Genomic DNA, 112,138 nt, shown 5'->3' on the forward strand with positions numbered 1-112,138 from the left:
TCTAAATAAATGGTAAATGTAACTAATTAAATTGATTAAAAATCACAATTTTCATAAATTTTCATCACACTTTAAATGTTCCCTACTATATTCTAAATTAATTTTTAATATTAAAAAAAAAATTAATCACATAAGCTTCACCGGTTTTTAACAAATCTAATAGGTCCAAGAAAATATTATTATGCACATATTTTACATATTATTTGATATTTACAATATTTAATATTAATTTTAATCTAAACTATTTTTATAAAAGTATTCTAATTATTTATCTAAAAGTCTAAAATAATTCTATATCACTATTTGATATTATTTTATATATTAGGAAAGGGTTGGAAAGAGATTTTTGTAATTAATACAATTTATATTAGTTAGCTAGTTAATTTTCATTTTAAAGTTGATAAATGAAATGAAGACAATTGTTTTTTTACACACCAAATACATTTTAGAGCACAGGTATTTGTAAGGGGTGTGTGGGGCAAGGAGGTGGGGGAAAAGTTCCTTTATTTATCACTCACTTCCCCTAGAGCTAATATAAAAAAAGAGTTTTTTCTTAAATTAGGTAAAAATCACAAAAAAATAGAATAAAATTGTTGAATTATGCAGTGAATTTGACAAGTGTGACAAAGATTGCAAGGAATTATCCAAATGTTTCAAATGGACAGGGTAACCTTGACCTAACTTCCCTTCCCCCTTCCATAAAATATTTAAAAATCAGGGAAAAATTGCGGGGGGGAGGTGACATTGGGCAGTTTGTTGAACCAGTTCCCAAAGTTTTATAATACCGTTTTTTTATTCATTTGTAAAGATTTATCACAAAAAAAAACTTATTACATGATATTGTTTTAAAAGTATAATGGTTGGGAGGTGGTTATCATGGTCACTGTCATTATATGGAATATTGCCGATTTGTAGACAATGCGGCCCATTTGTTTGTAGTCTGAGCCTGCCAAAATTCTTTATTTCATCCATATTTCAACCATTTATTCTAGTTCTTATATTCAACCCAATAATTTTTTTTGTGTGGAAAAGAAATATAAATCTTTATATTGTAGTGTTAGATATGAACAAAACGCAATATCTAAATAAGCTCAATTAAAATTATGAATTTACATTTCACAGGCTTTAAAATCAAAAAGATCAAATGTACTTTCCTAATGACAAAATCTGAATTCGTATGTGCTTATAGTTTTTCTAAAATTTTCTGATGAAATGAGTTTTTAAACTTTGGCAAAAGTACAACCACCAAAGACATGCCCTCCAGTTTGAATATCAAGGATTTAGTCATGTCAATAATTTTGTTCTATATATAGCACACAAAAGACATTTTTACAATAGATGCATTTTGGTTGGTTGTACTTCTGCTGGCTTCTTATGTACAAAGCAGGTTTCCAAATTAAAAAAATTTTAGTTCAGCACTATCAGAAAAAATGAACTCCCTAATCATAAACATTTTTTAATAATATTGGGATAAACATTTTTTAAATAAAATGTGTCATATCTGACATTATTTCACAACCTCGATATTGAACTATTGACTAGCAAAGAATTATTCAAGCTAAAATTTTGTTCCTAGAATAAAAAGTTTTGAGATTATAAGCAGGGCTCAGCTGCCACCAACATCCAACATTCTATTGCTACCATGAACTGTAATAAGGACCACTATGTTTAACTAATTGTAGCAATGCCCCAAGAGGCTCCTAGAAGCACCTAAGGGAAGGTTGGCAAAATAATTGACCCTCCACTTTCATTTAAAAAAAAAATTAATTCATGTTTTTTGCTAAGGGAGTATTTATTACAATTAATTTTTCCTGGGAGGATGAAGTACCTACAAAAAGCTTCACCGTAAACAAAATCCTTTAGTAAGATTCTACGCTACAGGGCATACTGAAAATTTTATATCAAAAATTTATCCATTTTGGACGAATAATTTGACAATATTTTTTTGTGAAAGTGAAGGATTAAAAAATGATAAAAGTGGGGAATGAAAGATTGATATAAAAAGTTTTGATTGGTGGTAGCTGTTGGGCCTTGGAAAAAGATATTTTTTCTTAAATCATTAGCAGAAGGAACCACTATATGTAGTTGACTATTTTATACACATCATTTTATATATAATCATATGTATAACATTATTTACATATAAAAAAGATATGTCTAATGTTGGCAATTTATTCTCTATTGATGTTGTTTGGATTATATGAAAAAAAATATTTCCAAATAAAGATGATTGTATAAATTCATTTTTTGGACTATCATATTCTTGTTATAATCTAGATATATCATTCTTGAAATTCTTAGAACTGATTAGAATTCAGAACTGAAGAGAAAACTTGACAATTTTCTGCCAATTTTCATTTCCTCCAACAAATATCATATCAAAACATCTTACAAACAAGGATAGATACTTTGAATAGAAAAAATGAACAACAAAAATACCAACTAAAAAAAAATTTTCATTATTTCTTTTACCAGCTATCACCAGCCAAATCTAGCCCACATATACAAAGCTAATGAGAATTAATGTAGGTACAGTTGTGCACCTAACCAATCACATATTTTATTCATTGTCCCATCTGCAGACAATTGTTTATAATACCATACTCAAAATATAGATTATATACCGAATGAATGTGATTACAAAACCCTGGTTCCTTTCCTTATTCCAAGCTCATATCAGATCTTCATATTCAATTATAGGATTCAAGAGAAAGGGAGGATTCCAAGAATAGTGTTCTTGATTATTTTCCTGTTCAGTTCTAAGAATTACAATAATGTTTATAGTTCATAGGAAATAATCACCTTCTACAATATTTTATCTCCAAATGATAATGACTAATTAACTAAATAAGTGTGTATTAAAATATTTAGGTTTAACAAAACTATGGTAATGATATTTAGATGAGTATATGATAAACATATCAATTATGTTTCATAAATAATTCCCTTCAAGTTAAGAACCTATGAGTATGATGCATGTACCTACAACATCAAATAATTTTTTCCGTTTTAGTAAAAAAATCTGTATTAGATCAATAATGGTCTGGAGTGAATAGATTATTAACATTTTAAAAAATAAAAAAAAAATAAATAAAATTTTAAAAACAGGTTTTAAAAAAATGTAATCTGTTTTTAATTACATCAATATTTTATGTTTTAATTAACTATATTGACAAAATTTTAACTAATCTAAGGTATTAATAAAAGTTTTAAAATTATATCACTAAATAACAATATTTAATTAAATAAGCACTATGTAACATTTTTCTCTTTTAACAAATTCTCAAGCAAATATTTGGGATTCAAGTTAGCGTACGACTGACTGCGTTGTTTTAAAAACTTTGTTTTGAAAGGAGTTGAGTACTCGTTGTCGCTGTTTCCTTGTGGGTCTTCAATATCATGCGAGGGTATGGGCAAGAAAATATCAATTGAATTGGGGAATTTAAGATCTCGTAAACGGGCCCTGTATGAAGGGAATGTTCTGAAACGACTGTAGGATTTTTTGGCACTGCATGCATTATCAATTTCATCATTTATATCGTCATTTATCATTTTTGTGCTATTTAATTTTGGATCTTTTCTCATTACATCCTGTGAAAGTATGAGGTCATTGTTTTGTTTTTATTGAATTGCAATAGGAAGATTTTTTGAGTACTTTGCTTTTCCTACCAATAAAGAATTTTTCCAAATCATTCCAAACAAACCCATGAAAGGTAATAAAATATTGCTGGCTAACGGTTTACCTTACCTATTTTCGATTCTAATGAAAAAGAATATAAAAAAATAAACAGAAGAAAATAAAACAATGTCTTCATTCCTGATTAAAAGGTATTCCACCCACATCTTCTCCACAATATTCAGATGTATGGCTGTTCAAATCTTCTGAAGAATGACCATGTCCATTTTGGTAAATATGTTCAGCTGTATTGAGAACATTTTGTTTATTTGGTACCTCTGTTGGATGGCTATTTAGTACACTTGCAACATCTAAATCCTGTCTTTTTTGTACTTTGGGAATAGTGCCATTATGTACACTGGGAACCTCTGTTGCATTACTATTTTGTAAATATGGTACATCTGTGGCATGGCCATTTTCTACATTTGTTGTCTCCAATGGGTGGCCATTTTGAACAAATTTTACATCTGTGTGGTAATCATTTTGTACACTAGAGACTTCTGCTGAATTGCCATTTTGCAAATTGGAAATATCTGTCATTTGGATATTTTGTACATCTTTTGGATTTGAAAGGACAAAGTTATCTCCTTCGGTGTTCTGGTCATCATTTTTTGTCTCTGCATGGTCATCTTTTAATGCTGTTTCTGTTTCCTTGTTATGTAAAATTGTCATTTCATTCTGTGATAGCTCATTTGTTGTTAAACCTAATTTTATAAATTGTTTAGATTTTGTTTTGTTTAGGGAAGCTTATGTATATTTAATCTGTACAGGTCTGCATCTTATGAATATGATATTTTCTTTTCATGATTATAGATTAATGTATATACTTTTCTTTCTTAAATTCTGGGTGTAGAGAGATAAAGCTACTACAACCCCCCACCCCCTTCTTACCCATTCTTTAGTTACTGCACAAAACAATTTTTAGACAAGTGGTGTACCACAAAATATCCAAATTTTCAGCAATTTTAAATGGAATTAATTTGCTGAATAACAGCCCCTGAACCTTGCAAATTTTTGAGAGTTACATAAACAGACTTTAAATGTTCTTTACAAATTGAATTCTTTTGAAAACAAAATAAAATTATTGAATTTCTCAAATTGGGGCCCTTTGTTTAAATTTTAATTTAACCAGTTAATAGTAATTGTCTTTTCAAAAATAATATGTTCCGACTTCTTTCAGGTTCGTTCAGGAAACTTCTCTTGATTTATTAGAGATTATTATTTTTTGTTAAAGTAAAATCATAAATATTATTTAGTATTTTTTGTACATTAGTAACCTTGAGTTTTGTTGATTAATTATAGGAAATTGTTTTGGCATGTGATTTGCCCAACCACAAGTGAAAGTAATCAGGAAAACAGATAAATATAATATAAAACAATCTAAAAATATAAAAAGAATTTCTAAGATTTCCAGCACTGAACATAACACATTTAACCCTTAACGGTCGGAGGGGGGGGGGGGGCCTTGAACGCCCCCCCATCCGGTTTTTTCTATCTCATTTTCTGTGTGTGAAAGATAAAGAGCCCAAACTGCTTGACTTTTTAAGTATGGGTATGACACATAACTGAGAGTTGGAATTTTTTGAATATCTCCATCCTGGCGGGCACAGGATGTCAGCAAACCTGGCAGGGTCATCCAGGTAAAGAGCAAAACTATTTTTTTGACTAAAACAAAGCATTTTATCATACCAAAATACTAAAAAATCCTCTAGTAGTACATCCTTATATAAAATACAGGTGTTCAAGTCACTTTCAGGTTCCAGGTATGATCCTGCAGGTCCTGATCCTCCAGGTCTCCAGAAATCTTTAAAAGGCTCCTGTGGCCGTAATTTTTGATTTAGAGACTTCAAATTTTAAACTTAAGCTTTTCTTACATGTCTACATAACGTATTAAAATTTCATGAATGATCCGCCGCCGTTTTCCCGCCGACCGCCGACTGCGGCGGCTGGCAGCTGCCAAGTAGAGCTGCGGCCGCTGAAACTTATATTTGATATTTATAATGTAAAATTAACATAAAAATAAACATTTTCTGGAAAAAAATTTTCTTCTAGCTTCAAAATTAGGAAAGTTACAGCCGTTTGAAATTTTTAAGTAAAAAAAGACCTAAAAACAAAGGTTATTAAATAAAAGGGTGAAGGAAGCGAAAATTGACTTAGACCTATAAAAGGTCGGAAATTCATTATCAAACCATGGACTTGCACAAAAAAATTTAGCCCTCTAGCTCTAATAGGAACTGAGATAATTAGGGGGGGGGCGTTGAACGCCCCCCCCCCCCCCGACTGATTAAGGTGCGGCAAGGGGCCCGACTGTAAGGGGTTAAGTTTAGTATTTAATGCTTTCCCTTAAAATACCTAGCAACCACAAAACCCACTTCCCCTTTTATTGGTAATATAAGGTAGTTTTTCTCTTTATTTCTTTCCAATGCTAGGGTCCCTAACACTGCAGGGCCTGTTAACCTAACCTATCCTAACATAATCTAGGGTAAAACAATGACCCAAAAACTACCCCCTAGCTCTTATTTTCAATATATATAAAAGAAAGGGGGGATGTGTGTTATGGAAGATAAGTCATATGGTACAAGTCTTTATGAGCCAATGGTATTTTTCTATTCAAAGTATGCTTTAATTTTTCATAGTTATTAATTCTTTATTACATTTTTCTCTGACTCCAGAAAACAATCAAATACAGAAATGGAAATGTTAACAAGGACAATTAGGATAAATTAGAGCAGAGCCAACAATATATGGGAAATAATTAGGTTAACAAGGACAATTAAGTCTAATGGGGGCAGAGCCAAAGATGAACTAAAAAAGATGATTAAAAAAAATATGTCATTAGTCTTAAAGAAAAGGAGAAAGTGCAAAAATTTAGAGGTATTTTGAAAAGCTAGTTCCTCATACACAAGGGATAATTTTGTTAATCAGCATTAGGGATTTACATAACATTTTTCGTCCATTGTCTTATCCCTTAAGATCCCTGTTAAAAATAGAACAATACACAGCAATTTCTGATTTACAAAGCAATGAAGTCCATACATTCCAATAAACAACTAGTAACACAGGGATTGGACAACAGAAAATAAATTTATCATACTCCCAACTTTCTAAACAATTAGTACATTTTAAACTTTGTGTACTTTGTATTTACTGTTTTTCATATAAAGTTATTGGCATTATTAGTTTTGACATTAAGGTATAAAATAAAAGTGGCCATGACTCACATATTATCAACGATTAAACATCCTATTTTGAAATGAAATAAACTATGTTGACTAAAAGGCATATAAAATAATTGCTGTTTTATCTTATTATGACTAAATAAATGAAATTTGAATAGTAGATTTATCTGTCATTGTCGTATCCTTGTGCATTCCTGGTAAACAACAAACACTCATATAAATGCAATTGTAAAACCATACACTTAAAAACACAAGTATATAATTTTTCATTAAACAAGGACGATTACGGCTAATAGAAGCGAAACTGCTTTAAAATAAGCTAAATACAAGGAATAACATTAAAACATAGAGTAAAATCATGACATAATTGAAATCACCAAAGTTATTACTTCAACGAATTATAGAATGCAAACATAATTTACAATTTCAAATGAAGCTAGTAAAAGTGGCTGACTCAGATTATGACGTCAAAAAAAAATTAACCAATGAGAGGCCAGTATACATTGTAATTGTCCAATGGTAAAATTAATAGTGGCCTCTCATTGGCCTCTTTTTTGACGTTATAATCTGAGTCAGCCACTTTTACTAGCTTCTTTCAAATGCCCCCTCCTTGATATAAGCTCGTTTACATTTGCAAAATTTATTTCTTTTCTGTGAAGCTTTACATGGGTCATGGGAAGGTCCTATGGGGTGAACTAGTTAGTCTTGCTTATTTCTATCCTCTAAAATGTAAACTATAGTTTCTTCAGAAGTAATATCCCTACCCATTCTAATATACACTTATAAATGGTGTTTTTGACTTCTGCTAATACATCATATATTTTTGTTTAATTTTCATAATGGCAAAAATACATAATAGTAAAACTAGGGAATTTAATGATGTAAGAAAATCTATTGACAAACATTTGTCTGTGACATTTATTAATATCTGGTTCTGGATATTTGCTAATTTGATCTACATGTGTGGGAGTGAATGGACACACTTATAAATATTGTATTAGTATGCACTTACAGTATTATAATTAATTTTCAATTATGCATTCAATTATATACTCCAGCGTTTTCTGTGGCGCTGTAGGTTCATAAAAAAATAGCTATGGATCTTAAGGGATAAGAAAATGAAAAATCTACATTTCCAACGAAGACAAACAATATTACCCCTGTTGTAGATTAATAGTAATGGTAGAAGAGTTTATTCAATGCAACTTTAAATCAATCAAGATTTCAATAAAGTACCCAAAGTTTTTTAAGCCAACGATTGAGAAAGTATATTCTTTTTAAAACCGAGAGAACCAGTGTAATTCACAGTCCAATGGCCCATCCTTCCCTCAATCAATTATATTAGTATTAACGTTTTGATTAATTAATTAATAATGGTATTACTACGATATAAAATATTAAAAATAGTATAGATAGATCTTGTTATAAACGTTGTATACAATATAATTCATAAAAAAAAACAGATCCAATAGATTTATTTATTCTCTCTATATTTAGTATTTTAATGTAGTAGGCGATTTGCTCTAATAAAAGCTTGTTAATAAAAAGTCAGTCTTAAACACTTTATATAATACAATTGGATGTCAACACAATGTCTCCAAGATCAACAAGGTAAAGGTGGGGTAATGTTTCCTACAGGTTTTGTGACTTTGGTTTTGAAGGTGTAATCATGAATTAGCCAAGAAACTTTTGTTTACCTTGTAAATTAATTTCATCTCATTCCACTTTAAGCAGGGAAGGAGGGGCCATTGAACTCTCAATTTTTATAGTACCCAATGTTTTATAAAAACGTTCTCCCATTATTCGTTGGCTTAAAGACTTTGGGTACTTTTTAAAATCATGATTGGTTTGTACAACTTTCAATGTTAAAAATTTTTCCATTAATAGTTTTTGTCTTGAATTAGATATAACAATAAATTTAGGGTATTTGTAGAAAGATTGTTGGTTGAAATGTTTGGACACTGCTAGTTTAACCAACCCAAGTTCCAAGTCATTGAATGAGAGAAAGAATTTATAAAACTTTTGATATCAATATAGGAAAACAGTAAAAGTGTCTGACTATGACGTCAGAGAAAATTAGCAACTATCCAATGAGAGGTCGCTATATATTTTACCATTGTGAATACTGGCTTCTCATTGGTTATTGTTAATTTTTTCTGACGTCATAGTCAGACACTTTTACTGTGGCCTCAATATAATTTATCAGTCCAATGTCCCCTCCCTCTCTGCAAGATTAGCTGGCAGAAAGTTGGGCAACCAGATTATATTAGTTTCTACTTAAGTTTTGGCATGGAAGGAGTGGACATTGGACTGTAAATTATACTGGTACCCAAAGTTTTAAAAACACTTTTTCTCTCTCATTCAGAGGCTTAAAAATGTTGGGTACTATTATTAAATCTTAAATAGTAGTAGCCATGCAGCAGTGTCCAAACTTTCCGAAAATAATTTAATCTACAGAAATGATAATTTTGTTTATCATCATTTAATTTTGAAATGAAGATTTTATTCGTTTATATTGCCTAATTTAAAGAGATCACTAAAAAGTGTACCAATCTTACATTTTTAGTTGAGAAGCTACACTATAATTCCAAATTTCCGTTTGTCAGCTATTTATGTATTTAGTCATCTTTATGTCTTTTTAATCAAAAGGGGGACTTTCTTTAATTGTAGATCTAACACTTATCCTTCATACCGTTTCTGAGATATTATATAGTATACACACATCATACTTCGTTAAATTAATAGGAATTTTGTGGATTATCTTTTCCTTGTTTTTGCAATTAAGACTCCTATCTTATTTCAAGGTACAATTTGTTCAAATAAAAAATAATGCCTCTGGAAAATAACACACGCACGCACACACACACACTCACACACACATAGCCTACAATGCTGAGATTTTAACCATGGATACAGGGACAGATATATGTAGTAAAAAAGTACTAGTTTAATTCTATTTTAGTTACTTGCGACTACGCCCCTAGCAGGATCTAAGAGCACCAGAGGTAATTGGGGAGGTGGGTGAGTCGAACTGAAATAAGAAAGGCAAAAAAATATTTTCCCGGTGCGATTACTTATAGAATGGCGTATCTAACCACTGACAACCCCAAACTGTCCCAGTTTTGAGCAAGACGATTCCTGTGACGTCACATAAAAAGGAAAGAGGGGAAGAAAATCTCTTCCCTTTTCTCCCATCTCTTTTGAAGAGATTTTCTTCCCCCCTTATCTTTTTCTTTCCCGAAACGTATATGACGTAACTGGAATCGTCTTCCTCAAAACTGGGACAGTTTGGGGTTTGTCTAACCTCTGTCAAAATAGTTATACGCCTTTCCTGGACCTAAAAGAAGCGTCACTGTGAAGGAAAACCTTATTGGTCCAGTAGTTAGCAAGATCTTAAGCTACAGACAGACAGACACATATACATATATAATGTTATTTCATATGTAAGACATTGGCTCCATTCCCCCATCCCTTGATCCCTGAATACAATACCATCAGTTTGGATGTTGTATTGGAAAGTTTTGATTTAGATGAGTCAACTTTACAAAGCTAGGTTTGGTTTCAATATTAGAGTAAAACACTAGAGGGAGAAAGGGTTAAACAACTGTATCTCTCCATTGCAACCATCTTGTGCAACCTTTCTATTGGGTCATTGAAAATCAACCAATGGTGTCGCTTATATTAACACAGTCAAGAAGCAGAAAATTATTTAGAAGCAGACGAAAGAGGTCTTTGAAAATTGACGGGAGGTAGTTGTCTGTATTATACATTTATACTATAGATCTGTTGTTTCAATACCAGGGATGGAGGGGAGGGGACATTGGACTGTAAATTAAAACGGTCCCCAAATTTATCTTATTCGTTAGCTTAAAAATTTTGGCACTTTTATCAAATCTTAATTGATTGATATAAACTTTCATGTCCAAAATGTTTTACCATTAAATCTAATTTACAAAAAGCGTAAGTTTGTTTAGCATAATATGGGGTGTACTATCAATTCCATTGTCTTATCCCTTAGGATCCCTGGTTTCAATACCAAGGATAGGTATACAGATGATGTTTTTTTTTACAATTTCACAAAACAAAATAAGTTCATTTTTACACAAATCTTTTTTTTGTATTTAGACATTCAGAGCCTAAAATTGAAAAATTATTACATATTGTGAAAAAATATGTAGCAGAAAAGCTTCAAGTCTTAAATCTAAATTTGCTCTCTTATGTCAGGAATCTAAAGGGATAATGCAATAGACGATTAATTGATACAAATCCCCAATAATGATAATCAAAATTAATCTTCTGTAGATTAAAATTATAGCTTGAAAAAATTTTACACTACCAGCTTGGAACAAACCAATTAAAATTCAATAAAAGAACCAAATGTGTTTGAGCCAATGAAATAGATAACATCGTTATAAATCTTTTGGCACCTGAGGAATTAAAGCTTAATGTATCTTTCCTTCCAGCTACATTAAACTAGTATAATACATACTTGATATATAGATATAAAAAATAAGGTATGTAGTTCTAAACCTTATTTTGTATTTGTTGATATAAATATCTATAAATAGGTATCTAGATCTGGAACAATAGATAATTCTATTTACCTCATATATATACACGATTCCATTTACAAATTTAGTTCACTTTAAATTCAATATTTATATTCTATATTTATCAGGGTGGGAGAAACCATTGGACGCTAAAATGCAATAGTGTCCAAAGTTTTATACACAAGTTCTCTCGTTCGTTGCCTTAAAAACTTTGGGTAATTATATCAAATCACGAATTATTGGTTAAAACAAGCATTGTCTATACTTTTCACCAATTAAGCTACAGACACAATGCTTATGAAGGTGTTTTGACTTTTGTGTCGGAACCTAAATTGGGACATAGTGCATTTCATTACCCTAGGTAAGGTAACTTCATTTCACTTTTCAATAAAATCTAAAATGCAGCCGTTTTAAAAAAAAATTAAATTTGAAAATTTCAAGTTTAATTTTCATCTCCTAGGAGTTACCGCATAATCATGACAAGAAAAGCAAATATTATTTATTTAAAATTTTTAACAAGTTTGCTTTCATAAAGTTCTTCATAAAACCACACCTGAAGGGAGTTAATTAATGGCCATTTTTATCAGTTGCTTTGCTAAGGTCACAAAAATTCAGTCTTAAATAAATCATATATATAGAGGTTTTATGAAAGACTTCATAAAAGCAAACTTGTTCAGAATTTTAAATAAAAAATCTTTGCTTTTCTTGTCATGATTCTGCGGTATCTCCTAGCGGATGAAAATTGAACTAAAATTTTTCAAATCTAATTTTCTCAAAAACGGCTGCATTTTAGATTTTATTGAAAAGTGAAATGAAGTTACCTAACCTAGGGTAATGTAATGCACTATGTCCTAATTTAGGTTCTGAGACAAAAGTCAAAGCACCTTCGAACGCACTGTGACAGAAGAGGTTGAATTATTTCATGTTTGGGCATGTAAATTATAGATAATAAATCATCCATTACTTATTCCTTAAGAACCCTGTTATTTATTGTGGGATACTGTGATATGTCAATGACAAAAATAAAATGGGAATTGAAGAATTAATATAAATCATATACATCGTAACACCACTTAAAAGGATGACAACATCCACAAAGTGAACTCCATAAATAAGAGAGAAAAAAGAATATTGATAAATCGACTTATTAGCGTTTCTAGACTTGTTCATAGATTTCATACGCCTATAATATAACGCCTAATTGTCCTGAGAATCAATATTTCTAATAAAAAGAAAAAAAATATGTTAACATGTTAAAAATAGACATAAAATCGTTTTGCAAAAAAATTATATAAGTGCTGCACTTTCTTAATTGTACCTAAAATTTAAAGGAATCATTATACAAAGTTTTAAGTTGATTGGACAATTATAACATTAACAATCACAGCTATTAAGTACGAACACAAAGACGTGCTGATCCATTTTGTAGAAAAGCTTTGCTTTTCAAAAACCATCAACTACAAAATGATGCCAAAAATTGCTTAGTTTGCCAAGCCAAGCTCAATCTTTTTTGTAATTGAACCCATATAGATATTTTTTGCAATTCGCAATTTTTTTTGCCAAAATGAAGAGAAAATTAAAAAGATATAATTCCTCAAAAGAAAAATTCTTAAATGATTATCCTGAATATAATATAATTGGTCCGTCGGTCTATCAGCCATGCTAAAAAAGACAAACACATATTTTGTAAGTTAGGGTTACTTTCTGTGTATTTAATCTATGACACTGAACATTTGTTCTTATTTTGCTGACTTTTTCCGTTTGTCAATAATTGTTTTGTGCTTCGCTACTTATGGATGTTGTCATCCTTCATATGAAATACATATTCCTTTCTGTAAAAAAAAATTTACATTGCATCTTTCTGTATTAAATTGGGTAATCATATTTGCAATTGAAAAAGCAAGAACTTCATGTGGTTGTTTTGGGATAATTCAACTTTAGAAAAAATAATGAAGCTGTTTTAGACTACGCTTGAGATTTGGAGGTGCTCCGTCAAAAACCTCTATCTGGCAGATACCTGCCCCGTCTGCGGACAGCGCCGCCGTGACAGATACTCTGCCAGAAAGGTCAGTTTTTATATTGCCTATAGAAATGACGTCATACCATTGGTCAATTAAAATGTATACCATTGGTAATTTAGTTTGTGTATTGGCATATCATTGGTCATTTGTATTGCAGGGCGAAGTTTCTTTATGGCACTCTATAAAGCTTCAAAATAATCCTTTTATGAAACTAACACGATGTGTAGCATAACACTGAACCAATATGGTTCTCAATACATTGAAGTTCCAAGAAGGGTTTATTACTAAATTGGTAGAAGGTACCTTCAATACCTCCTATGTGATACCAATCCTAGAAAAAATACACCAAAAAGTTGTTTTTTTTAACTAAAAGTGTCATCCTTTTCTAAAATTAATCTAAACAATTCCTTTAATATTTTGAGAATGCAGTGCAGCAGCAGAATCTCCTTTAATTTCATCCACAACTTTGACAGTAAACTCCTCTTTAGTATCCTCTTCATGTGTGTCCTGTGTATCATCAGCGTAATCGTCATTGGTAGAATCATTAGGATCAAATATGACAGATTGTATTATTGTGTCTGTGTTGTCCTGCAGGGAAGATCTCAGCGATTCGTGCTCCTATAATTAGGCAGAAACATAACAACAACGAAATTAATTCGGGAAAAAAATCACGAAACCTATACGTTATTTTCAGCTGTTGTTAGGGGCAACATATAGTGGAATTGACGACCTTTTTATTTGCCACCCAAATATTATTTTAGATTTATTTTGCTTGTTGGCTTAACATTAAGTTTGACTATAGAGTAGCTGCATTTCTAAGAAAGAAAAATAATTTTTATCTCATCGTATTATAGACAGGTTTCCACGGATAGTAAAACAAAAAAATATTGTAATAATTACAGTTTTGTTTTGTACGATACAGTACATGCGTTTTAGTATGGCTAAACTTGGATTCTTATCCAGCGAATTTTGATCGGTTTCGAAGCCATATCGTGAAAATTTTCTTGATTAATGATTATGCTGATATATTCAGGTAGAAAGGGGACATTGGACTGTAAATTACACTGGTACCCAAAGTTTCTCTCTTATTATTTGTTATTTTTTTCATCATTGGGGATTTACATTAATGTATCGTCAATTGTCCATTATCCCGTAAGATCAATATGAAATACCATAACTATAAAGCAGTTTCGCTTTTCTAAAGGGAAATGTTAATATATAATTCGTGGGGAAAGAAGGGTTGTAAATCAATTAAATCGGCATTTTTTTCAATGTGTAAATTGTACCTGCAAATTTTGTAAGTGGACATAATCATCATTTTCGTCTATATTCATGTTCAGCTTAGATGAAGTCTCCTAATATTTATTAGAAATGGTTATAGAGATTATTTATAAGTACTTCTTCAAAAGCTTTTTGACTTTCTTGAAATTATCACTGGGATATTTTAATCCTCCTAAATGTAAATTTTATCCTTATGAAAAAAAAATACACTTTAGCAATAGAAATACATTGCTGAGATAGTTTAAATAATTAGAAGATATTATGACAAGCTAAAAAACCGACGGACAAAGTAAACTTTATACTGAATACTCATTTGGTACAAGGAATATTCATTTAAAAATCAGCTGTCGCTCTTAAATAGCAGACATTTCGATACTAGAGAAATCTTGCAACTAATATTCTTTAAAAAACCTTCATATTGGATATTGTAATAATTGATTTACCTCTAATTCTTCTAAGTCTTTATCAATGCTCCACGGAGAATTACAGATGGAGCCAATCAGCGCAGGCAGCGGTTCTGACATCACTTGCCGTCTGGATATATAGATAGTTGAGATAGAATGAATAAAAAAAGATTATTTCTAAAACATCATGTTTCATGCATTATAACAATCATTAGTTACAATTATCTTTTTAATTCTAAAAATAACAATAGTATTTACAGATTTTTCCATAAAATTTAGAGGATTTTAAAAAATTTAAATAACAAATAATTTTAAACAAACTGTCTTGAAACGGCAGTATCAGGTGGCATTAGCAGCCAAATTAGATAGGTAGATGTAGATAGATAGATAGGTTTCATTCTTATCTATAAATTAGCAATCTATCTATGTATCTTACTTTCTCTATCTGTAAGTGGATAAATTTAATAACTGTCAAATATGTCAAAAATTTTGAAACAGATGTACGCCGGGTTTTAGAGGCATAGTATATATAGTAATGTCACAGTAAGTTATAATAATCTAAATACCAATCAAATACATAACTATTGGCATCAAAGTACTTTTTTTTCAATAAATGCCAATGTGTCCTATGGAAAAAGTAGCTGTTTGAAATTGGCATTTTTTATGAAATATTTTGATTTAATAAATCTTGTAAAATAATTTTTTTAAATGATCTATTTGATTTTTGTGTGCTTGGTATTTTTTCACTACTTCCAATTAAATAACCTTCTAACCAAAATTAAATTAAAACTTTCTTAGATATTTCTTATTAATTTTTATCTGGCACCGTCTTGGCAGATTTTGACATTTTACATATAGCCTTACATTAGTAAATCAAATCTTAGATCTTGTACAACCTTTTATTTAAATCATTCAAAATTGTATATTTTCAGTCTTAAAATTCAACAACTCATCTATCTATCTATCTTGGTATTACACTAGACTCTTTCAAGGGTGTCCAAAATTAATTCAACTTGATTAAAAATTATTTTTAACCCCAGTTTCAAATTAACATGTTGGAGGGTATTTAATCCCCTAAATTTATTTTGTTTTGCGAAGAGACGGGAGGGGGGGGGGGCGGTGGTAAGGACCAACCAGACCCCTTTAAAATTGTTTAGGGTAAATTTGTTATAGGGGAAGAGAGGGGGAATAATTTTCAATATAATTTACATTATGTTTGTTTACATTTTACTTTAAATTCATAACATAGAAAATGAGAATATGTCAATGTTGAACTATTACATGCAAATCTTTTCAATAAGATGGTCTGTCTGACTGTCCATTTTTAATCAATTGATTCCTCCACTAAAACAGTTTGGTACATAAAATATTTATACTTTTTAAAAGAATAATTATTGGTTTTGTCTATGCTGTGAAAGTACAGACATGAATGTCCTTGTTATGTTGTGTTGATTGACATGTTTTTAACCATTTATGTCAATAAAATAACAAAAAGTAAATATTTTTTTATATTATATACTATGTAAGCAAAGCACGCAAGGTGTGTTCTAATGAAAATTGAGAGCTAAGGTTCCCTTACTCTGTTGTCATAATAGAGAATATATTTATGGCTATTATATGTCAGCCTTAGTCATTTTTTTATACCATATTTTGGATATAAATAAGATCGAACCAAGACATTTGTAGACATACAAAAAATCAGTACTATATTACCAATGAAGATTTTTTACTATAATAAAAGTAATAGGATGTCTTTCTGTCTTTCATCTGTAGCAAAGGATCTCACTAAACTTTGAACCAATGACTCTCCTTTATTGTAAAGCTTTTTAAAGGTCTCAACTAAACTTAAGTGTTCCAAGAGACATGTATGGACTTATACTGAGAGAAAATTCGTTTGGCCAATTTTCAATTCTATTTTGGATTCTGTTACAGGTATACTACAAAATTAAATATTGAGTAGCTTTGCTCTTAAAACAATTATAGGATAGTCTGGTAAATAAACATTGAATAACAAACACAATACTCCAGTTGATTGCAGGAAAACATTAAAAAGGCAGGGATTGAACAATGAAAGATAATATATTCTTCCAGGGAGGGAGGGGACTTGGGTCTGAGTATAACACTAGTCCCCAGAGTATTATAATAAAGTTTCTTATTCGTTAGCAAACGTTTCAACCAATTATTATAATTTACATAAAGTTTAAATTTGTGTATCATTATTGGAGATATATATCAATTTATCGGCCATTGTCTTATCCCTTTAGATCCCTGACAATATCCCCACAAAATAACCCGCTTTTAAATTAAATCATTTTTTTTTTAAAAGTTTGGAACCAAGAATATTTATAAACTTTCTCTGGACCTATAGGTTCACTGTTAAGGAGAACCCTATCAGTTCAGCAGGGAGATCCTTAGCTAAACACAGGCACACTCAGATTTCCTGTTACTTTTATATTTGGATATACCTTGCATAAATTCCATGACCGATATTATGTTGTCCATGACCGGGATGGGATTCCAGCTGGGTGGGACACGTCAAACCATGTCTAAAATTTAACATTTCATTAACTTAAATTGTCTTAAAAATCAGCCAGTGACGTCATAAAAATGAGGGAGAAGTGGGAAAAAACCTCTAAAAAAGAAATGGATAATCCCTACCTAATTTTTATGAAGTCAAATGGCTAATTTTTGAGAAACTTTGAAAAGTTACAACATTTCATAATCTAACAACTATTTTATTGGAGAAGCTACTCTGTAATTGTTTGCCTGTCTGTTCTTATGGTTGTCGGTAATGTTATAGAATTTCAGATAATTCACTTTCTCTCCAGAGATCTAGAGGGATAGTATAATGGCCGATAAATTGATGTTCATTCCCAATGATGATACATAAATTAACCCCTTCTGTGGATTATGATTAATGGTTGAAACGTTTAGACACTCAAATTATTGAACCAAACAATCAAAATTTAATAGAAGTGTCAAAGTTGTTAGGCCAACGAATAAGAAACGGTATTAGAAAACTTTGGGGAATAGTGTATAAATAAACAGCCCAATATCCTCTTCCTCTTTGCTTTTCATCACTCGTACATCATATCACTTCCCAACAAAATCTCCCTTCCGTTTTTTTCTTCCTCAAAAGAGATTGCTTGGTCCTTTAGACACTGCATAATTCATATGTTGTTTATGGACAATTAGAGGCACTTTGACATTAGGGAAGCATTTGACGACGTTACACAAAAGACTTAAGTTTTCATTTTTTTCGTTTTTAAAGTTGCGTACATATTATATAAAAGTACTTTTTAAAATTCCTACAAAACATATCAAATGATTCTATTGAAAATTATGACTTTTTTGGTAATTTCTTTTTTTAGAATACGGATTAATTTAGGAAACTGAAATATATTTCTGACAAAGAGCAGATAGTTTATTTTTTAGGCATAGATTGAAAAATTGGTCTCCCCACCGCGCTAAAATACCAACATCAATTGACTGAAGGACGGACCGACAAAGTAAATTATAGAGTAGCCTCGCTACTTAGAACATACCTGCGACAAATATATTCATGACCCGGACACGTTGCCATACTCCCGGGACAAATTGTCCCCTGACACAGGTTCACATGACCGGGACACTCCAACAACGAAAACCGGTTTTGGCTGGAAGAATTTTCCGCGTGGGCGGGACGGCGGAGAGGCGTGGAGGAGGCGGAACACGCCCCGCGCATGTTGGGTTCTGACCGCTGAAAGTTGGGGAGGTGAGAGGGAGAGTTTTGGCGGGTTGAGTTTGCGTGCAGCGGAGAACATGTCTAAACAAAAATTATATCCTCATATAAAAGTAACAGGATGTCTTTATGTCTGTGTTAATTTTTTCTAACTATTATAGGAATGGGTACATGACCCTCCAAAGAGAAATATCCATTGGAAAAAATAGCCCCGCCCCAAACATTTTTTTTACTATTTCTTTTTAAAACTAAAATAAAAACCCACACTTTCCCCAAGTGCACCTAGAGGCCTTTAGGGGCATAGTCGCAAGTCCTAAAGTAGTAAAGTTTTTGGTTGGTCTGTTAAGACCTCGATAATCACTGGTCCTATTTCACAAAGGAGTATAACTGAATTGTATTTAGGACTTACGTTCAATTGAAAAATTTAATGAATTATTAAAATTGCAGATTTGTTACTTTTACTCATATAAAAGTGTTTTAATTTAATAGAACAATTCTTTTTACCTGACTACTTTGAAAATCTGGAGTCAGAGGTCTTCCTTTCTTCATGTAACTAAAATATATGAATCTCGTTAACCGATATGATTCTCCTTTACAATGTAACTTTTCATAGGTCCTGGGAAGGTTTATTATTAAAAAAATTACCCCCCCCCCAAAAAAAAAAAAACGTTAATTTAATTTCCGGTAAGGAGTCGAACCCCCCACCCCCCTCCCCTCAAATAAACCTAGAATCCTCTGTATGTGCGTAGCCGGTAATATGTATATATATACAAAGATAATTAGATAGATTCATAAAAGATTAAATTTATAGTTTAACCATTTATATGATTTATCATAAAAGGAATTAATTGAATAGATTTTATTCAAATTTTGAAGTCTTCAATTTTATATTTTAATACCAATTAAATTCAATGAAAAGTAAAAATACAAATATATAGGGTGAAAATTTTATAAAATATTAAAGTTGTAATCATATACATATGTAACTGTATTGCTAATCTTTATTAGATTTTAAATTTTTTAGTAGCGAAGCTTCTTACTTATTTATATTGTCCGGCTGTCCCTCCCTCTACAAGTCCGTAACTCTCAGAGAGAAATGTGATATTTTTGGCTTCTATATACGATAGATAGCTGATCTTTTGTGAAGATTTCTAAGAGCATCCAATATACTTATAGGTTTTGTGATATTCCATCATTCTTATTATATCTATATATATATATATTAACCTACATATATTATTATATTGTCCCTCTCTCTCTCTTTTACCATTGAACATTTACATTACAGTTCACGTTGACCGTTTGTCAATAAATGATTTTAGTTTTGTTATGATATTACCTGTCTTCGACCCTGCCAGGTATGCAGGGCGACATGGAGCCCTTCAAGCATTGATCTCCAGCTGCGGCTGCTTTACCACCATCAGCTGTCACTACAGCTGTCTCATAGCAGTCATGCACCACATAGTCAGCTGCGTGACAACAGCTAGAACAGCGGGGGAAGCCGAGGGAATGACTTTTTCCACTACAAGCGCTGGGAGAGAGGGGAGTGGAGCGCGGGGGTGAAGCTGGGGCCTTGACTACGATAGAGGTGGGAGGTAGAGTCGCGGGGGAGGAGGGGAGGGAGGAAACCGGTTTCGTAGCGGATGGCGGTGAGGGAAGGGTGGAGGAGTGGTCAAATCCGCCATTTTGAGCTGAATGCTCTTTCCCATCCAGTCGATTCTGAAAATAGAATGTTAATAAAATCTGAAACGTCTGTTCTTGCATATAATGTCAAAATGCCTTAAACAATCTAAAGAAATTTATCTTAAAATATATAATAACGCCTCCTAATAGCTAAAGACAATGGCACTTCATAATGTACTTAATCTATAGTTGAAGTTTAGTTCTAATAAGATAATTATTGCATTATCAATCTAACTACAAATTTCAAATACATATCCTTGTATATATAACAGGATGTCTATCTGTCTGTCTGTATGGGTGATTTGATTGTACTGAAGGATCATTGTGCACTAAGACTAGAAGAACAAGTTTAACTCTTATAGGATGATTATTTCATTATCTATCTATCTATCTGTATACCTAACTAACTATCTCTATCTTAATGACACTCTAATACTGCATATTATAATGAACTTGTAGACTAAGTTTAATTCTAATGGGATAATTATATCACTATCTATCTATCTGTATATCTATCTATCTATGTCTGAATGACACTCTAATACTACATATCATATAATAATGAAGTTTAATTCTAATTGGATAATTATTTCATTATCTATCTAACTATCTGTATATCTATCTTTATCTGAATGACAATCAGGACAACATAGTATAATGAACTTGTAGACTAAGTTTAATTCTAATTGGATGATTATTTCATTATCTATCTAACTATCTGTTTATCTATCTATCTTTATCTGTATGACACCCAAGACAACACAGTATAATGAATTAGTAGACCAAGTTTAATTCTAATTGGATAATTATTTCATTATCTATCTAACTATCTGTATATCTATCTATCTTTATCTTTATGACACTCTAGACTACATAGTATAATGAATTAGTAGACCAAGTTTATTTATAATGGGATAATTATTCCATTATCTATCTATCTATCTGTATACCTAACTATCTATATCTGAATGACACTCTAATACTGCATATTATAATGAACTTGTAGACTAAGTTTAATTCTAATGGGATAATTATATCACTATCTATCTATCTGTATATCTATCTATCTATGTCTGAATGACACTCTAATACTACATATCATATAATAATGAAGTTTAATTCTAATTGGATAATTATTTCATTATCTATCTATCTATCTGTATATCTATCTGTATCTGAATGACACTCTAGACTACATAGTAAAATGAATTAGTAGACCAAGTTTAATTCTAATGGTATAATTATTTCATTATCTATCTATCTATCTGTATATCTATCTGTATCTGTATGACACTCAAGACTACATATTATAATGAATTAGCAGACCAAGTTTTATTCTAATTGGATAATTATTTCATTATCTATCTAACTATCTGTATATCTATCTATCTATATCTGAATGACACTCTAAACTACATAGTATAATGAATTAGCAGGCCAAGTTTAATTCTAATTGGATAATTATTTCATTATCTATCTATCTATCTGTATACCTTACTATCTCTATCTGAATGACACTCTAATACTGCATATTATAATGAACTTGTAGACTAAGTTTAATTCCAATGGGATAATTATTTAATTTGTAGCTATCTGTATATCTTTCTATCTCTATCTGAATGACACGTAATACTACATAGTATAATGAATTAGAAGACCAAGTTTAATTCTAATGGGATAATTATATCACTATCTATCTATCTGAATATATATCTATCTCTATCTGAATGACACTCTCGACTAAATAGTATAATTAGGAGACCAAGTTTAATTCTAATGAGATGAATGGCCTTGATTTCAGTCAAATGAACTATTACAGTGTGTACCAAGTAGCAAGACAATTTAGAGGGCGCCTAAATAATTTGAGAGGGGACAATGGTCATTTCTTTCGTTAGATTAAACTTGTTAATTTGGGGGAAACATAGTTAGGTCAATGGATAAAAAATTTATGTTCAAAACAAATTATTAGGATATTTTCTTGTCTAGGTAACCATTGAACTTACAATTAAGAATCTACTATACATTATGCATTACTCATTATATAGGGGGGGGGGGGGGGTTAATGCAACTATCTCGTAATTAATGTATAAATGGCACTTAGAATTCGAATTTCGATCTGAAATTTTGCATGAGTAATCCTTGGTAGGTCTCTTTTCCCTAAATCGAACAAAAAGTTGAAAAAGTAACGGCTAACGGCTCGGCCGTTTAGCCGTTTTTTGGCTATTTTTAGGGCAAATCTGTCATAAATGACGTAGGAATTAACTTCTTGAAACATATTTTTGCTTTAAATCATGTGAAATGATACAAAAAAAAAACATTTTTAGATTTCTAGTACCAGCAACTACCGGCTAGAACCGGTTAAAACCTTTTGGAGCAGTAAAGAATATTATGCTAAACGGCTGAGCCGCCAGCCGTTAGCCGTTACTTTTCAAACTTTTTGTTCGATTTAGGGAAAATAGACCTACCAAGGATTACTCATGCAAAACCCCCTCCCCCCATCTTTTATATTAACCCTGTAAATGATAAAACATATATATCTCATATACATTTATTAAATTACTGCAGTATAATGTCAAGAAATAATTTAAACTTACTAGTTAGTAATTTGGATACATAGATAGGTAGATCTATAGTTTATAGTTAGAAATATTAAACTAAGCTAAATATTATGAATAATTTCTGAATCTAAATCTATATAAATAAACTCTTACATAAAATATACAGGATCTGAGTCTAACTGTGTGTACTGAAGTATCTTGCTAATCACTAAACCGATATGGTTCTCCTTCTTTTTTGTGTTTGCATATTAAAATCTCGCTAACCAAATAACCGATTAAGTTCTCTATATTAGGGAAGCTTAACATTGGTCTCAGGAATTTTTTCCTATACTTTTTTAATATAAGTCTTGAGCAGTTTCTTAGGCCCCTTTCTCCCTGTTTGAATACAGAAACCTTAGATGCTCGGCACGCAACGCTAGTAAGCAGCTTATAGTACCTCAAAAAAGACAAATGACAAATGATACAAAATATAAATATTAAATCTTATTAAATCTTTAGATTTAAGGTCCTATATTTAAGATAATAACTAAAAGAATATAATGCAAACTTACTAAAACCTGTAACATTTCTTTTATTTCTAGATCAAACTTTTATATGAAAGGACTGATAAAAGAAACAGCTTATGCAGTGCAGTGATAAAGTAACTGTAAAACCAATGCTTAAATTTCTACCTGGTTTTTAGTCTTGCACATGATATGCTCCGGTAGCTTGGTACACAATAGTTCTCCACATTTCTAGATAGATAGATAAATAGCTAGATAGTTAGAGATATATAGATATTTAGATAGTCTTGCACATGATATGCTCGGGTAGCTTGGTACACAATAGTTATCCACACTTCTAGATAGTTAGATAAATAGTCCTGCAAATGATATGCTCCGGTAGCTTGGTACACAATAGTTCTCCACATGTCTAGATAGTTAAATAGTTAGATAGATAGTCATTCACTTGATATGCTCAGGTAGCTTGGTACACAATAGTTCTCCACATTTCTAGATAGTTAGATAGATAGTCATGCACTTGATATGCTCGGGTAGCTTGGTACACAATAGTTCTTCACACTTCTAGATAGTTAGATAGATAGTCATTCACTTGATATGCTCAGGTAGCTTGGTACACAATAGTTCTTCACATTTCTAGATAGTTAGATAGATAGTCATGCACTTGATATGCTCCGGTAGCTTGGTAAACAATAGTTCTTCACATTTCTAGATAGTTAGATAAATGGATAGATAAAGATAGATAGATGGATAGAAAATTAGATACATATTTAGGTTTTGCCTATATGCTTGGTATCTAGATAGATAGACAGATATATAGAAAAAAAACCATAGCAGGATTTAAGCCTTTCGCTTTGGTATGGTATGAAAAAAAAGGTTTTATTATGCTTAAATGTAAGATTATATTAATAAACATTTATTTTTCTGATTTATAATAATAGATTATCCCAGCTTTATAAACCGCAATCAGTTTAACTAGAAAAGTCACGAAATAAGGAATGGAAAGACTATTAACTATACCAAAAATGTTAAATAATTAGAGAATTTATACATTATAAATATGGTTTTCCTGAAGTAGGTTTGTTATTATCACCCCCCGGCCCCCCCCCCCCCTTCCCCTAGAACGAAAGAATGAAATATCCACATCATTTGGATAACATTATCCGTGTACATTTTATTAAATACTTGCTTACAAAGATATTGAGATAGGCAAATGGAAGATAAATTTATTTGTTGCGTTTAGTGTATTGCATACTATTGGAAAGTGAGGGAACAAAATTGACAAATATTTTATCACATTATAATTGGAAAATATATTTATCTTATAGAAGCAATGCAAGTGAAAGGTTGGGGGAAAAGCCAATTGATCATCCATTTACCTATCCCTGTATCCTGAATGGTACTATACCTGGAACACAAATTTAATTCCACTCTGAATTTCAAGTCTCAACTTTGTGGACGAGATTAGCAGCAGTGCTGGGTGAAATAGGAATTCTAAATAGATAGATAGTTAGATATTAGAAAAATAAATGGTTTATTAAATGGATAGTTAGATGGATAGATATATTTGTGGGCGAGATTAGCAGCAGTGCAGGGTGGAACAGGAATGATAAATAGATACATATGTAGATAGTTAAATAGATAGATAGAAAGATAGATAGATAGATAGATAGATAGATAGATAGATAGATAGATAGATAGATAGATAGATAGATAGATAGATAGATAGATAGATAGATAGATAGATAGATAGATAGCAAGATAGATAGATAGATAGATAGATAGATAGATAGATAGATAGATAGATAGATAGATAGATAGATAGATAGATAGATAGATAGATAGATAGATAGATAGATAGATAGATAGATAGATAGATAGATAGATAGATAGATAGATAGATAGATAGATAGATAGATAGATAGATAGATAGATAGATAGATAGATAGATAGATAGATAGATAGATAGATAGATAGATAGATAGAAAGATAGATTGATGGATGGAGTGTCGTGTGGAACAGGAATTCTAAATAGATAGATAGTTAGATACATGGATACTTTGTGGAGAGGATATTTAGCAGATTAGGGTGAATTGGGAATTCTAGATATTCATAGATAGATAAAAAGATAGATAACCTTTGGTTATTTTAAACTTTTTTTTTAAATAAACATATTCAATTTATTTATAAATTTTGAGTGGGATGGGATAATAGATGGTTACTCCTCCTAATGGAAAGGGAAAATACCAAAATTTTAGTTTTAAATGTTTACAACATGCATGAAATTGCACAATATTGATTTTAACCTGAATTTTATATTTAAAAAACAAGAGACAAATTTTCAATCATATATAAAGTTTGTTTGAAAAATATCTTTTATCAACCAAGAATTCCAATATATTTTAGAGGAAGTAAAAAAAAAATTCCTAAAGCTATCCAATACTTTAATTATATACAAAATAGCCTAAAACCATCAAGAGAGCTATGTCAAGCTTCTATATAATGGAGAATTTAAATGTAGTTGGCGAGATCTTAACCAACACACAAAAACCTTAATACTTTAAAAATAGGATTAATCAAAATTTGGAAGGGTGAAGGGATGAAAACCCCCAATATATTCAATAAACAAAATGTATAAAAATTTTTGAATATAAATCCAAAATTCTAGTAGCATTGCAATTTTCATTGCAATATTTCAAAACAAATTGCTTTTCATGTAAATTATTGTTTTTCATTACGGAAAATGTTTGATTTGTTACGATTTTAGCAAATCATATTTTTTCAGACAAATAGGTAAAATTAATTTTCAGGTAGTTATCAAAAAAAAAATTGAAAAAAATTGAAAAAAAGATTTCTAAGAGGATACCGCCTGATTCTTTTGTCATTCATTTGACATAGTAGCAGTATCAACTATCACAGTACAAAGCAGTTTATATTTGTTTTCTTTAGTTTGAAAATCCAATGCAAAAACTTTTGGGAAATCAATTTTTATTAAGAGTAGAAATGGCAAATACTGAGAATAAAATATGGATTAAAGGGGGCCCAACATACATTTTGAACTTTATATAATACGGAAATATAAACATAACATTAGAAGGGGAGTGTATTTTTCACCTCCCCGCAGGTGAAGGGTTAAGACTAATACATTAAGCAATATGTACATAACTTAATTGGAATCCCTCATCCCGCATATGCAGGGTTAAGACTCTTGCATTAAGCTCTATGCATAACACCTTAGAAGGAGTAAAGGGGCGGGAATGCTTTCTGCCCCCCTCCCCTCTTCCCACCCCCCTCACAAATAGAGTAAAACACATGCATTAGGCAATATGCATAAAACATTTTTCTGCATTTTAAATACAAATACATACAAACAACCATTTCCGAAAAGAACCTTTATTATGCAAGTGAAACACCATAATCAATAATCATATGTTTATGACCACTGAACATATGCTACTTTTAAAACTTTTTTGGGAATCATTTATGTAACTCTACTTCTCCTTCTTTACTTGATTTCAGAGGCTCAGTGTAGATATCTCGGGAGGAAGGATTCATTGGGATATTTATTATATATTCCCCAAAGTTTTATATGAATGTTTTCTTATTCGTTGGCATAACAACTTTGTGGACTTTTATTTAATTTTGAGTAGTTAGTTTATAAAGTTAATGTCTAAACGTTTCAACCACTAATTGTAATCTACTAAAGGGATAACTTGGTGTATCAACATTGTGTATATACATGAATTTATCGGCCATTGTCTTATCCCTTTAGATCCCTGTAAGAGCTTCCTGAAAGCTTTAAAATAATCTTAAGAAGGGGGGTTAAATATTGTTATCCCACTGCCACTTTAAGTGACTCTACCGCATTTCCTTTAGGAAAGGATACATTAACAAGAATGTATATGTACATATACAATATACATAAACAAAATACAGAAAAAGAGACTGTTATTACCAGATCTTAATTGAAGTGCCCAATTGATTTATTTATATTTAAGTAAGAAAAAGCCTAAAACTATCTTCAAACCTTATGGATCCTCCAAAAAATGAAGAACTTAAATACTTCAGTGTTTATTGAGATCTTAACCTACAAACAAACAAGCAAAACCTTACTGCTTTATATTATAGGATATGTATTATACTTTTCCTTCTGCGCTTTTAAGGACATATTTTTTTCTTGTGTAATATGTACCATTTGTTTTTCATAATACTTTTCCTTGCATACATGTAAATAGCCGAAAAAATGTATAGTTGCTTACAGAATAACAACTACTTAGGCAGAAAAAGTCAGGCTTTCTACCAAACTATTAGTTTTCTCCATGTTATGTCTATTTATAATCATTATTTGAAAAGCGTTATATTGTAGAAATGCCATTTTGAATAATGTGTAGATATTATTAATATATTGATGGGTTTAAATTTCGGCCTAAAACCGCGTCATAGCTTAATATGTTAAAAATGGTTTATAATGCTGCCATGTCAGGTCCACGATACTTTTATGAATGATGCTAATAGTATCATTTGAAAAGAAAAGTTATTTACAGTTTGGCTCCAAAACTGATTAATATCTGCTAGATTAGAACCAGTTCTCAGCCATATTGTAAAATCTTGTATAGCATCGTATTACCTAAAATTTTCCACTACTATCAAAATAAAAGTGATGAAATGAAAACCATTTTTATCTTATAATTTTTAATTTTATTATCGGCAGAAAGCTGTCTATAAAACGATAAATAACTATATACATTATCTTGGCCATTTGCTTGGTTTGTGACGCAAGTCTTTATATATTCTAAAATAAACTAGATATAAACTAAAATATACAATATAAAAAGTTTCCCTTGCAGTTTAAAATTTCAAAATAATATGCCCCTTTTTTTTAACACTAAAATTTTTTTAGGGGAATATGATTATTCTCTAGGGGTAATTTATCTTAGGGGTTTGAGGGAACGATATCCTCCCTAACATAATTAAACTATTTACCTAGACCTTTAATTTGTTTATATGTTCCAAGATGGTTTTATGGTATTTCACTTTTTAATTAAATAGAATTAGAACGATTTGAGCGGAATAGAGAGCCCCTAGACGCTATGGGCGCAGCTGTTAGTACATTACACAGTGGAGGGGGATGTCAGGATCTATTTTTCATGGATATTGTTAAGATAGAAGCCAAAAAAATATTCTTTTATCATTAAGGGAGGGGGGGGGGGAGATGTTATGCTTATATTTGATAGAAGGTGGGAGAGGGGGGGGGGGCACAATCAAACCTTGTAGAAATTATTAAAATATATGCCTATACACGCATATTGCCTTGAATAATCTTCAATATATATCTTCAACCATAGAGGGGGACAATTTTTCTGTTTCTACAGGGTCATATCTTATAAGCTAACCCAAAGGTTTGGGTTTTAGGAGTCATTAAAAGTTTAACAATTTAAGAAATTTCTTTGATATATTCAGGGAAATGCTAATGGACGATAAATAGATGTAACCACTCAATTATGACAACCTATGTACATAAGTATTAATGGCTAAAAAGATTGGACAATTTTTATTTGAATCAGTCTATCAATAACCAAAGAAATCCATTAATTTTAAAGGACAAAAAAATCTTACTACTTTATATAATAGGATACAAAGAAATCTTTTTAAAGCTCTATTTTCTAAATACTTGTCTCTATTCCTTATTTCAAAATTTGCATTATAAGCTGAGTAAAGTTTGCTACTTTCAAGCTATATAAACAATACAGTATGGATATAAAAAAAAACATATGCAAAAATTTAACAAAGATTCATGTAATTCTATGTCTATTACGATTGTTTTTAGGTTTTGGTTTCTCAAATAAAAAAGGGTGTTTCTCTCAAAGTGCCTAGACGAGCAAAGAAACTTTTATTTGAAATAAATTTTAAATAAGAAGGGGGTATTTTTGTTTAATTATTACTTTAGGTTAGGTTATTCTGTGTACTGTGTAGCCCCACAGGGTTGAGAGAGCGAGGGTTTAGGTCCCGAAGGGTGGTTAGAGTGGAGGTGGTTAGCAGCAATTTACGAGATTATAGCGGAATTATACATACAGACAGACAGACATTATGTTACTCTTTTATTAGAATAAAGGATGTATAACTTTATCTTTCGTTAATGTTGCCAAACTTTTTTTGGTTCTTACTGTATTTTGTAAGTATGTAATATTTTTAGTTTTATTTTATTTCAAGTTCCAGGAAAATGAGCTGAGCATGCAAATACTATCTGATGAGCAAATATTAATAAGAGAGAGGGCATTGGTGGTTATATTGATCTACAACCCTTTCTTTCTTCCAGAGGCTACCAATGACAAAATTTAAAAGAAAGAACAGTCTAACATCCATAGTAAAACCTGCAATTATGGTAATGAAAATCTTTTGAATTTTAAATGCTTTGTTAAAGTCTAACTGACAAAAAATAATTTAAATAATTCAGGGATAAGAAAATGAACGATATTTTTGTACACGTCTAATAAGACAAAAAATTACCTCTCTAAAGACTTAAAATATAGGTAAAAACTTAATAAATATTTGAGGACAGTTCTCAAAGTTTTTGAGCAAACAAATAAAAGAATGTAATTATGCAACTTTAAGGTTAAATATAATTGACATTCCATTGTCCCCTCTTCCTTGATCTATACTCGAGTTATACTTTAAACCACTTTCTCCATATCGTTTCATAGAGACTAGAAGGGCAGCCAACAATTCTACTTTGGAATACAATTATCTTGTTAAATTATAGACATAAGAAAAAGAATAATTATATTCCAGGTTTTTGTTTGGCTTCACAATAAGAAATATTGTACTAGTATTCTAAATTTACAGTAGAATCAGGGAGGGATGGGATATTAGACTGTAAATTGTTTCTGTGTACAAAGTTTTAAAAATTAACTGAAAATTTTGGGTAATTTTATAAATTCTTGTTGTTTATCACTGTTATAATTCCAACTTTTCAATAAATAATTTCAATCTACAGAATGGGTAATTTTGTTTATCATCATTAATGGCGTACTTCAGCTAATTAATCGCCCATTTTATCAATTAAGTTCCCTTAAGACACTTAATCTCAGTTCAAATTACCTTTATTAAAGTTTCTAGCTTACAGCCTAGACTTTAAAGGATTAATAATAAGGAGGTTGGGTATTATGTTCTCAGTGACAAAATAAAGGATTTTACCATATTCTTGTTGTATAATCATTATACAACAAATTATTCCTACTCCGCATGAAACAATTTTCTTAAGATTTAAACTAGAAATTAAAATCGCTAGTTTTTAGTGTCTAAAAAAAACATCTAACGCTTAAACAAAATTGTGTATCGCTACGATTTGAATCTGACATTGCAGCAGTAGGAACTGTAAAACCACGGAAATGCACTGATTTAACAATATATTTTTATGCTAAAATACCAGGGATATAGGGATGAAACAATGGATCCAATATTAAATATTTTTTGTGCTATAAGAGTTTGATTACTTGTTTATAGAGTTTGCGATTGTTTGGAGGATTTAATATTGTATTTAAAAACTAGCGACTGTGGCCCTACCATCTGGTGCCAATGAATTAGAAGGAGTAAAGAGAAGCCTCACAAAAGACATAAATCTAAAAAAATAGCCTAAAACACACTAGAACCTTTGTAAAGCTTCCCAAAAAGGAGAACTCAATTGGTTCAACTGTTATCGAAATCTTAAGCTACAGACAAAAAAATCATTACAAGTTTATATAATAGTATATAAAAAAATATTCATTAAAAATTGCTCTTTAGTAATACTAAAATGTTTAGGATTTTTTTGAATTTAGCCTTAAAGATCAAGACCTACAAAATTTAATAAATTTCCAATTGTCCATTCCCTATATCCCTGTGGAATACGCAGTAGCAAAAATTGCCCTGACCTTGACAGGGACAAGTCAACTTTTTAAAATTGAGTTATAGTATTTAAGTAAACATTAATTAATTGAATTAGTTTCAGTTATGATTGTACTTTTGATATTAGAACTTGCGTAATGAACACAATATTTTAAGAAAAACAAAATAATCATTATTGGAGCAAAATGTATGACTTCCGTCACTATTATGTTATATCCTTACTAATTATTGAATTCTTTATAATAAAAGGATCTCCTTACCACTGAACCGATATGGTTCTCCTTTACAGTACAGCTTGTTAAAGGTAGTCCCCGGAAGGTTAATGATCTTTTTTTTTACTTTTTCTTTAAAAAACCAGAAATTTAAAGGGAAGAGACAACTTCACCTTCAATCCACCTCTCCTCATTTCAAGTGAATCTAGAGGCCTCTAGGGGCGTAGCCGCTAGTATATATTTATTACTTCAATAAGATATTACAAGTTGATTTATTTATGACAAAATATGTCCTTATTCCATTGTAAGTTGGTTGTGAGTGATTATCAATTTTTTTTGCAGTAATGGTCGAAAACAATAAAGATTATGAACAGTGAAAAAACGGTCTTATTTTGTTTTTGTTATATTTTCTATGAGCCATATACTATAAAAAAACGTAGCCTAGGAGTCAGGGTTTTCCTTAGCCTTGCAGTAATATTTACGACTTAGGAAACCTTAACTTCTTAGCTATACCAATTTAACAGGATTTGGCCTTATGACGAAATATAGGTATAGACAAAAAAAAACAACCCTAATACTTAAAATCTGCTGACAAAATTAATTGTTTTAGGTATTATTTTTGTTAATAACTCAATACAAATGTGTTGCTATTATTCTATGATATTGCCTAGAAAAAAAATATTAAATTGTCTATCTATATTTATTAACTCAATCAATAATGCGTTGCTATTTTTCCATAATATTGCCAAGAAAAATGCACTAAAAATATTTTCACAAAATATAGGTATTCAAAAATCAACAACATATCCGAGGGAAAAACTAGAACGATTATGTCTAAAAAGTAGCGAACCGTTAAAATGAACATAAATAAATCACAATCTTTCTTTGCAGGGAGGGGGGGAGACATTGAGATGTTTATTACCATAGTGACAAAAGTTTTGAAATAACATTTTCTTATTCGTTGGCTTAACAACTCTGGAGCTATTATTAAATTTGAAAGTTGGTTCATTAAGTTGAGTGTTTTAAACGCTTCAACCACTAATTGTAATCTATAGATGGGGTAATTTTGTGGATAATCATTTGGGATGTTCATCAATTTACCGGCCATTTGTCTTCCTTTTAGATCCCTGCTATCTATGAGTCAAAGTAGGAACAATATCATATTTCTAAATATTATCATAAGGGAAAAAATTTCCTTATCCCGGATCTCTGACATTACTCCGATTTTTGTGAATCAAAACGCATAAAAGAAATTGTGTACCTTTTACCTTAGAACTATACTTTTTTTTTTTAAAGTTGGTAAACTTTATCTTTTTCGTAGTACATTTTAACAATGGATGTAGAATATACATGGATATCATGACAGGGGGAAAATTTTCGTCAACTAACATGCCCAATGGAACTCGTTTATTGGTCAGGCCATTCATCAAGTAAGAGGGGAGGGGATGAGGTAAAGGGAAGGGATGGAGTAATCGTTATTTCAGTCCGCTACAAGAATCACTTTATTAGAGTACATGATAATCTGGTGTAAGATCCACGTAATAATAAATCCATTATTATAACTTATCTCTTTGTTAGAATTTTTATGTCTTTTCAGTAGATATAACAAGGATGACAACTACAAGAAAGCGAAGCTTATCAAATCAAACGTAACAGGATGTCTGTGTACCAAAGGATCTCACTAACTGCTGTACCGATATGGTTTTCTTTAACAGTGAAGCGTTTAAGGGAAGATTTAAAAATACTCTGAAAAATTAAATTTGAAAATTGGTGGGGGGGGGGGTGGGAAGCCGGTCTCCATCCACCACCTCAAGTTCCCAACCTCAAGTGCCTATTAAAGTAAAAATATGTGAAAATTTACCTGAATAAACAATGAAATCACAGATAATGATTCCTATTGGCGGCAAGATCCAACCATGTAGACCAATCACAAGCATTGTTGGTATATACATTCTAAATAAAGATTTCTTATTGGTTGATATATTATGGGTCAATCTGTATCGTCTAATCACAAGCATTGTTTGTATATACATTCTAAATACAAGTTTCTTATTGGTTGATATTTAATTGTTTCATCTAAAAATTTTGATACAAGGTTTTAATCGGTTAATATTGAATTGGCCACTTTAAATCTTCTTTTAGACGCTAATAGTATAAGGGTAAAACTTTATGAATCGTCCATTCGATAACCCAATTTTTTATTTCAGATTTAAAAAGAAATATTGAGGGTAGGGATTTTTTATGGTGGGGGGGGGGCCAACCATCTCCCCCCCTCGCTATTTTTTATTTTTGTTTTAAAAAATAAAATAAAATTTTAGCGGGGGATATTTTTAGAAGGTGCATGGTAACCTCACCCAAAATAAACCTTCCAAGAACCTATAGGAAGCTACCCTGTGAAGGAGAACCATATCGGTTCAGCGAAATCCTTCGGTACAGATAAACATCCTGTTACTTTATTTTAAGGACAAATATTGAATACTTACAGAATATGTGACACTGTGACAGAAAAATTTGCCAGCGCTGATTTCTCCAATGCCTGAATAAGACAATCATTAATCATAATGACAGACGGACGGACGGACAGTTTAGATTTTGTATTTATCTATCTATCTTTCTAACTATCTATTAGTTTATCTACAAATTCTGGCCTTATGCAATATAAATGAGAATCATAATGCGGATTTTTTTTATCTATCTTTCTATCTATGTCTAGTATGTTTATTTCATGTATATCATTATTCGTTGAAGGACAAATGTAAGTAGCGCAGTAACAGCATAACATTCTTTGTCAGTAGCGCAGTAACAACATAACATTTTTTGTCAGTAGCGCAGTAACAACATCACATTCTTTGTCAGTAGCGCAGTAACAACATAACATTCTGTCAGTAGCGCAGTAACAACATAACATTCTTTGTCAGTAGCGCAGTAACAACATAACATGCTTTGTCAGAATCGCAGTAACAACATAACATTCTTTGTCAGTAGCGCAGTAACAACATAACACTCTTTGTCAGTAGCGCAGTAACAACATAACACTCTTTGTCAGTAGCACAGCAACAACTAATTTAATAGGAATATCTAAAAGTAATCGTTAAATATTAAAAAATAAAAATTATATTTTCTCATCAATTCATATGCAGAATCATAAAACTGTAGATAATATGAAGGTAAATTGATATAGATCCCCACCAACGATAATAAATATAATTACCATTTCAGTAGATTAAATGAAAAGTTTAAATTCTACACTAGTTTTGAACCAACCAATCAACTTCAATAAAAAAGGCCGAATATTATGTGTTTAAAAAAAAACTTTGGATAAATTGAAAACTACAGACAACAGTCTCCTGACTTCATGTAAGACTCACAGATAACAAGAATTTTTTCAAATATTAAGCACTATCCGACAGTGATTGCACACCGTATCTGTCTGGAAAAATGGTTCAATGTTGAAAGTTTAGCTAAAATTTGTTTGAATTAGTTTGTCCTGGTTTCTTCAAATTGAAAAACTTATCGCCTCACACACATATACATTTATTGCTTTTAAGTACAAAGTCAAGAAAATAGGCAATAGAAGTAAAAAGTCTAGATGTTCGATCCATTTATTAGACCAATAGAAACACTCTGTAGGAACAATCCGACAACATTTTAGTATAAAAGTTTTTAAAATTGGATTATAGGCCCTACTTGACTATTAATGGTAATAAATCTATAATTTTGGTAGAATGTGTAATGAGAAAACATTACACATTAGAACCATAGGTATTATAATTAAAAGTCCTGCAATCAAAGGTTTGGTTGTTATAGAGGTAATGAACACTGAACAGAATGTTAAAAATAGAATCATGTTTCAAGCAAAAGAGAGGTATTTCAAACGAGATAAGCATCAAAGGATTATCTACATAAACATTTGATTATGATATCATTACAGTTTAAGAAATTCTTTGTATTATCCAATTAATCATTCAAAGTACCATAACTATTTAAATGATTCTTTTAATGCTAAAAGAAAGATCTAAGTGTCCTTCCCCTAGTGACGTACTGATCTGGATTTTAAAGTATCTTTAATTTTAAAAATATTTTGCATTTCACCCCATATTATCCCTGTTTTACTGAGGGAGTAAGAAGACATTGAACTGTAAAGTACACTGGCACCCAAAGTTTTACAAGTTGTTATTGTTGTTGTTGTAGCCATGATTCTCTGAAGTTAGGACTCAGACGCACACGGAGACTGGAAGTGAGAATCCTTTGGCCAATCTTAGATTGGTAAGATTCGTGCACAGCTGATTGTATTCTATGTTACATTACAAGCTGGCCCGCATTTCTCGTGGAAGCTACTCAATTATTACATCACCCTGGCCTAGAGTTTTGGCAGGTGTTCCATATTAAGCCACCCTAATTAATGGCACTCTCATACGAGGAGCATGGATGAGGGAAAGCATGGTTAGAGCTGCTTGATTTGTAGAATCCTAACTTCCTACAAATCTCCCCCCTTACAACCCTAGGGCATCTTAGGGGAGGTTGCGTGATCATAATCTGACAAAATGCGACAGCATTTGTCAACCAAGTGCAAAGTCTATGTGGGGACATGAACTCGGTTTCTCCCAACCACAGCGTAGTGCGCTAACCACTACACTACGGGACACTACAAGTTTCTTACTTACTGGCTTAAACTAAAAGAAAATTTACTGAATTTTGTTAATCATCATTGTGAACAAATATCACTTTATCGTTCATTGCCTTATCCCTTAAGATTCCTGGTTTTACTTAATATTCTGTGTTAGTACTCTCTCTCTCTTTTGACTTAAAAGTCTTTTTAATTAGCGAGGTTAGCTAGGTAGTCATTTTGTCATTAGAAACTTTCCATCCTCTTGTATATATATCCAGGAATCAGATATTAAATGTAAAATCAATCCATTTAGGTCAAGATAGTACTCCAAAAGCTCTTGGTGTTTTTTTTCCTTAATTTGTTGTATATTTAAGTCCTAACTGAGTATATCCTACGAGTTATTATACCTTACTTTATTTTAATTTGTATAAGATTAAATTTATAATGTAAACCCTAAATTTTTAGTAGATACCACCATTACATAGGGTATTATATGTGCTATCTCCAAAGCTAGGGGTTTCCTGGAATCACCTAATAATATTTTTAATCAAAGAGATAACCTAGGGTGTAACCTGTAACTTATCCTTTTTTCTGAATATTCATTCATCTTTATATCTATTATAGGTCCACTAATCTATCTATCTATATTTTTATCAATCCATCTCTATCTATTTATCAATCTGTGTATCCCTCTCTATAAATGAGTTATAACTATTCATTTATCTATCTAATATTAACATTATTTATTTGTCATCAACTTATCCATCTATCTGTACTAATTAGCAATTAATTCAGTGAACTATTTATTAGCTACCAATCTACCTATTTAAGTATTACCTTATAATTAAGAGTTGTAACCGTATTCAGAGAATGAACTTGCGCCTGTTTCTGAAAAAAATCATCATTTAGGTAAGAGCCTTGTCGGGTTTAGAACCTTCCCCTAATTTTGTTTTCAAATTTTAAAAAAAGGGGGGGAAGGGGGTAGTTATCCTTTGTTTATTTATAACTTAAGGTTAGGTTAGGTTATATTGGGTACTGAGTTAGGGCCCCCCGCAGGTTTTAAAATAATCTACCCTCCTCTATATTTTTAACTTATTTATTTCAATATAAAGGGGGGGATCAGTGCTTTGTAGGCAACTTTGAGGGAAAACGCCACTGCACATTTCTGATTATTATATGATTAATTTTGAACCTTTAACGTCTCGATATTTCATCAGTAATGACCACTTTTATCTAATATTTCTCATAGTATATTCAACTGCCTGGTAATTTTATATTTAAGTAATCATGTGACTTTTATGATCATAAAAAAAAAATATTTTTTCTTAAATAAAATATACCCTTTGCTTTTTATATATTTGAATAACGTTTTTGCCTTCTTTATGTTGATATATATACCTTAGGGTGTGCGTTAACTCCTGCAAAAGTATCACTTTGTCAAATCTTCAAATCCCCATATCATAACAACACCAAAAACGGAACAAGGAAACAAAATGAAGGGTTAGAGACCCCTGTAGGGGCTAAAAATAGAAGAAAAGCTACTCTGTTCAATCTATCACTTTATTTCTTAAAACATCTCATATTTTAGAAACTTTTATTTAGTTGCAAATATATACAACATACGAAAACAACAATTTACGGGAATGAATGCACACTATCTAATGCTCAATATGAAATTCAGTAGAGCTGAAATGATAAATATATAATATTCGATGGAGTAAAAAAGGAGGGTTAAGGGAGTAATCCCCTTTCTTTTTCTAGATAAAACAAGAACTTTAAGAAATATTCGTCAATAATTTTTTTCTTAAAAATTATGCGGATTTAAAAAATTAAACAAGGATGACAAATCTAAAAGGTTCGCTTGAAATAAATTAAATGATCCCCCCTCCCCATCTTCCTTAATTTAAAAAAAATAACTGCACCCCCTGGCAACCAAGCTTTAGACACCCAACCAAAAGTCAGGTATGTGCCCATGGAAGATATCAAAACAGCAGGGACACATATTTTAGAAGTTTTAATAAATTATGTTTGTCAGTCTCAAGTCAGTTGATTAAGATCTCGATAATGACTGCTTAGGCCTGTGACAATTAGAACATTCTCAGTCAGGTTTAATGTTATTTACTCGTTTCTTAACTATAATTTTTATTTTCAGATTGAATGTACCATACTGTGAATATCTTTTTACCGGTACTTTTTCTTTCTATGAAGATTTATGTGTATAAATTGTTTCCTTAATATAGAAGAAAACAAGGAGTTATTTGTCCATTAAAAGAAGAGCCCTTAAAAAATATGTGTTAAATGAGCTTTTCATAAATAAATTGAAAATAAGAGGAGAGGAAATATTTTTTACTTTACCAAACCAATAAGGGGTGGGTTCCTAACCCCAAAGGGCTTACAAAAATAAGGACTGAGGTTTTATGCTCATTAGATCTTTTCATGAAAATACACTTTTTCGAATTTTAGTCTTCTGCTAACCTAAAAAGTTACTTTAGGAGCCTAGAAATACATGTACAAAATTTCAGCTCTCTATCTCTACTGGCGACCTAGCGCCAGGCATGTAAAATTTCAACAGATAACGGTAGCACGGCGGTTTTAACAATATCTCAGCAATTTGCAGGTTTTAAGCTCTTCTGCATATTTCAATTTAAACACATAAGGACAAAGGTATATTATCCCAAAAATCTTTTGTCAAAGTCTACTCTACACCTAGCGCCAGTCAGTTTTCTAAAATCATGCATTTTATACCTGTGAAAATAGAAATCGCCAGCGCTAGGTGTAGAGTAGACTCTGACAAAAGATTTTTGGGATATTATATCTTTGGGCTTATATGTTTAAATTGAAATATGCAGAACACCTAAATTCATCTTCCAAGCCATTCTCTAAGCATTTTAATTTTTTTTATGAAATAACGGGATTTCAAAACTGCCCTTTGAAAAGGCCTAAAAAATATCTTTTTTTGTCACTTTTTTCACTGCTTATAGTTACAACTTATTAAGATATTATGCTCAGTTAAAAAAAATTGGCGCCTCCAGCATCAAAACCGGCAAAAACTGGCAGTTAAACTTCTGTGCCCCTACTTGCCCCCCTCTTCGGCCAACAGTAGTTATCTCAAGAAGTAAAAGAGATATTAACACACAGAAAGAAAACTTTTTAAATAAAACTGAACTAAGTAACCATTACAGATTTCATTTTGGGACTTTCCTTCTAGGGGCTTGTGGAGCAAAAGACCCCCCAAAACACCAGAAATATGAGTTCTGAGCTTATTTTTAAAGATATCAACCTGTTTTTTTTAAACTTTGTTAACATGATGGAACTCAGTAACATTTACAGATTTCAATTTGGGACTTTACTTCTAGGGGCTTGTTTGGCAAAAGACCCCCAAAAACTAAAAATATTAGTTCTGGACTTATTTTTAAAGATATCAACCTAATTTTTTTTTTAGAAAACTTTTTTCACATAACCAAACTCAGCAACCTATACAGATTTCATTTTGGGACTTTCCTTCCAGGTGCTAGTGGAGCAAAAGACCCCCCAAAACACAAAAAATATAAGTTCTGAGCTTATTTTTAAAGATATCAACCTGATTTTTTTATAGAAAACTTTTAAAAAAAACTGAACTCAGTAATGTTTACAGATTTCATTTTGGGACTTTACTTTGATGGGCTTGTGGAGCAAAAGACCCCCCAAAAACAAAAAATATGAGTTCTGAGCTGATATTTAAAGATATCAACATTATTTTTTTAAAGAAAACTTTTTTAACATAACTAAACTCAGTAAAGTTTACAGATTTCATTTTATGACTTTCCTTCTAGAGGCTTGTTGGGCAAAAGACCCCCAAAACTAGAAATATGAGTTCTGAGCTTATTTTTAAAGATATCAACCTGATTTTTTTGTTGAAAACTTTGTTAACATAACCAACCTCAGTAACATTTACAGATTTCATTTTGGGACTTTCCTTCTAGGGGCTAGTGGGACAAAAGACCCCCAAAACAATAAAATTATGAGTTCTGAGTTTATTTTTAGAGATATTGAGCTGATTTTTTAATAAAAACTTTTTGAACATAACTGAACTCAGTAACCATTACAGATTTAATTTTGGGACTCTCCTTCTAGGGGCTTGTGGAGCAAAAGACCCCCCCCCCCTCCAAACACTTTTATTCCTTCTAGGGGCAGGTGGGACAAAAGACCCCCAAAACAATAAAAATATGAGTTTTGAGCTTATTTTTAGAGATATTGAGCTGATTTTTTATGAAAACTTTTTGAAAATAACTGTACTAAGTACCCATTACATATTTAATTTTAGGACTTTCCATCTAGGGGCTTGTGGAGCAAAAGATCCTCCAAAACACTAAAATATGGGGGGGGGTCTTTTGCTCCACAACAATCTGTAAACATTACTGTGTTTGGTTATATTAAAAAAGTTTTCTTTAAAAAAATCAGGTTGATATTTTTAAATATAAGCTCAGAACTCATATTTTTTGTGTCTGGGGGGGTCTTTTGCTCCACAAGCCCCTCAAAGAAAAGTCCAAATGAAATGTGTAATGGTTACTTAGTTCAGTTTTATTTTAAAAAGTTTTTTTTTTTAAAAATCAGGTTGATATCTTTAAAAAAAGCTCAGAACTCATATTTTTTGTGTTTTCGGGGGTCTTTAGCTCAACTAGCCCCTAGAAGGAAAGTCCAAAAATGAAATCTGTAAGGTTACTGAGTTCGGTTATGTGAAAAAAGTTTTCTCAAAAAAATTAGGTTGGTATTTTTAAAAATAAGTCCAGAACTCATATTTTTAGTTTTTGGGGGTCTTTTGCCCAACTAGCCCCTAGAAGAAAAATCCTAAAACGAAATCAATAAACATTACTGAGTTTGGTTATGTTAAAAAAGTTTTCTTTAAAAAATAATGTTGATATCTTTAAATATCAGCTCAGAACTCATATTTTTTGTATTTTTGGGGGTCTTTTGCTCCACAAGCCCATCAAAGTAAAGTCCAAAAATGAAATGTGTAAACATTACTGAGTTCAGTTTTATTTAAAAAGTTTTCTATAAAAAAATCAGGTTGATATCTTTAGAAATAAGCTCAGAACTCATATTTTTTGTGTTTTGGGGGGTCTTTTGCTCCACTAGCACCTGGAAGGAAAGTCCCAAAATGAAATCTGTATAGGTTGCTGAGTTTGGTTATGTGAAAAAAGTTTTCTCAAAAAAAAATTAGGTTGGTATCTTTAAAAATAAGTCCAGAACTAATATTTTTAGTTTTTGGGGGTCTTTTGCCAAACAAGCCCCTAGAAGGAAAGTCCCAAAATGAAATCTGTAAATGTTACTGATTTCCATTATGTTAACAAAGTTTTAAAAAAATAAGGTTGATATCTTTAAAAATAAGCTCAGAACTCATATTTTTAGTGTTTTGGGGGGTCTTTTGCTCCACAAGCCCCTAGAAGGAAAGTCCCAAAATGAAATCTGTAATGATTACTTAGTTCAGTTTTATTTAAAAAGTTTTCTTTCTGTGTGATATCTCTTTTACTTCTTGAGATAACTACTGTTGGCCGAAGAGGGGGGCAAGTAGGGGCACAGAAGTTTAACTGCCAGTTTTTGCCGGTTTTGATGCTGGAGGCGCCAATTTTTTAACTGAGCATAATATCTTAATAAGTTGTAACTATAAGCAGTGAAAAAAGTGACAAAAAAAGATATTTTTTAGGCCTTTTTAAAGGGCAGTTTTGAAATCCCGTTATTTCATAAAAAAAATAAAATGCTTAGAGAATGGCTTGGAAGATGAATTTAGGTGTTCTGCATATTTCAATTTAAACATATAAGCCCAAAGATATAATATCCCAAATATCTTTTGTCAGAGTCTACTCTACACCTAGCGCTGGCGATTTCTATTTTCACAGGTATAAAATGCATGATTTTAGAAAACTGACTGGCGCTAGGTGTAGAGTAGACTTTGACAAAAGATTTTTGGGATAATATACCTTTGTCCTTATGTGTTTAAATTGAAATATGCAGAAGAGCTTAAAACCTGCACATTGCTGAGATATTGTTAAAACCGCCGTGCTACCGTTATCTGTTGAAATTTTACATGCCTGGCGCTAGGTCGCCAGTAGAGATAGAGAGCTGAAATTTTGTACATGTATTTCTAGGCTCCTAAAGAAAATTTTTAGGTTAGCAGAAGAATTAAATTCGAAAAAGTGTATTTTCATGAAAAGATCTAATGCTCATGAGAAACGTTGAGGGAAATAAGAAGAAAAAGTTTTAAAATATAGGACATTACATACAAACAGACAGACATCATGTTTATAAAGAAGCCTCAATTCTACAAATAAAAGTGAACCTTAAAACTTCTAAATTCTATTTATAAACATCAAATATTCGTATTTATAATGTTAACAAAGCTACTCAATAATTTGAAATATTTATCTGTTTGTCTGTGTAAAACATTTTAGCAGAAACGTAAACAGATAAACAGCTGAATTTTTTGTGAAAATTCCCAAAACCAAAGAGCATCATCTATAATACAAAGTAGAACGATGTCTGTCTGTCTGTTGTCTGTCTGTCTGTTTGTTTGTAGCGAAGGATCTCGCTAACCGCTGAACCGATCGGGTTCTCCTTTACAGGGTAGCTTCTCATAAGTCCCGGGAAGGTTTATAACTATTTTCTCGCGGGGTGGGACACCCCCAATCCCCCCCCCCAAAAAAAAAAAAAAAATTCCCCCCCCCCAAATTTTTTTTTTCTTTTTAAAACTAAAATTAAAATAGTGGGGTCGACTTCCCCCCCCCAAAGAATTTTTTTTAAATACGAAAAATTGGTTTGATCAAACCTCTTGGGGCAAAGCCCCTAAAGGCTAGGGGCGAACCCGCTAGTTTTTTTATAATTTAGTTGGTCCGTTGTTAAGTTTTCAAATGTTTATAGATAGGAATGGCAGTTTCGCCGCCGTTTCTTTAAAGTTCCAATTTGGTCTAAATTAACCTACTACTAAAACAAAATCCCAGTTTTATTTAGGATTAAGTTCTATTGTGTTGGTTAAAATAAAGGGCATTTTAGCCTTCCTAATTAAATATGTAAAAAAAAGGTTCTTTTGCGACTATTACTAAAACCTGCAATTTACTTCAATTAAAAACAATTTCTCTATGGCTTTTAATTGATAATATCACAATACACTTACAGCTGTGACCAACCATGAAGATGTACTGTGATAAAAGTAAGATTACTGGATCCTAGAAATCTGTTTCATGTGCACATTTCAAAGGCATTTCTGATTATTTTGTAAGTGTTTCTTCTTCACAGTTAAAATATGACTAAAGTTGTAAAGTACAACTTGAGAATTTAAATGCACTTGCTTAAAATAAACGTCATATTAAGTGGTTCTTTATATTGACAATTTATATAATTAATGTTTAACTTAGTACTTAAAACTTAAAAGCAAAAGTAATTAAAGGTATTTCTTTTTTAAAGCGTCAAGTCGATGGCCTAAATAGCCAAAAATAAAAAAAAGTCATATTACAACTAGTAGATATGCTAGGCATGATTTCTCTTTTTACTGTATAGTTCTTATATTCAGCTTTCAGGAACGTTCCAGCTTTTTATTCTAAAAGGGGCAAAATCTAGTGCATTTCTAACAAAAAATTAGGAGGGTAGACTGAGGTTTCACAGATTAAGTTGGGTCAACATCCCCCACCCTTGGACGTCTACGTCAGCTTTGACCACTTTTATTACATGGACGCTGGTCGACAATTCTATGCCATGAAGTTTTAAAATTTCTATTTTAATGAAATTTGCTGATCTGTCTGTAATGCATGCAAATAGATGGAAAAAGGTTGTGCCTTCACTATCGCATCATATAATATCATTATAGTGATTTATATTTGCATCAAAAAAAATACAATAGGTAAGAAACCGGATTGGATGTTACAGGATCAGATTAAAGGAAGTTTTTTTCCCAGTATGGCTTCGAAACCGATTAATATCCGGTGGATTAGAACCGGCTATCATCCTTACTAAAATATTATGTATAACATCTTATTACAGGCAATTTTTCACGGACATTAAAATAAAGATTATAACATTAATATCAGTTTTGTTATCCTAGGCCTTCTGCCTCTCTGGCCTAACAAAACTGGTTTTAATCTAAACAGTTTTTCATTTTAATATCAACAGAAAGCTGTCTATAATACGAAGTGATGCGAAAAATAACTATTCTGTTGTAATAATATGCGGTTATAATAATTTGATAATGTGATATATGATTGCAGAAATGATTTAACACCAGAAAATAGACCCCAATCATTTCAGAAGCAAAAACTTAATTCAATTCATTTTAAGGAAATTGGTTTTGGGTTGCGAATAATCTCTACAAGCAATCTTTGTTTGTTGGTTGATTTTATGCTAGGCGATAACAAACTAAAAGTGCAGGCGAGTATCTTTGAGGGTAGGTATTAGTTTTAAAACGTTCTATGTCAAAACATTTTAAATTTGTAAAAAATAGTATAAATCTTTGATAATTTTTAACGTTGCAGTTTTTGCAATTCCTTATTACAAATCAATTAGTCTATTTTTGCTAAAAAAGCTTTCTAATTTAAAAAAATGTAATTTTCTCTCATTGTTTAAAAACTTTAAATTTGTGGTAGATCTTTATAAAAAAAATACTTTATAGACAAAGACATGCCTTTGGCCAAGCAGCATTATTATTTATTTTTAGCTTATTTAGTTTTTTCGGGGTCACCATTCTGTCAATTCATGGATCTTAACTAAAATGTTTTGAAACTGCCAGTTTATTCCAACCAATCAAGATTTCAAAGACTTACCTAAACCTTTGAATCCATCCGATTAGAGAATGTGTTTAAGAAACTTATAGTCCAGCGTCACCTCCCTCCCTGTGACGATTAAAACAAGAATAAATGACGTAACCTTAAATGTAGCGCAGCTTAGCTACTATATATTTAAAACTCACCTTCTTCAGGTAAAGAATTACTATGATGAAAGCAAGAACAAATGACGTACAGACCTTAGATGTAGCGCAGCTTAGCTACTACATACTAACTCACCTTTCTCAGGTAAACAATTGCTATGATGAAAGCAAGAATGATGACAACAAGAGCGAATGAGACCACAGTTAACAGAGCAATGAAGAAACCTGCGAAATAAAATATTTTAAAACTCGTTGAATTAGCTTCTTTTTTGACCTAACTTTGGCGTTATATGCATTATTTAAAAGTATAAATATAATATACAATACACATATATAATTTATGAGCCAAGCTCCTCTATTTATTTTGTCTGTACGTCCGTATGTAAGTCTAAAATGGGATTTTCTCGGCTGATGGACTAGTGTTTTTTTTTTACAGAGACTCCATTCTAAAAAGCATATAAAATCAAAATTACTTGGTCTATCGGTCATGAGGCTCTTTGAAGTGCCTTAAAAAAATGACGCCATTCAATACAAATGACCAATGATAGGTCGATATACAATCTAAATAACCAATGGCAGACCAGTATACATTTTAATTGACCAACGGTAGGCCAGTATGACGTCATTTTTTATAGGCACTATAAAAAGCTTCATCGGTCATACAACAAAAGACAATTGTTTAACAATATGTAATGGTTTCGTGATAAATTTCACTTTTCCGTTGGTGCATTTTTTGCCTTTATGAATGTTGTCATCCTTGTTACATATTATGTGGTATTCTATGGCAACCCTGACCTGGGTTCGGAGAAGGGCCGAGGGCCCTCCCCCGAGTACCGGGGAAGGGGTCAGCCTGACCCCTCCCTATGCTTTAAAATTAATGATAGATTTTGACAGCCTTATTATGGTTAAGCTGTATTGTTTGGTTCCCCCACCCTTTCCAGGGATGGGGGATCATTATTGCCCAATCTGATTATTGTATATGTATTATATATTGATTTTGCTTTAGGATTATTTATTCCAATCTGTGTATTTATTATTTGTTGTATATAACTTTAGTAAACCTTAGACCCTGAATAAAGTAACATCTGAATAGACTCTGTTTATTATTTAGTGATTGCTAGAGAAGCGCAGCTTCTCTATAATATAGGTGTCCACGTCTGTTCGCACTGCCGTAATCATTTGAACTTGGGTGTCTGCCATTTAACCGAGGCGGATACCACAAATTGGTGACAGCTGTGTGAGATTACGGCAAACCACAAGTGTAGAGCAGACGCGCAGCTGAGGCTAAGGTACTCCCAGCAGTGAAACTGGCAAAACTGACACAAGCAACCTGAATTACCCACCCTGGATAGCAAGGTCTAATTCTGTATCCGGCAGTTGTGGAAGCGTAACCTAGCGAAAGACCATGGAGAGTGGCGGAACCAGAGCTCCGGAGAGCAGCGTAATCGGACAAGAGACTGCGGAGAGCGGCGAAACTTGACGGAGGACCGCGAAGAGCGATGAAATCTAACGGAGGATTGGGCGCTCAAAGGCTGAAACAGGCCTGCGGACGGGCTGAAACAGGCCAAATAATTGCAAACGGCTGAAAACAGGCCACCATTTACTGCAAAAGATAGCAGGATCCGAACCCACGGCGCTGCAGGACGGGACATTCCCTGCCGCCACCACCCGGATTCGGACCCACGGCGCTGCAGGACGGGACATTCCCTGCCGCCGACTGGCTGAAACAAGCAAAATAGGTGCGAGCTGTGAGCGAAAATACGAGTGTAGTGTACCAAGCAGAAGAAAACTACGTTAACTCCAAGTATCCTGAGAGGCTACAGCGCAGCCACCCATTGAGAAAGACAGATATTATACCAGATTTCCAAGTATCCTGAGAGGCTACAGCGCAGCCATCCATTGAGAAAAACAGATATTATATCAGATTTTATGGATTACCACCCTGGTGTGAAAGCTAAACAATAGATTTATGGGCAGGGCTTGGTAAATAATTGTTGTGTATTGTGATAAAGCCAAAAATAGAACCTAGATGTAAGATAACAATGCATTGGTAAACAATCTGACCCCCAAACCTGCAGCACGACAAATACACCCCCTTATCCCAACGGAAGGGGAGGGGCCCACCATAAATTGAAGCAAATACAATTGAGGTGACATAAGAATAAGCCAAGGATTAAGGGAGAAGCCCAATTACCTCACCACCCAGTCACCTCAAACCTGCGGCACCCCCCTCCCCATCTGGGGAAGGGCGGCTTTACCCCGTCCCCTCACGCGCTCCCCCTTCTCCCCACACTCGGATAAGTCCGTATACCGTGCGGAGACAGCGACCGGGAGAACGGAGCGCATTTCACAGGTTGCACAGCGGAGCTCGGGATGCAACGAAAATTCGACGGACAAAGGAGATAAAGCGGACCAATGAGAGAGCAGATTGAGGGATAGATGCGCGTTTTACCTGTGTGCGCACTCTGACGGCGCGTAGGCGCGTTGCAAGAAAAGGGGATTTCACGCACACACACACACACAGGAGAGGAGCTACTCTATAGCATACAACAGAGATATTTTTAGAAAAAAACTTGCAAGCTCCTCCCTCCCTATCTACAGTGTGATAAGGAAAACCAAATCAGTTCCTGACAGCAGTTCAGACCCTCAACAACTCTCTACACCTACCAGCCTACCCTAAAGCTTAGAAGCTAGTGAAAAGTACCCTAGTGTACACCTATTTTAGATCTTTGTAGTTCCAACTACCAACCAAGTGATAAACGGTAGTGGCTGCTAGGATAGTAACCATAAGTGTAAGCTGCCTATAGTATTGACTTAGACTTAGTGTCCCGTCGCTGAACCTTTGACCCGATGGAGCAGCAACAAGCGCAAGGAGGCGACCAGCTCCAAGGATGGCTCCAGGACGATCCCCAGCCGGCTCCAGCCGAGTACCGCAAGCTGATGTTGAGTAACCTGCCGGAGTACCGAGGACCGCCCAAGCAGTCCTGGAACTCCCACATCCGGAGGCTGGAAATGTCATGGGCGGCTTACCGCGTACCCCCCCATGACACACTGAACCGCCGCAACGACCTTTTACTATCCCTGGCGGGGCAAGCAGCGGAGATGGCCTCCCACCTGTTTGGGAGAAGCAGGCCAAGCCTTGACCTACGAACAAGTCAAGGCCGAGTGTGAAATGTTATTTCGTCCAGCCTATGAGTCCCAGACCCTGAAGCAAGCCTTCAGGGACTACAGGCAACACTCGACGGAGCCCATCCAAGCCTACATATCCACCAAGTGCGCGCTGTACAGGGAGGCCTACAGCCACGAAGACCTGGAATTGCTCATCAATGAGCTTAACCGCGGCATCTGCAACGCCAATGCGAAACGCGAGATGATGGGACATGAGATCGCCTCGGTACCTGAGTACACGAGGCGAGCCATGTTCACCGTGACCATGATCACCAAGCAGCTGAAGTAAGGTGTGTGCCTAGTGGACGCCACCGACGGGCTCACGGGTCTCCACCAGATGGGGAAGGTTGCACCAGACGACGCCTCCAAGATTCCAGGCCGCTGCTACCGCTGCCATGGGAAGGGCCACCGAGTCAGAGACTGTCCTACGCCTATGGAGGTCAGCCTAGAAGAGCGACGCACCCAGCCCCGCTGTGACCGTTCTGCCAGATGTGAACGTTGCCATTACTCAGGCCATATGGCAGCCGAGTGCAAGGCTGACTGGGACCAGGTAGCCGGCAGGAGACATGTAGCCGGCAAGGGCGCTCACTCAGGGAAGCCCAGCCAGGTAGCCAACATGGAAGGGAGCGCGCCCCCAGCAACACTCCAGCAAGCAGCCGCCCCCAGCGCTGTGGGCCACTCAGAAGGAATGCCGCAGTTTGGGACTATCCAAGCCAGGATCAACGTGCTGGGAGGAGCGGCTGAACCCAACCAGGTTGGCCTGGGCTTCAGCCTCAACCACATGGGACCGGAGTTCGTGCAGCCAACCAACATTGCGGAGCCAGAAGTCATGCGGCCTCTGCCATTCAGCCTCAACAGGATGGTGCCTGCCAGACCGAGTCCCTGAAGGAGAAGGTAACCCCTGTCACCCCCAGCAAGAGCGGAGGGGCGCTACCCAGCGCCACCGGGACGGTGTACGGGGAGGCCCTGGCGGCCGCCGAGCGGGAGAGGCGAGAGGCGCTAGCCAGCGCGTCTGAGTCGATGTATGGGGCGCCATCCGGCGTCGCCACCTGGGAAGGATGAGAGGTGCGGTCCCGCACCCCCAAGCTGATGTCTAGGGCGGCAACCGCCGCCGCCACCTGTGAAGACTGGGGGGTGCTATCCAGCGCCCCCACACTGGTGCCTGGGGCGACAACCGTCGCCGCCACCGAGAGACCTGGACCCTCCAGCCTTGCCTGTGCCTCCCGCACCAGAGGCTGGGGAGATTGAGATTTGGGGTTATCAGGACTTGCCTGTGCCACATGCACCTGAGTTCCTAGGGCAGGGGAGGGATGTAATACAGGGCGAGCCTGTGCCACACGCACTACAGCCCCATGCCACTGGGCATGCCATGGACGAGGGAAGGGCCACCTTGAGGCTAGGGGAGCCGACGCCCAGACAGGCGCCAGTCGCCTGTCAGTCCGTCATTGGGGAGGGTATCGGGACGCCCCGGGCGTCTAAAGATAACACTCAATGGAAATTTATATCTAGCCAGGAGCAGTCCAGCAGTATCCAGCCCCAGGAAGCAGTTGTGGCCAGAGCCGAGAATCCCCAGATGCGCGCACGAGGATGGTGGCTGTCTGGCAGATTCTCCCATTGGTGGATGGTTCTGTGGGGCCTATTGCTAGCAGCTGTGTGGCCTACAACTAGTTATGTCTTAGTAGGGTGGGACTGTGCCAACCCCACCCATGTCACCGCCTTCAACAAAGAGCAGATGTGTAGCAAGGAGCCGCTACACCAGGAGGTGCCTCTGGGCCATGAGGTACATATCCTGCAGCAAGTTAAGATCCGGGAGACCATGGGATATAGCTGTCAACTCACAGTGTCCCAGTGGACATTTAGGTGTGGAGTCTGGGGCCACCTGAAGGTGACCTCGGTCCCCACCCTCATGCGGCCAACCAAGATTGACCCAGAGACGTGCCGGGACCTGGCCCGGAGCCGAGTCTACACCCTGCCAGGCAAGACCAAGCCATTGACGTTCCAGCTGAACCACCCCCTGTTCTTTACCCTCGACATGATAGGCGCACTGGTCAACAGCCCCAAGGGGGTGGGTTGTGAAGGGGAGGACGTCCATTTTGAAGGCCAGCTGTACCGAAATGAGTTAGTGCTCCAGGAGCGACGGCTGCTGGTCAAGGAGGAGACCTACGTAGTTGAGAACGGACGGGTGGAGTCCCAGTCCGACCACCTGACCCTAGCGTGTCCCCAGTCCGAGCTGTCCTGTGTCACTGGAGAGGCCACGCACGTGTGGGACCACCTGGGGAGAGATTGCCCCTTGAGGCTGATCCGCAGACTCCAGCCCAGCCTGGTGATGGATGCGTTCCTGGTTGACCATCAGGCACAATTCTTTATCAACATGACTACCCCCACCTCGATAGTGAACTGCGACTTTGAGGCCCATGCCACCAACCACCCAGCATTGTTTGTGGCAGCCGACCCGGCCGCGGCAGCGTTGCCCAGAGTATCGGCCAGGGACGTGGATGTCCCCCTCCAGGCTCAGATACACGCGGGTTACATTGGATTTAGCCTGGAAACTCGAATGCGAAGCGCAGCAGAAGAAGAAGTAGCGGCCAATTGCTGGAAGCTTTAGCAGCTAGACCCGGCCCATCCGGTGCGTGTCCAGGGGAGCACGTTCTCTATTTTGAGGGGAGATGTATTGCTCCAGCTTACCTGCCAACGTAATAAGTACGTGGTAAGGGAGAGCAATGAATGTTGGGACAAGGTGCCGGTGGAGCCCACAGGATTTGTAGATGCCGTGACAAAGGTGCATAGCGGTCACGCCACCAAGATTCCCTGCTCCTCCACCTACCCCCTAACTGTACACGCCGAGGAAGGGTGGATAGAGCTAACTCCCGCACCTAAGAAGAGGCCGCCCCCGCTGGATACACCCAAGCAACTGCTGACCGAGCCCTTGGATGACTTTAGCTCGGGAGGATTGTATTCCCAGGCCGAGCTGAATGACTGGCAGCAGCTACTAGCGTTCCCGGCGTATAAGGCTGCCATGCTGACCGGCCTGTCGTATGGCTCATGCGTCCAGCAAGGCAGCTGTTCAGCCACCGGAGACCATGGGATCGTGTCCTACAATATTGACCGACTGGCGGAGGAAGGGGAGGAAACCCTGGATGTCTGGGCTGGATTCAGACAGGCTATTCACGAGTGGGGAGATGGCGCAGCCATACTGTGTCTGTTGCTGTTGATTCTAAAGCTGCTGGGAGACTTAACCATCATCTCCCTGGCAGCTGCACAAGGAGGTGTACGGGCCGCCCTGAACGCGATGTCACAAGTATTTCTGTATCACCCAACCTTGTATCGTAAGGCCTTGGCCAGGGCCAGGATCACCCATGCCAAGTCCCGGGACTTTTCAATGGACTGGGATGCCATTCCTATTGGTCGGGAAGCAGCCGAGGAAATGGTGTCCATGAAATCAGCCGATAGTGGAAATGACCGCCCAGGCAAGCCTGGGCCGCACTCTGGAAAGCCCCGCGGCCCCTCGGGAGGCCAGGCTGTCGCCCAGACAGTCAACCTGGTAGCCAGTGCTCCAGCCGCTGCCAACGCCAACCAGAATGCCCCGTTGCTGACCGGTCCAGCAGCGGCTGCGCCCCATGCCAACCTGACACCCGCTGGTGCCGAGCTACGTGCCCAACAAAAGCCAGCCTCTACCTTCTACCCCACGTTGGGGGCCCATCAGCTCTGAAAATCACCACTAGGATTCCATTGAATCGTTACCTCTTGTAAATAATAGTCCCATAATGAGCGGGCCGAAGGCCTCAACCACTGTCGGAAGTCTGGTAGGGAAACCCCCTCCCAGCCTTCCGAGGGGAGAGTTGTGGTATTCGGCAACCTTAAGCCATGTTCTATGGCAACCCTGACCTGGGTTCGGAGAAGGGCCAAGGGCCCTCCCCCGAGTACCGGGGAAGGGGTCAGCCTGACCCCTCCCTATGCTTTAAAATTAATGATAGATTTTGACAGAATAAAGTAACATCTGAATAGACTCTGTTTATTATTTAGTGATTGCTAGAGAAGCCCAGCTTCTCTATAATATAGGTGTCCACGTCTGTTCGCACTGCCGTAATCATTTGAACTTGGGTGTCTGCCATTTAACCGAGGCGGATACCACAATTACATGTTGCTACAAAAAAAGATACTTTTGTTGATAATTTTGTTTTATTATTAAGCAATATTGTATATCAGGTATTGAGTAACATAAATCATTATAGTATCAGTTATATCTGTATAAGTAACATTTTCCCTCACTGACTGACTGATCTACTTTCTTTCTTTCTTATTCAGATTTAATGTAGGATACATTTAATATAATATATGTATATAAATTTTAATTTTAGTTATAAAAAGAAAAATTTTTTTTAATGGGGGGTCATTTTACAAGGGTGATTTCTTTTGATAGGGTAGTGGTAACCTCCACTAAAATAGCTATAAACCTTCCCAGAATCTATGAGAAACTTCAAAAAAATATAACAATAATTTTAATTAAAAATATTCTTATTTTAACAATGTATAATTTGTATTTTTTGTGTATGTATCATATTTTATTTTACATAATATTGGTTTTTATAAAGTAATTTTAGTAAATATATAGTAACAGTTTATTTCTAACTATCGGTTACGCCCCTAGAGGCCTCTAGGGGGCACTTGAGTTGAGGCAGAGGAGGGGGGGGGGGTAAGAAGTAAAACCTTCCCTGGACCTATGAAAAGCTACATAGTAAAGGAAAACTATATCGGTTTTGCGGTCAGAGAGACCCTTTGGTACAAACACACAAACGTCCTGTTACTTTTATATAAGGATATAGAGTAGAGTTAAGTTTGTTTGTCTGTCTGTTCTTATATTTGCTTGTCCTTAAAGATCTCGCTAACCGTTTAGGCACCTAGGCTCTGTGGGGATAGTGCTTTAACATGAGACTGATCTAAATCAACCCTAAAAAATGCAGCCTTGAAATCATATTTCCCCAAACAGTCACGAACTTACAGTTGGACTGATAAACGGACAGACAGTCAGACAAAGTAGATAATATAATAATATTTTAAATTTATTCAAATTATGAATTATACTCTTTTATTTAAATACAATTATCATAAAAGCATCCATATTTTTTTTATAGGTTTTTTTATTATTTACAAAAGTGGAAAATAAAGAACAACTAGAATGTTTTTCTTTACCCAGGGAAGGGAGGAGATATGGACACCAATTATACAGGTACCCAAAGTTTAATTACCATGTTATCCTATTCGTTGATTTAAAAACTTTAGATTCTTTAATTTAATTTTCATTAAATTGTTCTAATTTGGTATTGTCAAAACTTTTCAACCTATAATTTTAATCTAAATATCGAGAAATTGTGTCTATCATCATTGGGGATATATGTAAATTTATGTTTCGTTGTCGTATCCCTTAAGATCCCTGAGTATTTTTAAGTAACCATGTCCTTAACCCTGTGTGTATGTATTAATTGATTCTTTTTCCAAAGGAATAAATGAACAAAGAACTGATAGAAAAGAATAGATAATGCAAAAGCTATCAAGTATCAGTAATAAAAAGTGGAGATAATTGATAAAAATATAATAAATACATATTATATCATGGCTTCGAAACCTTTTAATATCCGCTGGATTAGAACCGGTTTTCAGACATACTGAAAGATCGTGTATAGCATCGTATTACAAACAATTTTCTACGAATATTAAAATAAAAATTGTAAAATTAAAACCAGTTTTGTTAAACCCGAGTAGCCGAAGGCCTTGACTGACAAAACTGGTATGAATTTTATAATTTTTATTTTAATATTCGTAGAAAATTGTTTGTAATACGATGCTATACACGATCTTTCAGTATGTCTGAAAACCGGTTCTAATCCAGCGGATATTAAAAGGTTTCGAAGCCATGATATAATATGTATTTATTATATTTTTATCAATTATCTCCACTTTTTATTACTTTTGAAAGTTTTTTGTTAAATTTGTCATTAGATCTCACAAGGACTCTGGTAGGAAATAGACAACTTATTCATACGTACTGTACTAAATCAATCATTACTTGGACTAATTTAACCAAATTAGGTTTTTTTTAGGTTTTTGATATTTCATACAACCCCCTTAAGTTATTCATTACAGTAAACTACAATTTTAAAATTTATTTACTGTGTAAATATGCATAAATATGACGTTTTTACTGACAATTATGTTGATTTTTACTCAAAGCATATATCTTGTAGACAATAAAATGATTATAACTTTCGTTCTATTTAAGATAAATTTATGAAATAAAAAGTACATTCAATTTTATTAAGCTGAAAAGTCACTTATTGATATTAAGAAATAATAAACCCCTTTGAGTGGGGGAGGGGGGGGGGCGTTGAGTATCGAAATAAGAAACTAATGTAAATTTCTTTTCTACGGTCGGTTTTAATGATTCATATAGCAGCCAAACTGTTTTAGGCAATACCCATTTGTCTGTCTGTCCCTCTGTCTGTCTGTCCTTTTGTCTGTCTGTCCCACCACTTGTCTGTCTATCTGTCTAACTGCCTCTCTTTTGGATTTCAATGAATCATCTAGCATAGCCTAATTGTAATTTGTTAATGCCTCAAAGACTCTCTGTTACTATTTACCTGTCCCTCTGTCTGTCTGTCTGTCCCTCTGTCTGTCTGATCATTCACAGGTTCTCTATTGGATTTTATCTAATTAATTGTCTATTTTAGTAAAATTTTGATAATTCTTCTTGCCCGTCTGTCTGTCTATCTACTGAGTTTCTACCCTTGGTCTAACAGACTTATTCACTTAATTTATAAAAAATTAGATTTAACTAATAATATGGTGGTATCTTGTACCAAGAGATACACAAATAACCTTGTGTTGAAAAAAAACAAATAAAAAATGATTCAATTTCTTCTATGAAAAAAAGTGTAATACATGTTACTTTATTCTCTTTGTACATCAAAAATATGTTTCAAATTTATAATATCAGGTTATATTCCATTAATTTATTAACAACTAAATTTTTTGACACCCCACTTATGACTTTTAACAGCCCCCTTTAACTAAAATCAAGGGTGATTTTATTAAGATTTTACCAAACCTACTTTACATAAGAAATTTATTACATTTTAAAATTTTTTTTTATAAAAAGAGGATTGGGATATATCTTCCTCCCAACATTAACTTTAAAAACTATTGTAAAATATATTAAAAGTTATAAACATATATCTATCAAGATCATTAAAGGAATTAACTCAAGTTTGAGGGGGGGGGGGGCTTAATGCAACCATCTCGTAATCAATGCACAAATTGCAATTCGAATTTTGTTACAAAACTTGGCATGAGTAATCCTTGGTACATCTATTTTCCCAAAATGGAACAAAAAGTTGCAAAAGTGACGGCTAACAGCTGGCGGCTCAGTCATTTAGCCGTTTTTGGGCTATATTCAGGGCGAAACTATCATTAATTGCATAGGAATCAACTTTTTGAAACATATTTTTGCTTTAAATATCCATTTTTAAAATTTCTTGTACCAGCTGCTAGAACTGGCTGAAACTGGCTGGGAGCAGCTAAGAGTATGAAGAGTATATAGGGCTTGTGACATGTCTAGGGGTAGGTTTTTATTGTTACTGAGCTCAAAAATACTACTATAAATAGTGGGGGTCCATCCATTTGGCAGCTGGGGCTGTTACACAGACTGTTAAAAACCTACCTAGAGATACGTCACAAGCCCTATCTACTCATTCTACTCTTGGCCGCTCCCAGCTGTGCTGCGGCCATTAGCAAGCTGCCAAATGAATTTTTTTGTGGTATTTTAAAAGTTAATAAAATAAAATTAATGGTCTTCTTATCAATAAAGAGGGGGTTTGGTGCTGGAGGGTGGGCACAATTGATATATATTGAGCTAAAATTTTTAAACTACCTGGTCCAGTAGTTACTGCATCTAAAAGAAAAACAAAATTAAAATTTTTTTTTAAGTTAGGTAAGAAAAACTGCAAAAATGGAATTTGAATTTGCAGATTTCTTGCTACACCTTCATATGTTATTATTGAGACTGCTCCATTTTTTGGTAAATTCAGGTTTATATTGACATACTAGAATTGAAATTTTGTAAAAATCTTTAAAATTGAGATCACACAAAAGAACTAAAAAAACATTCTTTTTGCAGATTTCAAAACTTTGAAGTGCTCGTGAGGTCACAATTATTGCATCACAGAAAAAAATATTTAGCATGGGTCATTTTTTTGGTTAAATCAACCACATTTTTACTGGGGGCAAAAATTTTTTCATGGTGGGATGATTTAATCTACAATATATACTTTTGGCTGTTGACAGCTGTTCTCAGCCATTTTTGGCAGCGAAATCTAGAAATTAAAAAAGTGTTTTTTGTAATATGTCCTTGTCCATGACATAAAGTTATAATGTTAATTAAGAAAAGTTTAATTCAATGGAAATATTCAATTTTTTATATCCTTATAAGCCATTACCCAGCTGCCACTATTTTTGGTAGTATTTTTCAGCTCAACACCCCTTAAAACCTATCCCTAATGGATGATTCCTACGTAATTATTGCTGGATTTGCCCTGAAAATAGCCCAAAACTGGCTAAACAGCTGAGCAAACAGCCCTTAGCCATTACTTTTCCAAATTTTTGTTCCATTTTGGGAAAAAAGATCTACCAAGGATTACTCATGCCAAGTTTTGTAATGAAATTCGAATTTTTGGTGCCATTTGTGCATTGATTACATGATGGTTGCCTTAACCCCCCCCCCCCCCTTAAGCTTAACTTTTTGTTAAATTTTGAAAAACAGACCTACTAAGGATTACACATGCCAATTTTCATAACAAAATTTGGATTAATTGATTATGGGATGGTTGCATTAACTCCCCCCCCCCCCTACATATGTATGAGAGTTTCCTCATGTCTCAATTTACTAATTAAAAGTTGTACAGTACAGTTGTACAGAATATTGCAAGATTTTTTTAGTAAAGTCTGGTAATTAATTTACCTAAAAATAGATAGCATAGAATTATCTGAATCAGTGACTTGCTTAAATATACCCTCCTTAAACACCCCCAACCCCACTTTATTTTAAGGGGTGTAAATTTATTTCCTTTATACCCCCTTGGAATTTATAGAGGGGTGTATCTGAGGGTGTAGGCTCTTCTCAAGAGGGTGGACATGGGTGGACACCTAGGGAGGTGTATCCATCCCCCCTAATTTTACAAGGGTGGTGTAAACAACCCCTATACCAACCTTTTGCACGCCTTTGATCTTAACTATACTTTTAAAGTACATAAAGTTGTAAATTCAGTAACTATTCTACAAAAATTATCTTCCTAAATTGATGTATGATTTTCAGGGTAATCTCCGGTGGACTAAACATTAAAATTTTATGGAAAAAAAGATATCTTTGGAACATGCATGTCTTGAAATTATCCCCCCCGTTGTACCCAATACGCATTATTAATTCTAAGTGCGTCAATTTTGCGTTTAAAGATACCCTTAGTTTAAGCATTAATTTCTCCAAAAAATGATGAAAAAAGATAAATTTTTTTTTGATAAAATGATAAAAGTATATGTAAAATGAAATAACCAGCAAAAAAAATAAAATTACGTTAAATAGAACGAAAATTAGAGCGTTTTGTATGCCTTATAAAATGCGTATTTCTCATGAAAATTGTAACGATTTAGTGTGTTGAGTAAAATATTTACAAACTTCCCGCTTTTATAAGTAGCTAGAGCCTTTGTGATCTCAATCCGATTGCAAAATAATAAGGGACTTTTTGTTTAAAACAAGTGGTTCTTATCAATATTTCTATCATACATTTATCATTTAATAATTTTGATTTATTTAATATTAAAAATTTCTCCAAAAATTTATTTCAATTAGTAATGGTATAACTTCGTATTTATTTAATATTTGATGTGTTCAATCGAATTTTAATGAATATCATTTCGTGTAAAGGCAAAATTGATGTAGATTATTTGTAGATATTATGACAGGAGAAAAATTTCCTTCAATTTAGCTTGCTATTTCCCCGTCTTTTATCGGTCATGCTGTTGATCCAGTAGGAGGGGAGGGGATGGGGGGAATCGTTATTATATCCAGCTACAGTTTTCTCTTTATATAAGTAATAAGAAATACCTTACAGGCAAAGAAATCCTATCCAGTTACTCTATAGAACATCTAGAAACTATTTTTAATTGATTTCAGAAAAAAAAAATATAAATATGTATGTCAAATTCACAAGATAGGGACACACACACTCAAATTATTGTGTTGTGGGTTCACGGGGTCATACACACTATTAAAAAGAATTTTAAAAATTGATTTTGAATTTTTCGGGAAGGAAAAAAATCAAAAAGAAAAAAAATACCTTTGTGTATTTGAATCCAAAATTGCTTAGTCAAAACCTAAGCAGCTTTATTCATAATAACGGAGATTCAATATTCCGATGAGCTTACAGTATATAACTTACTTCATCCATCGGTCTGTACTTGTAATTATTTATTTCGCTTTATTTTAGTTTGATGACTATTTTCTATGATTTTGCTGACAAACCCCAAACTGTCCCAGTTTGAGCAAGACGATTCCAGTTACGTCATATACGTTTCGGGAAAGAAAAAGGGAAGGGGGGAAGAAAATCTCTATAAAAGAGATGGGAGAAAAGGGAAGATATATTTTTCCCCCCTGCCCTTTTTATAATACGTCACAGGAATCGTCTTGCTCAAAACTGGACAGTTTGGGGTTTGTCATTTTGCTGGTTTGTAGACATTTTTGAACTAAATTTTTAAATCAAATTATCCGTTGGTTTGCCTGTCTGTTATTTAATACAGAATCAAAACAAAGAAGATAGATCAAAAGATTCAATGAGATTTTTTTGAAAAAAAACAAAAGTGCAAAGTTATTACCTAAGCTAAAAGAATTTAGAATCAGATAAAATTATAAATTTACTTCCTAATAATAGCTTCTTTGCTTAATTATCTCGATAAAAGTTTTTAAAAACGAAGCTTTCTCTATTTAAGGTCGGTCCGTACGTACGTGACGGATTGTTCTTATTATTTATTAGAATTATCTTTAAAAATTCAAACTATGCACTATGATTAAGTACAATTTAGAAAGCGTAGCAACTCTTTAATCATTACAAGAAAGTTCGTACGTGCATTTAAAACATGCTGATATTTAACTTTTGACAACATTTTTATATGATACAATTCTATTGATTTGATTTTTGGAATAATGATTCCTAGGAGATTATGGTACAATATTGAAACAACATTAAAGTAAAGTCCTAAAAATGTAAGTATGCCCTTGAACAGTAATCGGTAATTAACCAATTTTGCAATATATTTATATACGATTTCATTAAGACTTATAAGTTAATATTCTGCCTATTCTGTTCATTTGTGCTACGTTATTATTTTGAGTTTCGCTTTTATGGATGTTGTCATCCTTGTTTAAGTCTTGTTTACACGTTACGGGGGGGAGGGGGGGAGGAGTCGACACCAACCAAGCAATAATCAATTTCTTTGGAGGGGGGGGGGGTGCTCTTATTTAGGGGCAATTTCTTAAGAAAAAACATATTGGTAAAGCGTTTAGCAAGATAATTTGGTACAGACAGACAGATAATCATCCTGCTACTTTTATTTAAGGATTGAGATGAGGATTGCCCATTGTTTCATGATTAATGGAAAATTGTAGGATTGGGGTATGAGTCATCATTTGAAACGTAGTATTAGAATGGGATTTGGTATAAACACTTGTTTTAATACTCACGCTTCGTTTTTTATTAAATGAATAAGTTGGGGTACAATGTTTGGCACTTTCGATATAAGTAAATGATAATAAAAAACCCATAGAATGCGATAATAACTTCAGAAAAATCGAAGAAAATAGTTTTCATACTTAATTAACGTTTTTAAGTTTTTCTTCAAAAAGTTTAGATAAGATGCCTTTAAAAGTCGTCTATGATTTTGTCAGGGATAAAAATGTAACTTTAAAATAAGAATTACAACATATTTTTTCAATTAGTACAACGTAAAATTTTGAACATTTTATTGATCAGTATATTTTTTAAAATGTGAAGTAGAAACCTGAATATTTTATCATGAAAATTGTGTTATGATTTGATTGTCTGCTAGATTACAAGAAAAAAGATACTGACAGTACTTGTTGGTTCTTTTAATAAAATTAGGTAGATTACTTTCAGAACCCCTCTTTTTGCAACGTTATTTCAATAGAACAGAGCCGTAGTCTTAGTGTTCTCAATATCTAGACAGCCAACCATTGTTTTAGAATTGTTCAATTTTTTTAACTTCTGATAAAAACAGAATTAATGGTATTTTTGTAAATATTATACCTCCAAGAAATGGCTATACTTCCCAATCATATGTTGTGTGATATTTAAGAGGAATTATTTTGATATAATGTCATTAAAATATTCGTTGAAAAAAGTGCTATTCTAGCTTATACTTCACATTTTAATGTGTATGATAATTCAAATAAAAGATAATGAAGATTTATATTATATTTAATTCTTAAAATTATAAAGAAAAACCTGGAAACAGTAAATAACTGACTTTATTTTATTGACGTAGGGAAAATTTTGTCAAATATTTGAATAAAAAAACAATATTAAACAAAATAAATTATTTTTGATATAGTCACAAAAAGGCTTAATGAGTTTAGGAAATATTTCATTCACTAATCATGTCATTTAAACTCTATTTCACAGAATACAGTGTAAAAAGATGTTCTCGTTTTAATTTTAAGTAATTTCAAATGCATTTTAATACCTTTTAATGATTTATTTTTTGAAACATCTTTTTATAAAATGTTATTGATTTTTGAAGTTATATGTTAGAATGTTTTTAAATTTTGTTAACATTTTGTTTTAAATGTAGAAAATTGGTAATTCTAAACATTCAAAAAATGATTTTATTAAATTTTCATCACTTAAATTGCATGTTTGATGAAATTTTCAACTGATAATTCAAGAAAAATCGTTTAAGTTTTATTATATTTTACTTTGAATTGTTAAAAAAATATATTATTGTCAAAAAAGGAGAAGTTATGTTTTCCTCAAAAAAAGACCTAAAACATGAAAATTAACACGTGTAATGAGAATTTTTTTCTTTCAGGTTTAATTTTAAGTAATTATTGATATTTTTTGTAAAAAGGATTTTATATAAAAAGTTTTAAAACTCGAGTTATGTAGTGGTTCTAAAAAAGGTTGCGAATTTATGCAATTTTCTTGCAAAAAAAATTTTCTAGGATTTTAAAAATAGCAAAGGGTGTTATTAGACGTACTTACAGATACAATTGCTAAGTCATTTTGGCCAAACACTAAAATAAAGTTTTGACATCTGAGGGTCCAACCGTGTACTGCTTATTTAAGCAGACTATTTGAATTATGAATGTATCAGTCTAACATCAACTTTGAACAATGAAACTGTTGAACCTTTTTGCCTGTATTGTCATCCTAGGTAATAATAAAGCTATATAACCAGAGTTTTAATAAGCAACTGTAAAAAAAACTAAGAAGGGTTCAAATCCTTTACAATCAGTATACATAACTTTCTTAAACATATTATTTATTGATTTATCTATTTTTATTTATTTAAAATTTTTGATCTCCTTGGCTGATGGGTGTAATAGACGGAAATGCAAAGACCAAGAAGGTTATAAGTAAGTAATCACATTTTTATTTCTGATGTTTTTATTTTAGAGATTAAGTAGAAACAAGCCCATTTAATTTTAACAATCAAAATAGGCTCTAAAGTACTCCTTTTTTTTATTGTTGGGCTAGATTTGCCTTTTGCCACCACCTTATGAAATACATGCCTAAAAATCATTTTATTATATAATGGTAAATGAACTATTATATTATAACAACTGAACTAAATTTGATGTATTTTTGAAAAGTGCTTTGTATTACAATGTATCTAAATATTTATGTCTGTCTAAAAAAAATACTATAATGAAAGCACCTTATAATATGTTTAGGATTTTTTATAGTTAGCTTATTGGCTATTATATTGTTTTACTTCTGAATGTCTGTCTTACACTCTAATAAGGCTCACAACCCGATACTATTACTATGTTACACTTAATTGATTATCCAAATAAGACAAAAATGTATTTCAAATATTGTTAAATTGTTAGGATATAAAGTTGCACATAAAGAAAACGTAGATATTGATATCTTAAAATTGCATACGCCACTTACCTTATTTTAGTTTTTTTCAGTATTGCACACACATTTTTATTTTCTTTAAATTTATTTTAATGAATAGATTTTAATACCTTGCTCATTTCAGTATATGTGTAAGAAATGGTGATGTCAGTTGCAATAAAGCACACTTGAAAGTTAGACATGGTTGGAAACCGAAAAACAGGATGTGCAAAGAACAAAAAAGAAAAGATTGTGAAAAAACCAAATGTCATTAATTTTGGATTCTGTCTACCAGCAACAAGCTTTTCATTTTTTATCATTACTTTTATCTTTATCATTAGGATTAACTAAAATAAATTTTTCAAAATTATTATTTAGTTTTTCTCATGATCAGCAACATTGTTAAAATACTATATTTCTATCATAATTTTGTTTAAATCAGGAAATAAGAGTAATAATTTCCCATCACAGCATATTCAGAAGGATGTCTTACTTATTCTCTCTACCACAAACCCTTTCGAAAACTTTTAAGTATCATCTAGAAAGTACCAAATCCTTGATAGCCCAATCCAAGAACAAATTACCAATTAACACGTGATAATTTTTAATTTTGTAATCTTTTTGAAAATTAAATGATAAATATGTATTTGGTTTGATACAAAACAGCTTTACTAATATACATTAGATAGTATAGATATAAGTATAGAATAGACTATATATAGTATAAATATACAAAAAAAATATACTTATGAATAATGCATAAAATGTATAAGGGCAAAAAAAAGATTTTTGAGCATTAATGGTTATAAATTATGTTTTTTTTGTATTCTAATGGTTAATATCATATAGAAATATAGTAATATTTTCCTATATATCTATCTATCTATCTATATATCTATCTATGGTTACCTCTTGGAAGATTAGGTATACACAACACGACAGCCTGATCATCACATACATCTCAAATTTCATATCAAATGATTGAAGTGATAAACAATGATTCTTCTCCTTAAATTCAAATTTTGAGAAAGTCTAACAACACGTCGTCTAAGATATTATAGGAGTTCGAAGCCGATTAACATACGGTGGAATATAATTGGTTCTAAGCCATACTGAAAAATTATGTATAGCAACTTATCATATCCAATTATTTAAATATATAAAAATGGGCCAAAAAATTGGTTTTAATCTTGTTATTGTACATTTTTATATCCGCGGAAAGCTGTTTATAATACGATGCGATAAATAACTAATCTTCTATTACCCCCCCCCCCCCCTCCATGTTAAATAATCAATCATTTTTATGCTGTTATCATATCAACATGAAATTATAATCATAATGTAATTAATTAGTGTAATATTAACCCGATGCTCGTTATAGTGCCTATGGAAAAGGGGATAAATTTAAATACTGTTGGCCAATGTATACCGAATGACGTCATTTTAAAATTGTCTATTATTCTAACATGATATTATTCAGGATACATTGGCCAAAAGTTTCTAAATTTATCCCCTTTTTTAGGCACTATAAAGAGCTTATATCAACCCAATGCAGGCATTATAAAAATAACACTTTGTCAATAGAATGTCAGCTGTCACCTCTTTTATTGTTGAAAAAAACATTTGAATATCTTGTCAACACAAAGCTTTTATGCTCTTTACAGGGTTATGCAAATTTTTAAATCTGAAAATACTAAAAGAGCACTTTACTAAATGCATATTATACAGGGATCTTAAGGGATAAGACAATTGGTAATAGAAAGATGTACATCCGAATGATGAGAAGAAAATCAGCTCTACATTAGATTAAAATTATTGGTTGAAGAGTGTCGACACTGATAGTTTTTACAACCCAATCAATATGTAAGAAAAGTCCCCCAATGTTTTTAAGGCAACGATTGATAGAACATGTTTCCAAAACTTTGAGTACCAATTTACCTCTTTTCCTGATACTAAATCTCTTATATTGCTTATATTATTTATTCAGCACTGTATCAATCTATTCTTGAATAGATTAAAATACAAAACAAATAGGTGAAGCTACTCCCTCATAATATAAATATATACCTTTACGTGATCTAAAGGAAGCTTCACTGTAACAGATAACCTAATTTGTAAAGTGTTATTTGATTTTTCGATACAAACAAAAACACATAAAGACCCTTTATAGTGGTTTTGCCGCTATCTTCCAGGAACTATGCATTTCAGGGCATCTTTTTTTAAATAGCCTAATAGCATCTAAAAACTTTTCTGCAGAGAAAAATATCGGTTAGGAAGTTTCAAAGATATGTTCGTCGTATTGTCTGTTTGTCCAATCGAATTAAGATTTGAAATTACTTGAATTTGAAAACATATCCAATTAAATGACCAAAAAGTTTGTTGCAATTTGTTCTCTATCTTTCTATCAAATTATCTATCTATGACAGAAATGATAATTTCTATGAATGCATTTTCCTGATTATAATAAAAGATTTTTAGCTAGATGTAGATTATGTAAAAACAAGGAGGAAATAATATGCAAAAGCTGCAAAAAATTGTTTAAAATTAAATTATAACTATTGATCCTTGAGAACACAGTAATAGTGTCAGACTGATTATGACGTAACAAAAAAAATTAGCCAATGAGAGGCCGTTATTGACCAATGGTAAAATTTATAGTGGCCTCTCATTGGCTAATTTTTTTTGTTACGTCATAATCAGTCAGACACTATTACTGTGTTCGATCCTTGATAACAATATATCCTATAACTTATCTATAAAGTTGTGATATTTTTTTATCTAAGCTTAAGATTTAATAAATACCAATTGAGTTCTCTATTTTAGGTGAGCTCGACATAGGTCACTATATGGTTTTAGGCTATTGTATATGAAAATTTACTTGTAAGATATATCCAGGGGGGGGGGGGGTAAAGAGATGTTTACACCACACTCCAAAAGAAAAGTTGGGGTTCCTCAGTTATCCCATCTCAAAACTTTGAAACCCCTAATTTTACCCCTCCCCCAAAAATATAAAGCTTGGACGTCCTCAATTTGTAGAGTAGATTTGCTACTAAAAATCTTTGTATGCACTTCCCATATTCTTTTGTAGTGTGAATCTAGAAAGAATACTTGTCAGAATAAAAAAAATATTTTAGCTGGATGCATTATTCATACACAAGGGTGAGCACACGAATTTAGCAAGAGTGGGGAAGGGCAACATTGTACTAAACATTAAACATCCTCATAAAGAGAGTGATTATTCCTGTTAAAAGATTTTTTGTCATATTATACTTACTCCAATCTTTATGTTTTATTGTTTATTTTATCCAATTGAAATTGATAGGACAATTATAACATGCCATTGCCCAAATCAACGATAGGAGTTATCTGTTACGGATTGACGGGCTAAATCCAATTATAGAAAAGCTTTGCTTCTAGGTTTTAATTGATACTGTTTGTACTTTACTTTCTATCAGTTTTTGTGATTGTTTTATATCATTCATAAATCATTTGCTTCAGACGTCCTTATCCATCTGTAATCAGGGATAAGGGAGGCAGAAGATTAGTTTTTAGTCTCTAAGAACGTTCTATTATATAACGTTGAAGAACAATCATGTTATAATTAGCCAACATTTTGTATATTTATCCTATACTATTTTTATAGTTTTAGGCTATTGCTGAGAATTAAATAATCCCCCCAACATCGTTTTGGCTTTTGCCAATGAAATTTTGAGTACTTAGAGGATGCACTATCTTTACATTAAAGACACAAAAACTAGAATGGTTTAGTTTAGCGTGTCTTGTTAATAAGGAAAAAATTGTCACCCATAAGAAATTAATTTTGTCATCGGGCCACCATATAGGAAGGGAATGAACAAACCTTATAAAGATGATATAATATGTTTATAAACATTTTTATTTAAAAGTTTTAATTCAATCTATGGGTCTGTCACCTCTTTACTTTGTAAAGAGGAATTTTTATGCTTCCCTTGTCCCTGAGAATCTTAGCCATAAATCTTTCATGTGTAAGAAGTAAAAAGAAACAAATATTTATTTATAGATTTATATTGTCCTATCTTTTTGAAAGAATATACATTTTTTATTTACAGATAAGATAGTACATAATTTTGAGAGGAATAATTTTTTTCGGGGGGTTTAAATATATGTGAGATTGAACTACTTTCCTATTATGTTTCTTATGTTTACTGCATTCATATAAAAAATTTAATTTAATGTAGATTTTGCTGCCATTTCTTCAAATGTGTTTTTTGTCTCTTTCTAAAAAATTCCCCTCCATTTCTGCCTGTATATTTTTACAAATTTCTTTATTTGTACTTATCTTTTCATGTATAAGTTAAATTAATATGATTTATTTCATTTAGAATGAAGAGGGTGCCATGTTCACCTAAATATATTTCAAATAAATGATAATGAAGAATTAGAATTTTTGACTGCAGTGAATTTATAATATGAAACTCAGCTTTATATGAAAGTAAAGACATTAAAAAAGGGAAAATAAAACTTAATGTTTTAGTTGTAGAATATGTTAAACCCATATTTTATAATATTTTTAGAGGCCCTAATACTGATAGTTTAATGTATTTGCATTCCCTATTTCCTTGATGTTAAAGACTGTATGAATCAAGATATATTTAATGTAAAGAATGTAATTTTACATCCAGTCCATTTGCTCATAAATATTTGAAAGTAAATATTTCTGTTTACAGGGTCTTATTAGATAAACATAAGTTTAAGAGAAATATTGGAACAGTAATTTAAATCTTTCCTATCAATGGATTCCTTGTCGGGTATGGGGATAATTTTATTTATGTGTCATTTACTCTAAAAATTAGTTTGGCTGGTTGTAAGATAGGAGGATTCATTACACCCCTATTAAAAAACTAAAACCTTGATAGTGGCAGTAAGAAAATACCATGAAAACTAGATAATAATCCACATGTTGTTGAGATCTTATGCCTTTATCAGACATTATTTCAATTTACCAATTCAATGTTTATCATATGAAAAACCCTGTAAATACAATATTGTTTAAAATAGATTTTTCAACATTGACATTTAAAGGTCAAAACTGAACATTTCCATCATTTCTATTTGAGATCAGTACAGACAAATATGAACACTTTTTATGTTGTATTTTGTCAATGAAATTATCTATATATATGAAAAACTTCAAACCGTTTCCAAGAATCTCATTATTATGTTGAGTTTATGATACATAAGGATGACAGCAATGAAAAGAATAAAAGCACAAGGTTTAAAACATAAGATATCTAGAAACTGCTTAAATTTTTGGTATTCCAAATTATTAACAGACCTTCTACGAGTAAGTTCAGATCTTTAAGCACCAATTCCCCCCAAAAAAAAAACAGAAAGTTGTAGCATTGCTTTACCTTTAAACACAAGAAAATTTAAATCCACAATAACAGTAACTGAACAAGCTACCAAGACAATGTTATTCACCCAATATTTATTAAGATAGGATAAATAAATATCAGAGGAACTTTGCTATTAAACATAAAGTTATGTAAAAAATGTGATATTGTTACAATTTTCATATAAAAATGTCAAGTTAGAAATTCTTGATATTTTTTCTCAGAATTTTGTTATTATGATTCTATAGAACTTTATTGAATTTGTGTTTCAATGTGCCTGTGTAGATATAACATTCACACTAAAAGAATCAAAATTAAGTAATTAATATTTAATAGTGATCTTTTTTTATTTAGACTTGAGTATAGTATTTAATACTTTTTACAATAATATTCAATATTATAATGTATTATTTGACAAAGCTTTGCATGTTAACATTAATGAAAAGACTAGACTGACAGGCTTTCATAATTCAGATATGCTCTTATTTTGTCCTTTAAAGTTTAAGGGTATTTTTTTCTAAACAAAACAATGACAGTAGAAGAGAGTTTGGTCTAGAAAACCAAAATATGAAGATTGGGCCATGACGTAAGAAAGTATAATCTGTACTTGGTAGAAAAGGAAAAAATGTTAGCACTTAGTTTCCAACCAGGCAAACATTTATCACAACTTTGATCTGACTAATGGTGCCCAATATCAAACAAACTTACATTCAAGGTCAGAAAGGTCATGGGGAATTCAGGAGGGTTTATGTTTTGGGCAATGTAAATAAACTTAGATTGATATTCTAGGTCATGATATTTATTATATTAATATTTTGTGGATAAATATATTTTGTCATTTAGTTTACATGTGAATTATTTGAATATAAAGTTACTGATTTGGCAACTTATTTGTAGTTTGGGTATCTTAATTGAACTATATTCATAGACATAGTGCCTTGTCTTTTAAAATGTTAAAAGATATGCACTCTCCTACTCAAAATAAGTTTTTATTAAATCTTTAAGTTGTAATGAATATTGTAAAATTGAAGCAATGAATTATTTTTGTTTACAAAAAAAAGAAACCAAAGTTTACAACATGTGAGTTTTATAATGTTATCTTGTATCAAATATCTGTGTGAGAAGAATAAAGATTAATTTCCTTCCATAAATATGCTAACATTGTGTCTTCTTAACTTTCTTTACCTAATATAATATATTTTTATATGTACATATTTTAAAGGAATTTCTATTATGAGATTATTTAAACATGTTACCTTTTATGTTTTCATAAGTGCTTTAATAACATGACATTTTTCTGGAAATTCTATAATTCTATCATCGTGTATTTTAAAACTATCTGTTTAATTTAGCATAAAATAAATTTGACAATGGCTGACATCATTTTGACATGGTATTTCTCAAAAGACACTTAATGATGTTATTTAAATAAACTATATTTAAATTAAGGTTAGCGATAAGTATAATGATTGCCATAGTGACATTTGAATGAATTAGGAATTCATACTTGTTAGCTGTAGTATGCAAAAGAGAATAAATTATGTATTAGCTAAGACATTTACTTTACATTAATGCATGTATTGTCATCTGACTACCATAGTAGCATATGAAAAGAGAGAGAAGATTTGTAGATACCACATTCAATATTCTTAGTAATTTTCAGCCCATATACTGAAATGTGCACAGATAACTTCCAAGTTTTACATATTCTCTCTTTTTGTATATTGTTCATTGGAGGGCCATCAATCTAATGAATGTCACCTCAGAGATTTTTTCGCCCATATACAACAGTTAAGACAAAAACACAAACTGTACAGAAACATAAAAATTATGATTATTATTTCCTCCCTCTTAATTTTTATTTAATATTTAGACCTAGTTTTATAGTGATTATTAAATATAAAAAAAAACTTTGTTACACAAATTAAAGATTGTAATAAATGTATATGATTCATTGTTTTGTTTAAATAATCAAGTTTTTTTGTGAGTTAATCTTTAATTACCTATCCTGTAAGACCTTGATTAGTGCTCCCAACTGATGTCTAGTCCCTTTTTATGTTTGTGTCCTTGCATTAGACGTGATTATTTCTTCCCAATATATTCCTTCCATTTGCCTTTAAAGAAATCTTTGGGTAAAAGTTCTTTTCCATTATTAGATAATAGGCAATATAATGCATTATGTATATTATGTACAAGAGACATGCAGAGATTTTTCTCTAGTTGAGTGGTACAGGGATTGATTTTTCTTAAGAGAAATGTAATCAAATTAATTTGAATATATGACTTTTAAATTGTAATGCATAAGCTTGTTTCATTAAAATAACAAAAAGCTGTTGTAAAGTCAAGATTAATATACTTAATCACATTCTATATCTAAAAGATATATTTCTGTTTTGTAACCTCTAATCTCTTCTATAATTGTATGTAAAGTTTTTGTCTTGATTGTTCATAACCTAAATTGTCTGAGATGTATACTAGAACTGTACATTTTTTTCTGAAAAATTAATGCCCGAGTTTTGGAAGATTTACCGTTATTAAATTTGTTAATGATATGTGATCATGTAAAAAGTTTTGTCAGGTTGGTGTGAAAATTGAAAACCTTCATGGTGTAAGGTAGGCCACTCTAGTTTCTACTCTAAGGAGGGTGTAGAAACTCCACTAAACTCTTCTTTTTCATGACTCTAGTGATATAAAACCTTTAGGTTCTCTTACTATTCAACATACAAGAAATTGTACTCTTACTGAGCGATTTTGATAAAAAAAATTACTGGGTATGGTAATTGTCAAATGTTTTGTTTATGTCAAGGTGTCATTAATATATTATTTTTTGGAGAAAAAGATAAGTGTTGTCATTTTTTTTCCTATTTTTAACATGGAGGTGAACAATTAAGAAATATTTATTTTAGTGTAGCCCATTACTACCAAAAATAAAGTTTAGTTTCCTTAATCAAGGTTTTATCTCTTTTTGTTAAGTAATGACATTAAAAAAAAAGTGAACAGGTCTAATGATTATAGACAATTGATTTCTTAGCTTTATCATAAGTACAAAATTACAGTGTAATTAATACCCTAGCTTTCATGTAATTATACTGTGGTTATTGTTTTTTTTGAACTGGGAAAAGTTCTGTAACAACTAGAGACACAGAAAACCAATCACATTAGCATAGATAGATTTCTGTGGCATAATATAAGGAAGGATATACTAATCAACCTCCCTCCTCAATCCAAAAATATTTTTTTAAAAAGGATCAGGTCTGAATCAATTTATTGTCCTGTTCATGTATCCCAAAAGATATGCATCTTTAGATGTTATACCATCACATTTACTTAATGATTCAAGGTAAAATGTTCAATAAAACTTTGGTTTCCTTAATCTTGAGTACTTTCAAGGTGTATGTAAAGGAGTTTTTCTTTGTTATTGTTTCTTTATAATTCAAAGGTTTTTAGTTGATCAGCTTGTCAGTCCTTAAATCTAATTGAAAGGTCTCAGGGTTCTTTCCTATTTTTACTTTTAAAGATATGATTCATCACTCTTCTAACTACATAATCTATCTAACTATGTCTATTCCTACCTTGTTAAACTTGGAAGTACTATGCTAACATCAAATATTTGGCAATTAAAGGAGTTCAAGGCTAAAAATATTTTAACATATTTACTAATTTCCTTGTTATTTACACTTCTCTCATAGTAATATTATATTTTTTGTTAATATTATAACAACATCCAAGCTAAAGCGGACACTGACAAATTATAATTTTGTAATGTATGGATGTTATGCAAGGTTCTGGGCCTTTTCCATTTATCAAATGAAAATTAGATCTGTTATACAGAAGATTGATTCTCTGGGTTCTAGGGTCTTGATACATGGAGATATTTAATTAAATCTATTTTAACCTATAGAATATTTTAAATGTATATGGCAAATAGGAGAGAGAGGGATATTAGGCTGTTTATTACACTAGTCCCCAAAGTATAATAACATTTTCTTATTTGTTAGTTTAACTTTAGGGACTTTTTGATTGGTTGATTTATTTAGTTGAGTGTTCAAATGTTTTAACCACTAATTTTACGCTACAAAAGGGGTCATTTTGTCTATCATAATTGGGGATGTATAACAATTTATCAGTCCTTGTCTTATCCCTTTAGATCCCTGATACGACAATGTAGGTACATCTATATCTTCTTACATTTAAAAGGGTAAAAGGGGGTAGAAAAAACCCCAACACAACCCTAAGTCTTAAATCTAAAAAGAAGATACCCTAAAACCTTCCCGGGACGTATGTGAAGCTTCTCTAAAAAGGGAAAGTGAATCAGTTTAGAACTTATTAAAATCTTAAGCTTCAGACAAAAAAAACCTAACTTCTTTACATAATAGGATTATAATAGAGACACCAAGTACGATACAAGGGTTGTATCTTTTTGATTAGCCAAAGCATAACCCAAATCTGCAAATATAGAGGCAGTAAGTATCACTTTTAACATATTTGATTATCATGCTATTCAGTTGTTTTGATCTCGAAACCACCTGATTATCTTTTTTTAGAACACAGTAATAGTTTCTGACTGATTATGACGTAACAAAAAAATTAGCCAATGAGAGGCCACTATAAATTTTACCATTGGTTAATAACGGCCTCTCATTGGCTAATTTTTTTTTGTTACGTCATAATCAGTCAGACACTATTACTGTGTTCCTTTTTTTACAATAATTTGAGATGTATTTCCTTTTCATACTGAATTGGATAGACTCTTGTCACCAGTATAGCAACACTGAAAATAAAACAATATATGATTAGTTTACAAAAGACTTAGGTATTCCAATGGATTTATCATTATTTAGATCTTATACAAGATTGTCATGTACTCTAATAAAGTGAAACTTGTAGTGGGCAACGATCCTCCCCAGCCTGTCCTGTTACCGTATACCATCCCCTGCTACTGTATGAACGAACTGACCAGTAAATGACAGCGGATATAGCAATTTAAAGAGATGACATTTTCCCCCTGTCATATTATCCACGTATATTCTTAAACTTGGGGTCAATTTAGGTTGCTACTATAGTCCGCATTTATTGATCAGTACGTTCCTTCAGTCGGAGGGGAGGTAAGGGGGTGTCATCGTTATATTAGCCAGCTAGAAACATACTTTTGTTAGAGTAGGCGAAAATCTGGTGCAATGTCGTAGTAATTATATATCGATTCAGGGGTAAGTTATGAATTTTGGCAATTTAAAAAAAATGGAAATCAATTTTTCTTCAAATATCATGAATAGAATAAGTAGAAGTACGATACATAACATTTTTAAAACTCATTATATCATTATCTCAACAAAAAAATTGTTTTTCATCGAATATTATTTTTACATTATCAGCATTCAAGGAAAATTTTAGGGAGCAAAAGGAAAAGTTTTTGCAAGAAAGAGGTTCAATAGAAAGAAAGGGGTTAAAATGAAATTTTCAGCAATTTACATTGATAATGTCCTATTAATGATCCGCTTTTCATTTCGTAAAAGTCGGGAGAAAAGTACCAAATAGACTATAGTACAATGGCAGGGATATAACAATAGACAATAATTTGTTTCCTCGTATTCATTCGAATCCGGTGGATAAGAGCCGGTTCTCATGCATACAAAAAAACTATGTCAAGCATCATATGATATCCAAGCTTTCTATGAATATAAAAATGTACAATCATAAGATCAAAACCAGGTTTTTTAGCCGATGCCTTCGGCAATTCGGGGCTAAAAAAAGGTTTTAATCTCATAATTGTACTTTCTATATCCGCGGAAAGCTGTTTATAATACGATGCGAGAAATAACTATTACAACCCCCCACTCCTCCTATTGGTAATTTTTAGAATTACCCCTTGTGTAGATTAAAATTAGTAGATTGTTAGTTTGTAGTACATTTCTAATTTTTTTTAATGATATTATACAAATAGATTTTCTTTGCCATAAATTGGGGTAAGATTAATTTTGCTTTCAATGTTCTATCCTGTATCCCCTAATGATTTAACCATCAGTTTTTTAATATTTAGATATTTAAAGTTATTAAAGTTATTAAGATATTTATGTACTTATCTTTTTATAACTAGGATTAAATTCTTCAGATTTTACTAATTGCCAGATTTAAAGCACGTGTTTCACAAGAAAAATTTAAATTTGTGATGTTAAACAGAGAGAGAGGAGACAATGAGTTGTTTATTATTCTAGTCCCCAAAGTTTTATAACAACGTTTTCTTATTCGTTGGCCTAACAACTTTAGAGACTTTCATAGATTTTGATTGGTTGGTTAATTAAGTTAAGTGTTCACACGTAACAACCACTAATTTTAATCTATAAAGGGGTATTTTTAGAGGGAAGAAAAGTCAAATACAAATTGTTCAATAGCAGCATACGTCTTCAAAAGTAAAACAAAATTGTAACAAATTATTATTGGTTAGAGGTAGGTTTTTTAAAGAAACACTTTACATGTGTTGGAAATTGCTAAATTTTTGTGTTAAAATTGTTGAGGATATATATGCATTCAGGAATACAGGGATAGCACAATAGAAAATAAAGTAATAAATGTTTGAGTTCAGCGGAATTTTCCATCATTTTCGTCCACTAAATATGTTCATGTTTTAAAAGTATTTTTGTCTATTGTTTTCAAGTATGTCTTCGAAACCGATTAATATCCGCTGGATTAGAACCGGTTCTCACTTTAGTCATACTAAAAAATCATGTATAGCAGACAATTTTCCACTAATATTAAAATAAAAATCATAAAATCAATACTCTTCTGTCTCTCAAGGCTAACAAATTGGTTTTAATTTCATAATTTTTCATCTAATATCCGCGGAAATCTGTCCATAATACGATGCAATAGATAACTATTAAGTTACCTTCCTCCCTGAAATGAATTCCTTATACTGACATGATGCATAGGGAAAGGCGATGCACTAACAGTGAAAGCCAAAATATTAATTGCATATTGGCAGGGGCGCCCAACATAAGGCTCTAGAGGGCACACTGTGCTACATTTCTTCAAAGGTTGAAGGTAAGATTTACACAAAAGAACAGCTTATGCTAGTATGTCAAAATTAAAGCCTTTCGAAAGATATTTAACCCTTTGTACTTTTTAATTTCTTTTTAATTTTGAATCAACCGCCAGACTATTATCTACAGGAAATACTTCCCCAGAACTGGCAAAAAAAATAATCTTTAGCTTATTCTGCTTTTTGGAATAGTGTGCCAAAAGGCCTCTTGTTTTATTTGCCAATTTTAGATAAAAGATGCTTTCAAAAGTTGGAACTGTCCGTCAGTTATTTAGAAACTTTAAACAGTTCAAGGTTAGAATAAACCATATTCATATAAATATTCCCATGTTTATAAAAGTGATGGATATTAAGACAAGGGAAGTGACTTTGCAAAGTGTCTCAAAAATCAGCCATGTGTCGTCATAAAAATGAGGGAGATGAGAGAAGAAGTGGGTAAGAAAAACCCTAATAAGAGATGGATAATCCCTCATTTTTATGACGTCACATGGCTGATTTTTTTTCAATTTTTGTAAAGTTACCTGGGTAAAAATTGTCGTCAATTTAGGTTCAAAACTTGGAACTCCTTTATTGGTCAGTTCGTCATTCAGTAGGAGGGAAGAGAATGGGGTGAAATTTGGTGGATTGGGGGTATCGTTATTATTATCGTTTCACTTATTAGAGAACATAAAAATCTGGTGTAACATCCATGTAATAAGAAATCTATTATAAACGTTCACTAAAAACTTCCTGAATTTATTTCTTATAGCCTAAGGGGTTTGCATCCATAGGCGTCCAAGGGGGGGGGGGGTAATGGGGCGATTACCCCCCCCAAACGATTTTGGGGGTGCCGTAGGCACCCCCAAAATTTTTTTCATTTTACTCCCCCCATTTAAAATTTACCCCTACCCTGGGGGTGCCGTAGGCACCCACAACCATTTAGGAGGGGGTATTTACCCCCCCCCAAACAATTTTGGGGGGGTAAATACCCCCCCCCAAAATAAAAAATCTCTAATAAAAAAAATTTTTGCGCGCTTCACGCGCATTTTTAATACTATATATTTAATAAAATTTAAATTACCCCCCCCAAAAATTTTAACCCGGGGGTAAATTTTGGGGGGGGTAAACTAAATTTACCCCTGCCAACAGGTTTCAGGGGGGGTAATTACCCCCCCCAAGCAAATTTTACCCCCGGGGTAAAAACTTTGGGGGGGGTAAAAAAAATTTGCGACGCGCTTCGCGCGCCATTTTACCCCCCCCAAAAACGATTTACCCCCCCCAAAATAAAAAGCTTGGACGCCCCTGTTTGCATCTAAAGCAATAAAAACAATATATTTTGTTTATTTTAGGAAAAAACATAAATCAATGAAGGAAATTATTTTAAATATCTATCAACATTATAGGCACAGTTCACTCGAAGGAATTATAAGACAATAAAATTCCCTAGATTTTGAAAGGTCTCAGAATCTCAGTCATAAATACAAAATAATTTTGTGTATATAGAAAATTAAAAATTTTAAATGAAAATTTCATTTAAATGAAAAGTTGGCCAAAATTTGGGCCAATTTTATTCTTTTCAAAAAAGCTTCTAGTGAAGAGTGCAGATACAAATTGAAGATTCTTACCTGAGGGAGAAGACCCAGGATATTATCACAGTAATAATAATCTTGTTAGCAGGTACCAAGGGATATTTCCCTGAAAAGTTGAGCCAATTAGTCTTTGTAAAGTCTTTTTTGTATGTTTTGTTTATACTACAATACTACAAATTATCCTTATGTAGATTAAACTTATTGGTTGAAAAAATTATGAGCCTACAAATAAGTTAACGAGAATATAAAACTTTGGGTACCAATTTAATTTACAGTCTAAATTCCACTCCCTCCCTGAGTTTCAGTTGTATAGGAACTAAAGTCATAATTTTACTGCAATTCATTTTGAATTTTAAACATTTAATTATGTAAAAAAATTTGAAAACTTATTCTAGAAGCATGTAAAAGATTTTAACTTTGAAAGTTTGTTAATTTTGCTGAAATATACAGGAAATTAATTTGATTATAGAAAGATAGGGACTCAGCTCTTGTGAATTAAAATCAAGCAAATTTAGTTTTCTAGTATCAGTAATGTTGACAATGATATCAAGCAAATAATAATACACACTGTCTACCATTTCTGATATACATTGTATGATAAGGTTTTGAAAACAGCGGTAATAATCTTTTTGTATAAAATTTTAGGATATTGTCTCTATGTCTCAATGATCATTAAGAACTCTTAAACAGCTATGATTTTTATTCCACTAAGTAATAAGCAAATTTGGTTTATTATTTGTCCATGTAAGGTTTATAGCCAGGTTTTTTGGAATTGAGAGAATTATTCTGATAAACTAAAAAAAAATTTAAAAACAAAAAAATGATGCTTGGAGGAACCACTTACACATTAAAAATATTTTTTTCACAGCGGAACTTTTGAACATGTATACTTCTTAGACCACTTCAAAAGTAAGAACCCTAATTTAGTTGCAGAGGTGTGTGTACAGGCACTTAGAAACTAGGTTATTTCTACAATGAAACGTAAGTGTGTTCCCATTTTTGAACTTTCTCAATTTTGCAGTTTTTCTTTATGCAATAAAATTTCTACTCTTTCTGAATTTTAAGTGAAAAGTACATCAATAAATGTATATTTATAGCATATTTGATATTTATTTAATATTAAAATTCATTTAGATAAATTGCAGAAAAATTCAAACAAGTAAAATAAACAAATGTTCAAAATATCAATTTCATGGTAATTAATGTGCGTGGAGGAAATATTACGTCAATGTAGTAACTAGGCCAAATTCTACGCGAAAATGGTTAACTAAAAAGGCAATTTGCAATTATACTTTCAATCAACGAATGGCGACAATTTTATTTTTAATTATAAGGGGTATATAGATCATTTTACCATCCATTGTATTATCCGTTGAGATAAAGAAAGAACAAGGATGAAAACTTCCAACAAGTAGCAAAGCAAAAAAAAACATCATGGATTGGCAAATGGTCAAATTGAGATATAAATTAGATGTTCAGTGGTCATATAAAGAGAAAGAGAAATAAATATATATAAAATCACGAAACCTTTATACATGATTATATATCTCTTTCAATCTTTTGTAGCATGACCGATCGACAGACAGACAATTTAATTAAATACTACTACTGGATGCTTATTAGTACAGAGAATCTTCACAAAATTTATGAGCTATCTATCTATATGTAAATACTTAAATTATCTCTAACACTGAAGGCCCCATTTAATACACCTCTGGTTTATGGAATGCCTCATAATCGTAGATAACACAATAGTAAAAGTATATTAATGATGTGATTTATAATATCTGTAAATGATTTGTAATATTTTTATCATAACTAAACCGATTTGAAAATAAATCTTTATCTTTAAATAGCATCTGATAAATTCATATTTTCCCATTCCAAAAAAACTGCTGAGCTTGATCTTTAAATCGTTTGGTGGTGCGCTGATTTGGGGTGATCCAGTTCGTCGCACCTAGATATTATTAGATTTAAACTTTAAATCAAAATGGAATGGGCGAATCAGCGCGCCAAGTGGCGCGGTACTGACGCGGCAATGGCACTCAACGAGTGACATTGCCGCGCCAAACTGGGGTGAACTGGATCGCCCCCGATTCAGCGCACCACTGAACGATTTAAAGATCCAGCTCTGGAAGGACATACAGACTTTATGAATTATGTTCTGTAAACTAAAAAAGAAAAAGTGTTACCTGACGGAAGGGCGGAGGAAAGAATTTTGTCCATCTGAACACAAAGTACATTTATCAACAATCAATCAATCACAGGAAGGCTGAATTAATTTTTCTCGTATTCATTCGAATCTGGTGGATAGGAACCGGTTCTCATCCATACGAAAAAACTATGTCTAGCATCGTATTATATCCAGCTTTCTACGAATATAAAAATGTACAATCATAAGATTAAAACCAGTTTTTTTGCCGGTGCCTTCGGCACCACGGGGCTAAAAAAACTAGTTTTAATCTCATAATTGTACATTCTATATCCGCGGAAAGCCGTTTATAATACGACGAAAGAAATAACTATTATTCTATTTATTCTATGGTTTTACAGACAAGTGGATAAAAAGTACATGGATATTATGACAGGAAAATTTTTGTCGTCAATTTAGATTGTTAATATAGTCCTCAGATATTGGTCATCGTTCCTCCCTGTTCCAGGGAGGGGATTATTCACTTATTCTATATTCATGTATATAGCAGACTGAAATATTATTATTTCATTTTTTGCCCGCGGGACTGTAACCTGGTGTTATTTCCTATTACAGACCGACTGAAAATGATTGTAAAGTAATTGTATACACAGCAGCTTCTTAACTAGAAAAGAATAATAACCTTTTCTTTTTAGTTGGCCTAACCGTTTTGGGGACTTGTATTGAATTTTGGTTGGTTGTTTATTAGGCTTAGTGGTCAGACGCCTCAATCACTAATTTTAATCTACAGAAGGGGTAATTTTGTGTGTCATCACTAGGTATGTACAATATAAATTAATCGGCCATTGTCTTATCCCTTTAGATTCCTGATAATTAACAAATCTATAGTACATACAATTTACATATATCTATTTTTCTGTTTTTCCTTGAGGAATGGATAATGGAAAAAATCTTTGTATCTTAATGGTCAGTTTATTAACCTCTGTAGAAAGGAAAAATATTATGACAAATAATTGGTAGAACCAGTGGCATGAATATCTATCTATCTTTATGCCTGTCTGTCTGTCTGTATGTCTGTCTGTCTGTCTGTCTGTCTGTCTGTCTGTCTGTCTGTCTGTATGTCTGTATGTCTGTCTGTCTGTCTGTCTGTCTGTCTGTCTGTCTGTCTGTCTGTATGTCTGTCTGTCTGTCTGTCTGTCTGTCTGTCTGTCTGTCTGTCTGTCTGTCTGTCTGTCTGTCTGTCTGTCTGTCTGTCTGTCTGTCTGTCTGTCTGTCTGTCTGTCTGTCTGTCTGTCTGTCTATCTATCTATCTATCTATCTATCTATCTATCTATCTATCTATCTATCTATCTATCTATCTATCTATCTATCTATCTATCTATCTATCTATCTATCTATCTATCTATCTATCTATCTATCTATCTATCTATCTATCTATCTATCTATCTATCTATCTATCTATCTATCTATCTATCTATCTATCTATCTATCTATCTATCTATCTATCTATCTATCTATCTATCTATCTATCTATCTATCTATCTATCTATCTATCTATCTATCTATCTATCTATCTATCTATCTATCTATCTATCTATCTATCTATCTATCTATCTATCTATCTATCTATCTATCTATCTATCTATCTATCTATCTATCTATCTATCTATCTATCTATCTATCTATCTATCTATCTATCTATCTATGGTATGATACTAATGATAGTCTGTCTACATGGTAAAACTAAAAGTAAAAGTTTCTTAATTAAATTTTCTTCTTTTAGTTTTGTTCATGGTTAGTGATATATGTTTTTCACAAGGACGATTATATCTAATAGCGATGAAGCTGAATGGGCGTAAATTATAGCCCACAGGTTTATTTTGCAAAGTAGTAATGTTCGTTTGTTTAAATGCCTGTTTTTTAGCTTCTTTTTCATAGATGTTATATTACTTTTTTAAAAGGAAAGCTTTCTATACTAGTAGTTTCGTAAGTAAAAGATATCTTTTATCGTTTATTTCGAAATTTTAGACAAATTTTATTGATTTCAAACTTAACATAATGATTTCTGAAACAGTTAAATAGCGAAGCAAATCTTTTGTCATTACCAGAAAGTCAGTGTGTCTATTTTGAACATGATCATTTTTAGCATTTTTACAATAATATCTTTTTATGATAAATCATCCTATTTACTTGATTTTTTTAAATATTGATTCATACAACCTTTAGGCATAATTCAGCTTTACAAGTTAGCATCTCATAAATCCAGGGATAGTTTATTTTTGGGCAGGGTTCTACCACACTCCCGAGAAATCACCCCTAGAAAAAATAAAATTATCCACCCTTCCCCTTGCAGTGCCACTAGAGGCCTCCGGCAGCGTAGCCGTTAGTACTTAACAAATTAAAGGGATTGTTTAAATTGTAAAGCAAAGACGAATTATCAGTTTATGCTGTTGTAACAATATGCGGTTCTATTGACTTGGTAACGTGATATACGTGCGAAAGTGATTGCTAACCAATAAACTGTACAAAGTTTAAAGAAGGGATTAGATTAGATTTAGTAAAGAAAGAGTAGATTAATTCCAATTGGTGAGAAGGTCTTTTTGTAGGGTTGGGCCGGATATCCGGCCATTTACAATATCCGGCCGGATACCGGATATTGTAACTATCCGGCCGGATATCCGGTAATTTGGCCGGATAACCGGATATTTGCCGGATATCCGGCGTTGGCCGGATATCCGGCATTTGAAATCAGCCGGATATCCGGTATCCGGCCAAAAAAGTATCCGGCCCAACCCTAGTTTTTTGTAATCAGTCTTATAATTGATTTGTTGCATAAGCTTAGATTTCATCCCCCTATGTGTTTATATTGGAAAGGATGTTATGCAATATTGAGGTGTAATTTTAATAACAAAGCAGGTATCTGCGGGGATAAGACAATGTCCGATAAAATGATGTACATCCCAATCATAATGCAAAGGATTACCCCTTTTGTAGATTTTAAGTATTGGTTTAAGCGTTTGAGCAGTCAACTTAATTTGGGGACCAGTGTAATAAACAGCCCAATGTCCCCTCCCTCCTTGAAAACAATGACATAAGACTATTTTTCTAAATTAAGGCAACACTATATTATTACCAGAAATTACATAGATCAATTTATAGCATACGGATTTTTATCATTTCTAGAAAAAAAATTGTATGAATAACATACATAAACATATCACATATGTACACCAGGCTTACTGATATTATTGTTAAGGACAAAATAGAGATAGGGAAATTACGTAATTTGCAACGTCAAACGGACGGACATACCCCAGTTATAGATTAGCAACTAACAACAATTTTGGGGGGAAGATTGATAAATGTTTCCTTGAGTAGACCAAACATGAGAATATGTTGTACCCAGACAGACATGTTCACAAAACTGTTCAACCAGCACAATGTCGGACCAAAGTCAAACTCACCTGAAATTCAAAGTATTAATAATTACCCAGGGATCTAAAGGGATAAGACAATGGCCGAAAAATGAATATACATCCCCTATGATGATGCACAAAATTACCCCTTCTGTAGATTACAACAAAACGTTTAGACGCTTAACTTCATGAAGCAACCAATCAAAATTCAATAAAAGTTCCCAAAGTTGTTATGACAACGAATAAGAAAACGTTATTATAAAACTTTGAGAAATATGTAATAACAGCCCAATGTCCCCTCTCTCCCTTACAATAACCTATCATAAGTGATTTAAGGACAATATCTGCAAATATTAATTGTCTGTGATCGATATTTTAATATAACAACAGTTAAAAATTATGTCAAACTATTTTTAGAGCATTTTCGATGCATACTTTAGGTTAGATAAGTAATATGTCCCACTACATTTAAGGGTTCTTTTACTACATTTTACAAACATTCTAAGTTGTAATATTTAATCAATACCATTGGTATAGAAGCATATTTTTTTGTTATTTTGCAACGTTGGAATTCTTTGAAATCTTGGACAAAGAGAGATTTATTTTAAAACAAAATTATTTTTTGTCAGGGATAAGAGCCGTGTTTGAGGGAAGGAGAGGGACATTGGACTGTAGATCATACAGTTTTATAGCATGCTTAATCATTAGTTGGATCAAAAACTTTGGGTACTATTTACAAATCTTGATTTAAACTATTAGTGTTCCAACTTTTTATCCACTAATTTTATGTGTAGAAGGGGTAATTTGTTTATAGGAAATAAATGATTTATCGTCCATTGTTTTATCCCTTTAGAGACTAGCCAGTCCTCCAACACAAAAAGTTTGGATTATTTGCAAATATGCCTTTGTCTAGTGTAGAAAAAATGCTCTTGACTATAAAAACATGGCATCAAGACAAAGGTCCTAGTTATTATGAGGTTGCTTTTTATTTGGAGGCTGTATAAATCAAGTATTAAGTCCTTTTTTGTTTGCCATTTACAATTATTTGTTTAAAGAATATTCCTTTCTTTTAGTAAAAAAAGTGTCCAATAATTTTTATGATGCTGTGAGTATTGGTGCAAAAAATATGACGTAACAAAAAAAATTAGCCAATGATAGGCCGTTATTGACCAATGGTAAAATTTATAGTGGACTCTCATTGGCTAATTTTTTTTGTTACGTCATATTTTTTGCACCAATACTCACAGCATCATTTTTATTAGTAGAAGTTAGACGTTAGAGGCCTTAACCTTAGCAAAGCAAGTCCTTAGCTTTTTGATTAAATTTGGTATTTTTAAATACAGTCATTACAAAATTATCAGTGTACCTTGGAATTGAAGTTGAAATACTCAATGTTTTATGAACAAAATCCCTCATATGTTGGATCAAATCATTATTTGTTGATTCAAACTTGAAGTGTTTAAATCAAACAATTTGATCAGTATAAGGGGTAATTTTGTTTATCATCACTGGGAATTTACATCAATTTATCTTAAATTGTCTGATCCATTATGATTCTATGAATATAAGTTGCAATGATCACCTAGAGTTCTTATACCAAAATAAATTATAATATAGAATACTCTAGTTTTCTAATCTCTAATAAAATTTTCAACTTGAAAACAAAATATAAAAATAGAATGAAATAAACTTCTGTCAATAAACCCTTGTACAAATATACAAGGATGCGACAAGTAAAGAAAAAATATTCAATTATATGTGGATATAGTGTTAACATACTCTTACAATGGTTCATATCATTAATATGGATTAACAAGGGTGACAACATCTATAAATAGCGGAAAGAAGCCTAAAATATTATATAATACGATTTTTTAACAAAACAACACAAAGAATCAATGTCTAGTTATAACATTTAATATCATATTTAAATGTCGGATAAAAAGGTTTTTTTCTTAGATACTTTTTTAATGCTTTATTTTCTTTACTTTTTGTACATTTTTTTCATTATATTAATTTTCACAAAAACAATTTATGTCTGATAAAAAATCGTATTACTTAATATCTGTTTGTTTTCTGTTTGAAACCCTTTCATTTTATTTCTCCAGGGACAAAGAGGAACCTGGAAATTACACTGTCACCCAAAGTTTAATAAATACGTTTTCTCATTCGTTGACTTTCAAACTTTGGGTACTTTTTTGAATTGTGATTGGATGGTTCTAATTTAGTAGTGTAAAAACTTTTGATATTTTCAATCTACAGACGAGGTAATTTTGTACATCATTATTTAATCGTCCATTGTCTTATCCCTTAAGACTCCTGTATTTTTTTCCCATTATACAATATTAAAGACGATAAAAGGGATATTATTTCATAAATAATTGCAAATTTTGTATTAAATGCCATTCTTAAGTCAAACCTACAAGAATTAAATTATTTTTCCATTTCAACATTTTCGTTATCAGAAATATATTTCTTTATAGAAATTGTCTACGAGTAGGTACGTAAAAAATTATGATTATGCCAATTGGTCTTAGGAATAAATATTCTAAAAGTCATATGAATGAGATACTTATTAATATAATAGAACATAGTAAAAACAAGGATGACAACATCCATAAAAGCGAAGCTCTGAAACGGGAGGACACGCGGACATTAACACTTGTATAATGTCAGAACTGAATAATCAGAATGTAAATGTAAAAGAGTCAAAGCAAAATTGTAATTAAATTTGTTGAAAAACTGCTTGATACAGGATAATGTTTATGGACATACTTACATTTTTAGGACCTTATTATAGAGTTGCTTCGCTTATAATATTGTCCCAGGAATCAGTATACCAAAAATCAGACCGATCGGATAATTAGGTCACATACAAATTAGTTGATAAAAATGTAAAAAAAATCAACATGTTTGAAATGGACGTACGGAAATTCTGGTAATGATTATAGAGTTGCTACGCTTTCTAACTCGTACCTAACTTCTGCAAGAATCACCATGCAAAGTTTGAAATCGATAAGACAATTCTAACATACCTAAATTAACGAAAAAAGCTATCCGTTACGGACGTACGGAGGGACGGACGGACGGACGGACGTACGGACGGACCGACCCTAATTATAGAAAAGCTTCGCTTTTTAAAAGTTTTAATATCTCTATGTTACCGGTTATGTTTATAGAGTTGTTACGATGTATTAAAATTGTGACAGGAATCATCTTTCAAAATTTGAAATCGTTAGGACGATTCTAGCATGCCTAAATTAACAATAAGTGCTATCCGTCACTAACGGACTGGCCTACCATATAAGTAGGTAACCTTTACTTTAAATAGTATGGCATTTTCTCACAGTTTCTCAAAGTTTCTCAAAAATCAGCCATGTGCCGTCATAAAAATTAGGGAGATGAGTGGAGAAGTGGGAAAGAAAACCCCTATAAAAGAGATGGATAATCACTCATTTTATGACGTCACATGACTGATTTTTGAGACACTTTGTCCAGTTACCAAAATATGTTTACAGTAAAGACGGATAAAAGTTAAAAAGTTGGCTTTAAGTTGCAGTAACAATCATGCAATGATGGAAAAAAGTTTAGACAAATAGAGTCATGAAATCTGATTTTTTAAATTGTTTTTTTAAATTTTATTCTATCATAATTATGTAAGCTTAAAAAACAACAATTCCTATGATTTATTATCAGATACATAGTACATACCCCTGAAATGTTATTTTCAAAATCGTCCCCTTTGTAGATTATATTTTTTGGTTGGAAATTTTAGAAACTGTTAGATGGAAATAACCAATCAAGTTTTAATAAATGTACCCAAAGTTTTTAATCAAAAGAATGTTTATAAAAATTTGGGTACTAGTAGAATTCACAGTGTATGTAATGCCTTCTCCCTCACTGATCAAAATAGGTTTCTTTCTGTTGTAATTAAAAGCTTTAAAAACAAATAATTTTTATTGCTGAATGACTGAGCATAATAATGTGTATTTTCTGTAGTACTATTGTAATTAATATGGCAAATAAAAGTGAATATCGCTGACCTACAAACGACTTCTTCTTTTTAATGTTGAAATATGTATCGACCGTTTAACAAAAGTTCTTAATTGTATGATTTTCCTTGATTTGCTGATTCTAAAAGTTTTAACTCTACTGCACTGATGATATTTTTTACATTTCACTTTAGAGGTAAACAGGGACTTGTAAAAATAAAATAAAGGTGGCGGATTTTTTATTTTAAAGGATTTTTAAAATTCTACTATAAGATCGACATTTGTTTTAATAGTTTTATTCAAATAATTGAAAATTAGAGCATAACTTCTAATTCAAAATTTAGGAACCACTGTTTTTTAGGTCCGAAGGGCATTACAAAGACGAGAAAGTATTAAAATGATCCAAAATTCGTGAAACGGTTAAAAAAAGAATTTTGATTGAAACCAGTAACTCTTTTAGTAAATGTTATGAAACAGAATTGACAAGTAGAAAGGGGGATAAAATAAAAAAGGAATAAGTCCAGGGATTTTAAGGGATAAGACAAGATACCTTAAATTATATTTACATTCGCAATAATAATAAACAAAATCACCCCTCTTTGTAGATTTAAATTTCAAGTTAAAATGTTTGAGCACTGCTAGTGTGTACCATAAGACAACCCACGACCGTGGCTCAACACGTAGCGCATCCGTTCGTCGTCGGGAAGGTGATAGGTTCGAATCTCGGTCCGACACCGCGTCATAACTAAAGATGTTAAAAATGGTTCCCACTGCTACTATGTCAGATGCGCGAAGTAAATAGTTAGAGTGGGGGGAATGCTTTGGCCCAAAACCAGCGCAACTCGTTACCATGCACTGTTGGGACTTCTCGGACAAAGGTCGTGCATCTCAGAGAGTTGGTTGTCTGATGGGCGATTGGACGCTTTACACCGCATTCATAAGCGGGGTATGTTTCAAGGTGCGTGGAGAGACGTCTAGTTACCTAGTACCCGAAGCGACATCAAGCCCCCTAGAGTCTTAACATCTTTTGTACCATAAGACAAGCTTAATAAAAATCCTCTAAAATTTAAAAACTTTTGGGACAAGTATATTTCTAGTCCAATGTCCCCTCCCTCCCTCCATGAATAAGTCTAACTACGCAAACTATGTTAAATGCTAAAATTATGTAACAAAAAAGTTGGTATAAATCTATTTTTTTTGCATTGCCGAAATAGCGCAGAAAAGAGAAAATTATTTTAAAACAATTTCAACAGTGTTTAATTTTATACTGTAATTAATGTTTTTAAACGTTTCGAGATGAATTGTGGACAAAGTAAGTTATAGAATGACTACAATTAAGAGATACGGGGATAGTACAATGTACAATAAATCATCCACTTAACCCTTAACGGTCGGGGGGGGGGGGGGGGGTTTTCTATCTCATTTTCTGTGTGTGAAAGATAAAGAGCACAAACTGCTTGACTTTTTAAGTATGGGTATGACACATAACTGAGAGTTGGAATTTTTTGAATATCTCCATCCTGGCGGGCACAGGATGCCAGCAAACCTGGCAGGGTCATCCAGGTCAAGAGCAAAAAAAATTTTTTGACTAAAACAAAGCATTTTATCATACAAAAATACTGAAAAATCCTCTAGTAGTACATCCTTATATGAAATACAGGTGTTCAAGTCAATTTCAGGTTCCAGGTATGATCCTGCAGGTCCTGATCCTCCAGGTCTCCAGAAATCTTTAAAAGGCTCCTGTGGCCGCAATTTTTGACTTAGAGAATTCAAATTTTAAACTTAAGCTTTTCTTACATGTCTACATAACGTATTAAAATTTCATGAAGATCCGCCGCCGTTTTCCCGCCGACCGCCGACTGCGGCGGCTGGCAGCTGCCAAGTACAGCTGCGGCCGCTGAAATTTATATTTTGATATTTCTAATGTAGAATTTACATAAAGATAAACATTTTCTGGGAAAAAATTTTTCTTCTAGCTTCAAAAATAAGAAAATTACAGTTGTTTGAAATTTTTAAATAAAAAAAGACCTAAAAACAAAGGTTGTTAAATAAAAGGGTGAAGGAAGCGAAAATTGACTTAGACTTATAAAAGGTCGGAAATTCATTATCAAACAGGTGACTTGCACAAAAAAATTTAGCCCTCTAGCTCTAATAGGAACTAGGGGGGGCGTTGAACGCCCCCCTCCCTCCCCCCCCCCCCCCCCCCGACCGATTAAGGTGCGGCAAGGGGCCCGACTGTAAAGGGTTAAATGAGAATGTTTTTAGAAATTATAACTATTGGTAAGGATGGAGGAGGGAAGTATTATTTTGTATTCCATTGCCCCTTCTATCCTTACCCCACCCTCAAACAATATAAAGCTACCAAAGGTAGATTAGTTATTCATCGCATCGTAGAATGGACAGCTTCCCGCGCATATTAAAATAAAAAATGAAATTTTAAATTAGGCCGAAGCCTAAGGCTAATAAAACTTGTATGATACTAAAAACGATTCTTCATTATGGCTCTGGTTCTAATCCAGCGGAGTTTTTTCATCCAATTTCCAAATATGGCTTACCCTTAATGGTGGTGACCAGCGGGACAGGTAGGACAAACAGAGCGCCCGCCAGGTCAACAATGCACAAATGTTTTATCAGCACAAAATTCACCGTCTTCCGTTTCAACTCGGAGCAGCTCATGTTAATTATCACCAACACGTTGGCTATCACCGTGATGCTCAATATAAAGGCGATTATCACGGCCTGGGCGGGCTGCGACAGCAGCCACACGCCGCCGCCGAACATGTCTTCTTCTACATCACCTTCGGCGGCGGGGGTTGTAACAATGGCGAGTTGAATGGACGTTGGGAGGGTTGTCTGGTTGTGGGTGTTAATGGTGGTGTTGTTGCCGTGTTTCTGCCCGGTATTGGCGGCCAGCAGGATGCCCAACAGGCTGTTGGCTGTTGTCGGCGGCATCGTAGTAGACCCTGGGGTAGCGAGTTCAATGTGTTACAATTGTTTTAATTCAGAACAATAAAGTTGGCATACTATCCTATAATATAAAGTGGTAAGATTTTTTGTCTGAAGCATAAGATTTCCATAACTACTGAACTGATTGAGTTCTCCTTTTTAGGGAAGCTTCACATATGTCCTAGAAAGGTTTTAGGAAATTTTATTGTGAGATTTAAGCCTGCTAATATGATATTGGAATTGAATTCATTTTTTTATTTCTGATATTAGTTTTTAGTGTATTACATCCAAAAAGTGTCTAAATTATTTTATTTCTAAAAAATTAAGATGAAAATAGCTTTTAAAAGTAAATCTCAAACAATAAGACAAAAGGCAAACGAACAAATATAGAGTGATCCTGATTTAAATATTGAAGAAAAAGATGTTTCATACAAAACTTCGATGTAAAATTCCATAAATTATATGAAGAAAAGATTAACGTTAAAAAATAATTTTGATATTACAAATACAATATTTTTAGAATATTTAACCTACTCTATGACGCACATAGGACTAAATATAACAATGTATAAATGTCAGTGTGTTAAAAAAAAATAACGTTCCAATACGAACGAGGACAATTATGTTCAAAAGCATCGCAGCATTAATGAGCCCAAACCAGCTTAAAAGAAAACAGAGAATTATGAGCTTTTGAAATGGTTAACATCAAAAGTTTAGGATTTAAATTGCGCGGCTTGTGTCAATCGTAGAAAAACTGGACTAAGTAGATTTTAGTGTTTACATACACTTTTTTTGCCAATATGGTTCAGGAGCTACGTTAAAAAGTGTGAGGAAGATTAGAAAGTGCACATTTCATAAGTAGGAAAGGTCATACATTTTTGAAAATTGTCAAGAAATACTAAAAAACAGTAAAGACCAATAAACGGACAATGTAAATTGTAATGTAATATGCATTTTTATCAAGAAAATCTTCATTTTTCTTCATGACTTATTGAGTTAGCCATAATTTTGGCATTTAAAGACCAAAGACTGTATATGTGCGTGAGTACATTTAAAAGCCATAAAAATTATGAAAATTTAAGAAAATTTTAGTATCATTTTTATAAAAAAGGATGACAACATTCATAAATATTGTGCTCTATCGCAGCTTATAACAACAACGAATTTAATTCAAGAAACAAATTTCGAAACCTATATGTGATATGCGACCTTTACACCTGCCCCCCAAATATTATTTTAGATTTATTTTGCTTGTTATTTATACCTTATTCCTGATTCTATCGTCTTGGGAATCATTAATTCAAAGATCAAGTTAAAAGTTTTGTTTTTATTAACCTTATTGCTACAAGAACAACCCGTCCATGAATTGCAATTGATAGAACAATTCTAACATGCCTTAATTAATGATCAGAGCTATCAATGGAGTATCTGGCCCTGTGACGTCATAAAAATGAGGGATTATCCATCTTTTATTTGGGGGTTTTCGTTCTCCTCTCACATACCTCATTTTTATGACGTCACATGGCTGATTTTTAAACACTTTGTCCAGTTACATCAATGGATCTTATATTCAGCATTTTTAAGGTTATTGCTAAGTGATTGAATTATTAATGTATGAACATATATTATACCAAGTTTGAAAGGTCAGAATAATGGAGGTTGATTTTTTTCCTAAAGTCTTGTGTTTAAATTTATGTCTTTGATAGCTGATAAACATTGTGGGAAAGAAAAAATAAATTAATTCACTATGATTAATCCCCCTTCTTCTTGAAAGTTTACTGTATACTTTTTTGAAGTGAAACTCCTCTATGATTCAATTTGTCCGTCCATCCGACCATCGGTTGGACAACCTGTCCGTCAGACAGTTATTGACCCTATGGGGAGAAATAGGATTTTCTCAGCTGTTTTTTTTTAGATAGACTGCTGATTTTTTGTAAAGATATCTCAACCAGTAAATAATTTACTTCCTACGGTGTAAATATTAAAACCTAAATAAGACAGATTTGGAACGATTCCTGATTTTTATATCTATAATGCAAAGTAGAATGATGTCTGTCCGTCTGTCTGTCTGTCTGTCCGTCTGTCCGTCCCTTAAGATCTCGGTAACCACTGAACCGATCGGATTCTACTCTTCAGGGAAAATACCTACTGGTCCTGTGGTGGTTTTAGGCTATTTTCTTGGGGGTTGTGACACCCCCAACCCCCCCAAAAATGAAAAAAATCCCCCCTCAATTTTTTTTTAATTATTAAAAATTTGTGGGGGGCATCTCCAGAGGTAATAATTTTTTTTTCTTTAATTACCTCTTGGGGCATAGCCCCTAGAGGATAGGGGCGAAGCCGCTAGTACAAATATATTATATATTATGCAGAGATTATAACCACTTCATATCTGCACTTTAAATCACTTTGTCTGTCCAAAACTGATTGATTGAGCTTAGCTTTTTTGGACATTGTCATTCTGTTCTTGTGTTAATATTAAGAGATATAAGTTTTCCGGAATTTTAATGTAGGGAGTAGATTTGAAATCTGCATAAAATTTTAAGGATTTTTTATAAAATTCGTTTTTTGTATAATTCTTTATCTAAAAGCGGAAATACAAATTAAGTTAATTAATTTTGGCATCCGTGATTGGTGGATTTAAAAAATCTGCGCTCTGATTGGATGTCGTACATCATTCAACCAATTAGAGCGCAGGTAGTTTAAAATCCAACTATCCTATTGGTCAAAATTAATTAACTTAAAATGTATTTCCGCTTTTAGATAAAGAATTATAGAAAAAACGAATTTTATAAAAAATCCTTAAAATTTGATGCAGATTTCAAATCTACTCCCTACATTAAAATTCCGGAAAACTTATATCTCTTAGTTAATATTCAGAAAGTAAATTACTAATTTATATCTATCAATCAAATAAAACAATAATTAATTTGTTCTAATCAATAAATTAAAGAAGTTTTCTTTTGCGTTTTTAACATATTTATCTATCAAAATAACTATATAAACAACTACTTATCCTCCGACTTAATCAAAGGAAATGTTACAAGTTGTTTGAAAAATAGTTATTAAATCGCATCATATTATTGACAGCTTTCCGCGGATATTAGAATTCATCAAGCTTTCAATGACGTCCAAGGGGGGGGGGGGTTATAGGGTGATTACCCCCCCCCCCATTTAAAATTTACCCCTACCCAACCATTTACAATTGGGAGGGGGGGGGGGGAATTCCCTCAAAAAAATAAAAAATCCATAACAAAAAATAAATCAAATAATCAAATAAATTATATACTGGATGTAGGGAATACATTTATATAAAAAAAATCAGCAGTCTATGTAAAAAAAATACCAGAGAAAATCACTATTGTGTTACGGACGAACTGACAAACGGACAAAGTGAATAATAGAGTTGCTTCACTACAATAAACAAAATCCATACACTTTATAAATAAAGGTACTAAGAAAGAGAGGGAATGTCTGATTGAGCCAATAGGATAATCGCATCGGTACATACATTTAATATCATTGGTTGAAATTTTGTACACATCTTGTTACGAATGCATGTTTTTTTTTCATTTCATACACAGTTAAAAGTCAGCTGTAAACAGTATATTTTCTTAGTAGAAAGCTTTGCGGAATCAGAATTAATTGCCCAAAAATTTCGTTTAAATTTGAAAGCTTCGAAACGAGGTGGATTCTTAAAAAACAAGTTAGGCTGGCTACTCGCTGGTGAGGCAAAATTATTTTTTGTGAAAAATCCTCCAAAATCGAATAAAAAAATTTACACAAATTAAATAAAATATTAAAGGGTTATTAACATATGATTTTGTTTAATTTTTGTAGATTTTTAATGTGCTTTTGGATGATTTTTCACAAAAATAATTTTGCCTCAATATCGAGTAGCGAGTCTATAATTTTTTTAAGAATCCACATCAGCTTGAGTCGAAAGTAAACAATACTTTTGTCTGCTAGAAATGTTCCTTCTTAGATTTGACGAAAAAGGGGTTCAGAATATGCTTCTATTCTTCTATTTCTATTACTTTATAGTAATTATTAAAGCTAATTATTTCCCAATAGAAAAATCTATTTTATTCGCATGTGTCAATTCTAAACTTTTTATGGTTATTATACAGAAAATGAAGTATATTTATAAGTATAGACTAAGTGTAAATATGCAAGGTGGGAGGGGACATTGGCTGTTTATTAAACTAGTCCCCAAAGTTTTGTAATAATGTATTCTTACTCGTTATTTTAACAACTTTGGGGACTTCCATCGAGTTTTGATTGGTTGGTTCATTATTTAAGTGTCCAAACGTTTCAACCACCAATTATAATCTACAGATGGGGTAATTTTGTGTATCAGCATTTGGGATTACATCAATTTGGTCCTTGGTAATTATGTCCAAAGCACAAAGTCTTTTCCAGAATAACTTCAAAACAGATTAATATCCGCTGGATTAGAACCGGTTTTCAGCTAGTCTAAAAAATCATGTTTAATTATATCATGGAATTACACACCAATGACGACCAAAACAGACATACAGGCAGAAGTACGAACGGACAACCAACTACTAGTAGTTTGATAAATAAAATTTAAATTTGAGTACAACTCTATTTTGTACATACAGGGTGCGGCACATAAATCCAGACTTTTTCTAATTTGTAAACAAATGAACATAAAATCGTCAATTTTAAAGATTTTATCGAATTTTAAAAACTAAGAGGCAAAATAGGTATATGACTATTAGATTATTCAATAAAACCGCCGCTAGCCTCAATGAACCGCCCGCAGGCCCTGGTCACCATGTCCCTGTACAAGCTGGCGAAGTTCTCCTTGATAGTGGCAATGGGGGAGGTCTTCGTGGTATAGGCACGTCTATTGGTGCATGCTTCAAAGTAGCTGTGGGTCAAATAGTCTAATGGATTAAGATCTGGGCTGCTAGGAGGCAACATTTCCTTAGGGACGTGAGTAACCGCAGGATCTAAATTCCCATCTTTTAAACTACCCTTTGACACGGCGGCTCTTATCTGGACCACAGTTGAGCTAGAACAACATTTTATACCTTTTTGGAAATGGCATGAAGATTTAGCTAGGGTTGTTTGCGCAACCCATAGTCTAAAATGAGATTCAAGGTTCCATATGGGCCCCTGTAGACGAGAATTGTGAAATTTTCAAGATTTTTGGTGTTTTTAACATCTTACAATCTGCCACGTGTCAATTTGCCGGAGTACTACGGCCAAGCCAACTTGAAAAAAAGACTCTAGTAATTTCTGGTACCTAATTTGTGGATCTAACAATACCTTCACCAAGTTTCATGAGCAATCTGCGCACTTCGAATTTGCCGAGTTGAACATATGCGCTGCCAGCTCGTAGTACACGTCCTACATCGTCCAAAGATTTTTATGGGTAAAAAGGTCACTACCTAAGCTTTTCATAGTGGGGTCAAACGTCCTGATCGGTTAAGTAGTCTTGGCGCTATGGCCGTTTAAAAAAAGTCCGGATTTATGTGCCGCACCCTGTATACTAATTGCAAACTTTAGGTAAAATCCCAATTGAGGCAATTGGACCAAATTATTACCCACTTTCCTCCACATTATCCGATTAATATCCTCAGGATTAGAACAGTATCTCAGCCATACCAAAAAATCAGGTATAGCAACGTATTACAGACAATTTTCCACGAATATTAAAATAAAAATCATAAAATTAATACCAGTTTTGTTAGCTTAGGCCTTCGGCTCCCCAAGACTGACCAAACTAATTTTAATCTTATAATTTTTTATTTCATATCCGCGAAAAGCTGTATATAGTACGATGCAATAAATAACTATTAGCATTAATTTTGAGGTGGGCCAAATTGAAGTTAAAAGTATTTACCCAACTTTTATTTTATGAAGCTCATTTAATCATTTTTCTATTGAATTTGTGGTTCAATTAATAAAATAAAAACTTTTCATCAAATAAAAATATTTTTTTTCATTGCTTGTCCATTTGGAATCATTTTATATTTTCGCAAAATATTCATATGGATTTCATATAATACAAAGTAGAACGATGTCTGTCCGTCTGTCCGTCTGTCTGTCCGTCTGAAGCTTAAGATCTCAGTAACCACTAAACCGATAGGGCTCTACTCTTCAGGGAATATACCTACTGGTCCTGTGATGGTTTTAAGCTATTTTCTTGGGGGGTGGGACACCCCCAACCCCCCCAAAAATGAAAAATACCCCCCCCCCCAAAAAAAAAAAAAATTTTTTTTTACTTTTTCTTTTTAAATCTAAAATACGAAAAATTAGGTTGATCAAACCTCTTGGGGCAAAGCCCCTAGAGGCTAAGGGCGAAGCCGCTAGTTAGAAATATAACATAACATTGTAAACAAATATTTTAGACAATAAAACGAAGAATAAAGTTAGATCATGGAAGGCAATGTCAAAAAATCACCAAGGATGACATTTAAATCGACAATTTTATCATTAAATTTCAAATAGGTAAAAAGCTGTAAACGTTAAATAAAAATAAAAGTATATAGTAGAACGAAGAAGAATTTCTATAGAGATGCATTTAATCTTATTCATAAAGGTACAATATACACTAACTATCTATCCACTTTTGACCTGTGAAAAAAAACTTCATTAAAAACAAGAATAACAAAATCACATTGTAACGCATCTTTTAATTGTGAAATAATAAGAATAGTCAAACGGACGGACAAAATAGATATAAAATGCCAGTAAGCCTAAAGGTTAAGATAATGAATTGCTGTACACCCCTTAGATTGATAATAGTTATTTATCGCATTGTATTTAAACAGCTTTCCGCGGATATAAAAATGTACAATTATAAGATTAAAAAATGTTTTGTTAGCCCCGAGATACTTAGAACCGTTTCTAGTCCAGTGGATATTAATCGGTTTCGAAGCCATTCTGGAAACAAAATTACTTTAAAGGCAGTTCAAACCATCCAATCAAAAATTGATAGAAATAGCAAACGAATAAGAATAACGGACTTTTTAGTGATCTACATAAAGTAACCATCAGAGGTATCCGTATATAGAAAAAGCTTCGCTTTAAAAAAAAACTATAATTTAATGCATTAATTTAGTAAGTATGTAATGGTGTACTCATAATTCCGCATAGTGTTTAATATTTAAAGAGAGGGAGGTGAAATCAGACTGCAAATTTAACTGGTACCCAAAGTTTTATAAAGACATTATCTTATTCGGTGGCTTAAAACTTTAAGGACTTTTATGAAATCTTTGTTGGTTGCTTCAAACTAAACGTGTAAACATTTTTCAACTGATAATTTTAGTCTTCAAAGGTTTTTTCATCATTTGGGATTTAAATAATATTATTGTCCATTGTCTTTTCCCTGAATATCTTAAAAAAGATAAAATAACAAATAGACGTGATTGGTGTAAGGAGAAAAGAGTAGTTTGTACTGTTGTAAAAACTTGCGGTTATGATGCCTAAATAATATAATATGTGCGGAAGTGACTGCACACCTCTGTGTATTTGTAATGTGTCTATGAAGTATGGCTTCCATATATGTATGTGGTAGTGGCATAAAAACTTAAATTATCATAATATAACTACATTTTAACTATTTAATTAATTAGTATACTATTATATAAAGTAGTAAGTTTTTTTTGTCTGTAGCGAACGCTGAAGCTATATGGTTCTCCATTCGAACGAAGCTTCTTATAGGATGGTTTTCAACTATTTTGGGAGACGGTGTCGCCTCTATCTAAATAAAAAAAGGCCTTCACCCATAAAAATTTACTTTTTCTTCTTATACCTTAAATTGAAAAGGGGGGGAGGTCGACTTCCTCTCCATCTCAAGTGCCCCTAGAGGCTCCTAGTCGCTAGTTTTATAATAAAGTAACAGGATATTTATTTGTCTATGTATGATGCTTAAAATCTTAAAAATGAAATTAAAATTTTTTTTCTATAATATAAAGTAGTTAATATCTCGATATTTAGTTAACCGATTTCTCCATTTTAGGATAGCATTGTCAAAGGATGGTGTTAGCCTATTTTTCCGCCCTCATTCCCCCTGGCCGCTAGTATTTCTTTTAAGCCAGCCTTTCATTTATAATCTATGATATGAAAATAAAGACTTTGTTTTGAATATTCTATAGAAACCATGAAGAATCCCTTCCCTTCTTTCACCCAATAAAAGCTAACAACCCCTTGCCAAATATCTGCGCACGCCACTGGGAATAGGAAAACTTGGTGGCAAAACAGTTTTTGTTTTCATTGTCCACAAACCTCTCTGAATAAAATGCACATGATAAAATCTATTTTCAAAAATATGGCCTCTAAAGGGATTGTAAAAATGGAGATGGTTTTAGTCAGGGAACGCCAATCGTAGTAAGATTATACAACCCTTTGATTGAATGATCTTTTTATCCTCAATGATGATGAACAAAATTACTCCTTCTATAGATAAAATATTGATGAAACCAACCAATCAAGCTTTTTAAAAAGTACCAAATGTTTTAAGCCACTGAATGTGAGAGTGTGAATATAAAACTTTGGGTACCTTTATAATTTAGAGTCCAATATTCTGCAGCCACCAACTGCTAGCAGAAACGGCCATTAAAGACAATGTTAACCAGACCTTTTTATATTATAATCAGACCTTATAACGTTCCTTAGCCGCAACTACGCAGCACTATAAATTGGCAGCTGCCGATCCGTGGTTTTAGTAGATGAAGATAATGTAAGAAAATGGCATTTCAAAGTAATAAATTTCTCTTTCTATCTATAATCATCATGGAAAAATAGAAAAGTAAAAAAAAGATTTATCAAACGTCTATTGAACAACAAACTAACATCACGCACAGTCTTTGTCTTGAAGTCATAGTTGTACATAGTAATAGATTTTTTTGGCAAATTTCGAATCACTAACATATTAACAAAATGTTCTTCGCAATTTGTCAATTTTTTCATACATCTTAAATAATGAACATTTTTTAGGCAATTTACTTTTTCTAAATTCTTGAATTTTGTATAATGAGGAAATTATCCTTGAATGCGAGGAAAGGAGAATTATTCTTGAAAATTAATAAAGACAGGTATATTTAAGATCATCAGCTTGTAGTGGAATGTAATATTTTAACATACCAATGGTCGACCAACTCTTTGATTACACAACCATTGGTCAGGAAGTACTGACCCTGCATGGTAATAAGCCTTTTTATGGGCCAAAGCATTCACTCTACTTTCAATATTAAGGTCACATGCTTAATATAACAACAGTAGATAGGTACCATTTTTAACATCTTTATTATGACGCAATGTGTTCAAGACTCGTATCGACACCTCCCCGACAGCAATCAGGCATGCTATCATTTTATTTTGATAATAAACGGATCATTCATTTACGTAAAGTAGTAAGGATTATTTGTCTGAAGCTACAGATCTACTACTGAACCTATTGAATTATATTTTATAGATAACTTCACATAACTGCTGTAATGGTTTTAGGCCATTCTATTTTCAGATTTAAATCTTGGGATAGTTTTAAGCTATTCTTCTAGCCCCTCTTCATCTTTGAATACAGAGCCCCTAGAGGCCAGGGGCACAGCAGCTATATGTTTTAATATATCTAAAAAATATCACTGTCCTTAAAACAAACAATATTTTCTCATATTTAAAAGTTTGAAGTTGTCATATAAATTGAAATGGCACTAAATCACTAAAACTGAAAATTTATTGAAATTGAATTAAATGACAGTACATATCCATCCATTAAAATTTTAAAGTACAATTTATGGCTGCGCCCCGAAGACTTTGATTTAAAGGGTGGTGGAAGAATGTTATATTCCTTAAAACAATAGCATAAAACATGCAAAAAGGTAACAGCTGTCCTTTAATAATAATGACAATGTTAAAAGGGATACTTTTCTACATTGAATATCAATGTCAGACAGTAAAACCTTCAAAAACCAACAAAAGAACACCTCCCCTCCCCACCCCCACCTTTAAAAATAATGGGGGAGGAGTAGAATTTTTTCCAATACCCTGCGGGGCTACCGAGTACCCTAGATAAAGTAACCTAACCTGACCTAAAGTAAAACCCAAACAAACAAAAAACTACCCGCTGTTGAGCTCAACCAGGCAATTGAAGAGAAATTGCCAAAAATTTCCTTACTTAGGCCCGTTTTAATTGTTTTGTCAATTTTTAATTTTTTACAGGGATTCCTGTGACAGTAAGGTAAAATTGATTTTATAGTTCTTGTCATCCTTGCTCTCAAATGTTTTATTAACCTTTCCTTATATTTTCACAAATTTTATTGTATTTTAAGATTATTTACATTCATATTCTAACAAAAGTCTACATTCAAAATTTCAATATTTATAGTTTTATGGTTCATTTATTACTTGTAATGGTCTTTTTAATGAAAGACCTATTATTATATTGACATGTTTTAGATTTACTATCTTAGATAGTCAATTGGATACAATAACATTCTAACTTAAAAAGGAATTTTTAATAGATATGTTAAATTCCATCATAAGAGCCACAATACTTTTTGAAGCCAAAGCATCTCTAAGAGAAGCTCTATCCTGAGACTTAAATCTACAGAAGGAATAATTTAATTTCCAGTATGGCTTTGAATAATAATAATAATAATAATAATAATGTTTATTTGGTGCTGCCAGGTACCCCCTAGCTTAGGAGATAGCACATACAATACTCTAAATTGCTGCTATCTATCGACAATTTAGAGTTTACATTATGATGTTTAGTCTCATACAAAATAAAATAATATATACTAAGAGATTAATTATTAACTAAATATAAATTGGTGGAAAAGAAGTAAAATTCTCAGGATATGCACCAGGAGCTACAGGAGTACTATCTTGACCAAAATGGGGATAGTGTATTTGATTCCTGAAGCCCATTTTTAAAGGAGACGAAAAGAAAAAAAAAGAATATAAAACAAATTAAATGTGAAAGGGAAAATTGAAACTTTAATTTAGTTAAATTGATTTGTGAGGATGGTAAAAAAAGTAAAAAAAAAACACAAATAAACATTTATATTATGTTAGAGAAATCAGTAAATAATAAGAAAAATGAAAAAAAAAATATATGAAGGAATTTAGAGAAAAATAAAACAAAATTATTATGAAAGTAAAGAGAATAAAAAGGAAAAATAATAAGATAGATCATTGTTGTATATAATTTTAATACCATATTTCAAGTTTTAAAATATCATTGAAGATTAATAAGTAAAGTTTTTATAAAAAGAAAGGAGAAAGAAAAAAAAACATAAAAAGGAAAAAAAAGCAATACTTCAAGCCTTTGTCATTGTATTATTTTTCAAAAAAAAAACAGAAATTTCTCAATTCAAAATAATATTTTTTTATAGAATGCCACTTTGAGCTTTGCCCTATATTCAACCCTCCCCTCCCCGCCAAAAAACAACACTCCCCTCCCCGCCAAAAGACAACCCCCCCCCCCCTACTTAAAAAAATCACTAGGTTTTTTATGAAATCAATTTTCAAGATCTGTTTATGCACTCAGAACAGTTTTCTCTATTACATATAAAATTAAGTTTTTCCAACAAAAAATCTTTGAGTTTCATACAAAATTGTTTTCTTGACATAACTGTGCTAAAAGTATAAATAACCTCGTCATTATTATTATCATTTTCATTTTCAGGATTAGGATTAGTATTAGGAATAATGATTTCATTCCATAACTTTGGTAGATCAGAGTAAGGGAATTTTTTAAATGTCTCAAGTCTAACAAATGGAACATTGTACTGTTGATTATTTCTAAGGACTCTTGTTGTTCTTGTGCTATTTCTAATCCATAAGTTATCAAAAGAACATGGAAGCCTATGATTAACGTAATCAAACATAAATTGTAATTTAGAATAGACAATTTGTTGAGTTACAGGAAGAATTTCTAAATTTTTAAATAAAATTGTAGTATGTGCATTATATTTTGAGTTGGTGATTATTCTCAGTGCTTTTTTTTGCTGTTTTACAATTTTATCAAGAGTTGATGCTGCTGCACTTCCCCAAATTGGGGCACAATATGTAAGATGGCTATGGACAAGTGAATTGTATAGAGTTTGCAATGCTTTTCCACCAATAATATGTTTTGCAGCATTTATAGCAAATAATGAGCGTGAAATCTTTTTATTTATCATATCAATATGATATTTAAAGTTTAATTTAGGATCTAGATAAACACCTAGAAATTTAATTGCAGGAGTTTCACTCCTTGAGTTGACATATGAAAGTTTGTGTACCAAATTTGGATCATTTTGGTTATCATTATTGTGATCAAGATTAATACTAATGCTATCAAAGTCAATTGTTGATTCATCTTTTGTAAATATCATAAATTTAGTTTTTGATGGATGTAGACTTAACTCATTAGTTCTAAACCAATAAGTTATTTTTCTTAATTCAATATTAAGAATATCAATAATATCATGAAGGTTTTTACCCGAAATTAAAAAACTGGTATCATCAGCAAAAAGTAATGTAAATAGAGTAGTACATTTAGCTAAGTCATTGATATAAATTAAAAATAGTAAGGGTCCTAAAATAGAACCTTGAGGTACACCTTTGTTAATATATTTCATATCAGACTTTTCATTGTTGATGTAAACAAATTGTTGTCTATTTGCTAAGTAATTTTTAAACCATGTCAATTCTGTACCATTGATTCCAAGCTTAGAAAGTTTGTCCAGCAAGATTCTATGAGAACAGCAATCAAAAGCTTTTTGTAAATCACAAAAGACTCCAACTGTATACTTTTTATCATTACTATTCTTTACAATTTCATTTATTAGATGAAAAATGGGCTGTATGGTTGACTTTTTTTTCTGAAAGCCATATTGATGTTTGTAAATAAGGTTATTTTCATCAAGATATGCAGTAAGTTTATTTGCAACTATTTTTTCAAGAATTTTTGAGAAGATTGGCAAAAGACTTATTGGTCTATAATTAGACATGTTACTTAATAGATCCGATTCTTTTGTTTTAAGTTTGAAAATTGGCAAAACTTTGGCTATTTTGAGCTCATTTGGAATGTTGCCTGACTGTAAGGATAAATTTATAATGTGAGTGAGAGGAATAGCAATATTTTCAATGATTTTTTTCATAAGTTTATTAGAAACACCTAGCATGTCTTGGCTTGATTTAGACTCTAGACCATTTACAATTGTTACTATATCTTTGGGCTGAATATGAGTAAATGAAAATATGGAGTCAGATGCAGTGGTATAATAAGTGCAGTCTCTATCTGATGGATTTATTTTAGTTGTAATATCATCTGCAATGGTTGTAAAAAATTCATTAAATTTGTTAGAAATATCTTTCCCCTCCTTATAGCAAACCCCATCACTAAAAATTTCAGTTATGACTGAACTTTTGTCATTTTGCTTCCTTATTGCTTCCCTTAATATTGACCATGTTTTTCTCAAATCATTACTATTTTCTTCAAAAGATTTTTGAAAATACAATTTTTTCCCTGTTTTAATTGCTTTATTATAGCATTTTCTATATTCATTGTATTTAGAAATGTTTTCTTGAGTTGGTTCTTTAAGTTTAATGTCATATAACTCAAATTTTGTCTTTCTAGATTTAAGCAAAGCATTTGTCATAAAAGGTTCAACTTTATGAATATTTTTATTTAGTTTAACTTTTTTAAATGGGAAATGTCTTGAGTATGACTCATTAAAAATACTATAGAATTTATTATATGCATCTTGAGCACTGTAATTATTAGACACAGAACTCCAATCAGCATTTAACATATCATGTTTAAAAGAGGAAATATTTTCCTCACTAAAATTTTGAGTTTGAATAAAAACAGGACCAGACTCTTTAACTTTGTCAAGAATAATAGTGCAAGTAGGGAAATGATCAGAAATATCTGCTGTAATAATAAATGACTCAAACTTATTTTTATTATCATTGGTATAAATATGATCTATGAGAGTAGCACTTGTATGAGTGATCCTAGTTGGCAATGAGATTAATTCTAAGAAACCATTTGCAAAGCTATTTTCAAGTAGTGATCTAGTTTTATCATGTTGTTCAAATTTTAATAGATCAAAATTTAAATCCCCAATAATATAGGAAGGGTATCTGCGGCTATTTAGATCTGCTTGTAAGTCAGAGAACAAGTTGATAAACCTGTCTAACTGCTCACTTTCAGTTAGATTAGGATGTTTACAATTTGATCTATAGACGTTTGTTAGAAATATTTTATCATTTTTCCCAATACTAATCTCTAAGGTTAAACTTTCAATTATTTTTTCCTCAAATCTAGATAAAGCTTTTATTTCCTTGAATGCAATACCTTTTTTTATATATATACCAACCCCACCTCCATTAGATTGAGATCGACATTTGTATATAAAATCATACCCCTTTAGTTTAACATAATCATCATTTTTTATGTTCCAGATTTCCCCTAAGCATATAATGTCAAGATAACAACCTTGCCTCAAGAATTCATCAACAAATTCTTGAAAATCAATAAATTTTGATTGAAGGCTTTGAATATTTAAACCTATAATTTTTAAACCTTTCTTTGATTTTAATTGGTTTATAACTTTACAAATATCAAAGTATTGGCATTTTATATCAATATTTTCATATGGATTAAATAATAAATCTTCATTTATCGTTTCATTATTTAAAATTGAGAAAAAGTTACTGTTTAATTCAAAATTCAGAATCCTATTTTGCTCCATTTATAAAACATTTTAAGCAAAAGATATCCAAAAAAATGTATTTTAAAGTAAGGGTTAAGAAAAAGAAAATTAAACTTATGAAAATGAATAAAAACAATAAGTAGAATAAATGTTTGAAAAAAACCATTAAGGATTAACAAAACGAAAAGTAGAATATAAGCCATTTTACAAAGAAAAAATAAACTTTTAGTGATTGACAAAAACATTGTAATTAAATTATAAATGATAAAAAAATTAGAAATACAAATAAATGTAAGTGTGAGTATATAATTATAAATGAATGTGTGCGTGCGTGTGCGTGCGTGTGGTAAAGAAAAGAGGAATTTTATTTGTGTGTGCGTTTGAGTAAAAAAAAGTGTAAGGGGAAGTGTAATGTGATTATGTTGAGGAGACGCTCGCGTGAGTGTGTGTGTGTGTTATATTGTAAAACAAATAACAGAGAAAATAATTTAGAGTGTCAGTAGTATCTACATAACTTTATAACTATATACCAATTTACGAGCGAGAATACAAATCCTCTACAGTTGTTTGAAGTTTATAATTAGAGTATGTGTAAATCATTTCACTTGGTTGAATGTCAGTCTTTTTTGAATAATGTTGAGTTACTTTCATCCATTTGCTCCTCACTCTGATGGATATTTGGCCATTTTCATTGACCTCATATTTTTCTATTTTCTTCTCCTTTTTGAATCTTCGCACTTCAGCCAGTAAAGACAACCTCTTCCTGGTGAGGTTGAAGTTTAGGAATAAGTTGATATTCCTGTCTCCTCCTTCAGCCATGGCCTCCACCAGCTTCTGCCATGGTGAATTAATTCCTCTATCATTAAATCTTATAATAAAGGAACCATTGGGAAGCCAATGAGAGGCTGATATATTGGAGGGTACAAGTTGTACCCTATATTTCTTCTGTATTAGCTCCAAGACTTGAACAAGTTCGTCCTCTGTGCATTTGTTGTTGGTACTAACATTTGCACCATTACTCCTGGCCATAATAGGTTGTAGTAGGCTATGTCCCTCTTTGCTAGAGGAGGAACAAATCAGTGTTCCTTTTCTAAGGCGAGTTGCGTTTTCATCGACTTGACTCTCTAAGTAGTCTAATCTATTGTTAAGTCTATTAAATTTGTGCTTGAAGTTGTTGGATACATCCCACTCCTCACGCCCCCTCTCCTCTCTCTCCCTTGCCCTACCTCTCTCTTGTTGAGGGTTAGAGCTCCTCTCTCCTCCTCCGTTACCAGAAGCATTTGCACCTCCTCCCACGCCCTCCTCTCCTTCTCCCAAGCCATTATGCTTTTTTAGGTTTTCCATAGACTTACCCAATTCAAAGATTTTTTGATTTGCTTTCAAACAGAAATTAAGTAATGTTTCTTCAAGATTATTAAGCTTTAACTGCTTAATATTTGTTAGGTCACCATCCTTGATTTCGCGAGATTGGTTAGCTTCACTATTGAAAAAATTAGTAATATCAGATTTTGATTTAAAAAGCACTTTGTTAGACATTTTTCACTTTATGTTGTAGGATATTGGGGAGTAAAAAAAATGGTGTGTCCTTTCTCGGTGACAAAATAAAGCTAACTGAAACCGATTAATATCCGCTGAATTAGAACCGATTCTCAGCATACTGAAAAATCATGTATATAGCATCTTATTACAGTTAATTTTGTACGAATAATAAAACAAAACTGGTTTAAATCTTATTTTTTAATATCCTTGGTACGATGATACGATGCGAGAAATAATTATTGGGGATGCACATTTATTTATCGCAAATTGTCTTATCCCTTAAGATCCGTGATCCTCAACCCTGATAAAAAGACGAAAATACTTTGGAACAGTTTTGCAATATTTATATAACTATAATCAGAACCAAAATGAATCATATTGTTTTGAGTCATACATTCAATTTCATTCGGTTTTTAGCATAAAATGCATTTTCTTATAATGAAAAACCGTTAAATACTTAGGTAATAACAACTTTTCAGCAATATAAAAATATTAAGCTATTAGCAAATTATCTATATTTGCACATGAGAAAATAATTTAATTTAAAGTTGAAAATTAGAATAAGAAATAATACAGATAGAGAAATTATTTCAATGTAGGTATTTTAAAATCATAAAATTATCTATAAAACAAAGTAGATTGATGTCTGTCTGTCAGTTCGTCTGTCTGTCCGTTCGTCTGTCTGTCCGTCTGTCCGTCTGTCTGTCCGTCTGTCTGTCCGTCAGTCCCTTAAGATCTCGGTAACCACTGAACAGATCGGATTCTACTCTTCAGGGTATATACCAATTGGTCCTGTGATGGTTTTAAGCTATTTTCTTGGGGTGTGGGACACCCCCCACCCCCCAATAAACAAAAAAATCCCCCCTTCTTTTTTAAAGAATTTGCTTAAGATTTCCCTGGTCCTTTTACGAATTTTGCCTTAATTTTTATTTTAAATCACCTCTTGGGGCAAAGTCCCTTGAGGCTAGGGGCGAAGCCGCTAGTCCTAACAAATAAATTAGTAAGTTTTTGTAGTCCGAAGCTTAAGATTTTAATAACTATTGAACTGATAGAGTTCTCCCTTTTTGGGAAGCTTTACATAGGTCCTTTGGATGGTTCTAGGCCTTTATATACCTTGAAATAAAGCATCTAGATGCTAGGGGCGAAGCAAAAGCAGATAATTAAAACACTCCAAACTTGAACCTGCTCAGCTACTATTTGATGTGACACATAAACTCTAGGTAAACTTTAAAGTATTAAAATATTTTTTCTATTTATATACCATAAAATTTTATATTATAATAAGTGTATAAATATAAAATTTAATTGGAAAGATTAAACCTTATTATTATGTCATATTAAATAATATATTTTTAAATAAAACAAGGATGATACCAACCATAAAAAATGTGTAATTGTTTTAATACAGAATGGTTCAAAATATAGACCCAATTACATTCAAAGAATTTATGTCTTATCGTCCTTAGAATCAATTTTTCTAGAAAGTGATAATGCATTTTTGTTACAGCTATCATCATGCAAAGTTTGAAATTTATAGGGCCATTCTAACTCAACCAAATTTTTGGCAAGAGCGGTCAAGGTCTGACTTATACAACTTGAATATTTAAAAGTGTCACTTAAATATGATATGTAATACACTAAATTCTTTTTTATAAAATTAATATAATTGGTTCTATTTATAAATTTTTAGGAGAGTTTGTCAGGGATCTTAAGGGATAAGACAGTGCAGGTTAAATCTATGTAAATTCCAATGATGATAAACAAAATTAACCCATCTTTAGAAAACTAATCAGTGGAAAAGTTCGGAAAAGGCTAGTTGTGACCAACTAATCAAGATTTTAGAAAATTCCCGCTTTACTATTACTTGGCGTCATTTTTTAACCAGGGCTCGGCAGCCGTTCGTAATCCGTGTTTTAGCCTCAAATTTAAAACCGTTTGGATGCTTTTATAAGAGGGATTGTCATATTTGGGTCAGGTTAGACTTCCAGCTGATTTTTTAAATGTAAAAGGTTGATTCCCTTTAGGCTCACAGGAATTTACACTCGGCTGTCGAGCCCAACAACTTAAAATTCTTTATTTTAAAAGCAATTACTTTATTAATGTATAAATATATGGACATTTTTTTATTTGCTTGGCGAATTCCTGTATTTTTCAAGTAGGCTAACAAATCACCATTTGCTTTAAATACGGGGGGGAGTAATTCTGAAGACATTTGTAATAACGTGTATTACTGCTATCAAAGAGTTAATTAGTTAGTTGTAACTTCAATATCTACTAAAGGCTTTGAGCTAAATATCTCAAAACACAGGGTGGTGGTTAGCAAACTACGAAATTTAGCCTTTTGTTTTTCAAAATAGAAATTTGATGGGCTCGGCACACAGGTATTGCCTAGAAATAGATATATTTAGAAAATTAACTCTTTCTAAAATTAGGATCCGTCTGTTTAGTAAAATTTGCTTTACACCTAGACGGGTTTTAATTGGCGGCTTATTAGCGGCTGACGCGCTGCTGCCAAGCCCTGGAAATTTATTACACTTTAAAAAGGTGTCGACGTAACAATTAATGGAAAAATTATTCTACGTCTATTCACAACAATTAAATTATATTGATTTTTTACTAACGTTTTCTATTTATGCATATTTTTTTAAAGCGAAGCTTTGTTGTATTTAGGGTCGGTCCTTACGTCTGTTCATAACATATAGTATCGTTATTTTATACAGGTTAAAATTGTCCTATCGAATTCATGTGATCCCTGTGTAAGTGATTAATCATCCTATTCATTTGATTTTTAGAATAAGTATTCCTAGGACCAATAGGCATAATGTTAAAAGCAAAGCAGCTCCATAATTAATTCTCAAAATGAAAGTATTTCATTTTTACGAAGTTTTTATACAAATTTTTAAGTAATAGTAATTTTTAAAAATGAATGGTTACTCTTTATTTGGTAGAGTTTATTTTCTGACTGATTTCTTATGCTTTTATGGATGTTGTCATCCTTGTTTTTGTACAAAATATGGACTACTCGTTATTTTTAATGAGAGACATTACTTCGAACGAATAAGGTAAATGTTAGGGGGGGGGGGGTGATTGACCAAAAACAACGAAAGAAAAAATAACTGCTGTAGTAATGTCAATGTCTATATATGAGTAATTTTATAATAATTAAAATTTTCACCAAATATTTTGGGGCGTACACAATTTGTTTTCCTAGGGGGGGAGGGGGGGGGGGTTAAAAAAAGGGAAAGGCAGACCTTTCCAATTTTTTATTCTTAAGGGGGGTTTTAATACGCCCCTGGTCTTCAAAGAAGGGTTTAAATTGAAAATAAGAAACCTCTGTGGGGGAACTCAACCCTGCTGGGCCTGTACCTGCGTGACTGTCCAACCCTAATGGGCTACCCAGTACACAATATAACCTAACCTAACCTAAACTAAAGTAATAAACAATTACAAAGGAAAAAATACTCAATATTATTTCAAAATAAGTGGAAGTGGGGAAGGGTTCGGTGCTCAACTAGGCACTATGAGGGAAAACGCCGTAAATTGGTACATCAATGCATGTTTGGACGTGTATGGATGGAGGTTGCATATACCTTGCACCATTCTATCATTAAAAAGACTAATGGTCATTTTACATAAAAAAAAAAAAAAAATAACTAGAAGGCTGTAACGTCTATCTATAATACAAAGTAGAAAGATGTCTGTCTGTTTGTCCGTCTGTCTGTCTGTCCGTCCATCTGTCTGTCTGTCCGTCCGTCCCTTAAGATCTCGGTAACCACTGAACTGATCGGATTCTACTTTTCAGGGAATATACCTACTGGTCCTGTGGTGGTTTTAGGCTATTTTCTTTGGGGGTGGGACACCCCCAACCCCCCCAAAAACAAAAAATCCCCCCCCATTTTTTTTGTAGGGGATTTCCTTGGTCCTTTTACGTATTTCGCCCAAATTTTTTTTCATCACCTCTTGGGGCAAAGCCCCTAGAGCTTAGGGGCGAAGCCGCTAGTATTCATAAATAGCGCAGCACAAAATATCTATCATTTAACATTTTAGACACTATTTTGAAAATAAGTTAATCAAAGAAATGATCTTGAGAAATATTTAAACATTAAAAGAAGTTTGAAGATTTCTAAATTTCTGTCAATATAAAATAAATATTAGGTACACAAAGTTTTTGAGTCAACTAATGAGAGAACGTGTTTAGAAAACTTTTTTATCAGTATAATTTACAGACTAAGGTCCAACTAGATTTTTATCATCATAAAATTATCCCCCCCTTATATTTACAAATAATTTTTTATTTGCGTTAACATAAAAGACTAAAAATCCTTCAACTGCCTTTTTAAGATTAGTCATATTGTATGTAAAGATTAAAAGTAATCGTTGATTGTCTCTGCTAATTAAAATAATCTCAATATTAGGAAGTTAATCTATCTATAAATTAGCCATTATAGGGCATTAAGTCAGACTTAAAAGTTACATCTTAAATAAACAATAGTTTATCACATTGTATTAGGCCCGGCATTCCAAAACTGGTTGTTATTCTAGAATATTGTCTATAATATGATGCTTTACATGATTTTTCAGTATAGTTGACAATTGGTTCTAATCCAGCAGATATTAATCGGTTTCGAAGCCATACTGGAAAAAAGATTACACTCCAGTTGAAAATGACCAATAATGTTTTCTACTTCTTTATTTACTAGCGGCTGCGCCCCTAGCATCTAGGGGCTCTACATTCGAAGGGCAGCAAATAGCCTAAAACCATACCCAGACTTTTTTTAAATAAATAGCCTAAAACCATCTCAGATTCTATAAGAGGCTTCACTGTAAAGATGAACCATATCGGTTTAGCCGTTAGCGAGATCCTTGGCTACAGACAAAAAAAGCTTATTACTTTATATCATAGGATAATATTACAGTTATCAATTAGATACTAATAAATTCTACAACAAATGTGACTTTTAATTGGCGTAAAAGTTGGAGGAAAACAGTGCAATACCCTTTTTATCTATCGCTTTTATCTATTAATTAGTATGCTGTTATAGTAATCAATAAGGAGATAATAAAACGGGTATAAAAGTTTAAAGTTTATATGGTAGACGTAAAGTTTAAAGAAAACACTTCATTATTTTTATTTTTATCCCTTTAAACCAACAATTGGCATGTTGTAAAAGTAATCAATAAGGAAATAACAAAACAGTTAAAATGAATGGCGGAAAAGTTTTAATTATAATTGTAACACAGTGGGTCACTGGTTGTACCATTTGAGATGCTCATGGCTGATGAGTCGGGTCACCACTGCCACAAAATTATGCTGCAGTAGATCAGATGGTTCCAATCCAGGCCTAAATTCACCTCATAGGTATTTTAACACCTCAGTTACAGCTTAATTGGGGTTATAGTAAGCTGTGATAGGAAGGTTTAATATTTTTGGGAATGGCATTCACTGAGGTCCAAGTTGGGCTCTTCGGAGAAGGATCGAGAGAGAGAGAATATGAGAGAGAAAAAAAGAGAGAAAAAGAGAGAGAAAAAGAGAGAGATACAGAGAGAGAAAGAGTAAGAGCGAGAATATGAGAGACAGAGAAAGAGAGAGTGTGAGAATATGAGAGGGAGAGAGAGAGACAGAGAGAGACAGAGAGAAACAGAGAGAGAGAGAGAGATGCAGAGAAGGAAAGAGTAAGAGCGAGAATATGAGAGAGAAACAGAGATAGAGAGAGAGGAGAGAGAGAGAGAGAGAGAGAGAGAGAGAGAGAGAGAGAGAGAGAGAGAGAGAGAGAGAGAGAGAGGGAGAGAGAGAGAGAGAGAGAGAGAGAGAGAGAGAGAGAGAGAGAGAGGAGAGAGAGAGAGAGAGAGAGAGAGAGAGAGAGAGAGAATATGAAAGACAGAGAGAGAGAGAGAGAGAGAGAGAGAGAGAGAGAGAGAGAGAGAGAGAGAGAGAGAGAGAGAGAGGGAGAGAGAGAGAGAGAGAGAGAGAGAGAGAGAGAGAAAGAGAGAGAGAGAGAGAGAGAGAGAGAGAGAGAGAGAGAATATGAAAGACAGAGAGAGAGACAGAGAGAGAAAAAGAGTAAGAGAGAGAATATGAGAGAGAGAGAAAGAGATTAATAGAGTAATAACTGAATGCTAAGGTTTCTTTGGATTCTAAAAACAATACATTTTGTATTAATAATGACCAAACTTTAGCGGCATATTAAATCTTCTGCATGTGCCTTTCTCCTGACCCTAAGGAGGGGGGGGGGGGGGTGTTCTCTGATGTATATGATAAGGGGAGTGGGGAGTACTATAACGGAGGTCGGGTAGTTGATATTAAAAATATTTAGAAAAAAGGGAAGGAAAAGTACTGTTTTCATTAACTCTCTTCCTTCTCCTGAAAAGCAAGGATTTTCTACATTTCAGGAGTGTCCATAACTTGTTATAGAATCTTCCTATCGATTTCAAACCTTTCATACTGAGTGCTGTAACATATTGCATATTTTCCAACTTTCATGAAATAACTTTTTACATTAATTATCAGCTTTTTAAAATAAGGCACAAAGTTAAGAACTGACGGGTTGTAAATTTATGAAGAAAGGTCTTTGGGTGGTTCAAGGCTATTTTTCTTACCTTTCATGCCCTCTTCTAGAGGCTTGGGGCGAAGTAACAAGTCCCTATATGAAAGTAGCAGGATATCTTTCTGTTGATTTTTAATTTTGAAACTTAGGAACAGAAAGTAGATGTAGCCCTAGATGGTTCTGGAGGGTATCCGCTAGAACAAAAGTGCTATTACTCCATATTCTGTATATTTTCATTTGTTTGACTATTTGATCAGTTGAGCTTTGCCTTAATAAATGTTTTCATCCGTGTTATTTCTCTTTTTAACTCTCTCCTTCTTTCCATTTCTCTCTCTTTTATATATCTTATCAATCTATCTATTTTCCCAGGGATCT

The 112,138-nt window shown here is 32.7% G+C and overlaps 1 protein-coding gene across 1 annotated transcript; it reads right to left on the minus strand.

Moving 5' to 3' along the window:
- Nucleotides 1-13,790: 13,790 nt before the first annotated feature.
- On the minus strand, nt 13,791-110,543 carry LOC145322693 (uncharacterized). The gene is made up of 20 exons (XM_080164905.1): nt 110,477-110,543; nt 88,608-89,015; nt 82,014-82,108; nt 78,685-78,718; nt 76,529-76,598; nt 72,613-72,659; nt 63,426-63,458; nt 45,305-45,393; nt 37,116-37,166; nt 34,153-34,205; nt 33,531-33,622; nt 24,982-25,067; nt 23,745-23,807; nt 20,172-20,551; nt 19,337-19,385; nt 18,657-18,916; nt 17,577-17,657; nt 15,151-15,241; nt 14,713-14,781; nt 13,791-14,044 (listed from the first exon to the last, which is right to left on the minus strand). The coding sequence occupies exons 1-20, from the start codon at nt 110,490-110,492 to the stop codon at nt 13,823-13,825; spliced, it is 2,289 nt and encodes a 762-aa protein (XP_080021031.1). The 5' UTR covers nt 110,493-110,543; the 3' UTR covers nt 13,791-13,822.
- Between the last annotated feature and the right edge of the window lie 1,595 nt (nt 110,544-112,138).

This window comes from Acartia tonsa, chromosome 6 (genome assembly GCF_053477335.1).
Source record: "Acartia tonsa isolate MP-2025a chromosome 6, ASM5347733v1, whole genome shotgun sequence".
Taxonomy (NCBI): Eukaryota; Metazoa; Arthropoda; class Copepoda; order Calanoida; family Acartiidae; genus Acartia; species Acartia tonsa.

What these genes read in the sequence shown, in the direction of transcription:
- LOC145322693 (XM_080164905.1), bottom strand. An exon ending in CAGATTTTCAAAGTAGTCAG is followed by an intron (nt 18,917 to 19,336) that starts GTAAAAAGAATT and finishes ATTTTTGTTTAG; the next exon opens with ACATGTTCTCCGCTGCACGC. An exon ending in GGTCATGGAATTTATGCAAG is followed by an intron (nt 15,242 to 17,576) that starts GTATATCCAAAT and finishes CTATATATCCAG; the next exon opens with ACGGCAAGTGATGTCAGAAC.